The sequence below is a fragment of the Tamandua tetradactyla genome, chromosome 19, assembly GCF_023851605.1.
Source record: "Tamandua tetradactyla isolate mTamTet1 chromosome 19, mTamTet1.pri, whole genome shotgun sequence".
Classification (NCBI taxonomy): domain Eukaryota; kingdom Metazoa; phylum Chordata; class Mammalia; order Pilosa; family Myrmecophagidae; genus Tamandua; species Tamandua tetradactyla.
This window is the reverse complement of record NC_135345.1, coordinates 48,959,389-49,094,278: the sequence shown is the minus strand read 5'-3', so window position 1 is coordinate 49,094,278 and position 134,890 is coordinate 48,959,389. Positions and strand designations below refer to the sequence as shown.

The 134,890-nt window shown below is 35.8% G+C and overlaps 1 long non-coding RNA gene and 1 pseudogene across 1 annotated transcript; one reads left to right on the top strand and one right to left on the bottom strand.

Moving 5' to 3' along the window:
• Positions 1 to 82,036: 82,036 nt before the first annotated feature.
• Positions 82,037 to 100,926, top strand: LOC143663599 (uncharacterized). The gene is made up of 3 exons (XR_013166064.1): positions 82,037 to 82,223; positions 96,776 to 96,811; positions 100,679 to 100,926. It is a non-coding gene; the product is annotated as an uncharacterized LOC143663599 (long non-coding RNA).
• Positions 100,927 to 116,905: 15,979 nt separating this feature from the next.
• On the bottom strand, positions 116,906 to 117,127 carry LOC143663598 (UPF0729 protein C18orf32 pseudogene; annotated as a pseudogene).
• Positions 117,128 to 134,890: the final 17,763 nt, after the last annotated feature.

Here is a 134,890-nt window from a genome sequence, read left to right as displayed (position 1 = left end):
CAATGACTTAAAAGAATACTAGCAATTTAGCAGGAGAGAGGTGGGGTGTAGGCTCAAGCCTGAGTCTTCTCATTTATTACCATTTAGAGAAGAAAGGGCCAGAGTGAGTGATTAAGATATAATATGTTGGCTCCCATATCAATTAAAAAAATAATCGTCTTACCTGCCACATCTAGAGGCAACTTGTGGTTTGCAATTTCATATTCTTTGGCAATATCCAGGGAACCATTGGCGCTAGGCCCTTGAAGTCCTGGTCAGGGGTGGCCAACAGGGCTTTTGGAGAGACTTTGTTCCCCCTTGGGGCTGGATGCACTCTTGGGCCTAGTGTCCTGCATTTCCACCTTGTGGACAGGACCCTGGAAGCATTTTTCATCGTCAGGGCTCCTTTGGTCTTTTGGAGCATTCCCACTTCTAGTACTTCAACTTTTCACATCAATGATAGGTTCTTGGTGGGTTTTTCCCTCTTGGTTTCAGGAGAGACTTGGGTTTCTTACAGTGCAGAAGTAAAAGATTGTTAAGCTTGAGTGTGTGACTTAGCTTTGGCTCCCTCCTTAAGTTTTCCCTGCTGGGCTTTTTTCTAGGTCTCTATTATTAAAGAATTTAAAGGCTAGATTACCTATGTTGCTTTGAGCAGTTTGGGATCCTGACTTTTGGAGTTTGTGACAAATGTCAGGGACTGATTGGGAAATAAAATGCATATGGAGGAATAAATTGCCTTCAGGTGAGTCTGGGCTGAGATTGGTATATCACTCAAGGGCTTCCCTGAGTCTAGCTAGAAAGGCTGCCAAATTTTCATCAACTTTTTGAGAAATTTCTTTTAATTTTTCATAATTAACTGCTTTGAGTGCAGTAACCTGCAATCCTGCAATGAGGCAAGTTATCCAATGGTTGTAAGATGCTGGGCCAGGTTGCCCATCCTGATAACACCAATTGGGTTCTTCTCAGTGCACTGGAGTGACTCCCACAGGACTGAGCTTCCAGCTATGTTTGTTCCTTCTCATCAGGAGTAGGCAGGTAGACAAAATGACATGGAAATCTCTCCAGGAGAGGTCAGAGGGCACAGTAGGTTATGGGAATTTTTTTAATAAATTGGGTGGGATCAATACAGTATGTACTTAGGTGCTGTTTGACTTAAGAAAGGTCAGAAAGGGAAAAGGGAACATGGATGCAGATAGGCCCATCTGGTTCAGACACCTCTTGCAAGGGAGCAACAGTTTCAGGCCAATCCTCTGCAGGGAAGCAAAGGAAGGGTGAAATTCTGAGGTGGAATTTGAAGATGGGGAGTGTTGTTTATTGTTCAGCAACAGTTTTAGCTTGGGCAAGAGGGGCTCTGTAGGGAGGAGGAGGAAGAGAAGGGTTAGAGGAAGGTTGAGATTTGGTGGTGGAGTCTGGAGATGGGGGGGACAAGGAGGTGGGGAAGGTTACATTCTAGCTGTGCTGCAGCAGTAGCACCTCGGCTGTGAGGGGCTGCATAGGGAGGAGGGGGAGGGGAGTTAGGGAGAACGTTCTCAGTGGGATCAAAGGAAGAGTTGGGAGGAAGAGGAGGAGCTCTGAATTTGGAAATAGGTTATTTCAGGAAAGGGGAACTGAGAAGAAGGATTTGATAAGTGGAACAAGTTTGACAAAGAGGGGGGTGCCTGCACAAGCCAAAGAAGGCCTGGTTATATGGGACTTCACTCCACTTACTGACTTGCTGACAATAATTGTCAATATCTAGAAGAATGTGTGGGTCAAGGGTTCTGTTTTCTGGCAGAACTGAGCCATTATCTAATTTGCACTGTGGCCAGGCAGTATTGCAATAGAAAATCTCTTAGGTCTTCAATCAGCAGCATGACAAAAGATTTTGAAGTAAGCAACCCAAAGGGGTATCGTGGAGTGGTTGAGACTGCTCATTTCTCATGATATTGGATAGGGGAAGGAGAAACTCTTGCTCTTACATGACTTAGAAATAATCAAGAGGGCATTCTCCCTTAAGAATCTCTAAGCCCAAGTGAGTATGACTTGTTTATTAGAATTTCTCCTTTCCCATGGAGATAGGGGGTCTTAATTTGCCCTGAAAAGGATTGTTGGCATGTCAGTTAACCTCAGTTGTTTTTCATTTCTTATTTGTAGTTTCCTGAATAAAAATGGACACTTAAGCAAATTAAGATGATTAGTAAAGATATTTACCATTCCAATATTCATATTCACTCCTTTTGGTCAAGGAATTCTCAGGACTCCTGGAGAACAAGGGGAATCATCTTGTTGATTAAGGCATTGGTAACTTAAAGCCACAGGTGAAACACAAAACTGTTTAGTTGCTTTTAGTTATTGAGACAGAAAGTCAGTGAACAATCAATGGATTACTGAGCAAAAGAGGACACAGATATATATATATATATACATAACACAGACATTTGTTTTTTTACACTAATTATTCAGAAAAACTTTTTATAACTTCTTACTAAAAATAGATTAAAATCTATGAAAACTTTGTCATTTTAATAGAGAGAGAACTAAATTTTAGTTTGTATGAATATAATATTTGATACTAAGACTTTAAAAATTATAGATAAATTCATGAAATCTTATCCAACTTTGACCACAAGAAAAAAATTTCCTTTCCATGAACTTTCTGCAACTTTCTACATTTATTCAAGTTTTGTCCTGTATCTTCTTTCTTATTTTGTAATGACCAGTCACTTAGGACACAATTACTTTTTTTTTTTCTTTAATAAAAACACCCTGTTTACCTCATGTAAGTTACAAAAATGATTCTGGAAACAGTTTTTCAGTAAGCATCTTAAAACATATAATTTCTGTGCTGGCTTAAAAGGATTTATGTACCCTAAAAAAGCCATGTTTTAATCCTGATCCATCTCATGGAAGTAGCCATTTCTTTTAATCCCTATTCAGTACTATAGGTTGGAAACATGATTAGATTATTTCCACAGAGATGTGTCTTGCTCAGTCGTGGATATTAACCTTGATTAGATGGAGATGTGACTCCACCCATTCCAGGTGGGTCTTGATTATGGGTTTGTTTGTTTGTTTGGCCCCAGTATGCCAGTTTGAAACTGCTGGGTGCCCCAGAAAAGCCTTGTTCTTTAATCCTCCTTCAATATTGTTGGGTGTGATCTCTTTGATTAAGTTGTTTCCATGGAGTGTAACCTACCCAGTGTGACCTTCTGATGAGGTGCTTTCCAAGGAGATGTGTCTCTACCCATTCAAGGTGGGGTTACTTACTGGGGTCATGCAGAGGGAACCATTTTGGAAAGAGCTTCAGAGCCCACACAGCCAGAGACCTTTCAAGATGTGGAAAGAAAATACCCCCAGTGAAGCTGTTTGAAAGAAGCCTGGAGGGAAAGCTAGCAGTTGTTGCCATGTGCCTTCCCAGCTAACAGAGAAACCCAGAAGATACTCAGCCCTTTCTTGAGTCAAGGTTCTGGATGCTTTAGTTCAGATATTTTTATGGTCTTAAAACAATAAACTTACAACTTCATGTATTACCTTTATAAAAGTAGCTCCATTTCTGGTATACTGCATTCTAGCAGTTTAACAAACTAAAACACCCTGTTACTGACTTTTTTTTTAATCTCAACATTTTGGTAGAATGTTAGAAAATAATGATTCTCTCTTTTTTTTTTTTTTGCATGGGCAGGCACCAGGACTCGAACCTGGGTCTCTGGCATGGCAGGTGAGAATTCTACCGTTGAGAAAAATAATGCCCTTTTAACAGTTCTCTATTATTGCTCTTTAAGAGCAATATTTATTACAATTTCTCTGGATTAGCATGATAATGGGTCATTAATAAATCCTAACTACTAGTCTTAAAAATATACTGCCAAAATATAAAAAAACAAGAACAACAACAAAACAAAACAAAAACTGTATTGACATACGAAACATTAATGAGCCTTTGGAGCCATTGCTCTTTGTGCTGCCATTGCCAGACTGAGGAAGAATTTGGGAGAGTATAGTACCGCTGGGTCTGAAGGACACTGAATTCCCCTTCTTGATCTATTCCCCCAGATGCTGATAATTTCTCAAACAGAAAATACAAAAGTGTGAAAACTCAACAAGTATTTTCTACAAATTTGAAATACATTTTCTGAATTATCTAATACATATACAGAATTTGGAAAGATCATTTATTACAGATCTTGGCTTAGAAAGATTGAAAGATGAAATTTTTTGGTGACCTAGGAGGTAAAGAGGAGAATATCAGAGGCTTATAGTGGGTAATACTTCCTACTGGGCTCTTCACTAGCAAAAATGGAAGCAAGAGGTTGAACCAAGGAGGCGATTTACCAAGAGTGCTCAGCAGGCTGTGATAAAGCTGTGTATATATTGAACAAAAAGCAGGGGAGTGAGCCAGATAAAAAAAATCATGGGGGGATATTTTAATGGAGAGTTAAAGAAGAGGGATCATCGAAGAGACAAGGTAAAGGGTTACATAAAATAAAAGAGAATTTTTTTTATAACTGAGAGATCTTAGAAGACAATCTTATGACTACACATTCTACTGAACAGAGAAATCTATTTTTTAAGGAAAGATTGTTGTTACACTCGTGTGAGTGTGTGTGGGTGTATGCACATTCTGTACCAACAGTTCATAATGAAAAACAAAGCAAATGTGTTTAGAGTGGCCCTTTCTGTGCTCAGAGAATCAGAGGGACATTTTAACCTTAATGAAGCTATGGATGAAATATGCCCAAGTGATTTACTTCACAGGATCCTTATGTTGACATTTAGGGCCCTTGACCAGATCTTGCATCTTCTCTACACTTGGGATGAAATAGCCAATTTGGTGTGGCTGAGGTGAAACTTCTTTTCCGTCGTCAAGGGTTTTTACTCTAGGGGAGATGTGACTCCCTCTGATTGCTTGCTATGTCTAAGACCCAGTGAGGCTTTTCAAATTAGCAAGACTGATTATGGTTTTGTAGAGGCAAAGACCCTATGGTCAAACGCTTAAAGGACACTGATTCCGCAGCCCATTTTACGTGATATTAATGCAGGTGCATATAAGTCAATCTGTAGACACTCTCAAGATGGGGAACCCACTCATTACTTTTCATTTAGTAGCTTTGGTAATTGAACTGCAAAGACAGACTTATTATTAGTCCAATACCACTAACATTTTTGTGTGTATGTGTTGTAATTATGATACCATTGTTAGAGAAGTTACAGACACCTGTTAAGCAGCCATCCCAGACCTCTTATAACCCCACCTCCTTCTCTGGGGAAGTCACACACACCAAGTGGCCATCCTCTGTCTTCTACTACCTGACCTCCTTTTTTTATTATGTGTCATTCTATAACCTGGAGAAGATGTGAAGTCTAATGAAAAGTTCCAGTCAGATCTTAAATCTGGAACAAGCAGTTCCAGATGGTTATCATAACAGGAATTATCAGTGGCAGGGCCTGCTTCCCTTGTAGTGGATAAACACACTCAAACAGTATAGATTTGTCTCTCTTTGGTGTGAAATGGGACCTTTCCTCCACCTGAAGCGTTCTTTTGCTACTCTAGGAGACTAGCTATGATGAGAATTCTTCCCCTGCTCTTTTAGATTCTTTGCACTGTGTAAGTGATAAAGATATTATTTGCCCTTTCTGGACTTTTAATACTGTGCAAGTAATGAAGGGATTGTTTTGAAAGTTTCTGTTGAGTGCTAAGTCTGTGTTCCCAAGACCCACCATTGTATTAACTCACTCCATAATGATGATCCTTATAGTTTGCTTTTACTATGATTAACAATTGCCATAACAATTATCATTGTCCTAATTGACTCATGATGCCTCCCTTCAGTGGGTATAAGCAGAGTTTGAATACAAATGGAGAAGATAAAATCCACTTCAGAATTCAACTTAGTTTACTAAATTGTACATGGTTTAGGATTACCACTAGAAAGGGTTGGGTGCCAAAAGCAGCAGAACTGGAGCACAGATCTTGTAGACAGAAATCTACACACAGGAGGGATGTCAAGAAAAGTGTTTTATGTCAATTGATATCTTCCCAAATGTCACTGTGTAAAAAACATTCTTTCTAGCTAGATGAATCTATCTTCCCTGACTCTTTTACTGTATGTGAACTCACATTTTTAGTAACTTCTAAAATTGTTTATGGTGCATATCCCAATATTAGTTATGGTGTATAAACAATGTACATAAATTAAATAAAATGTTTAAAATACAATGTTTATGGCCCCAGAATCCAAAAGCTATTCAAAGCAATTTGATCATCCTATAATAAATAACACAAGTTTATTAATTCAACAACTACTCAGTGAGCACTGATTATGTGCCATGTATTCTTCTAGGCACTGGGGATACATAAATAAATAAAACACAAAATTGTCTTCCATTACAGAGCTTCCATTCTATCTGAACAATATAGGCAAAACACAATACATGCAATAAAGAAGTAGATTTTATTTTTTATTTAAAGAAGATTGGTGATATGGAAGAGAATAGAGCCAGCTGAGAGAGAGATCAGAGTGACAGGCAGGCTTGCAGGCCAGATTGAAATTTTAAATTCTCAGTGGGCCTATATGTGAGGGAGATGTGGGAGTGAGGCATGTAGACATCTGCAGAAAGCATTTCTAAGCTAAGTCCCCGAGTATAGGAGCATTACAGTATGTTTGAGGAATAGCCAGGAACCCAGGGTGTGTGAAACAGAATGAACAAGGGGGAAAGTAAATAGAGAATAAGGTTGGAGAAGTAACATGGGGCCAGATTATATTCAGTTCTGTAAGACCGTAGAAATCTTTAGTGCTCTCTTTGACTGAAATGGGGTACAATTTCAGAATTTTAAGCAGAAGAATGACATGATCTGACTTATTTGAGAGGGATTATTTTGTCCTCTGCACTGAGAAAAGGCTACAGAGTAGCAATAATCCAGATGCGTCAGGATGACAGCAGTGTGTATTGGTAAGAAACAGTCAAATGAAACAAATTTGGAAAGTACCTCCTATGTTTCAGGAAGATATTTTGTTTAGACATGCTTTTAGCCAGAGTTCTTTAATTTAAAAGTAGAGACCCAGTTTGATTAAACCAATTTGATTTAAAAATAATAAACTTTTTCACTTCATTTAGATGAAGTGTGGTGTCAAACACAATTGAACCCAATGTGTCAAATTATTTCATTTGGATTGTTTCTCCTTTCTGTCTTAACTCTTGGTGGAAAAGATAGCATCCAGGATTGTATGCAGTTTATACATCATGACCCATTGCATAGAGCAGGGCTGACATTAAACCAAGGCACATCTGTTTGTCTATATCAGATGTTAAAATATTGAGCTACATCCTTCCCCTTTTGTAAATATCCCTTTTCTGTTCCTATTCTCCCCAGAGGGATCTTCCTGCTGCTAATCCAGTAACTAAGGTCTGTGGGAGGCATTCATTCTGGTTGGTTGGATCCTATGCTGCATCAGTTGTTAAATATTTTGAATATCACTCCTGCATATGAGTGATAATTTTTTCCCTCAATGCATTGAAAATAATTCTTGTAAAAGAGCAGTTGCTTTGCTTGAGTCATACATACACCTCTGACCAATTACTGCACATCCTAATAATTATTCTCAACCTTGGTTACATATTAGAAATGGCTGGGAGATTTTTTTACCATATCAGCTTATATTTAACTTTGTTGAGTGTGGAGTTTGATGAGTTTTCACACTCATATAAATACTACTGCATTCAAAATACAGAGCATCTTATCACTCTAAAATTTCCCTCACATACTTTTATAGTCAATACCCTTTCCCTACCATCTGCCCCTGACAGTCAATGAACTGTTCCTATAGTACTGCCTTTCCAGAATGTCATAAAAATAGACTCATACAGATTTCTACCACATTTTGCATCTGACTCCTTTCATTTAGCATAATGCATTTAAGAGTCATCCATGTTGTTAAATGCATCAGTAGTTTGTTTTACTGCTGAATAGTATTGCATTGCATTGATGTACTATAAATTGTCCATTTTCCAATGAAAGGATAATATGTATATTGTACTATCTTTAATATGTGTATTATTTCCAGTTTTTAGCAAGTTTTAATAAATCTGTTGTAAATATTTGCACAGAGTTCTTTAAGGAGACATAGTTTTTATTTCACTTGAGTTAATGCCTCATAGTAGGATTGTTGGGTTGTGTGGCAAGTATAATATTATAATAATGCATTTCCAAAGTGGGTGTGCCGTTTTCCATTTCCATCATCAATGCATGATATTTCTAGTTGCTCCATATCTTTGTCAATACTTGTCCTGTTAATTTCTTTAAACATTTTAGCATTCTGATAGGTAAATTTCATTTTATTGACTATTTTATTTCTTGGTAAAGGATCAATTTTCCTGTTTTTGAGTGTGTTTCATAGTCTTTGATTGGATTACTGGCATTGTGTATAAAAGAACAGTAGAAACGGAAGTAAATATCATTTATGCTAGAAAATGGGGATATTTTTACTTGTATTAGGTCATTCGTATTTGAATCTAGATAGTGATTAAGATAAGTTGTTTTGTTGCTAAAATTGCCTTCTGTGATCCTCAGATTTCAGAGTTTCCCTGTGGTTGGTTAAAGTTACCTCATGTATAACGTGGGGCTGGTAGTGCAGAGGATTTTTTCTTGGTCTTCCTGTTCCTCATTCATTGCCACTCATCTTTCAGCTGCAGGCCATATGTGTAACTAAGAAATTAGGATGCAAGGGGTGATTTTTTTTTTTTTTTTTTTTTTTGGCATGGACAAGCTCCAGGAATTGAACCTGGGTCTCTGCAAGGCAGGTGAGGATTCTACCACTGAGCCAGTGTTGTACCACCCTTAAGGGCTGATTTGATTACTGAATCATTATAGATATCTTTGCTATCTAGTATACTGGAGTAGATGAGGGGAATAACTGAAATCCATAAAAATTCAGCTGCGTTGATATCTGAAATGATTATAAAAGCCCTTATCTTGTGCTTTTGTGACTGTAAAAACTGTTATACCTTTTATCTGGTCATTTTCTTGTAGGACAAAGGCTTTAAAACTAATGAAGAATTTGAAGACAGTCATTATCTATTTCAGCCCCAGACATTTGTAAATTGTATCAGCTAGACTTTTGCTATTGAAAGATAACTTGTCTCCCTACCTTTCAGCTTGCACCTTTAGTATTTAAGTGCTAGCCCTAACACCCCTCCTTTCAGCTTATGTTCTATTGAAATGATAATGCTAACACTGCCTCCTTTCTTGCTTAGAATTTGCTATCTGAAATTTTAATGACCTCATTTCCCCTTGCTAAAATCCTTGAAAATCTTGAACCCCCTAAATTTGGAGAGGCAGATTTTGGGCTGCTCATCATCTATTCTCCTACTATGCACCAAGTAATAAACTCTTTCTCTCTTGGAAACCCCAGTGTCTCAGGAATTGATTATTGGGCGTCAGGCAAAAGAATCCATGGCCTTTTCCAGAACATACATACCTGTGTTATGTATGGGACTTTCTCTCCTTCCTCTTACCTCTCTTATCACTACCCCCCTTTCAGCACAATATTTAATTTCTTTGTTGTGTAAGTCTGGAAACAGCACAATAACCTAACAATGTAATTAACACGTAAAATGTCAAATGCTAAAATACTTGCAATTGTTACTCAAGACAAAGGACTGTGGTGGGGCTGGGGCTTCTTTTTAGTTTTATTGCTCCATTCTCAATCTCGTGAAATCCGTGCACCTGAGTCTCAGGATTGGGGCTTGCTCAGATTTCCTGCTTCTCCTTCTGTGGTAGCCAAACTGACATACTTTGGGTGAGGCACTTTGGAATCACTTTTATCTGGGTATAAATTTAGTTATCTGGAATTAATTGGTGTTCTAGTTTACTAGCTGCCAGGATGCAATATACCAAAATGGAATGGCTTTTAAAAGGAGGAATTTAATAAATTCCAGGTTTACAGTTCTAAGGCCCTGAGAACGTCCAAACTAAAGCAAGTCTATAAAAATGTCTAATCAACGGCATCCAGGGAAAGATACCTCTGTTCAAGAAGGTCAATGAAGTTCATTTAGAGATATATGTACTTCAGAAAAACATGTCCTGAAATTTAATCCATCCCTATGAGTGTAAACCCATTGTAAACAGAACATTTGATGAGTTTATTTCAGTTAAGGTGTGGCCTACTTCAATCAAGATGGGTCTTAAGCCTAACACTAGAGTCCTTTATAAGTAAAAAAGGGAAAAAGCAATAGGAAACTAGAAGCTGAAGATTAACAGAGCCCCAAAAAGAAAGGAGAGGCCAAGAGAAGCCCATGTGTATTTCCGTGGAACAGAGGAGGTGAAGAACAAGGATCACTGTCAGCCATCCCCAGAAGGCATCTAACTTTCAATAAATTTTCTGAAGGTGTTTAATACGCATTATGAGCTAAATAAAGTTGAATCTGAGTAAGATGTCATTGAAAATATTTTAAAGCATTAAAGACTACAGCTTAGGATACATGTGCTTTATACCTTGGCATGTATGCATTTAAGTATGACTTCCAGTCTTTTCATTCATAAACTGACAAGCTTAGAGGTTTCTTATCTTTCCTAACATATTTTTCACTAAAGGAGAAAATTAGTGGTAAGGACTCAGAAGTAACAAATCAAGTCAGGAAATAAAAATCAAGAGTACTTATGTAAAGAAAAACAATCTGACACAGTTACACTATAAGGGGACAAGAGTTAGATACAGAAATAGACCAATGGATAGTCATAGTCAGCCAATTAGAAGTGGCTTTTAAATATGCTCTTTCTTTCGAAACCAAAAGCTTCCTACACCTGGACAATACATTGGTAGCCCTGCTCAACCGAAGTGTCTTTTAAAGAAACAGAGTATGCTGGAAGTTGCTTCTTTGGATATAGAAAAAAAAAAAGCATAGCACCATAAAAGCAATAAAGAATAGGAATCATTGTGTTGATTTAGGACAGAATATGAAGTTTCTCAATGAACATATTATTAAGTGTTCTCTGATGGTTTTTAGGTGATACCCATAGTTAGCACAGGGTGAAGTGTGCTGCTTTTGGATATCCCTTAGCTGTTCACTTGATTAGCCCAATGACCCTTGAAAGGTATGTCTGGAGGCACTTATCAAACTTAATCAGAGGCACTCCACCTAACACCTTCAGAAATGGCTAAAAAATAGAATGTGTTTGGCTGCTATGAACTAGAGAAGGAAAAAGGAAAAGATTTTTCATCATGAATAAGTCTTAGTTTGAAAGAGTTCCAGAAACTTTGCCTGAACTACTGCAGGTTTTATAGTTATGCTATAGGCACTTTGTTAGTAGAGGTTTCTGGTATAAAAGTCCCTGGATTGAATAGTGTTACCCATAAAAATATTATTTTCTCACATACAAGTGAGACAATTTAATGTTATTAACACAGATAGACTTTTTCTGATGCATATTGTAATAAACAGAGGCATTTTAAACAGGGCCAACTAAATTGAAGAAGATTTAAATTTTCTTTTAGGTTGATTTTCAGGTTGAATGAGAAGATTTAAGGTATTCAGTTCAGCCTTCTGACACTACACTTATTTAACCATTTTTTAGAGCAGATCATAATGTCCAATTCAACAAACTCTGATCTCCATGGCAACACTTGCACATGCTGAAAGCTCACAGGGTTGTGAAACTTCTCGATTTCACATTCTTGAGTTAGGGATTAATCAGTTCTCTACCCTTTCGGAAATAGGAGAAATAGGAGAAGCATAAAGGAGTCAGTATCTACTGACAGTTGCAATCTTTTACTTTCATTTTCTTGAAGGCTAAATAATAAAGACTTTTCCTGGACCAGATATTGGGGTTTCAAGCAAAAAGTTATCTCTTTTGCTGGCTCAGGTAAAAGGCTGGCATACTTTCTTACTAGAAAAGGAGATAACTGTCAGAAAATTTCAAAGAAATTTCCCTTCTCCAGTTCATTAAATTATGCCATTTCCACAATGAACAGAAGATCTCAAAATTATTGATAGACTTTCTTAGTAGGACTGAAATTATATTGGACAGAATATGTATATGTATATTCATGGATGGATAGATATACTCTATTCAATTCTAATCTTTATTCTATTTTATTTATTCGTTATACATATAGTTGCAACTTGCCCCAACTCTGCAGCTTTCCAGTTAAGGCAGGATCATAAAATATACATAAGAGCAGAGAGGGGGTCACCACAACATTTTGCCATCTTAGTATTTTATTCAGTCTTAATTCTTCAAGAACAATAATGATGTAGGTATCAACTCATCCTAGATTTATGTCTGTGAGATACTATAAGCAGGTAAGTTTTTTTTTTGTTTTATTTGGGTTTTTTTGGTGGCTAGCAGACAAAATGTGGTATTTCTTCCATATCACAAGCCATAGCAATAGCAGAGTTCTGAAGTGAAGTAAATACCCAGTCTTTTTTGGTATGTTTTTAGGAGTTATGATTTTAGGAGTTGTGATTTTGGTGAAACCATAAAATGTTGCTTAAGCATTCGTTTTCTACAAATGCTTGCACTATGTTCAAACTTGATAAGTTTTAATATGTAACCACTAAATTTTAATAAAGAATGTTTTTTTTTTTTTTTTTTTTTTTTTTACATGGGCAGTCACTGGGAAATGAACTTGGGTCTCTGGCATGGCAGGCAAGAACTCTGCCTGCTGAGCCACCATGGCCTGCCCAAGAACGAATTTTAACTGCAGATATAATGAGGTCATGGAAGAACCATGGTTTTCTATTAATCTGTAGGTATTAAGCATGGGATCTTTGGAGAATAAGCATAAGAGTATAGTAATATTCTATTTTAATTTAAAGCTTTGATGTTTGAATCCCCATTTCCTTCATTAGGTATCACATTTTGTTTTTATCAGTAGTTTCACTGAATATCATTTGATAATTTAATAAGATAGGACTTTGAATTGTGGTGCTGATGAGGCCAGATGATTCCTTTCTTCAGAAAGCAAGAATAAAAATAGGCAAAATGGTCAAAAATAACCATGTTGAGTATTGGAAATCAAACAAAAGCCTATAACAAACTGAGAAATTTTTCTTGAAATCATTGCAAAGGCTTCAAAGAAGAATGCTTGGAGTCTTCTTGCCTGAGGCTGCTTCTCTTTCCCCTCTCCCAGAAATACATTTCCAGCTCAGTCTGGAAGAATTATAACTTTACCTCTAGAACAAGAAGCTTTCCTGACACAGGTCGACAAACTGGATTCTGGGGGGGCAGAGGTTGGGGTGGGAGTTGTTTGTAAAAGCTTCCAGAATGTAATATACCAGAAACAGGATGGATTTAAAAAGAATATTTATCAGGTTGCAAGTTTACAGGTCTAAGGCTATGAAATGTCCAAATGAAGGCAAGGCTATAAAAATGTCCAAATTAAGACATCTAGTAAAAGACACCTTGGTTCAAGAAGGATGATGATGTTCAGGGTTTGTCTAGCGCTCTCATATGGCAACATTTGCAAACTTTCTCTGCAGTACTCTTCACTGGCTTTTCCAGGGCTCTTTCCATCCCATTGACTCTGTGGGTTCTGGTGGTTTTGAAGCTTTTTCCAAAATGGTTCCCTCTTAAAGGGCTCCAGTAAGCAACCCCACCTTGAATGACTAGAGACATATCTCTATGGAAATAATCAAAGGTTACCACCTACAATTGGGTGAGTTACATCTCCATGGGAACAATAAAAAAGATTCCATCCAGCAATATTGAATGAGGATTAAGGGACAAGCTTTTTCTGGGGTACATAATAGCTTCTAACTGGCACATTCCACCCTTTGGAACCCCCAGACCATATTCTTTCCAAATACAAAATACATTTATTCCACAACAATATCAAAAACCTTAAACCATTTCAGTAAAAATACAAAGTCTGAAACAGTACAAAATCTCAATGAAGCCAGCTACAGGCAGGGTCTGTCCCAAGGCAAAATTCTCCTCTGGCTCTGGACCTGTAAGACTTAGAACAAGTTATCTGCTGCCATACAAAGGAAAGAAAGTCATAGGATACATATTCCTATTTCCACTGGGAGAAATTGGAAGGACTCAGGGGTCATGGGACCCATACCATTTCCAAAAGCCTGCAGGACAAACTCCATTAGATTTTTCAAAGTCTGAGGTCATTTATTTTCAGGGCTTTGGAAAGCAGAAGTCCCACCCTTTCCAAGGGCCTATTCAGTGGCCCACCTCTCTCTCTCTGAATGTAACCTTGGGGAACATTGAGGAGACCACCGTTTTCTTGGCTCCACCCTCTCAGACCCAGGCTCTTTGCCACCTCTGAAGCACACACTCAAACCCTCTAGAACAATGAGATGGTGGCCAGGCTCTCCCCAATTTCCAAAGAATGTGCTCCATCCTCTCCAAGGCCTGGGATACACTCTTCCCAAACAGAGAGGTGGAAGGCCTGTCCTCTGCCTTTGGGGCAAACTCACCCTCTCCAAATACTTGGGTGATTCAGCTCTCCTGGCTGGAGGTTTCCTAACTTCAGACCTTAACTTCCATAGTTCTGCCTCTGAAGTTATTTTTCCTCTAATGTGTCCCTTTTCTGTCCCTCTTAGTCCGCACTGGCAGTGATTCCATTTATATTGATCTCACAATAGTCTTGTTGGCTTTCTATGTAATAGGCAAGGATCATAACCATCTTACAATAGCACTTTCCACATATCCTTCCTGAATAACTCCATCCTAAATTCTGTCTTTTTTCTGAAATGGCTGACTGATTCCACATTTGGTAAGATCCTCATATAAGACACAATTCTCTGAGGTCTTCCTTTCCGTGAGCCCACAATTTTCCAGACCATCATTTTCTCATTTCTTTATATCCAAAGGTTCAGTTCTCAGCTTACCTCTTTTGTGTTGCATTTCACCATAAGCTGCAAGGAGAAACCAGGCTGCACTTTCCACATTTAATTTGGAAATCTCTTCTGCTAAATATCCAAGTTCATGACTTTTAAAATCTGCCTCTATAGCCAGTCAATTTTGCCAGATTCTTTGCCACTTTAAAACAAGGATTACCTTCCTTCCATTCCACAATAACACATGTATCATCTCTATCTAAAGCCTTATCAGAGATATTTTTAACGTCCAAAATTCTACCAACAGTCTCTTCAAAGCCCTATAGGTTAAGCTCCTCACAAGTCTTCCCAAATCATCCCCTTATTCATTCAAAAAGCTGTTCCAATATGTTTGGTATTTCCAAACCACAGCACCCCACTTCTCTGTTACCAAAGTCTGTTTTAGTTTGTAAAGGCTGATGGAATGCTATATGCCAGAAACAGAATGACTTTTAAAAAGGGGAATTTATTAAGTGCAAGTTTACAGATCTACAGATGTAGAAATGTCCAAATTAAGATAAGCCTATAAAAATGTCCAAATTAAGCATCCAGAAAAAGATACCTTGCTTCATAAAGGTTGATGATGTTACGGTTTCTCTCTCAGCTGGAAGGGCACATGGCGAGGTCTGCTAGCATTCTCTGCAGGCGTTTTCAATGGATTCCCTGGTGCTCTGTCTGTTCTGTGGGTTCTGGTGGCTCTGAAGCTTTTTCCAAAATGGTTCCCTCTAACATTGCTCCAATACACAATACCACCTTGTGTGTTTTGAGACACATCTCCATGGACACGATCTAATCAAAGGTTACCACCCAAACTGGGTGGGTCACATCTCCATGAGAACAATAAAGAAGATTCCAACCAGTCATATTGAATGAGGATTGAAGACAGAGCTTTTCTGGGGTACTTAATAGCTTCAAACTGGCACAGGGGGTGAAAACCCTTAACTTTCTGGCTTAAATTGACAGATTTGGCTTGGAATTGACAGGGAAATCCTGCAGTATTGCTAGCCAAAGGTTGTATTCTGGTTCATTGTAAGCCACAGGCCAGTAATTTATTGGGAATGACTCAGAAGGGGTGTTATAACCTCTTCATACATCACTGGCTAACTGCAAAATTTTGTATTTGTGAGGGAAATTCTTGAAAGCCTGGAAAAATGTGAACTCTGAGGAAGATGGACTATAACTTTGAATATATCTTTACTCACATACAGCTCTTTTGCCAGAGAGCGGAAATCTTACAGGTTTGACTTGCTCTGAGCACTAAACTAGGAGCAAGTCTAAAAAGTAAAACTAAGAATATAAAACTGCCTTTTCCTGTTGCACACCACAGGCAAAGGCAAATTTATCTGAAAACTAAATCAAATTCAGTATATTTTCTCAAGAATGTTCTGTTTTCTATAAAAATCTTTGAAACATTTAAGAAACAAACAAACAACAAAAAAAACCAAAAGAAATGTGACCTTTTCTTGTAAAAATAAATGAAAAAGTTTTCTTTGAGTGGGCACAGAGCTTAGATTTAGCAGACAAACACTTCTAAGCACCTTTTATAAATATGTTTGAAGAATTAAAGAAAAATATGTTCAAATGATTAGACAATATACTATCAATGAATCAACAAATAGGTAAATACTGTAAGAAGAAACCAAACATTGAAAATAACAAGAGCTGAAAATACAAAAAGTATTAAAAACACAAAAAAACTGAAAAGTACAATTAAAGTACAAAAATTCACTTGATAGTCTTAACAGCTGATTTGAGATGGTAGAGGAAATAGTCGGTGAATTTGAATTTATATTAACAGAAATTATCCAGTAATAAGAGTAGAGAGCTGAAGACTGAAGAAAAATTAATGCGGCCTCAAAGACTTATGGGCATGTACTGGGAGTTCCCATTAAGAAGAATGAGAGAAAGGAACAGAAAAAATAGTTGTAGAAATAATGATCAAAAACTTCTCAAATCTGATGAAAAAATTGAAAACATTAGCTAACAAATTCTAGAAGATCAATGAAACCAAGGAGACCCACACTTAAGGGCATAAAAAACAATCTTCTACTAGGCAAAGGCAAAGAGAAAAAACATCATTTAAGCTGCAAATGAAAGACAACTCATCATATATACGGTGACAATGTGATTATGGACTGATTTCTCATTAGAAACAATGGAATCAAGCAGGCAGTAAATGAGATATTCAAAGTGTTGAAAAAATATGTTCAAAATTCTATATCCATCAAACAAACCCTCAAAAATGAAGTGAAAATATAAACAAAACAGAAACTAATAATAAGTTTTGCTAACAAGCATTCACTACAAGAAAATATGGAAAGCTCTTAGGGTTAAAAGAAATAACAGCAGATGGTATCACAGGAAATGATTGGCATTGCAGGAAACAGTTAAGGAGCACTAGGATATTGTATATACGTAGATGAGTATTTGCATGTATAGTCCATACATGTATGCAAAATATCTCTATATATGTAGGTAAAGTGTGCGTGCATATATATATATATATATATATATATATATATAATACTTGCACAAAGGAAGGATGACAAAGCTAATCTGATTCAAAATTGATAGATTTTACCAGAATTAAGTCAGTATTAACAAAAAGTAGATTGTATAAATTAAAGAAGTATATCACTAGATTAACTACTATAAAAGAAAAAAATCATATCTAATAAAACAGCAAAATTACATTACCATTGAGCAACATTAAAACATTTACAACAAAAAGAGGAAGTATAGGAGAATTGGAGGGACATTAACAAATAAGGGACATAAAAATCAAATAGTTTAAGATGACAAACATAAATTAAACTATATCAATAATTACATTAAATTTGAACGTACTAAACATGCCATTCAAAAGTCAAAGATTTTCAGACTGGATAAAAGCTATATTTAAATCTATGTTTTGTAAAAAAAGCACGGCCTTTATTTCAACAACACAAGCAGGGTGAAAGTAAAATGATGGAAAAAGATATACAATGGAGACAGTATTCATAAGACAATTGGTATGAATATATTAATATTAGACAAACAATGTTAATAACAAGAGTATTAATATTATCAAAGACAAAGATAGCCTTTCATAACGATACAATGTTAAAGAAAAAATAATAATTATAAATGTATATGCCACTGAATACATAACTTAAAATACTTTGGATATCATTTGTAAGAAGTACTAAAAAAAGTGGGGGCCATAGAGATATAGGAAAAGTGTATATGTATATATACATATACTTATGTGTATTTGTATGTTTCAAAGAAAATATGATTGCTATAGATTTAGGATGTTAAACAGATGAGAAATACATTCAGAAAGCAATGAAAAGTGTCTCAAAATGGTACAATGCAAAAAGCCAAATAAACAGGGAGGTAGGTGTTAGAAACCAAGTAAGCAGTGGGTTAGGAGAGTGCATGTTGAGGCTGGGAGAGAAGCAGAAGACATCTGAACACCTCACTCATTCTGCCAGATAATTAACTATTCTCACATAATATGGTTTAAATGCTTTTAGATCTCTTCATTCATTCACTCATCCACATACCAATACTCTGCATGAGCAGTAGAAGAATGCAAATACAATGAAAGAAAAACACGAAGAAAATAACTTTTTAATTATAATTTGACTCTATCTTGATGTGTCCACCCTTACTACTTTTAAAATACTACAGACTTTTAAAATTTCCTTGCAGAATTGGGCCTAGAGAGAGGCCACATCTGAGCAACAGAGATTTCCTGGAAGCTACTCCTAGGCTTCACCATGGTCAGTCTTAGCTTCTTCCCCACAGAAACAAGTTTTGTCAGAGCAATCCTCAAAATCTAGGCCTGTTCATTTTCTTGGCAGTCCCCAATGATTGAGAGGGTACCCAGGGCTTCCCAGATGGGAAAATCCAATACTTCCATATATATATATATATGAATATGTATATATTTCCCTTTGGAGTCCACCAACACTTCTGAATTATCACCCCACCACAGTCTGAGATGTATCCTGGTATTACCCCAAGCTACACAGAACTACAAAGCTTTGTTCCTGCTCTGGACCCCAGGAGTCTAGGTCATTCAAATGAGCTATCCAAACAGGATGGTTTAGATTGTATGTTACAGAAAATCTAGGTTCTAGACATAATGAACCTCTCTGCCTTATAGTAAGTGAAGGTCTAGAATACATGCACCATCATCTTTTGTCCTGTATTCTGATTTGCCTTAGACCCAGCCAGATTGGATTCATTTTTAACTCTAATTGAGATCTGATCTCTTCTTTGGTTACTTTAACTGTTACATATAGCTATGCTAACCTTCAGGGCTGCAACATTCCATAACTGGGTCCCAGGTGTCACAGAGTTACTCAAAGTCTGAGGGAAATACCAACTGAATGCCAGTTGATACACATAGAGCTCAGCATCTCAGCATCCAGAAAGGCATTTTCAACTTCAGACTAAGTGTGGCTGCTCTAAGGACTTACAATCTAGGTCCAATTTTCTTCTAAGTATTTTCTGAAAGAAACCTTAGCAAATTTGTTCTTTTGTTTCTGATTTATTTTACCAGTACATTGTCCCCAATGTTTATTCAGTTTGTTGGGAGCCTCTCAACATCCTTCCTTTTTGTAGCCACACTATATTCCATTACATAAATGTATCACAGTTCACCATTCTGCTTCTCAGTCATTGTATTCTTCAGCTCCCTCCATGCATTGGGTATAATAGAAAAAGTCCAAAATAAACCAGGTCCTACAGTATCCTCACCTGGTTTTATAATCAGCAGCACTCTTAATTTTAGACCATTTTCATTGGTTCATAATGACAAAGAACTGATGAACACAGTGTCAAAAAAACTGGCAAATCAAAACTACCCCTGATCACTTGTCCCTCCCCCACACCCAATTAGTTTCCTTTGGTACTGCCATAGTACTGCTGATTCCTTTCTGTTAACTATTGGCCATAGTATGCACTTTTTAGCATCCCCCATACCCCACTTGTATTAACTCTTTGTCCACCATCGAACCATTGAAATAGTTCATGCAAGAACTTATTTATAATTGTAGATTTAATCAGTGGTGTACTTGGCACTATACATCCTCTTGCAGTAATATTCACCTTCAATATGGCAATGTTACTTATAACCCCACTAATTAGTTACCGTCACATCTATCCATTCCCTTGCATTTAGGTTCAACCTCTTCGGACAGCTTTCCCCTGTCTCTAGCTTTTATGTATCTCTAGGTCTGCTATGTTATACAAGGTAGCCTCTGAGATGATCTTTATCATCTCACAATAACAGAATCATGCGGTATCTATCCTTTTGTGTCTGACTTACTTCACTTAGCATTATGTCCTCAAGGTTCATCCACTTTGTCATAGGTTTCAGGAACTCATTTCATCTTACTACTGCATAATATTCCATCATATGTATATACTGCATTTTGTTTATCCACTCATCTGTTGATGGGCACTTGGATTGTTTCCATCATTTGGCAGTTATGAATAGGGCTGTTATGAACATCAGTGTACAAATATCTGTTCATGTCACTGCTTTCAGCTTTTCTGACTATATACTGAGTATTGGTATTGCTGGGTCATAGAGCAGCTCAACGTTTAGTTCCTGAGGAATTGCCAAACTGTCTTCCACAGTGGCTTCAACATTATATATCCCCACTAGCAGTGCATAGTGTTCCAATTTCTCCACATCTCCCACATTTGTAGTTTTGTTTGTTTAATAGCAGCCATTCCTGTAAGTGTGAGGTGATATTGTCATCTTGACCTGCATTTTCCTTATAGATAATGAAAATGACCATCTCTTCATGTGCTTTTTAGCCAACTGTATTTGCTCTTCAGAAAAGTTCCTATACACATCCTCTGAACATTTTATAATTAGGTTGTTTGCTCTTTTGTTTTGGAAATGTATAATTTCTTAAGTACACAGGATATCAAGCCTTTATCCGAAATGTGATTTCCAAATATATCCTCCCATTGAGTTGGCTGCCTCTTGAGGCACAGAATGTCTTAATCTTAAGCAGTTCCCATTTGTTTAGAATTTTTATGGTACTGTTTTTTAGGTTTTTAATCCATTTCTAATTACTTTTTGTATTGGGTGTAAGATAGGGGTCCTCTTTCATTCTTTTGGTTGTTGATATGCAATTCTCCCATGCCCATTTATTGAAAAGACTATTCTGTCCCAACTCAATGGATTTAGAGGCCTTATCAAAGATCAACTGTCCATTGATTTTGTGGTCTATCTCTGCACACTCAACTTGATTTCATTAGCTGATACGTCTATCTTTGTGTCAGTGTTATGCTATTTTAACCACTGTGACTTCATATTAAGCTTTAGAGCCCCCCCATTTCACTCTTCTTTTTTAGGATATCTTTAGTTATTCATGATATATTTCCCTTCCAAATAAAATTGATAACTAGTTTTTCCAAGACTTCAAAATATGTTGTTGGAATTTTTAATGGTATTGCATTGAATCTGTAGATCAATTCAGGTACAATTGACATCAAAGTGATATTCAACTTTCTATCCCTGAGCATGGAATATCTTTGCATCTATTTAGGTCATTTTAATTTCTTTTGGCAATGTTTTGTAATTTTCTGTGTACAAGTCCTTGGCATCCCTGGTTAGGGTATTTTTGATTCTTTGGTCACTATTTTGAGTGGAATTTTTCCTTAATTGTCTCCTCAGATAGATCATTGCTTGTGTATGAAGCTTTACTGTATTTTTTTTTGTTTTTTTGTCTGTTTGTTTGTTTGCTTGTTTGTTTTGTTTTGTTTTTGGTGCATGGTATGGGAATCTGCACCTGGGTCTCCTGCATGGAAGGCAGGCATTCTAACCACTGAACTACCCATGCAATCCACATTACTGATTTTTGTTCATTAATCTTGCATCCTGAAACTTCGCTGAATTTGTTTATTAGCTCAAGTAGCTTTGTCACAGATTTCTCAGGGTATAGTATCATGCCATTTGCAAGCAATTGAAGTTTTACTTTTTCCTTTCTGATTTGGATGGCTTTTATTTCTTTCTCTATCTAATCAATCCAGCTAAGACTTTTAGCACAATGTTGAGAATGGACAACTTTGTCTCATTCCTGGTCCATTAAGTATGATGCTGCTTATGGGCTTTTCAAATATTCCCTTTATGATACTGAAAATGTTCCCTACCTTTTGAAGTGTTTCTATCAAGAAAGGATGCTGAATTTTGTCAAATATACTTTCAGCACTGATCAATATGATCATGTGATTTTTTTCCTTTCAATTTACTAATGTGTGGTATTACATTTATTGATTTTCTTGTGTTGAGCCATCCTTGCATTCCTGGTATAAACCTCACTTTGCTGTGACATATAGTTATTTAAATGTGTTGCTAGATTTGATTTGCTAGTATTTTGTTGAGAATTTTGTATCTATGTTTATTAGGGAGATTGGTTTGTAGATTTCCTTTCTTGTAGCATCTTTATCTGGTTTTGGTATGAGAGTGATGTTAGCCTCATAAAATGAGTTAGATAGCCCATTCTTTTCCTTAAATATTTGGAAGACCTTGAGCAGGATTAATATTAGTTCTTTTGGGAATGTTTGCTAAAATTCCCCTGTGAAGCCCTTTTGTCCTGGGCTCTTCTTGGTGGGAAAATTTTTGATGATTAATTGAATTTGTTTACTTGTCATTGATTTGTTAAAATTATCTATATTTTCCCAAGTCAATATCAGTAGTTTGTGTGTTTCTAGGAATTTGTCCATTTCATTTATGTTTTCTAGTGTGTTGGCATATAGTTCTTCATAGTATTCTCTCATAACTTTTTAAAATTTCCTCAGGATCCATGGTAATGACCATCTGCCTTTCATTTTTAATTTTCTTTATGTGTATCCTCTCCCATTTTTTTTTTGTTAGTTTAGCTAGGTTTCCCTAATTTGCTTGATCTTCTCAATGAACCAACTTTTGGTTTTGTTGATTCTTTCTATTGTTTTATTGTTCTCCCATTCATTTAACTTCATTTTAATCTTTGTTATTTCCCTTCCATTTGCTTTAGTTTGCTATTATTTCTCAAGTTCCTCCATGTAAGAAGTTAAGTTCTTAATTTTTGCTCGTTCTTATTTTTTAATATTGGCATTTAGGGCAATAAATTTCCCTCTCAGCACAGCCTTTACCTACATCCCATAAGTTCTGATATGTTGTATTCTAATTCTCATTTGTCTTCAGATGTTTACTAATTTGTCTAAGAATTTCTTCTTTGACCCACTGATTATTTAAGAATATATTGTTTAATCTCCATATGTTTGTGAAAGTTCTGGGTTTTTTCGTGATTATGAATTCCAGCTGCATTCTGCTGTGGTCAAAGACAGTGCTTTGGATAATTTCAATGAATTTTATAAAGACTTTGTGTCCCAGCGTATGATCTGTCGTGGAGAATGCTCCATGTTCTCCCTTCAATTTTGCCATTGTTTGCTCATGTGCTTTGGGGCTCCTTGATTAAGGGCATAAGCATTCATTATTACTACTTCCTCTTGGTGAATTGTCTCTTTTAGTACCTTCTAGTGTCCCTCTTTGTCTCTTGTAACATCTTTACATTTAAAGTTTACTTTACATGATATTAATATAGCTACTAATGTAGCTACCCCTATTCTTTCACTTTCAATCTAATTGTGTCTTTGGGTCTAAGATGCATCTCTTGTAAACATATAGATGGATTATGTTTTTAAATCCATTCTGCCAGTCTGTAACTTTTAACTGATGACTTTTGTCCATTAACATTCAAAGTAATTACTGCAAAAGCATTTCTTGACTCTATCTTTTTAACCTTCAATTTTTAGTTGTAAGATCTATATATTCTTTTCCTTCTCTTTCATTTTATCCTTTAAATTACTTTCATTGGTTTTGTTCAATTCTGTGCTCTCCACCAGACCACTTCTCTAGCTTTTCTTTCAACAAATACACTCCCTTTCATATTACTTGTAGGGCAGGTCTCTTCTTGACTAGTTCTCTCAATCTTTGTTTGTTTTTGAATATTTAAATCTCTCTCAATTTCAAAGGATAACTTGGCTAGATAACGAATTCTTGGCAGGAAGACTTTCTCATTCAGGATTTTAAATATATCATACTCTGCCTTCTCACTTCCCTGGTACAAGTTGAGTAGTCCAAACTCAGTCTTATGTGTTTTCCATTGTATGTAATAGATTGCTTTTCTCATGCTGCTTTCAGGATTCTTTGTTTCTCTTTAATATTTGACAGTTTGATTACTTTGTATCTTGGATTAGGCCTATTTGGATTTATTCTATTTGGAGTTCATTGGGCCTCTTTGATTTGCATATTTATGTCTTTATAAGAGTTGGGAAGTTTTCCCTGATTATATCTTCAATTAACTTTCCAAGCCCTTTACTGTTCTCTTTTCCTTCTGGGACATGAATGATTCTTATATTTATGAGCCTCTTTTGTCCATCATATCCCTAGTTCCATTTTTCAGTCTTTCTTGCTCTTTGTTCTTTTGTGGACTCTTGTTCAATTGTCCTGTCTTCTAGTTCACTTATTCTTCTACTTTCCAAATTTTCTATTGTGTGTCTCCAGTATATTTCTAATTTGGTGTACTGTATCTTTCATTTCTGTGATATTTGCCATTTTTCTGTCTAATCTTTCAAATTCTTCTTTATGGTCTTCTAGTGTCTTCCTGGTGTCCTTTATTTGTTTATTAATATCCTTGTGCAGTTGTTCCAAGTTCTGTGTCCCCTCTAGAGTTTTGATTTGGTCATTCAGTTAGGTCATTACTGCTTGGATTGTCACATACTTTGTGATTTTCTGTTGTGTTCAAGGCATTTGATTATCTTAGTAAGGTTATTTTGCAAGTTGGTTTCCTTCACTCATCAAAAGTTTTGTATTTACTTGGTTTTCCATTCAAACTTTCCTTTTGCACTTAGTTTGTTAAGAATTCCCTGCCAAACCAAGGTCAGGATCACATGTAGGGGGTACAATTCTACTTGAAGTTCTATTAAAAATTAGGCTGGGGTGCACATGTACTTCAGTGGCAGTCAATGGCAGCATTCTAACTGCTATGTGGGAGACCTAGACTCCATTCTTGGCCTATACAGCAATAAAATAAAATAAAATAATAAAAATAACAAAATATGTAAAAAAAAAAACAACAGCAACACTCACCTCACTAGTAGTAGGCCCCAGAGTCAAAGGTCAACCAAGATATATTGGGAATGAACTAAGATTGGTGCCTTCAGAAGGGAGAGAAAATAATTTTTTTAAAGTAAATAAATAAAATAAAATAAATAATAAAAATAAGAAATAAATAATATAAAATAATAAAAAATAAAAAATATATAGTAATAATTCTACTAATAAAAATATATGGAAAATATATATTAAATAAAGAAGGAGAAAAATAAAAAAAAAAATTTTTACAACCTAGGCAGATAGGGAGTCCACTTGTCTGCACTTATCACTTCTCATCAGCAGGTAATGCTCCTGAGGTACATCCTCCCTCAGGCCAATGTCTCTCTGACTGCAGCTGTCAGCTGGAGAAATGGCATGCATGGTTGGGAGGCAGCTGCTCCCAATGGTGGGATGGTTGGTCCTGGGGTGTGTGGGGGGAGCTGATAAGCACCTGGGAGAATCAAACTGAACTGCAACACCCAATGCCCAATTGTGCCACATGCTGCACCCAACAGGTATTCACAGCATCTGGCAGGGCACCAATCCAGAACCTAGGGGTGGCTCTTTGCGGTGGTCAATTGGGCCAGACTCCAGGCTCCTCATATGCGCCTCCAGTTTCAGAGCCACTCAGGAAAGTCCCCCTAGCTAGTTGCTGAGACAGGCTGGAGAAGAGGGATGGTCTGTTCCCTCCTATCTGACCATCTGCTGTCCCCATCCTGATCCCCCCACCTCTCTCCTTCTTCCAACACTCTGTCAACTCTTTCTGATCGCTCACTTGCCGGAACTACAGTCCCAGTCAGTATCTCTCCATCATCTATCTTGTCCCATGGAGTATGGGTGAATTCAGTCCATCCCATTCTGCTATCTTCCCGGAAGTTCTAAATTACCATTATTTTCATATTTATGTACTGAAAACTACTAAAAGAGAGGAGAAAGATAGTAGTTTGCTAATCTTATGCTTTAAACTTGTCTTTGCTTGGCAGCTTTAATTCAATGACTTGAATCTTCAGTATCCAAATAATTAAATAACAGAAATCTCTAACATACACTGAATTTACTGAAAAGTTACAAAATACAATGTGTTTCTGCCATGAAGAAAATATATAGATTGATGGGATAGAATTGATAGTTCAAAAAGAATCCTTCACATCCATGGCCAATTGATTTTTCACAAAGATGCCAAGTCCTCTCAAAAGGGAAAGAATGCTTTTTCAGCAAATATGGTGCTGGGAAAACTGGAGATCCATATGCAAAAGAATGAAGGTGGTTCTCTACCTCATGCCATATACAAAGAAGTGCCTCAAAATGGATTAAAGATTTAAATATCAGAAAAAATCTATAGACCTCCTAGAAGCAAATATAAACATAGGGAAATATCTTCAAGGCCTTGCATTAGGCAATAGTTTCTTAGATTTTATACAAAAAGACCAAGCCATGAAAGAAAAAAAATAGATAAATGAAACTTCAAAATTAAAATATTTTATACAGCAAAAGGTTTTATATAAAGTAAAAGTCAACCCACAGAATGGGAGAGAGTATTTGGAAACTATATCTGATAGGGGATTAATATCTGAAGCAACTAAAAGACAAAAAACAAAAACGTTAAAAATTTACAAACACCTTGAATAGAAATTTCTACAGAGAAAATATACAAATGGTCAATAAGCACATGAAAACATGCTCAGCAGCATTAACCATTAGAGAATGAAAATCAAAATCACAATTAATACTTAAGGGATTTGGGATTTGAAGACAGCAGGAATATACCAAAAGAATATGCTCCCCAACTGGAGAGAAAGTCCCACACACCTCTTTTACCAGTTTATACTTCATCTGGGGTGATTTGATTACTGCCCACCTCCCTGGCAAGGCTAGAGTCTCCACCAAGGCAGGGAGGAACCTTATATCCCCAGAGAGAGCAACATCCCTAGAGACTGTCAGTGACTTAGCAATCAAGAGATATCTGTTGAATGAATGAATGAACCATGGCTCCCTAGCCTATGAATGTCTCTCCTACCTTAAAAGGCAAGCCCATATGTTTCCATGAGACAGGGGAGGGCAACACTGGGTTTCCCCCGCACACCTAGGGGCCAGGTTATTCTGTGACCTGCCAAACCTGACAGTAAGCTCTGACTCCCCCTTTTAAAGACAGGTAACATGTCCTTACCACCACCACTGAGTGAAAAGAAACATAAAAACAAAAATTTATACCCTAGAATGACTACTAAAAGAACAAAACAAAATAAAAAAAACAAACAGTAAGTGTTGGAAAGAACGAGGAGAAACAGGGATATTTGTTATACATCAAATGATCAGCCTTTGTGGAAAAAAGTTTGGCAATTCCTCAGAAAGTTAAGAATAGAATTACCATATGATCTTCCAGTAGCTCTTCTAAGTTTATACCAAAAAGAACTGAAAGCAGGTACTTGAAGAGATACACTTTTTTGTATGCTGTATGGCAGGGGTCACATTTCATTCTTTTTCCTTGTGAGTATCCCTTTATTGTAGCACCATCTGTTGAATTTGTGTCTGTTTTGCTTGTTAAGGGAAGTGCAAGGGCCAGCAATCAAACCTGGGTCTCCCATATGGGAGGTAAGAATTCTGCCACTAAACTACCTTTGCACCCCCTTGAAAAGATATTTGTACACTAGTATTCATGGCATTATTCATAGCTATCAAGAAATGGACGCAACCCAAGTGTCCATCAATAGTAGAGTGGATAAACAAAATTGGAATATGCATACACTGGAATATTATTCAACTGTAAAAAGGAATGAGGGACTGATACAGAAGACAACATGAGGGAACCTTGAAAACATCATGTTAAGTGAATTAAGCCAGACATAAAGGGATAAATGTTGTATGTCCTCACTTATATGAAATAATTTAAATATACATATTCATAGAGCCAGAAACTAGTATACAATTTACCAGGGGCCGGAGTGTTTATGCTTAATTGATACAGAGTTTCTGTTTATGGTGATGGGAGAGTTTTGATAATGAATGGTAGTGGTGGTAGCACAACACTATGAAAGTAAACGCCATCAGATTGCATATTTGAAAGTGTTTCAAATAGGAAATTTTAAGTTGTGGCATATATTACCAGAATGAAAATAAATATAAAAAACTCGGAACTATGCAACACTAAAAGTAAGCATAATTCTACTATGGATTATATTTAATAGTATAATTATAATAACATCATTTAATCAATTCTAACAAATTTATCACAGTAATAAAATTGTTAGTAATAAGGAAATCTGGGTGCATGGTTGGAGGTATGTTAAGGGAATGCCGTGCTTTCTGCAGGCTTTCTCTGTAAACAAAAAAAAAAAGAAAAGAAAGGAGAAATTACTTGCATATCAGCAACAATTAGTATACATTAACTGTGGACCTTAACATATCCATTTTGAAGAATATAGGAAATAAAATCATTATAGATGAAATGAAAGAATAATTCACCACACTCCATTTTCGTAAATCTTCCCAAAGGCCAATCAGCAATACAGGAAAATGTCTGTGAGCAAATTAAGAGAGAGTAAATGCTAAATGTGGTGCTATATGTGGATTAAAATATAGTCTGTTGGAAAAAAAAAACACAGATCTAATTCTAATCTCACTACTTGGACAGTTCTGTTAGAAAACAAGAATGGATTTAAATCCAACAATGAAGGATTAAAAGTTGATGTAAAAAGTATTTGCTGATAGAGCTCTTTTTTAGTTTGGAACCTAAATATTTCTATTTGGTTTTCTATTTAATTTGTCATCTTTTCCTGCTTACACTTATTATTTTTCTTGGCAATATACCAACATACAGAAAACTATTTTGAGTGATCATTTTATTTTAAAGCTTAAAACACTTCAACAGTATCTTGCTCCAGATATAATACAAATGTAATTATTTTGCCAATGGGCCATGTAACTAAATTGGCTTAAATTGGAAATATTGATTTAGATAGTGTACTTCCAAATTACATCTTGATCTTGGGTCAGTGTATACAGAAGACTCAAGTCACATACAAATATATTTAGAAATTGTCCTCTTTCAATCTATTGCCTCATAAATATTTTCTTTTTTTGCATTGACATAAATGCGACTTAAAATAATGCCTTCCTTTATAGGAAAGTCCTCAGTGTGATGCCAACTACCATAACTATTCTTAACTGGTGAATAACAAATAATTATTTTCTTGCAAAATTAAATGTGATTCACTGATCTTCAAAATGATGATGAAAAGCATTATTATCATTTTTTTTTTGGCAGATGAGCCTCTATTTTCAGCATATAGTAAAAAGAGAAAGCTTGGATTGGTATTACAAGCATAAAAGTAGAAAAATAAGTGGCAAATAGAAATCGGAGAGAAAATAGCATGTTCGGTTTTGGTAATTTAGAAGGAATCCTGTGATAGCATTTAAATTCAGACGGGTGAGGTCTAAGTGGGCCATAAGCTAGGCAGCTCTCCAAGAATATTCTATAGGGAAAGGTACCTAAATGTGCTCAGAGATTGAATCTAAGAATATTGAAGAATTATATCAAGCACTTTCCTCTCTTTTGCCAGGTAAGACAAATGTAAATTGTTTATTTCAGAGATGAGTAAAGGATTTAAGTCATACCAACAATTCTTATTACTTTATCATAAAAGCTTTCACCTTCTCTTTCTAGATTGTATTTTGGATAAATCTTCTTATACTGACTAATATATTAGATGCATTTTATATTTTCAATAATTTTGACAAAGAAAATCATAACCTGTGTTTAAATATACTCTGATTATGCTCAAGGGAACTGAATGAATTTTAGTACATCAGATATTTATTCGATTTAGGAATATATGTACTTATTTGAAAGATAAGCAACTTCACATTGTTTCCTGATAGATTTATCTGTAAGTTTTTAATTTTCTCCTTAGTCTAGGTATTCCAAAGAATATGGAGCTATGGCATAATTGCCTAAATATTTGAACGGCTGTTGTTCTTCACCTAGGGCCTTGTACATTCTCTCAGAGAGCTATGGTGCTTTGTTTGATGTACAATGATCTATAGATGCTAAAATTATATTCAGTTATTGCCAAGGTAAGAATTTATGTAAGCTTGTTTTGGGATGGTCCTTGAAATCATAAAATGAATTGAAAAAATTTAGTGACTTAATAGAAACTCTAGATTATTTTCAGAGAATAGGAGTAAGGACTTATAACAAAATTCTGTATTGTCAAACATTGAGCAAAAACTATTGTGTTTCAATTTCAATGTTACAGATGAACGCTAACAGTGTCAGAATTAAAAAGGATAGAAAATTGGAATTTTTTATAGTATGCTGTGGGTGGCTTCCAATTATTTTTCAATAAAGGCTTTGTGTACATTTTATACTCACCCTTAGGCATTTCAGCAGATACATCTCTTTCTAAAGATTGCTAGGATATTTTCTTTTTGCTTTGTCTGACAGAATTTAACTTTTTGGCACTGGCAATTTTAGTGGATGACAATTCAGGATGGATTAATTATATGGAAATAACTTTAGTGCAAGGAACTTTCTTCCCTTCTTTATCCAAAGATGGATTAACTGAAAGCTTTTTGTTGGTGTTACTAAAAAACATATTTTTACAGTTATAACAAAGGTATTTTGATTGATACCTAATAATCCCCATATAGAAACACTTCACAGAGTAAACCAAATGACTTAAATGGTCCAAAATACTTTTATTAGAATGCTGGGAAGAAAATAGTAGAGGTGATGAGACAGGATGCTAATCTACATATTTTCTCAGGACCACAAGATTTACCTACAAAATCTCTGTTTGGTAATGAGAGATTCTACAGTTTTTTCTCTAACCCAAAGCTCCCAGGACCCTCTTGTAGAAATAAGTTTGGCATTAACCGTAATATGACTATAGGCAATTTTGGCATGGTCTATTAACTACAAATTAAAGAAATAGAGTTTGACTATAGTGATTCACTATAATACCCAATCTTAAAAAATAAAAGACGAAATTCCATTCCCTAATGAATTTTATTGGCAGCTCTCTGAAAGCATTGTGTGAATAATTCAATTATGCTCTTACATGACTGACAGCCACTGTAATATCTAATCACATTTTAGGTAATATGGAGAAAAAGTATAAGCTTGAGTCACACAATTGGAAAAGCAATGTAAGAATTCAGTGGCCCCTACCTTACCAACTGTGGAATGGAAATGGGCATCCCCAATGATCTTTTATAGGATTCCTGATATAATTCAAGAATGGAGAGGCAGTAAGGACTTTAAGTAAAAATTTTATTTAAAAGAGCTCATTTTCATGATTATGCAGAGTTTTCCTAGTCACTTAAAATCCTAAGGACAGGTTATTTGAACTTGCCCAGAGGATGATTTCTTCAAGACTGATTAAATAAGAAAGTTTAAAGGAAAATTTTCTCTAACTCCCACCTATGCAAAGCTATACGTATGAAAAAGAAGATCAGGGACCATAAACTGCTTTGGTGTGTTTGTGTAATTTCTGTCATGGACTCAAAAAGTGATATATTGACTTTGTAGTCCTGGAGGAGAGTGATGATTAAATGCAGAAGTCTTGGTATATTGTTGTTTTCTGCACTTTCAAGTGACTTCTTTTGTTCCTGTTCAGTTAAACAAAAACTCAAGTCTGGCTAGTTTCATAACATTGTATCTTCACACTCAAAAGGCAACAGGGTTTTCTCTTTGCCTATTCTCTTGAGAAATTTTGTGATCATATCATATTCTGCTACTATCCAGACATCCTACAGGATTATTCCACATGCATAGTTGTATATGCAGTTTGTAGAAAAAAGAAGGAATGCATCCTTTGTTCAGAGAGATACTGTTTTAGCTTGCTAATGCTGCCAGAAATGCAATATACCAGAAATGGAATGGCTTTTAAAAAGGGAATTTATGGTAAAAAAAAAAAAAAAAAAAAGGAATTTGTGGCTACAAGTTTACAGTTCTAAATCCATAAAACATGTACAAACCAAGGCATCCAGACAAGGATATCTCGATTCAAGAATGACTGATGTCTGTCACATGGGGAGGTATTTGCTGGCATCTACTGGTCCTTGTTCCCAGTTCCATTGCTTCCAGTTTCTGATACCAGTGGTTTCCTCTCTAGGTGTCTGTGGGTCCTCACTTACCGCCTCTGGGACACAACTTCGTGTTCTGACTTGCTTAGCATCTCATGGGAGGGCACATGGTGATGTCTGCTGGGCTTTCTTTCTCCAAATGTCCATGTTGAAGTGACCGCTTTCTCAGTTGACACTCCAAGCATTTCCATATGTCTGAGTGTCTGTCAGCTCTGTAGCAGCTGTTCTCCAAGTATTTGCGTTGGAGGTTTCTCCCAAATGTTCCCTCTTTTAGAGGACTCTGGTAAGCTGATCAAGGCCCACCTTGAGTGCGTGAAGTCACAGCTCCATCTACTCAAAAGGCAACACCCACAATTGGGTGCATCACATCTCCACGGAGATAATCTAATCAAAAGATCATGCCCAAGATTTGGTGGATCAATCACCATGAAAACAATCTAATCAAAGGTGTCCACCCTGAAATGTTAGAGCAGTATAAAGAAATATGGCTGTCCCAAAAGGATTGTATCAAGCAAAAATACATGTTTTTTTCCGGGGAACATAACAGCTTCAAGCCAGCCCATCTCACCTGCTGAACCCCATGAAGCCATGTTATTTCCATATACAAAATACATTCATTCCATTACAATATCACGAAGCCTTAAACAATTTCAATAACAATATACAATATAATGTAGAAAACAGAACAGAATCTCATCAAAGTTAGTTACAGTCATGATCCGTCCTAAGGCAAAATTCTCTTCTGGCTGTGGTCCTGTGACACTCAAACAAGTTATCTTCTGCCAGTATAGAAAGAAGGAGCCATCATTTCTCCCATTGCCATAGCGAGAAATTGAAAGATTAAAGAGGGGTCACTGGTCTGACAACTTCTGGGGCAGAATAACCCTTTCCATATGGATGAGTGGGTCCATTCTCTTGGCCTGAGATTTCTTAGCTTCTATGAGTCTGCCTTTGAAGTAATTTTTCTTTCAATTTGTCCCTTTTCTATCCTTTTCAGCCCCAGCAGGTAGTGGTTCTATTTATACAGGTCCCACAACACTCTTGCTGGCTTTCCATCAGTATGCTGCAGTATACTGGGATAATACACATCAGACAATAAGTCTTTCCACAGATTCTTTCTGGATAACCCCATCTGCACTCCTCACTTGCCCTGTAATGGCTGACTGCTTCTGTATTTAGTTAAATCCTCACATCAAGTCTTATTCACTATGGTCTCACCTTCTGGAAGCCCAGAATTTTCCAGACCATATATTTCTGGCTTCTTTGTATCCAAGAGTTCAATTCTCAGCTTATCCCTTTCTTGTCACATTTTACTATAAGCTGCAAGGAGCAGCCAGCTGCATTTTCCACATTTCATTTAGAAATTTCCTCCACTAAGTATCTCGGGTTGCTGCATTTAAATTCTGACTTCAACCCAACGGCAAAACATAGCTTTATCAAATTCTCTGCTACTTTAAGACGAGGGCCATCTTTCTTTCAGTTTTCAATAACACATGTATTCTTTCTGTTTAAAGCCTCATCAGAAGTATCTTTAGAATCCGCATTTCTACGAATGGTCTCTTCAAAGCAATCCCGGCCTTTCATATTCACCTCCTCAAAATCCTTCCAAAGTGTTTCCCTTATCCATGTGAAAAACCATTCCAACATCTTTAGTATTTGGATATTGAAGAATTCCACTTCTCTGGAACCAAAATCTGTTTTATTTTGCTAAATGCTGCTGGAACAACATACTAGAAATAGAGCAGCTTTTCTTTTCTTTTTTTTCACATGGGTAGGCACTAGGAAACGAACCTGGGTCTCTGGTATGGCAGGCAAGAACTCAGCCACTGAGCCACTGTTGTCCCCCAGAACAGCTTTTAAAAAGGGAATTTATTAAGTTACAATTTTACAGTTCTAAGCCTATAAAAATGTACAAGCTAAGGTATCCAGAGAAAGATAGCTTGAGTCAAGAAAGGCTGATGTTTATTATGTGGGAAGGCATGTAGCCGGCATTTGCTGGTCCTTGTGTCCAGTTTCATTGCTTCCAGTTTCTGAGACCAGTGGTTTCTTCTCTCAGCATCTGTGGGCTTTCACTTAGCTCCTCTGAGACACAACTCTGGGTTCTGGCTCACTTAGCATCTCATAGGAAGGCACACGATGATGTCTGCTGGGCTCTGTATCTCCAAAAATCCATGTCTAGGCATCTGCTCTTTCTGTTAGCTTTTCTAACATCTCCAAATGCCTGCATTCCCATTGGCTCTGAAGCAACTTCAAGTGTCTGCATCAAAGGTTTCTCCAAAATGTTTTCCCTTTAAAAGGACTCAGGCAAGCCATCTTGAAAGGGAAGAATCACATCTCCAGTTAATCAAAAGGTCACCCCCACAACTGAGCGTGCCACATATCCACGGACATAATCTAATCAAAACACCACACTCACAATTGAGTGTGTCAATCACCATGGAAACAATCTAAAGTTTTCTACCCTACAATATTAAACCAGTAATAGAGAAACATGGCTGACCCCACAGGGTTGTATCAAACTAAAGCCATGACTATTCTGGAGCACAAAACAGCTTCAAACTGGCACAGATACTAAACTCCATGCAGTTTCCCTTAACATCCTGTATATTCACATCTCTGAATTTATAAAGAATTATACATGCTGTCATTGTGGATTCCATTGCCTTTTTTTTTTTTTTTGAGCTCTCAGCTTTGACAGCCTAGAAGCCTAGGGGAAAACCTTTATTTTTGGCTAACTGATTTTGGAATTTATTCACACATGATAGCTGTTTCTACACCTGTCTTGGAACTATAATACTGCAACAAGAAGAAGAGAGGCCTATGAGGGCAAACATGTTGTAGGGCATGGGAAAAATTGGAATAATTATGTTAGTATTATATTTGAACAAGACAAGAGCTATGCAACTCTTGAATATGCCAGGGATAAATCCTTCTCAGCTACTGCTCTAGTTTGCTAGCTGCCAGAATGCAATATACCAGAAATGGAATGGCTTTTAAAAAAGGAGAATTTAATGAGTTTCGAATCTACAGTTCTAAGGCCAAGAAAATGTCTCAATTAAAGAGAAATGTCCAATCAAAGGCATCCATCCAGGAAAAGATACCTTAGTTCAAGAAGGCTGATGAAGTTCAGGGTTTCTCTCTAAAATGAGAAGGCATATGGTGAACAGTCAGTGCTTCTCTCTCTCAGCTGGAAGGGCACATGGCAAACATGGTGTCATCTGCTAGCTTTCTTTCCTGGCTTCTGGTTTCATGAAGCTCCCCAGGGAGCCTTTCCTTCTTCATCTCCAAAGGTCACTGGCTCATGGATTCTCTGCTTCGTGGTGCTGCAGCATTCTCAACTCTCTCTGAATCTCTTATTCTCCAAAATGTTTCCTCTTTTATAGGATTTCAGAAACTCATGAAGACAGACCTGAATGGCTGGAGACATGTCGTCACCTAATCCAGTTTAACAACCACTCTTGATTACATCACATCTCCAAGGACGTAATTTAATTACAGTTTCAAACATGCAATGCTGAATAGGGATTAGGAGAAATGGCTGCCTTTACAAAATGGGATTAGGATTAAAACATGGCCTTTCTAGGGGACATACATCCTTTCAAACCAGCACAACTACCAAGTTTGATTGTTAATAATAGGAACAAAAGATTTTCTCCTAGTTTTAACAAGGCTGTCTTAAATTCATGAGTCTAGGAACTTGAAATTTGTATAACAGCATTACTGTATGAAAGAGGACTCCAAATTTTTGTAAGAAAAAATATCACAAAGAGTAGAGAAGTCAATACTTCAAGAAAATAAGTGAAAAATCATTATGAGAGAAAATGAGTTTGATCTTTACCTTATATCATAAACTAAAATGAACTATAGAATGTGTAACACATTTATAAAAACAAAGCTGCTTAAAATCTAAAGGAAAAATAAGTATATTGCAACTGAGCTTGGTTTGGGATAAACCCATTCTATGGAGATATCAGAATTTTAAAAGTAATAACCACCTTTATTTCAATCATTCATTTTTTACAACCCATACTCTTCTTTAGAAGTGGGAAAATTAAACCAATATCATACTTAATGGTAACTCATTTGGTCCAAACTTTTGTAAAGTTTAAAAATAAATACACAGTTAACATTGGAACAAGTAACTATACCTCTTTATTTTTTACATTTAACTCAATGCATAACTAATGAAATATTTTAAATATTCTATAATTTAATTTAAAAATATTATTTTCTGTTTTCCTTTTAATTTCTTATCAATAAAATGCATACAATGATCCTAATGTACCATATTTCTATGAGAACAAATTCGATTAATTATATAAGTTTTTGCTATCATGTATGGCATATGAAAATACTTTAGAAAGGTCTACTTCTTTTCCAAATATTGGAAAATATACTCCATTTCCATTTTATATACTTTGTAGAATGAAAGGAAACATTCACACAAAACTGTGAAAAATTTATCTATAGGCATAATACATTGTTATAAAGCAAATACCAGGTAACAATCACTCAAGTGAAGGACAAGAATACTAGTGATTCCTATCCTTAGTTGAACCTTCTTCCTTCCTTTCTCACCCTAGAGATAATCATCTGCTTACATAATAATCACATACATAATCACCCTGTATGTGACAGTCATTTCTTCCTTTTTTGTGTTTATGCTGATTATAGACGAATCTCTAAAAATATAGTTACTTTGCCTGTTTTGACTCTATTTGAACTCTCTCAGGCACTTATACCTTATTTGTTACACTTCTTTACCCCCTTTCATCATGGTGGCATTGTTGATCCCATGGTGCCAGGGCCAGGCTCACCCTTGGGAGTCATCTCATTTCACCCCTGGATGTCAAGTCCCACACAGGGAAGAGAGCAATGATTTCACTTGCAGAGTTGGGCTTAGAGAGAGTGAGGCCACATCTGAACAATGAAAGAGGTATTACAGAAGTAACTCTTAGGCATGACTATAGGTAGGCTAAGCTTCTCTAATACATAAAAAAGCTTCACAAGAGCAAGCTACAAAATCAAGTGCTTAGCCTATTGATTTGCATGTCCTTAATGTTTGACACAGTATCAGAGCTTTCCCCAGTGGTAAAGTTTGACAGTTCCATATTTTTTCTCCCATCTCTCCAAGAAAGCAAGATTAATTTTTAATTTTTGTCCAGGATGGAGCACACGATGCTCTATTTTCAAAAGTCATTTTAAGTGTTTCCTCAATTCCAATTTATCCTGCAAGTTATTGTTAAATTTACTTCAATATGCCAAGATAAATAGCTTTTGGATTCCATTAATATCTGATAAGTGGATATTCTTTTGATGGAAAAGACATTTATAATATTCTGTCCAATTTGTAAAGTGCTTGTTGATTACTTTTCACAGATATCAAATATGAAGATCAGTATCTACCTCATCAAGTCTTACAAAATTCTGGACCAAGTCATAGCAATCTGTAGCAGTATCATTCATTCAAGCGTCTCATTTTCATTTTTTCCTTTCTCTTTTCCGAAATCGAAAAGCATGTTGCATTCCTATATTGCATGGACTCTTAAGATCACTGTAAGTACCAAAGATACCAGACAAATAAGTTAAGTTTTGGCTGCTCAATTTACAACTTTGAATGTTTGAGACCAAACTGATTTCTTGCATTGTACCAATACTGAGAGTTTCTCTGCAGTACAAACAGTTTCAAAAGAAAATGTTCTTCTTGGAAGACATTGTTCCTCAGCATGCAACATCAGTTATGATGAACTTTCATATTATTTCATAATATAGAGAATAATCTCAAACTTAACATGTTAGCTCTGAGCAAATTATTTTTTTTGTATGCTGTATGGCTGGGGACACATTTCATTCTTTTTCCATGTAAGCATCCTATTATGGCAGCACCATTTGTTGAATCGTTTGGTTTTTTTTTTTTGGAAAGTACATGGGCCGGGAATCGAACTCTGGTCTCCTGCATGACAGGTGAGAATTTTACAACGAAATTACCCTTGCACCATATGAGTAAACAAATTTTCTTACTACCTTACTAAACATGTTATTTAGTTCACCTAACATTTTTAATATCAAACATCCCAGTGAATTAAGGGACGTGGGGATTAATATTCGGGTACAGACTCTTTTATCTTCATAGTTACTTCAGAATATTTTCTTGTCATTGCAGCTGTAGCATATGAGCATACTTCTACTGAGAATGTGAACTCCAAAATGAATAGTTGTATACAATTCAGATTTAGGTTTTTGTCATTAATGAAGCAAAACATGTTCATGTTCAAATTGTACATATACTAAAACAACTGTTGCAGTTGGTCATTTCCCTGCATTTGTTCTAGTAAATGAAAAATACATGTTAAGTTTTTGTAGTCTATGAAGTGTTCTTTCCTATCATTAACTTGCTTCTGAACACATTGCTCTATGTTGTCATTTAAAAGAGGTATTTGAACAATATTCTTTGCTTCAGTGTCACTCAACATTTTGAGCTAATGCTTTTGAAGTAGTCTTTCACTTATAACTCAGCAAATAGACTTACTTATATTTTTATATTTTTAGCCACTCACAGTCTTACTTATAAGAAGCTCACAAAATATTGGTACAAATATGTAAAATATAAAACATTTGCTTCTCTCAGCTTTTTAATCTACACCTTTCTTTTATATAATACTTTTGATTTTGAACATACTTTTAAGTTTTAAATTTAAATACATTTTAAATTTTTCTCAGTTTTATTGTTCTACTAGCCAATATATTAGTTAGTGCACATTGCAGTTTTAACACATCTCTGTCAATCATGGCTACTAAATTAAACAATATAAAAGAGTGTAATTTTGAGTGAAACGAATATGAATTCTTTTTAGTCTTCATTTCCTTGGAAACATTTTTTTAACAATAATACAGGTCATGACTATAGCTGCAATCGCAAAAGATGGATTGTTTCTTGATAAAAGAAGACCAATGAAGCTTCACCTAGGTAAGTTAGGCTTAAAAATAAAGAAAGCAAATCTTGCTTCCCTAATTTAGCTAATAATGTTACACTATAAGTTAAAATCTAGGACTGATTAAAAATGAAAACTACTCTAAAAATAAGTTACAGATTTACATGAATGCTTAGATGTTCTCATATTTTTATACACTTTTAGTTTACAGTTGACGAACTAAATTTAAAATACACACTGTAATATGGTCTTGCTGAGCTTTAGTTTATAGCTCCTTGTATCACATTACTCAATGTGCCATTTTGGAAATACTAAAACTGTTCAAAGAAAAAACCCCACTGTTCATGTGTTTGGGTGTCATGAAAATGTCTAATTGGCATACAAGTTTCTAAATGCTTCCTCTTTTCTTCCTGTACTTACATTGTAACAGCCAGGTAAGAAGTAGCTCATGGACTATTACCAATGCATGCACTATATTTCTACTACAGTACACAACTATGGTCTCCAAAGAGAAAAACCCAAATCCTGGAATATCTCTCTCAAATGGAATGTGTGAACATAGCAGAGGAGTGAGTCAACATGACAGTAAACAGCTCTATGTGTCGGAGAGCCTTCAAGGGAAAATAGAGGAATTTGATCTTGTAGTAACAGGGATCTGGGAACCAGTGTTGGTTCTGTAGGAGAAAAATGGCTTTCAGTCACCAGTCATGTTTCAGCAAACAGTGCTCTGGCAGAATTTTCCAAAGCCTGGGGAGATCATTTCAGAAATGACTTTCTAGGCAGTTGACTCACTTTACAGATAAGAGCAACATCATGTAAATAATTACTAACAGCCAAGGCTAGCATGCCCAAATAGAGCCTCATATATTTGTAAAGAAGATTTTGAAATATAATTTAAAATGTGTATAAAGAATATATATACTTTGACATAAATAAGATTCAGTGACTTTGGGATGCCATAGCAGCTAAATTTATAAGACACTGTGGAAGACCCATTTTTGACCCTTCCTGAGAAAATTTATGATATTGAATTGTCTTTTCAGAGCTTTTTTCCATTCAATGACTTGGGCAGTTTTCAAATCATTCCATTCCCAACAGATATGTGACATGCATTAGCTATGAAATGCCAGTGTGAAGACATTAGGGAATTATAACAATTGAAAGATTGAAAGTGGTAACATAAAGTTGTAATTAAGCCCATTTTTATTCCTTTTGGAATGACATTTCACTAAAGTATATAAACTTGCAAATAGAAGAACAGACTGTAAAGACTCATTCTCTTATTTTCTTTAAACTTTGTGAGTACATTAGGGTAATAATAGCTTGAATGAATTTTAAAAACTAACTCAGGGATATTAAATACCCATTTACTTTGTTTTTTTTTTTTTTTGCTTGTTTGTTTTTTTTGGTAGCCATTGTTTTACCACATACACATGTATTTTGAGAAAATTTGATCTGATCTCCAATTTCAGAGGTAGAAGAAAAAAATGGACCACAATTTCATAGCCAGACATTCTCAGACATGCCACAAGTACATCCCTGCTTTCATTTCCTCGTTGCTCAAACAAGTACAATGCAATGGGTTGGCTTAAACAGGAGAATTCATTAGATCATGTCTTTGCAGCTCGGAAAAGTCCAAGTCAAGGTTTCATCAAGGCAATACTTTCTTCCCAAGACTAACATCTTGGGGCTAATTGCCAGGGATTCTTGTCCCAGGTTCCTCTGTCACATAGTAATGCATATGGTGGTTGCTTGCTTGCTTGGTTTTATCTCTCTGAGTGAATTCCATTTTGGTTATGAAAGACATCCATAATAAGATTAAGACCCATTCTAATTCAGTTGGGAAGTAACCTCATCAAAAGGAGTTTTATTTAAATGCATTCACACCCACAGGAATAGGTTAAGTTAAGAACATGTTTTTTCTGGGGTACATAGTTCCAAACTACATTCTTTTAAGCACTCTTTAACTGATGAAGAGGAAAGTCACATTCTTTGAGGAAATTGGTGAAGAGACTTATATAAAGGTAGAAACACCTCAAAATGACAGTTGGAGTACAATAATTGTACATAGCTATTTTTCCTTGTAGGGTCACTTGTAGAGAGAGTGGTCATAAAACAAATGCCTTGGATTCTATGAAGCTAAACTCCGTTAAACAAATAGGGTTCTGTTATTTCACTTTTATTATGGCTTTTGCATGATACTGAATCTGAAAGAGACCTCTGTATTCTCATCTATCCACTAGAGTGTAAGCAACCAATAGAATTTAATGTCACAATGGCAGGAATTATTATTTATTCATTCATTCATTCATTTCAAGGAATATTTATTGTTCACATTACTGATAGCATAGCAAGATTTCTACTATGTGCTGATTTGAATCTGTTTTGTATCACAGAAAATATTATGTTCTTTTAACCATTCCTGTGAGCACTGACCTGTTGTGAGTGGAACTTTTTTTTTATTAATTAAAAAAAAAAAGAAATTAACACATTTACAAATCATTCCATTCTACATATGCAATCAGTAATTCTTAATATCATCACATAGATGTATGATCATCATTTCTTAATACATTTGCATCGATTTAGGAAAAGAACTAGCAAAACAACAGAAAAAGATATAGAATGTTAATATAGAGAAAAAATAAAAATAATAATAATAAAAAATAATATATATATATATATATATATATATATAGGAAAAAGGAAAAAAAAGACACAAACTAAAAAAAAAAAACTATAGCTCAGATGCAGCTTCATTCAGTGTTTTAACATAATTACATTAAAATTAGGTAGTATTGTGCTGTCCATTTTTGAGTTTTTGCATCTAGTCCTGTTGCACAGTCTGTATCCCTTCAGCTCCAATTACCCATAATCTTACCCTGTTTCTAACTCCTGCTGGTCTCTGTTACCAATGACATATTCCAAGTTTATTCTCGAATGTCGGTTCACATCAGTGGGACCATACAGTATTTGTCCTTTAGTTTTGGGCTAGACTCACTCAGCATAATGTTCTCTAGGTCCATCCATGTTATTACATACTTCATAAGTTTATTCTGTCTTAAAGCTGCATAATATTCCATCGTATGTATATACCACAGTTTGTTTAGCCACTCGTCTGTTGATGGACATTTTGGCTGTTTCCATCTCTTTGCAATTGTAAATAACGCTGCTATAAACATTGGTGTGCAAATATCCGTTTGTGTCTTTGCCCTTAGTCCTTTGAGTAGATACCTAGCAATGGTATTGCTGGGTCGTATGGCAATTCTATATTCAGTTTTTTGAGGAACCGCCAAACTGCCTTCCACAGTGGTTGCACCATTTGACATTCCCACCAACAGTGGATAAGTGTGCCTCTTTCTCCGCATCCTCTCCAGCACTTGTCATTTTCTGTTTTGTTGATAATGGCCATTCTGGTGGGTGTGAGATGATATCTCATTGTGGTTTTGATTTGCATTTCTCTAATGGCCAGGGACATTGAGCATCTCTTCATGTGCCTTTTGGCCATTTGTATTTCCTCTTCTGAGAGGTGTCTGTTCAAGTCTTTCCCATTTTGTAATTGGGTTGGCTGTCTTTTTGTTGTTGAGTTGAACAATCTCTTTATAAATTCTGGATACTAGACCTTTATCTGATATGTCGTTTCCAAATATTGTCTCCCATTGTGTGGGCTGTCTTTCTACTTTCTTGATGAAGTTCTTTGATGCACAAAAGTGTTTAATTTTGAGGAGCTCCCATTCCTTTCTTTCTTTCTTCAGTGCTCTTGCTTTAGGTTTAAGGTCCATAAAACCACCTCCAATTGTAAGTTTCATAAGATATCTCCCTATATTTTCCTCTGTTTTGTGGTCTTAGACCTAATGTTTAGATCTTTGATCCATTTTGAGTTAACTTTTGTATAGGGTGTGAGACATGGGTCTTCTTTCATTCTTTTGCATATGGATATCCAGTTCTCTAGGCACCATTTATTGAAGAGACTGTTCTGTCCCAGGTGAGTTGGCTTGACTGCCTTATCAAAGACCAAATGTCCGTAGATGAGAGGGTCTATATCTGAGCACTCTATTCGATTCCATTGGTCGATATATCTATCTTTATGCCAATACCATGCTGTTTTGACCACTGTGGCTTCATAATATGCCTTAAAGTCCAGCAGTGTGAGACCTCCAGCTTCGTTTTTTTCCCTCAAGATACTGTTAGCAATTCGGGGCACCCTGCCCTTCCAGATAAATTTGCTTATTGGTTTTTCTATTTCTGAAAAATAAGTTGTTGGAATTTTGATTGGTATTGCATTGAATCTGTAAATCAATTTAGGTAGGATTGACATCTTAACTATATTTAGTCTTCCAATCCATGAACACGGTATGCCCTTCCATCTATTTAGGTCTTCTGTGATTTCTTTTAACAGTTTTTTGTAGTTTTCTTTGTATAGGTCTTTTGTCTCTTTAGTTAAATTTATTCCTAGATATTTTATTCTTTTAGTTGCAATTGTAAATGGAATTCGTTTCTTGATTTCCCCCTCAGCTTGTTCATTGCTCGTGTATAGAAACACTACAGATTTTTGAATGTTGATCTTGTAACCTGCTACTTTGCTGTACTCATTTATTAGCTCTAGTAGTTTTTTTGTGGATTTTTCCGAGTTTTCAACGCATAGTATCATATCGTCTGCAAACAGTGATAGTTTTACTTCTTCCTTTCCAATTTTGATGCCTTGTATTTCTTTTTCTTTTCTAATTGTCTGGCTAGAACCTCCAACACGATGTTGAATAATAGTGGTGATAATGGACATCCTTGTCTTGTTCCTGATCTTAGGGGGAAAGTTTTCAATTTTTACCCATTGAGGATGATATTACCTGTGGGTTTTTCATATATTCCCTCTATCATTTTAAGGAAGTTCCCTTGTATTCCTATCCTTTGAAGTGTTTTCAACAGGAAAGGATGTTGAATCTTGTCAAATGCCTTCTCTGCATCAATTGAGATGATCATGTGATTTTTCTGCTTTGATTTGTTGATATGGTGTATTACATTAATTGATTTTCTTATGTTGAACCATCCTTGCATACCTGGGATGAATCCTACTTGGTCATGATGTATAATTCTTTTAATGTGTTGTTGGATTCGATTTGCTAGAATTTTGTTGAGAATTTTTGCATCTATATTCATTAGAGAGATTGGTCTGTAGTTTTCTTTTTTTGTAATATCTTTGCCTGGTTTTGGTATGAGGGTGATGTTGGCTTCATAGAATGAATTAGGTAGCTTTCCCTCCACTTCGATTTTTTTGAAGAGTTTGGGGAGAGTTGGTACTAATTCTTTCTGGAATGTTTGGTAGAATTCACATGTGAAGCCATCTGGTCCTGGACTTTTCTTTTTAGGAAGCTTTTGAACGACTGATTCAATTTCCTTATTTGTGAATGGTTTGTTGAGGTCATCTATTTCTTCTTGAGTCAAAGTTGGTTGTTCATGCTTTTCCAGGAACCCGTCCATTTCATCTAAATTGTTGTATTTATTAGTGTAAAGTTGCTCATAGTATCCTGTTATTACCTCCTTTATTTCTGTGAGGTCAGTGGTTATGTCTCCTCTTCCATTTCTGATCTTATTTATTTGCATACTCTCTCTTCTTCTTTTTGTCAATCTTGCTAAGGGCCCATGAATCTTATTGATTTTCTCATAGAACCAACTTCTGGTCCTATTGATTTTCTCTATTGTTTTCATGTTTTCAATTTCATTTATTTCTGCTGTAATCTTTGTTATTTTTTTCCTTTTGCTTGCTTTGGGGTTAGTTTGCTGTTCTTTCTCCAGTTCTTCTAAGTGGACAGTTAATTCCTGAATTTTTGCCTTTTCTTCTTTTCTGATATAGGCATTTAGGGCAGTAAATTTCCCTCTTAGCACTGCCTTTGCTGCATCCCATAGGTTTTGATATGTTGTGTTTTCATTTTCATTCACCTGGAGATATTACTAATTTCTCTTGCAATTTCTTCCTTGACCCACTCGTTGTTTAAGAGTGTGTTTTTGAGCCTCCACATATTTGTGAATTTTCTGGCACTCCGCCTATTATTGATTTCCAACTTCATTCCTTTATGATCTGAGAAAGTGTTGTGTATGATTTCAATCTTTTTAAATTTGTTGAGACTTGCTTTGTGATGCAGCATATGGTCTATCTTTGAGAATGATCCATGAGCACTTGAGAAAAAGGTATATCCTGCTGTTGTGGTATGTAATGTTCTATAAATGTCTGTCAAGTCTAGCTCATTTATTGTGATATTCAAATTCTCTATTTCTTTATTGATCCTCTGTCTAGATGTTCTGTCCATTGATGAGAGTGGTGAATTGAAGTCTCCAACTATTATGGTATATGTGTCTATTTCCCTTTTCAGTGTTCGCAGTGTATTCCTCACGCATTTTGGGGCATTCTGGTTCGGTGCATAAATATTTATGATTGTTATGTCTTCTCGTTTAATTGTTCCTTTTATTAGTAGATAGTGTCCTTCTTTGTCTCTTTTAACTGTTTTACATTTGAGGTCTAATATGTTGGATATTAGTATAGCTACTCCTGCTCTTTCTGGTTGTTATTTGCATGAAATATCTTTTCCCAACCTTTCACTTTCAACCTATGTTTATCTTTGGGTCTAAGATGTGTTTCCTGTAGACAGCATATAGAAGGAGCCTGTTTTTTAATCCATTCTGCCAGTCTATGTCTTTTGATTGGGGAATTCAGTCCATTAACATTTAGTGTTATTACTGTTTGGATAATATTTTCCTCTACCATTTTGCCTTTTGTATTATATATATCATATCTGATTTTCCTTCTTTCTACACTCTTCTCCATACCTCTCTCTTCTGTCTTTTCGTATCTGACTCTACTGCTCCCTTTAGTATTTCTTGCAGAGCTGGTCTCTTGGTCACAAATTCTCTCAGTGACTTTTTGTCTGAAAATGTTTTAATTTCTCCCTCACTTTTGAAGGACAATTTTGCTGGATATAGGAGTCTTGGTTGGCAGTTTTTCTCTTTTAGTAACTTAAATATATCATCCCACTGTCTTCTAGCTTCCATGGTTTCTGCTGAGAAATCTACACATAGTCTTATTGGGTTTCCCTTGTATGTGATGGATTGTTTTTCTCTTGCTGCTTTCAAGATCCTCTCTTTCTCTTTGACCTCTAACATTCTAACTAGTAAGTGTCTTGGAGAACACCTATTTATGTCTATTCTCTTTGGGGTGTGCTGCACTTCTTGGATATGTAATTTTAGGTCTTTCATAAGAGTTGGGAAATTTTCAGTGATAATTTCTTCCGTTAGTTTTTCTCCTCCTTTTCCCTTCTCTTCTCCTTCTGGGACACCCACAACACGTATATTTGTATACTTCATATTATCATTCAGTTCCCTGATACCCTGCTCAAATTTTTCCATTCTTTTCCCTATAGTTTCTGTTTCTTTTTGGAATTCATATGTTCCATCCTCCAGTTCACTAATTCTAGCTTCCGTCTCTTTAAATCTACCATTGTAGGTACCCATTGTTTTTTCCATCTTTTCTACTTTGTCCTTCACTCCCATAAGTTCTGTGATTTGTTTTTTCAGTTTTTCTGTTTCTTCTTTTTGTTCAGCCCATGTCTTCTTCATGTCCTCCCTCAATCTATTGATTTGGTTTTTGAAGAGGTTTTCCATTTCTGTTCGTATATTCAGCATTAGTTGTCTCAGCTCCTGTATCCCATTTGAACTATTGCTTTGTTCCTTTGACTGGGCCATATCTTCAATTTTCCTAGCATGATCCGTTATTTTCTGCTGGCGTCTGGGCAGTTAATCAGATTTCCCTGGGTGTGGGACCCAGCAGGTTGAAAGATTTTTCTGTGAAATCTCTGGGCTCTGTTTTTCTTATCCTTCCCAGTAGGTGGCACTCGTGGCACTCATCTGTCTGTGGGTCCCACCAGTAAAAGATGCTGTGGCTCCTTTAACTTTGGAAAACTCTCGCTGTGGGGGAGGGTCGCCAGCCGAAGCGGCTTGGGGGAGTGCCGATCCGAATCTCCCAGCCGGCCAGGGAATCCGCATGTGGGGGGGCACCAGCTGCTGCGGCTTGGGGAAGTGCCGATCCGAATCTCCCAGCCAGCCCGGGAATCCGCATGTGGGGGGGGTCGCCAGCCTCCGCGGCTTGGGGGCGTGCCGGTCCAAATCTCCCAGCCAGCCCGGGACGCCAAGCATGGCAGGGGTCTCTGGCCGCCGTGGCTTGGGGGAGTGCCTATCCAACGTTCCCAGCTGGACCGGGAAGCCACACGTGTGGAAGGGACCCTGGTCGCCGGCCTCCGCGACTTGGGGGACCTCCGATCCAATTCTCCCAGCCGGTCAGGGGAGCTGTGCATGGGGGGGGGTGCCAGCCACCACAGCTTGAGGAGACCGCCTGTCCAATTCTCCCAGCCAGCCCGGGAAGGAGGGAGGGAGGGACTCCGGCCGCCAGCCGCCCCGGCCCAGGGAAGCGCGCACCCCTCGGTGATCTCACCACTGCAGATTCTCCCTGCCGTTTCAGCCATTCCAGAGTGGGGTACGCTGTCTTTTTGGTCTCTGTCGTGGCTCTGGGAGCTGTTCTGTACCATTTCTATTTCTTTAGTAGCTGTTCTGGAGGAGGAACTAAGACCCACGCGTCTTACTAAGCTGCCATCTTTTCCGGAAGTCGTGAGTGGAACTTTTTGATTAGGCTGTTTCAACTGAGATGTGACCCACCCCAATCAAGGTGGGACTTAATCTTCTGACTGAAGTCTTAATAAGAGGATAAGTACAGAAAAAAAAAAGAGAGCTTAGAGAAAAGACTTGGAGAAGCTAAGAAAAGACCCACAGATGCTCAGAGAGAAAGCCATTAGAACCAGAAGCTGAAAGCAATGAAATCCAGGAGAGAAGGACCAGCAGATGTGAGCCATGTACCTTCCCATGTGACAGAAATATTCCAAATGCCAGTAGCCCCTCCTCAGAGTTCAGGTATCATCCTGTTGATGCCTTGAGTTGGACATTTTCATGGATTAAAAACTGTAAATTTTAAGTTAATAAATCCCATTGTAAAAGCCAGTCTCTTTGGTGTATATTGCATTCCAGCAGCTTTAACAAACTTAAACATACTCTATATGCAGCTTCCATTGAACTTGGGTAGAAAAACAATAAACAAAGAAATACATAAATAAAATATGTTCAAAAAGTGATTAAGCAAATCAATTTTATGATAGAAAATGATGGTCGTAGGTAAGGTATCATTAAATAGGATGATCAGGGAAAGCCACAGAGATGATATTTTAACTAACAACTGAATGATGAGAAGATAGACAAATGAAGACTAGGAAAATTAGCTTCCTGTGAGATGTGGACAATACATAAAAAAGCTCTATAATGGGAAGGAGATTAGACTTTATTTGTCATAATCCGTTTTGAATCGCTAGTGCCTGGAAAATATTGAGCACATTTTAAGAACTCAGGAACTAATAGTTTAGAAAGTTAATAAATAATTGCTTTAATTTCCCAACTGCTGAAACAAATATTATATGAAAGATTGACTTAAACAATGTAAATATGTTGGCTCACAGTTTTGAGAATAAAGAGAAATCTAAAACTGAGGTATTATTAGGGCAATCCTTTCTTCTCCAAAACTGTGGCAAACCGATGCTAGCTGTTGGTGATCCTTAAGCCTTAGTTTTGGCTGTCATGTAGCAAAACACATGATGGCATTTTACCCATTCTATTGGCTTCCAGGTCTAGCTGGTACCCATGGCTTCTTTTATCCATGTCCAATTTCCTTCGCTTGTAAAGATTTCAGCCATATCACACCGAGGTCTTCCCCCATTCAGTTTGGACACACCTTAACTGGTAACATCAGCAAAGGCCATATTTACAAATGGGTTCACACCCTCAGGACCAAGTAGTGAGACTTGAAAATGTCTTTTTAGGGGACATGATTCAATCCCCAACAGCCATTAAGTCTTTTGTACAGTTGTAAAGATTAAACAAAAAAAGAGGTCTATTATGTATATGCGGTCACAGACAAATTTGGGAAAATTGAAAGTGATAGATGAATACGTGCTTGCTGATCAGTGTTTTTGCCATAGTTTTCATTCCATAATGTGCTCTTAAATAATTTGATTTAATGGTCTGTTCACAAACCCCAAAATTAGTTTTATTTCAATATCTATCAAAGGTGACATTTAATTACTAATTCACAATAAATAATATGGAACTTTTACTCAAATTTTAGTTGGATGAAAAGTTCTGAATGCTGACATGAGAGAATATGCACATATAAAAATTGAGCATTGGGAAATATATTTAACATAGTCTAAGAAAAACATTTATTTAATGCACATGATGAATCCTTTTGCTCCCTAGGATTTGTGAGTGTGTGTGTGTGTGTGTGTGTGTGTGTGTGTGTGTGTGTGTGTGTGTGTGTGTTGGGAGGAGTGGTTCTTGGTCTGGGAATTGAACCCGGGTCTCCTGCATAGAAAGCAAGCATTCTACCACTGAAGCACCTATGCACCTGCTCCATAGATTTTTGTTTAGACAAATTTACAGTATTTCTAGTGTTAATGGAAAGTTTTTAACACAAAGAATAAGGAGAAAAGACTTGGAGAATTAAGGATGAAAAGATTTCTGGTGAAAATGTTCATATGTATCAAAATATTTTTAGCATGGTGTAACTTCTGAAAAGGCTACAGTTGCTTCCCTGTTGAAACTGCCTTCCTGGTTAGGTAGAATTATTCAAAGCATTTTGAATTAGTTTGTGTGCAGAATAATGTTAATAAAATACCCCTTGGCAAGCATAGGGAGTGTTTATTTCATAGGATTGAGTCTGTCATCCTACTACTACTGTAATTCTACATTTGTTACCATAGTAAAATTGAAAATTACTTTCGTGGTCTACCTACTTCTCAGTACATAAAAAATGAATATCATAGACTTGTCTGAAGTATACATTAAACTTGAAGTAGTGACTTTCTATTTAGAAGAAAATATGCTATAATAGTACAGATACTTAGTTTTCTTAAATCATTTCTCCCTATGTTATCTTCCTATGCTCATGTATTTTCCACTTCTTAACTGTTGGCAAACTTGTTTAAATTCATCATTTAAATTACTGCCAAGGAGGACTAAAACAATCTTAACTAAGTGCTTGCTTCATGTAGTTCTAGAAATAATTTTCATTAAAAACTGAAACTTTCTATCAAACACCTCACAATTCTCATAGGAGTTCTTCCCCTTAACCATTTATAAAGCTATTCCAGCATTTTTTGTATTTTCAATCTCAGCAACCCACTATTCTGTTACCAAAATCTGTTTTAATTTGCTAAAGTTGCTGTAATACAGTATATCAGAAACAGGTTGAATTTTACAATGGGGATTTATTAACTTACAAGCTTATAGTTCTTCAGCCATGAATATGTCCAAATCAAGGCATAAACAGGTGATGATATCTCCTCAAAGACTGAATACCAGTGATACTCATCTCCTCTGCCACATGGCCAGGCACATGGTGTTATCTGCTGGTCTTTGCCTTCTCTCCCATGTTTTCTTGCTTCCACCTTGTGGTTTTAATGGTTTCCTCTCTGTTGCTGTAGTTTCTTCCTGTTTTCTCTGTGTTTTGGTTTACTAAATCTGCTGGAATACAATATATCAGGAAAGGTTTAACTTTTACAATGAGGACTTATTAGCTTACCTGTTTACAGTTCTGACACTATGAAAAATATCCAAATCAAAGCATCAACAGGGTGACACCTGGGCTCTTCAGGCTGTAAACCAGCAAGCTTGGACAACTCTGTCACATAGGAAGGCAAATGGTGGCATTGAAAGGTTCTTCTTTCCTGGATTTCATTGCTTTCAGCTACTGGCCCCTCCAACTCTCAGCTTTTCCAGCTGCTTCTCAGAATTTCATCTCTTTGCTTCTGCATGTGTTTTATCCTCTTATAAATGAATCCAATAAGAGGATTAAGACCCAGCTTGAATGATGTGGGTCACAGCTCAGTTAAAATAAACCAATCAAAAGTTCCCACCAACAGTAGGTTTACACTCACAGGAATTGATTAACAGAAGAAAACACTTTTCTGGTGTGCATAAAGCCTCCAAACTATCACATTGTGTGTCCTTGCACAGCTTCTCTGACTTTTCTCTCTTAGCATCTCTGAATTTCATCTCTTATAAACAACTCCAGTAAGAGGATCAAGATGTATATGGGGCACACGTCAACTGAAATAAGCTAATAAAAATATCCTAGCAACAATAATTTTACACCTATAGGAATGGATTAGCTTTAAGAACATGACCTTTTCTGGAGGTACATAACAGCTTCAAATCATCACACTTACCAACATTTTTTTCTAGGAGTTTTAGAGTCCTGGTTCTTACATTTAGGTCTTCGATCCATTTTGAGCAAATTTTGTATATGGTATGCATATGGATATTGATTTCTTCCAGCACCATTTGTTGAAGAGACTATTCTTTTCCAATTGAGTGGACTTGGAAGCCTAGTTAAAAATATTGGCCACAGATGTGAGGGTCTATTCATGAACACTTAATTTGTCAATATATCTATCCTTGTGCCAGAACCATGCTATTTTGACCATTGTAGATTTGTAATAAGCGTTAAAGTCAGGACATGAGAGTCCTACAAATTATTCTTCTTTTTTAAAGTTTTTGATGAGTCAGGACTGTTTATTCTTCCAAATAAATTTAATAATTGGAGTTTCCATTTCTGCAGGTAGGCTATTGGAATTTTTACTGGGATTAAATACACTGTATCTGTAAATCATCTTGAGTATAATTGACATCTTAATGATATTTATTCTCTCAACCCATGTACATTTATTTAGATCATCTCTGATTGCTTTTAGCAATGTTTTGCAGATTGCTGAGTAAAAGTCCTTTACATTGATGTCTTCATAGAGAATGTGATGATGAATACATACCTATGTGATTACATTGGGAACCTTTGTTTGTTTAATTAGGATAGATTGCATATGATGTGAATAAAACTGTTTAAAAAATACACAGAAAGATACAAGTGATGGAGAAAAGTGTGGTGAGAGATGTGTACCTATTCGCTGTAGGGAAATAAAATGGTGCTAACTCTCTGAAGGACAGTGTGGGGTTACCATCCTCCACCCCATTATTGTGTATATAGTTGGAAGAACTGAAAGCATGGACATGAAAGGACATTTGCACACTAGTGTTTATGCTGGCCTAAGGGTACATAAACTGATGAGCAAAAGGGCGAACTGTGGTTCACCACTGAGTGGCTGTAAGAAGAAATAAAGTTGTGAGGCATGAAATTAGGTGAATGAAAATTGAAGACAGTATTTTATGTGAAATAAGCTAGAAATAAAAATACAATTATTATACCTTATTATTATGAATTAAATATAATATGCAAACTCTGAGAATTGAATTTGAGAGCATAGATTATCAATGGAATGCTTAATTTAAAGGTTCCTAAATTGTAAGCTCTTACAGTTTACACCTATTTGTGACATGTTATGCCATGTTTTAGTTGGCAAAAGCTGGAATGCAATATACCTGAAATGGAGTGGCATTTAAAAAGAGGAATTTATTAAGTTGCAAGTTTACAGTTTAAAGGCCATAAAAATATCAAAATTAAGGAAGGGCTATAAAAATATCCAAACTAAGACATCTAGGTAAAGAAACCTTGGCTTATTAAGGCCAATGGCATTTGGGATTTCGCTCTCAGCTGGAAGGGTACATGGTAACACCTGCAGGCTTTCACTCCAGCCCACTTCAACAGCTTCCATGGGTCTCTGTGTGTTCTATTGGATCTATCGGTTCTGGTGTATCTAAAGCTTTTTCCTAAAATGGTTCCCTCTTAAACATCTCCACTAGGAACAACTTCTTGAACAGATGAAGACACATTTCCATGAAAATCATCTAATCAAAAATTAGGACACACAATAGGGTGGGTCACATCTCCATGGAAACAAACCAAAAAAAGATCCCACCAAGCAATATTGAATGAGACTAAAAGGTCATGGCAGTTTTCTGGGGTAGACAACAGAGTCTAAGTGGCATAGAACACTTATTTATAAATTCAGAGAAATGGAACTCTTTGTATATAACCTGGTCATTCCCTGAAACTTCAGGATCAGTGTGACACCTGAGACTCAGACATAAAGGTCCTGCAGATATGAAAGTCAGCATTACCCAATACGGCAGCTTGTTAAAACCCAGAAAATGTGATCAGACTTCAATTACAGAGATGGATAAAGATGATCTGTTCAGAATTAAGGTAAATCAAACTAAAAGATAAAGGATTATATTGACTGTGTTTTAAACTTCAACTTCTAGGTGAGATCAAAGGAAGAGATGTTTATTTGCTGCAAGATTCATATTTTCTGTAGAATACTGTATTAGCTACAGTTGAGGGTGTAACTTTTGATTAGATGGAGATGTGACTTCATCCATTCCAGGTGGGTCTTGATTAGTTTACTGTAATCCTTTAAAAGAGGAAACATTTTGGAGAACTCAGAAACAACAGAGTCTATATAGATAACAGGAACCTCAGAACTGACAGAGGAGAATGCCAGAAACAAAAGAGTCTAGAGAAATGACAGAAGCCTCAGTGTGACAGAAACTTCACAGCAGAGCTGACAAAGATGTGGACATGGTGGAGAACAGAGACTTGGATGTTTGGAGATGCTTGGAGCCCAGCAGACATCACAATGAGATGTTAAAGAAGCCAGAACATGGAGAGAGCCAAAGGAAGCCAAGAAATGAAAAGCCAGCCCCAGAGAAGCAAAATGAGGAATGCTCACATGGATAGAGACTGAAAGCAATGGAGCCCAGGAGCAAGGGACTAGCAGATGCCAGCCATATGACTTCCCAGCTGGTAAGGGTGTTCCAGACAAATTGACCTTTCTTAAGTTAAGTTAACCTCTTGTTGGTGCCTCAATTTTGACAATTTCACTTCCTTAGAACTGTAAACTAGTAACTTATTCAATTCCCCTTTATAAAAGCCATCCCAGTTCTTGCATATCGCATTCCAGCAGCTTGCAAACTAACACATCTACCAATCTAATTATTCCTTTCTATCTCTCAATCAATCTACCATCTCTCTCTCCCCTCTCTTCTCTCTCTCTCTCTCTCTCTCTCTCTGTTTCACTTTCTCTCTCTCACTCTTTCTCCTGTTGGCTCTGCTTCTATGGAGAACCCTAACTGATACTCAGTTCATATCAAGCTGATAAATGCCTTGCCTTTAGCTTTGCAACTAATTGGTAGAAAAGTTTCATCCACATATTTGTTGCTTTTCTCTGTCCTAGTAAGGACAGTTGTATGAAGAGGAAAGAACAGGAATACCACTTGAAAAAAACTAAAACCAAAAACAAGACAAAACAATCCTCAGTATTACCTACCTGTCATCAAATTTATGAAAGAGGGGACTCAATATCCATGTTACCTCTAATTCTTGAAGATGCCTGTAGATGATTTCTATTACCAATTATCATCACAATATGTAGCAAGTCTCTGTTATTTTCAACATCATGATTTTTTTGATGTTTCTAAGATGAAAGTGAACAGATGTTGGGAGCTCACCACTAGAAGAGAATCTAGTTCACTATTTATTTGTAGTGGATGTATTCATTATCAATTAAATGAGATTTCTTTTCTAGTAGGGGAAAACGTGATAAAAAATATCATGGAGTAACTTGTGCTCCAAGGTAGCCAACACACAGACCGACTTTTTGTTATGGACACCTCTCCAGTCATCTTTCAGAGATGCTTCTAAAATCCCAAGCTCTGTTCAAGCCAAAGCAATATAAATAAATAGCTTATTAAGCAGATCAGCAAATATGCTGATGACTTTTTCTAAATAGCCCTGACTACAGGGCCCTATTAAATCTGGCTGCACACATTTAGTGTAATTTAGATGAGTATACCCTATTTGATCGTGGAATTGAATATCATAAAGTTTGCTAAGATAATCTGTCTTATATATGTTCTGTTTTATATGCTTATTGAAACTTTCATAACTTAGATGAGAGGTTATCTTTAATTTTATGAAGATTGCTTAACATATTTGTACAATATTGATTAGAATTGAAAATGTGCTTACACAAAATGCCACTAAGATCTTTCAATTAAAATGAAGCATATAAATATATAAGCCTAACCAGTTATATGATTGCAATGTCCAATAAATAGCATTCTTAAGGCTTGATGAATATTTACCTTAAAGTACAATCATGAAACATCAAAACAACCAGATACAGAATAACTGGTCAATAGTTATTAAAATCTTTAGTTATTTTGGCTCTGTCATTAGTATGATTTCAGTATAGTGACTTTATGTCAGACAAAGCATGGAATCCTTCTCAAATCCAATCAGAAGTCATTTAAAATATGCATAGAATTGGTGGGTCTGTCAGACTGGAAAAAGTAGCAATAAATACAGAATTCCATCTACTCAATTCAGATGATAAAAATTTAATGAGTTGCAAAATCATATCATTAGAATATGAACTTTTCAGAGAAATAACATTATAGTGTCTTCAGAAGCACTATAGAAGCACTACAAGACAATAAAATATCTCAAAGAGAGCCAAAGAAAGGCAAAATCAGTGAAGAAAATTAGCTAAAACTGAATGAGTTTTACTTTTATGATAATGTCTTTTGAGGCACAAAAGTTTGTAATTTAGATGAGGCCCCATTCATGTATTTTTTCTTTTGTTATTTGTGTTTTGGGTATAAAGTCTAAGAGACCATTGCCTACCAGAAAGTCCTAAAGATGTTTCCTTACATTTTCTTTGAGAACTTTGATAGCTCTGACTCTTTTATGAGGGTCTTTGATCTGTCTTGAGTTGATTTTTACATAAGTTGTGAGGTAGAAGTTCTTCTTCTTTGCAAATGGAAATCCAGTTTCCCCAGCATCATTTGAAGACACTATTCTTTCTCAATTGAGTGGTCATAGCACCATTGTCAAAATTCAGTTGGCCAAAAATGTGAAGGTTTATTTCTAGCTCTCATCAATTCCATTGGTCTATATATCTGTCATTGTGCCAATATCATGCTGTTCTGATTACTGTGCCTTTGCAATAAGCTTTAAGATCAGGAAAAATGACAACTTACACAAAGGGAGAAATATTTAGAAACTACATATCCAATAAAGGTTTAATATCTAGAATATATAAAGAAATTGTTTAAATTAACAACAAAAAGACAAACAATAGCAACCCATTTTAAAAATGGGCAAATGACTTGAACAGATACCTTTACAAACAAGATGCACAAATGGCCAGAAAGTACGTGAAAAGATAGTTAATGTCATTAACCATCATGGAAATGTAAATCAAAACCACAATGAGATACTATTTTACACCCATTAGAATGGATGCTATAAAGAAATGAAAAATGGAAAGAGCTGGAAAGGATGCATAGAAATAGGAACACTCATTCATTGCTGGTGGTGTTGCAAAATGATGCATGCTCTGTGGAAGACAGCTTAGTGGTTCCTCAGAAAGCTAAAAGGAGAACTACCATATGACCCAGGGATCCCATTACTAGGTATGTACTCAGAAGAACTGAAAGTAGGCACTTGATCCTAAGATCAGGAAAGAGACAAGGCAGCCCTCTGTCACCACTATTATTCAACATTGTAATAGAAGTTCTAGCTAGAGCAATAATTCAGGAAAAAGAAATAAAAGGCATCCAGATTGGAAAGAAAAAAGTAAGAGTTTCATTATTTGCAGATGACATGATACTATACTTAGAAAATCCTGAGAAATATACCACAAATTTCCTTGAGCTAATAAATACAGCAAGGTGGCAGATTATAAAATTAATGTGTAAAAATCAGTAATGTTTCTATAGATAAGCAATGACTTAGCTGAGAAGACCATTAAGGAAAACAATTCCATTAAAAATAGCAACCAACAGAATCAAGTATCTAAGGATGAACTTCAAGAGGGATGTAAAGGTCGTGTAAACAGAAAATGAGTTAACATGATGAAAGAAATCAAAGAAGATTTAAATAGGTAGAAAGACATTCCCTACTCATGGATAAGAAAGCTAAATTTAGTTAAGATGTCAATTCTACCCAAATTGATCTACAGATTCAACACAGTACTGATCAAAATTCCAACAATCTACAGTGAAGACTTGAAAAAGCTAGTTACCAAATTAATTTGGAAAGGAAAGAGACCCCCAAATAGTTTAAAATAACCTTCAAAAAGAAGAACGAAGTCAGAGGATTAACACTTCCTGCTTTAAAAACTTATTATAAAGCCATAATGGTCAAAACAGCATGGTACTGGCACAAAGATATAATATTGACCAATGTAATCATATTAAGAGCTCAGAAAGAGACCACCAAATCTAAAGTCAACTGATTTTTGACAAGTCCCCCAAATCCACTGATCTGGGCCAAAATAGTCTTTTCAATAAATGGACATGGGAGAATTGAATATCAACAGAAAAAGAATGAAAGAGGACCCTTACCATGCACCCTATTCAAAATTTAACTCAATGTGGATCAAACAGCTAAATATAAGAACCAATAGCATAAAACTCCTACAGAAAATGTAGGGAATCATCATCAAGACCTAATAATAGGAGATAGCTTCCTAAACTTTATACCCAAAGCACAAATAACAAGATAGACAAATGGTAACTCTTCAAAATCAAATGCTTTTATACTGCAAAAGACTTTGTCAAAAAGGTGAAGAGGCAGCCAACTTAATGGAAGCAACTATTTGGAAATTGCATATTGGATAAAGGCTTGAGATCCTGTATACATAAAGAAATCATACAACTCATCAACAAAAAAACAAAGAACCCAATTATAAACTGGGCTAAAGATATGAATAGACATTTTTCCAAAGAGCAAATACAGATGGCTAAAAATCACATGAAGAATTTTCATTAGCTATAAGGGAAATGCAGATCAAGACTACAATGAGATTCCATCGTACACCTATAAGAATGGTTGTTATTAAACAAACAGAAAACTACAAATGGTGTTGAGCATGTTGAAAAATTGTGACACTTAGACACTACTGGTGGGAATATATAATGGTAGAGCCACAATGGAACACAGTCTGATGGTTCCTCAGGAAGCTAAGATTGATATTGGCCTGTGACTCAGCAATACTACTACTTGGTATATACATCAATACCCAGAAGAGCTGGAAGTAGTGACGCAAATAGAAATTTGCACACCGATATTCATGGCAGCATTATTCACAATTACCAAAAGATGGAAACAAGCCAATTACCCATCAACAGAAGAGCAGATTAACAAAATGTGGCATATACATAAAATGGAATATTATGTAGCAGTAAAACAGAATGACATCCTGAAGCACGTGACAAAGTGGATGAACCTTGAGGACACAATGCTGAGTGAAATACATGAGACCATGGTAAAGGTAAAGCCAGAGGCTTTTAATACAGAATATAGGGAACCTAGAGATACATGAAGCAAGAGATGGATGAACAGTTAGGTAATGAGGTTGAACTTAAGTGGAAAGGAATAGATAGATAGAATATGGTTCACTAGTGGGTCTAAATGTAATATTGCCACATTGAAGGTGAATATGATCAAAAAGGGTTGTGTAGACCCATGTGTCCCGATTAACACTACAAATATAACTAAGTTCTTGCATGATCTACTTCAAAGGTATGAATCTTGTACAAAGAGCATGTACTTCGGGGTATAGGAGGAAAACTGTTATTGCATGCTGTGGGCTATGTATAATATTAAATCATGAACAGCACCACAGCAATACCAGGAGTAAATAATTGGGGAAGGTACAAGAAAAGGTTTGGATTTTCTGTTTGGTAAGAGTGTGTTTGTTGGTTATTTTTCTCTTGGGAAAAATGAAATTATCTAAAATTGAGAGTTTTTATGGATTGTTGACTTTCGGCCTTATACATGATGCCCAATGGATGGAGGTAGCCAAAGGATAAACTGACTGAGAAGTAGAACTGCGAAAGGTGGTGTATACATATAATTGAATATTGTGCTGCTATGGGAAGAAATGAAATTGTGAAGCATGCAACATTGTGAATGAACCTGTGGGACATTTTGTGAGGCAAAATAAGCCACAAACAAAGGAGCAAATATTGTATGGTCTCATTTCAAAAATACTTATATGAAAATTTGGGCCTAGATTATAAGCTCTCATAACACTCACATTTAGTCCGGAGAGAAAATTGTTATTTCCATATTTTGAGCGCTGTGCTATATATGTATAACCTAGTATTTAGAGATAAAAACAAAGCTGATAAATAAGGGGTAAGGAAGACATTGCCTTCATTTCCTGGTGCCTGCCTATGCCAAAAAAAAAAAAAAAGAAGTATATTTGAGAACTTCACTTAGTCTATTAGACCAAAGGAAGAAAAGTTTATTTTGTCCAGAACTTAATTTTTCTATAGTACATAATCTAACTCAACCTTTATGTTTAGAAGATTTGAACAATACAAACAATGGAGCCCAGAATGCAAATGAGGGCATTTAATCCTGTATAGCTCAATATATTGCCTGGATATATCCCAGAGTATTTTAAAAGGATAATTAAAAAGTATTGATAAAGTCCCTTGAGGGCTGGGAGAAAAAATATGGAACTATTAAACTTTACCACCAGGGGATCCCCTGATACTGTGTCAAACATTATGGACACCCAAGTCAATAGGCCAAGCCCTTGATCTTGAGGCTTGCTCTTTTGAAGCTTATTTAGGTAGCAGAGAAGCTTAGCCTACCAATAGTTATACCTAAGAGTTACTTCCAGGGGACCTCTTTTATTGCTTAGCTGTTGCCTCTCTCTATCTCTAAGCCCCACTCCACAAGTAAAATCTTTAACCTTCCCCCTACATGGGATATGACATCCAGTGGTGAAAGTCTCTCTGGCAATGTGGGATATGACTCCCATTTTTCAGTGGTGACTTGTGAGAAAAGAAAGCTCTGGTTTGACAAAAACATTTCCCTAGTCAACATAAAACCTCATTTTACAAAGATGGAAACTCAATTTCCTTGTGACAGTATAAAAGTTTCTTTCTTGGGTGAATGTCTTTCATCAAAGATTAATATGATGAAGTAAATCAAACACATGACATTAGTACTTCTATGTTAAAGGGAAAAATTTGTATTTTGTGGTAATGTGCCTGTAATGTGGAATTTTTTTGGTATATTATAGTATCTCTTATCTAATATCAATTTATAATGTTTAAATGAGAAATTAATTTCAAATTTAAGATTTAAATATAAAAATAAGAGTATAATTTCATTAAATTTGGAAGCAATATGGGAATAATTAAGATTCCCTACATTTGAAGTATGAGATATTAGAATTAAAAGAATTACTTAAGAGTTTATGCAGCTTTTGTTCGTTAGAGAGTTTTTGCCAATATTTTTCATTTCATGTGTATGTGCACACAGGTACTTAGGTACCTATCCACCCAAAGAGTTAAGGAGATTTAAATAAACTCTGAAATATATCAAGGCACACATTAGGAAAGCTCTCAATGAGACAGTTTCAATAGTTTATTAAAAAAATTGGGTATTTAAAATTATATATTCAGATTAATGTATTTGTAAATTGGGATAAATAATACTTGAAAAGCACCTTTAAACTGATTGTTAAATATTTTCTGGATTTATAATTAGAGCAACAAGATTATAAATTGATATTAAAAATGTAAAGGAGAATTTAGGTGGAGTAACAGGTAGCAAGATTGTCCTCTTACCTGAAACAACAACAACAACAAAAAAACAGGTAAGCAGTATGAAACAACAGTTCTCAGGAAATTGGACCTTAACAATAATGGACATTGATCCCTGAGAAATGGGAAACAACGTTGGTTAGTTCTTTGATTTCTACTTCTCAATGCCTGGAGACAGTTTCAGGCTGCAGCACAGGATGAGAGCCCTGCAGTCTCCCTGACTTGAAGTAGACTGAACTGGAAGTGCAGAGAACTAAGGCAACTAAGTTTCACAGGGAAAAATGTCAGCAGGGAGAGAGCTGCCCAGAGAAACAGCTCTGGAGCTCTGCAGATGTTGCCCTGAGGAGTTTTTACTTGAGTTGTGATTAGCAACAGTGTATGAGGAAACTGCTTATGGCCAAGAATAAACCAACTGAAAGCACTTATACAGAACACTAACTGGAGCTCATATAGAGTCCAGAATGGTGCTGTTCCCAACAGCCCAAATTGAAAACCTTGCAATTCCCAGAGCATTTGGTAGATTACTGAGAAGGTTGCTCTGTCACTGGTGGAGAAAAATTAACGCTAGACTAAATGCAGCTCTCCTCCTGAGAAACAAAGCTTAAAGCAAGAACTAAAGTGATCAGATTGTAAGTAACTTAGCAGCTTTCCAGAAGAAAATTTAAGAATTGTTTAGGAATAAAAACATATCCAGCATCCAGAAAGGTAAAGTTCAGTTTCTGGCATTGAATAAAAGTTACCACACCTAAAAAGAAGCAAGAAAATACAACCCATACTGAGAAGAAAACTCAATTAATCAAAACAAAATCAGGCATCATATAATTATTAGATAAGGTGTAAGATAACAATTGACAAAAATCAACAATCATTACCCCCCCCTGAAAAAAAAAACCCTTGGGAAGTTAGAAATAGAAGGAAATTTAATCATTTTGAGAAAAGGTTGCATGAAAAACCTACAGCTAACATGATCATTTAAAAATATACCAAAGATTTGAACTGAAACTTCACAAAGGATGACATACAGGTAGCTAATGATTGCATTAAAGGATCCACAACATCATTAGTCATTAAGGAAGTGCAAATTCAAACCACAGTGAAAAACTCCTACATGCATATTAAAATTAAATTTAGTCTACAATTAAAAAGACTGACCACACCAAATGTGGGTGAAAGAACTGGAACTGTCATACACTGCTTGTGGAAATGTGAAATGGTAACACCTTTGGCACACAATTTGGTGGTTTCTAAAAAAATTTAAACATACACTTATCACATGACATGACTAGTGCACTTTTTTTCCTTATTTTTCCCCCCCTGCACAGGCACTGGGAAGTGAACCTGTGTTTCCAGCTTGACAGGCAAGAATTCTGCCACTGAGCCACCATCACACTGCCCATCGCTAGTGTACTTTTAGGTATTTACCCAAGAGAAACGAAAGTGTATATCCATGTATAGACTTGTACACAAATGTCATACCAGCTTTGTTATAATCGCCAAAATCTGGAAACACCCCAAAAGTCCAACAACAGGTGAATACATCAACCAGTTGTGGTATATCCACATAATGGAAGACACCTCAGCAATAAAAAGGAATGGATTATTGATACATACATAACATAAATTAACCTGAAGAGAATTATGCCAGATGAAAGAAGACAGGTCCTTCTCCCCCCACAAGATAAAATGAAAAAAACACATACTATATGATCTCATGTATGTAAAATAGAAGAAATCAAAACTAATATGTAGGATTACAGTAAAGCAAACCAGTGGTTGACTGGGCATGGAGGGAGAGGTGCAGAGGGGGAGGCAAGAAGAAAACATACGGAATTGTCTAGCAATTCTGAATATGCTTATTATGTTGACTTTAATGATACAGTTCCAAGGGTATATTCATATACTGAAATTTATCAAATTGTACAATTTAAATATAGCTGTTTATTTTATATCAATTACACTTCAGTAAAAGTGCTTAACATTTTAAATGGAAATTTGCATTTCTAATTTTATTGCTTTTAACACATTGATTTTTAATTAAAACAAAATTTATAAAAAATCTTCTTTCTAAATAAAATCTCTTCAAGTGTGCCCCCCAAATTCACAATATCAGGCATATACCAGACTTACTGAAAATATTGGAGATGGGATTTAGAAAGTTCTGTAATTTTAATAAAAGTCCCAGTTGATTCTTAGGCTTGCAAATCATGCCTTAAAATGATTAGGAAGCTTACAAATTTTATATTTTGCACAAATCAACTGAGCACCTTTTTATTCTCCTAATAATTGCATAATTTTAGCTTCAATGGTTGCATAAAATGTGAATGTTTGAGCAAGAAAGTTGATAGAATATGTTTAAGAGTAAGGAAGAAAATGAACCTATAAATTTGTTTCGTATCATACATTTTTATGCTGGAAAAACCAGCAGAAATAATTAGATAAGAAACCCACAATATTGCAGTCTATATAACAAATATCACTCCATTCCTCCTGGAATATCTTTATAATACAGCAGAGCATTGTGGAAAGTGAAATGGTTAGAGACAGGAGATACAAAGGGTGGTGGGTCTACATTTCTGCTTATTAGTTTAATGCTCTTGAGAATAACAGAGGGCTGAGGAGTTTAAAGACAGGAATTTGGAGAGATATTATTGAAGGATATAGAAAAATTCTAAGCAGAAAGCAAGGAGAACAGGATGTCAAAGTGCCAAAAGACAGTCTTGAATGTACATGGAGTATTGATACCCAATTATGATGGGATTTATTGTTCTAAGTGCCATTTTTTTTTTTTTTTGCCAAGAAGAACTACTGAAGTAATGACTTAGGAAATTCCAAATTTTGAAGTTAATAAAATAATCCTCATCTTTATATATACTTTTATAAATCTGGTTTAGCAAAGACATAGTTAGTGGGATTTTGATGGGTAGTAATGCTCACTCCATTCACCCTTCCTTTTCTCTGAGGTCTGAATAGTAAGGACAGACATATTTTTTTCAAAACCAAGGGGATGTCATGCAAAGTTCTGATTTTAGTTCAGAGTGGTAGCTAGGAGGAGGTGGATTTTTCAGTTGCTTAGATATTTTCTCTTTTGAACATGCGTTGGTGAATATGTAGTAGGCTTCCTCCAACTGGATTAATTCAGTGAATGGTGTTTCCTTCTTATGAAATGGGAATAAACCTTGCTGGGAGAATTAATTAATATAATGCATACAAAGTGCTCCATCATTGCTTGGAACATAGCATAGTGAATGTTCAGTAAATGTTAGCCATTAGAAATATTATTAGTGGGGCAAGATGTCATAGTTAGAAGTCACTAAATTGTAAAGCAGAAGACTGAGGTACTAATGTCCAAGCTATAAGAGTTTGGGAAAATCTCTTATCCCAGTCAGGCTTACTTTATATCAGCTGTAAAATGGGTCTAATACTTGTTTGATCAGCTGAGATATATTGAGATCCTTTCCAGGCATGTTATAGGCATAGGTTCTACTAAAAGAGGACTCAAAATAATAAAACGAAGAGCCCTGAGGAATCAGATAGAGACATATTGAAAAACTACATAAAAACTACACTGAAGAGGTGTACCTTAGGGGTGTTGCTTCTCTTGTGATTTACTACTTTCTCCCCCCTCTCCCCGAATAATTATTTTTGAAACATTCGTGTATCAAAATATACTCACAATGGAAGCAGATAAGGAGGATGATTTGTATTTTGATTGCACAGGGAACTAAAATGAACAGAAAAAGCAAAAAGTAATGAGTTGAAGAGAACCGTTGAACAGATTGAGTACAGAGGTTGCTGATCCAACCCTGATTCCAATTAACCTTAATTTGTTTAGAAACTCAACAACACCGAATGAATCTAACTGGCTAATTAGCAGACCAATGGCATGAGATCAGCTCACCAAAGGCTATTTATCAGCTGGACATGATGAGTGTCAGGACATGGCTCTGTCTTACAGAGCTCCTTAACTTGGGAGATACAAAAGTACATATTTTGCGATACTGAATGTAAGCACTGTAGGAGGAATGACCTACCCTTAATTTAGAGATTTTATTAGCAGGTAAAACTGCAGCTACTTACAAGTAAATATTAATAAGAATATTGCCTGAGCCCATGAGATTTAGACTATGATTAATTCTATGCCACATGCAGTTCTTAGCAAGGACTCAGTGTTCAACAAATGCTGATGAAGATGTTATTTCATTCTTAAACATTAGCAAGTATTTTCTTAGTGCATATCCATTTCTCTTGCCAAATGCAATTCTACTTTTCATGGTAAATATGATATAGCCAATTTCAAAAATAGGACTTTTGAAATGCACAACTGCTAATTAACTTGAAGATAGCCTTATTTCCTTCTTGGGCAGCCATCATGTGATCTCCTGTTTTAAGGTGTTATCTTTGTTCACTAGCAGAGCAGACCACGATGAATTCTATTTAATAGCATCATCGGTTACTAAAATTGAACTTTCTATGTATAAAATTATTAATATCAATATGAAGATTATGTTTACACACACCCTCACACCAGTGAAAATTGTGCAGAAAAAGTACTGGTTTTTATTAGGGGAGGTGACCTGGTGAGGTCTTAAAATGCGACTAGGAAGAAACAAGTAATTCCAGCTCTCATGATAATTTGATGGGTAACATTGTGTAACATTTAATTTCAGGGAGCCTCCAGTTTTGTCATGTTGATTGTCATTTCCCAAGTGTGTGGTGGGACTTAATTATTTAGTGTTTACCAAGTGCTTTGAAGAATGAAAAGTAAAGACTAGAGACTAAGTTTTTTACTGGAATAAGGAACACTATATAACTGCAGTCTTTCAGTGGTGAGTGGTAATGTATAGAGAGGAGAGTTTGAAGAAAGAGCAGCTAAAAGTGTGAAAGAAATGAAGGTGAGAACCATTCTTAATGAATCAGAACTTTTTTTTGTGCTGTCTACTGTTTGAGGAAATGTGTTTGACAACAAAGCATGACAGGAATGTATTTCAAGCTATGCCCAGAAAATATCTCCAGGGTCAATGCAATGTTAGCCTAATTTTCTACCACACTTCCCTTAGCTGGACAATGAGAGTTCTTTTCCAAATAATGGCTCTCAGACAAGTGCTCATACCTCAAAGAAAGGTTGAATCTATTTTTAATGGAATAAACTTGGCACATTTCAATTTTTGGTTTGAATGTGGTTTTACATTAAGAAATAGGACTTATTGAAAATGTCTATTTCCAATAGGGATAGAAACCAAAAGGATTTTATAGCTAATTATAAGCTAAACTGAAAATAAAAAAGATTAGTTCATTTCTTCATGCCTGGTACCTAAATATTTAAATGTACAAGAATTTAGTATAGATTTGCTTATTATAGATTAATCTGTTTCCTGTTGAGAGAATTCTCCAGTAGACTTTACAGCAAACCAAACTTAAAGTTAGTAATTGTTTAGTTGGTTAATTCAAAACATAAATAACTCTGTGTTTTAGGTACATTGAGGTGCCAATCACGACTGAGTGAATGAAGCTTTTTAAAAGTATTAATTTCCTTTACATATGAGTTCTCCACTGCTACTAGGACAATCATAGAAATACGTAAAATGAATGCTACAATTATTACATTGTGTAAATGAGGAAACCGAGACCCTGAAGTTGAAATAATCAGACTAAGTTTTTATTACTAGTTACTACCTCAATGCTTTGATACATGTACTTTTTCCTCCACACTGAATCCAATTAGTAATATTCTAAAGGCTAAAAATAACAAAAAATTTGAAAGAACAAATGTATTTGTATATGCTTGCCTAGATGATTTTCTTACTCCAAGGGAAATATATGAACTTTTGCTAAACAATTATTCATAGAAAATTGAACACTTTCAGTCCTTCAGCAGAAGCTCCCTATACCTGAATCCCAAAAACCACGTGGAAGATACATTTTGATGTTTATAGGACCAGGCAGTGCTTTTTTTTTTTTCCAACCTAAAGCTGAAGTCAACCTTAGATATTATTGCAAATATGACTTGTAATTTAACTCTCCTTTCTTTCTTCTTACCTCCCTATTGATCCAGCTTTTCTTCTTCACCTTCTACCAATCTAACTACAAGCACTTTTCAGAGATATTGCAGGTTCAGTTCTAGACCAACACAATGAAGTGAATATGCAATAAAGCAAGTCACACAGTTTTTTGCACTTAGCACATATAAAAGTTTTATTTACACTATACTGTAGTCTAGTAAGTGTGCAATAGCATGTCTAAAGTAACAATGTAAATGGCTTAAATGAAAACTACTTTATTACTAAAAAATACTATCACTAGAGTCTTTGGCAAGTGGTAATCTTTTCTGACAGTGGAGAGTCTTGTCTCAATGTTGATAGCTACTGACTAATCAGTATGGTGGTTGCTGAAGACATGGCTGACTGTGGCAATTTCTTAAAATAAGACGTGAAGTTTGCTGCATTGATTTACTCTTCCTTTCACAAAATATTTCCCTGTAGCAGGTGATAGTGTTTGCTAGCATTTTACCCAAAGTAGAACATCTTTCCAAATGTGAGTTAGTCCTCTCAAACTGTGCTGCTGCTTATCAACTGCGTTTATGAAATATTCCATATTTTCTTTGTTGTCATTTCAACAATTTCCACAGCATCTTCACCAGGAGTGGATTCCATCCCAAGAATGGAATCTTGCTCCTCATCCATGAATGTCTTATTATTAAATTGCAGCAATTCAGTCACATCTTCAGGCCCCACTTCTAATTCTAGTTCTCATGCTATTTTCATCACATCTACAGTACTTCTTATCACTGAAGACTTGAACCCCTCAAAGTTATCCATGGGAGTTGGAATCAACTTCTCCCAAATTTCTCCCAAAATCCTGTTAATGTTGATTTTTGACCTTCTTCCATGAATCATGAATGTTCTCAATGGCATCCAGAATGGTGAATCCTTTTGACAGCGTTTTCAATGTACTTTGCCCAGATCCATCAGAGGAATCACTGTACGGCAGCCATAGCCTTACAAAATGTATTTCTTAAATAATAAGACTTGAAAGTCAAAATTACTTCTTGATCATGGGTTGCAGAATGGATATTGTGTTAGTAGACATCAAAACAACGTTAATCTTATTCTACATCTCCATCAGAGCATGTAAGTAGCCAGGTGCATCATTAATGAGAAGTAATCTTATGAAAGGAGTATTTTTTTTCTGAACAGTAGTTCTCAACAGTGGGCTTAAAATGTTCAGTAAACCATGTTGTCAACAGATGTGCTGTTTTCCAGGCTTTATTGTTCCATTTATAGAGCACAGGCAGAGTAGATATATTATAATTCTAAGGGCACTAGGGATTTTGGAATGATGAATGAACATTAATTTCAACTGAAAGACATCAGCTGCATTAGTCCCTAATAGGAGAGTCAGCCTGTCTTTTAAAACTTTGAAGCCAAGCATTGACTTCTCCTCTCTAGCTATGCAAGTCCTAACTGTCACCTTCTTCCAATAGAAAGCTGTTTCCTCTACCTTTGTTCAGTGTAACCACCTTCATCAGTGATTTCTCTAGATCTTCTGCATAACTTGCTGCAGCCTCTAACTCAGCAATTGCTGCTTCACCTTGGGTTTTTGTGTTGTGGATATGACTCCTTTGCTTAAAGATCATAAATCAAACTCTACTAAATTTTAATTCTGAAGCTTTCTCACCTCTCTCAGCCTCCATAGAATTTGAAGAAAATTAGGACCTTGTACGGGATTAGGCTTTGTTTTCAGGGAATGTTGTATGTTGGATTGACTATCCAAACCACTAACTTTTTTCCATATCAACAATAATTCTGTTTCACCTTCTTATTCTTTTTGTATTCACTGGAGTAGCACTTTTAATTTCCTTTAAGAACTTTTCCTTTACATTCATGACTTGGCTAACTGTTTGGACCAAAAAACATAGCTTTTGGCTTATTTCAGTTTTTCACATACCTTATCTATTCTAGCTATTGATTCAAAGTGAGAGAAGTTTGACTCTTCCTTTTACTTGAACTCTGAGAGGCCACTACAGGATATCAATTGGCCTAATTTCAATATCATTGTGTCTCAGGGAATAGGGAGGCCCAAGGAGATGGAGGGAGATGGGAGAATGGCCAGTCAGTGAAGCAGTAAGAACACACACATTTAGTGATTAAGTTTGCTGTCTTATATGATCATGATATGTGGGCTCTGCAAACTATTACAATAACAATATCAAAGATCACTGATCATATATCAACATAACAGGTACAATAATAATGAATTGTGTGAAAGATAATGAATAGCATTGTGAAAATTATCAAAATGTTACATAGAAACATGAAGTGAGGACATGCTGTTGGAAATATGGCACCAAAAGCTTGCTTGATGCAGGGTTGCTATAAGCCTTCAATTTGTAAAAAAACACAAAATCTGTGAAGCACAATAAAGCAAAGTCCAAGACAACAAGATATGCCTCTATTTGTTATATCTCTCTGAGACTGCTTCTTCTTTCTATCTACTTTCATTGTAGAAAGTAAAATTTGAACCACTTTAAGAGGAGTTGTTATCTTACATATCCCTTTGTTTCTTCTGATAGTGGTAAAAAGTAAAGCATAGAAGAAAGAAGAAGGCAACCAGATGGAAAGGTTAAAAAAAGGAAAACATAAAGACAGATACTCTAGAAGGATGGAAGTCTTTCACAATCTTTCTATTTGAAAGAATTAGGGACTTATTGATGAAATAAAAATGCCTCATGACTAATACTTATGAAATAATAGGCCATACTCACTCTGGTGAGTTCCTTACATCTCATTTAATGCTTATTATATCCTAGGAGGTAGGTCTCATTTTATCCTCAAATTAGTTGCTGAAAGTTAAAAATAAGTATTTTATAAATATTTTACAATTTTATAGCTAAAATTTTAACTTATGTATCTTACTTTAAGTTGTTTAATATAGAATTCATTGAAAGTACTTAATTGAGTTTAACTTAATTAATTGAAAAGGAAAGTTGGTAACTCTGAAGAAGGAGGTGTGTGGAGGGAAATATGAACAATGGTTGCCAACCACTAGATCCTATCAATCATACACAAACCTTTCCTAGGTGTACCCCACAAATTACAAAATAAAAGTATTCAATTCAAAATTGACAAAATTGTTTCCATTTTTACTCAATTCTCATGACTTCCAAAGCATCTGTGCCATGGTCCTTAAGTATAAATATAAACACACCAAATTTTATTTCGTATACAATTCAAATTATATTTTAGACATAATTAAATTAGATAGCTCAATACTAAGATACTCAGATGCTTTTTTGGGAGCTGTTTCCCATCATCTAGTTCTATGTTTCTCATCTTTCTCTATGTCTTTGTAAATTTTCATGCTGATGTGCCTTTGAATGATTCCACACTTGTATTAGGACAGATATTCTAATTTCATATGGCCAACCTCTTCATCTGAATCTACTCAAAGCTCAGAATTAGATGACATAAATTTCAACTGTATGTCTATGTTTATAGTATTTATACTTCTTTTTAGTCAAAGTATAACTTTTACAAACTGAATTCTCTATATGCGCATCTTCACTTTTACTTTCCACTATGAAGAGTTTATTAGTTAGCATGCTCTACAGAAATTGAACCAAAAGGAGATATCTGTAAATATGAGACTTATAAGAGTGTCTTCTGCAACTAAGGAGATGAAGAGTCCACAATCCTCAGAATGTGAGGTTGACAACTCCCATGAAATTTCTTGATGAACTCTACAGGAGAGACTGGCTGGATGAAGAAGTGAAAATTCTCTCTTTCCCCTTAAAAGTCTTCAATGAATTGGATTAAATATAACTGATTAGATTTTGCAAAAGATGTGCCCTTATTTAAACATAGATATAATCAGTCATAGATGCAATCAATTGACTGATGATTTAATAAACCAGCCTTTATTAATCAACCAGCCCCAAAATATCCTTTCAGTAGTGCTTGCTTGACCAGACAACTGGTACCATGACCTGGCCAAGTTGACACAAGAACCTAATCATCACATTCCACTCCTTGTCAACTTGGCAATTATACACGTCACTTTAAACCATACTTAATCTCTAAACAGAACACAATAACAGGCATATGTTTTACCTAACAATATTTAATTGCCCTGTGTACAACCAGAAATGCACAGAATCTCTCCAGAATAGGGTGTGAGTCCTTAGGTAACTTTCACTCTTAAACATGGTATCTTATATCTTAAATGTTATAACATGAACAACACAATTTGTGTAACATGATAAGAAGAAAATGATATTTGCTTTATGTACAAAGACAAATATACTCATAACAAAACATGGAGGAAATATTCATACCATCAGAGTCTTTGTTTCTGTAACTGGTCACATGGTCATAGTTCTTATTTATCACTACCATCTTCCTCTACCCATTCAATTTACCCTCAGCAAGCACTTCAGCTGTCAGTGGTTCTTTTTCTGGTGGGGTGACTCAGATATTCATTCCTGAAGTTTCTGGGCCATTGGTAGTCCTGTCTGGATTGGGTTGTTGTAGTTTCCCATTGACTTTAATCATAGGACTTGATAGACCTTAGAAATGCCCTAGGCAATCTCCTGTATTCCAGGAAAACTCCTCTTTACTTCCATTGTGTAGTTGCAGTCCTATTTCCCCTTGACAGTCAGGATCAATCACCACAACTAGTACAATAATCCTCTTCCTTGCCTGTTGATTCTGAGGCATGAGAAGCCCAAAGTGGCCAGGTAGCAGTCTTAACTTCCAATTCAATGGAAACATTGTTATGTCTCCTGGTTCCTCCTTTTGGAACTAAGACCTATAAACCAGCAGAGCTTAAGGTTGCAGGGACAGGAAGCAAAAAGTTTTCTAATGGATCACTAGGGGTGATAATGAATGGTGCCACTCCCATTTCAACCTCTTGATTTCCTGGACCCATGAGTCCTAGCTATGGGAGAAATAGCACCATAGAGTGGACACTGATTCAGAGCATACACAGCCTCCTGGGGAACACTATCTTAGCCCTGCAAGGTATTGCCACCTAGTTGGCACTGTAATTGTATCTTCAAAAGGCCATTCCACAATTCTATCAACTCAGCTGGATGATGGGGAACATTGCAAGATCAGAGAATTCCATGAGCTTGTTCCCAATCCCATACTTCATTTGCTATGAATTTTGTTCCTTGATCTGAAGCAATACTCTGTGGCATACCATGATGGTGTACAAGGCATTCCATAAGTCCATGGATGGTAGTTTTGGCAGAAGCATTATGTCTGGGTAAGGCAAACACATATCTGGAGTATATGTCTATTCCAATTACAACAAATCACTGCCCCTTCCATGATGTAAGTGGTCCAATATAATTAACCTGCCACCAGCTAGCAGCCTAATCACCTCAGGGAATGGTGCCATATTTAGGACAAAGTGTGGGTCTCTGTAGCTGGCAGATTGGGCGATCATCAGTAGCTGTAGTCAGATCCACATTGATAAGTGGAAGTGCATGTTGCTGAGCCCATCCATCACCTCCATCCCCACCACCATGCCCACTTTTTTTTTCATGAGTGTATTAGGCAATGGCAGGAATCAGTGGATCAACTTATCCACTGGATTATTAAAACCTTCCTCTACTGAAGTTACCCTCTAGAGAGCATTTACATGGGTCCCAAATATCTTCATGCTTTTTCTGCCTAGTCAGAAAAGTCTGTCCACATAATTCTTCCCCAGACCTCTTTCTCACCAATTTTCCAATCATGCCCTATCCAGCCAAACCATTAGTAACAGCCCATGAGTCAGAATACAAATGAACCTCTGGCAAGTCCTCTTTTCAAGCAAAATGAATAATCAGGTTCTGCCCACTGGGATGATTTCCCCTCACCACTATTCTTCAAGGACATCCAAGAAAGGGGCTGTATGAGATCTATAAAAGTGTCTCACTCTGTAGGGATGCAAGAGTTCAAAATCCATAGCTCAGACCACTAGGCTGGCAACTCTGATGAAGTTCCTCAATGAACTCTACAGGAGAGGCTGACTAGATGAAGAAATGAAAATTCTCTCTTCCTCCTTAAAAGTCTTTAACAGACTGGATGAAATATAGTTGATTGGATTTTCTCATTGCAGAAGATGCACCCTTATTTAATCATAGATGTAATCAGTCACAGATGCAATCAACTGAGTGATGATTTAATAAACCACACTTCTGGTTTATTACCCAGCTATGAAATATCCTTACAGTGCTTGCCTGACCAGATAACTAGGTAGCATAACCTGACCAATTTGACATCTGAATCTAACCATCACAAGAGGGAATGACTTCTTTTCTGGCAGTATTTTGGTGAGGGTAAGGGTCATATAGACGTTTGGCTTTTTGATCAAAAAAGAAAATTTTCCAATTTAAGGACTATCTGAAAACATCTCCCTCACTTTAAGTTCATTTCTTATGTTTTTCTACCAAACATTCCCCTGGTTGCAACTTCAGCTTTGAAACTTTTCTGTTTCTACTGAATTATATATTTCTATAAAAGAAAATGGGTAGGAAATACAGCAGGATGATTAATATTTTTTAGAGAATAGCTCTTTGAATCATTTGTTTTCTCAATATCTTTTCAATTATAAATCCCTTTAGAGCAATAGAGCTGTGCCATTGATGGTATAGTTCCAGTCTATGTCACAGTAATGACAACAACACTTCCTATGAATAATTGCATAATGCTTTAAATTAACTAAATACTTCAATATATGCTATTTCATTTACTCACCCCAGTAATCCTTTGGGCTTAGTATCATCCAGATTTAATGGTCACTTACTACAGAAGAGAAGATCTACAATCCCAGTATTGATATGATAATGATAATTTAATAATGGCAATAATGATTACAGTAGTAAATTATTGCATGCTTACTCTATGCCAAGCCCACAACTCATTTAATACTAATAAGAACTACATAACAAAAGTTTATAAGTTTATATTTATAGCTAAGTAATTAAAGTTTGGAAGCCTAAAATCACACAGCTGTTAATTGATAGACTTGAATTCAAATGTAGTTCTCTCCAAAATGGCATAGAAGTTACTCAAGCATATGTTTCTAGCCTTCAAATATTCATGCTTTCCACCACCTTGTTCTGTATTTTCTATTTGTACCACAGAGATTACAGGATTTATTGACTCAATTGTGAGTGGTCTTTTTTCTGTATTCATCTACTCTTCCAAACAAAAACTTCAGGTCCCTGAAGGCAAAGATTGTGCTAAATTCACCAGTGTGAGTTCACAATTCTTAAATCCTTCTTATTAATATTACCAAGTATGATTATAGGCACTTTTGGGAAATCCAGTGGAAATAGAAAGTATAGTGTCCAACCTTGAAGACTCTATCATCTTATTGAAGAAATAAACCATATATACTTAGCCCAAACAATTCATACAGTAACAAATTATGATGATATTAACCAAAATATTACCATTACCTATTATTATACCATGGCTTCTTTTGGCAAGCATTGACGGAACACTCACTCTTTTCAAGCACTGACTTCAAATGTCCCTAATAAGTGTATGCTGTGTGCAGTATTAATGTTAGAACATGGAGAAACAAACAAATAAATGACATCCTCTCTGTTCTCAAAGAATATTATAAACCAAGTCAAGGCACAGAACATAACATAAAATATAAATAACACTCAGTAGCATATGTTGAATGTTAAGTAAGTGCAACATGCAGTAAATAGTATGCAAAAGTTGATTGGATGTTGCTTGCATCAGAGATAGGCTACCCATCCACCCACGTTTAGCTGGGACTGTCCATTTTATACTTGTTGTCACAGCTCTGCTATTTATAGCCCATTTCACTCTCAACAGTGTTCTAGTTTACACAATAAACCATAAGACCACCTTAGTCACAGATGGGAATAGAAGGAAAGGTTTCTTTAGAAGGTGAATTGTGGGCCATGTCTTAAAGGAAGTAAATGACACGAATCACAAATCTGGCATTTTGAAATGCATCTTTTATCATTTCCTTAAATTTGCAGCCATGAATTGCTTTGATTCCACTGTCTGCTTTCATTTCCAGAGAGACCTCTGAGAAAATAAGGCATATATTACAAAAAGGAAGCAGAATGTTTCAGTGATATCTCAGCTTTCCTTCTTCCAGAGATGACAGTTCAATTTTGTTATCGCTGTCGCAGCATGTGTGGTAGTGAGGCACATGGTGCTACAACTTCCTTCATCTTTACAGTTACAAAAGCAATTTTTTGCTAGGAATTAAGATTGGTGGAGCAAATTAAGTAAAAATGCATGTTTTAGACTTCCATTCACTCAAAATAATTGTCTGCTAAATTAAAATTGCTCACATTTGAAGAAATGATGCAAAAATGTATGGAGTGGACATGTTTGAATGCATATCAACACAGATGGAAAGAGGGAGCATTTGCGGATTGCTAATACAACTTTTAAGTATGGGTTGTATGAAAATCACTTTCAACTTTTCTGAGAAATATAAAGATGCAACTCCTGGCCACTAATGCCACACTCTTTGATAGAACTGGCTTTTGCTGTACTGATTAATGACAGGAGATTTTTTAAAATAAAAGAGAATGGCCATAGATATATGTTTCATGCAAGGAAATAGTGTAATATAGTCTCTATGAGTAAATATATATGCCAAACATTTAGATTACATGATTTCACAGTGAAAGGACTATATCTAATCTCTTAGAAGAATGGTGTCTATGTTAGAAAGAGAGCGCTTTGAGAACAGGTGACTCACTTATTCATTTGGTATCTGTCTCAGTTTGCCAGGCTGCTATAATGCATTATTTGGCTAAGGTAACAGAAATTTATTGGCTCATGGTTTCAGATGTTAGAAGTCCCAAACCAAGGTTTCAATTAGCTATGCTTTCTTTCAGAGTTGATAGCATTCAGGTGATGGCCCGTCTCAATCCTTAGGGTTGCCTGCCTTACCTCTCTGCCTCCCATCATATGGAGATTTATCTCTCTTTGTGTTTGCTCCTCAGGTTTCCGCTGACTTCCTGTTTCTGACTTCTTTCCCTGTTGCTTTCCCTCTATAAAGCCTCAAGTAATATGGGCTAAGACCCATACTAGTTCAGTTGGCCACAACTTAAAAACATTTTCAAGATGTCCTTTTTACAAATAAATTTGCATCCATAGGAATATTGACTAAAATTAAGAACATGTCTTTCATTGGGGTACACAATTCAACCTACCACAGTACCTCCCATACTCAATATAGTGCCTGGCATATAGTAGGTATTTAATAGCTGTTTGCTGAATTAACGTGACCAAAATATTTATTTATTTAATATTAAGTGCAAAGGTAGATATGAGTGGTGATTACTTCCTAAAATAGATTCCAGGAATTATCCTGTGCATATATCTGACTTCCAGACATGTAGACTATCTTTGGGTTCTATTATATGAGCACACGCAGAAGTCAGTTAGGACAAATTTAGCAGAATTATTAAAGAATGCCTAATGGAGAGTCCTAGATAATAGTCCCAGGTCTGCTATTGAGTAACTATGTGATTTTAGGCAAATTCATTTCAATTCTGTGAACCTCAGTTTATTCATCTGAAATATGTTGGTGATGTCAACAATTGTTCTGAGGACCTTCATATTGCACAGAAATGATATGAATCCAAGAATTAGAGGATTATGAACATTGATTGAACAAAAGAGCATGTGTAACATTTTTCATAATATATAAAATTTTTCAGTAATTTATTTCCTTTGTTTATAGTTAAAACAAAGGAAATACAGGTGTGCATTTCAATTATTTAAATGACAATTCAATTTTGAATGCACTTGGTAAAGATTGGAATGAAATTTTCCTATTAACAATTTTCTAGCTCTTAAACTTTGTTAATTGCTTATACAAATAAAAGCTATTTCACTGAGGAACAAATAAGACTTAGATTAAGAAGTTAGATGTTAAAGCAATTACATAATTTACTTTTCTATATTATAATGTATTAATAAATTTCCAAAGCGTGTCTTAATGATTTGAAAATGTCAGCTGTATCTTCATTTGGAGATAACAAGAAATTCAATGTTTTAGCAATATATTTTTCACTTTGAACCATGATGTTGTGCAATGGCCTTGATGGGAATAAGAATCTCTAAACACAGCATAAGATATACTTCATTATTCTTCTGTTGTGAGATTTATATAGAATCATTTTGTAAGCACCCAATCCATGTAAAAAAGTTAGGAAGAGACTCTTTAATGATTTTTGAGCTGTGTATACTATTTTAAACAATATTCACTGCTATACAAATCTCTCAAGGTATAGGTTTTTCTGGTTGAATGAATATTCTACTTAACTGTAAGTTGCTTTATATAAATCACATAGGTTGTTATTTTCAGACTTAGAAGTCAATAAAATATACATAATTCTAAAGGATATGGAATGTTCTTGATAAGACAAAACAAACTTAAAAATCATAAAATTAAAACTAAAAAGTTCTGTAAAATGGAAGCCCACAGCCCTCACGAGTGCACAGACAGGGAGATGGGGACAGGGAAATAAGCCAAGCCCCATTCCTTGAACGTGCTACCCATATGAATGCCACCCCCATCCCACGGCCCAGGACAAACCTCACACCACACCACCTGAACTCTCTCACCTACCTCTCCACTATGCCCCAAGTGCCCCCTCCCCAAACTCATTCCTGCATATCCCTATCCCACACCCCTGCCCCACACACATGCTTATGCTTGCCCCAGCGTGACCCACCTTCCCCCGAAAGCACAGAGTTTTGCCCCGTTTCTCCTGAGAAGTGCATACCCACACCCAGCCCCCTGATCCCTGCCCCCTGCAGGAGGTCACCTAAACATCAGGGCTGCAGACACTTATCTACATGCCCCAGCCACACCCACCCTCACCCCATACAGTAGCTCAACACCAACCCCACACCTCCTGAACTCTGCACACGCATTTATCAGTGCCTAGCACCCCCAGATGTGAGCGCTTGTCACATCCCTGCCACATTCCCCGAAGCTCTGGGCAAGTGCTGACCTTTGCTTCTGGGCTACACTCATCCACAGCCTGGCATGCACAACCCTACCCCACTGCCCCTGAGCTCTGTGCACATGCACACCAGGATCCAGCCACCGAGTCCCATGCAAACACACAGCCACATTAGCCCCATACGCATGCATCCATGCACCAACCTCTTGACCTCTGCACTCCACCCCGCTGCCCCTCACACATGGACACATTGCCCCACCACCCAGCAAAAGAACCTTGCTCCCACACCTGGCAGGTGCTCATGTGTGCATCTGTGCTACATAGCCCTGCCTGCACACAGGTATATAAATATATATAAACACATACAGGTATATAAATATGTATTTATAGATGCAATGAGGGAAAACTTCCCAACCCCTATAAAAGATAAATATGCAAATCAAAGAAGTTTAATGATCTCCAAATAGAATAAATCTAAATAAACCTACCATAGACACATACTAATCAGTACATCAAATGTTGGAAGAGAAGCAGAAAATCCTGGAAGAGGCAAGAGAAAAAACAATCTACTACATACAAGAGAAACCATACAAGACTGAGTTTGGACTCCTGAATAGGCACTATGGATGCAAGAAGTCAGTGGTACAAAATATTTAAGATTCTGAAAGAGAAAGTCTTCGAGCCAAGAATTCTGTACCCAGCAAAATTGCCCTTCAAAGCTAAGGGAGAGATTAAAATTTTCATAGACAAACATTGAGTGAATTTATCAACAAGAGATTGGTGGTACCACAAGAAATACTAAGGGAGATCTGCCAGCTGAGAAAAAATAAAGACAGGAGAAGGAGGTCTGGAGGAGGACATAGAATTGAAAAGTATCAATAAGGATAACTTAAAATATAAAAAGAGAAAGCAGGAGAAAAATACATAGATCTGACAAACAAATCCAAAAGATAAGGTGGTAGATTCAAGAAATGTCTTTACAATAATAGTTTTGAATGGTAAAGCACTAAATTTACCAATTAAAAGATACAGATTTACAGAATAGATTGAAAAATATAATCCAGCTATATGCTGCATACAAGAGTATCATCTTAGACAAAAGGATACAAATAGATTGAAAGTGAAAGGATGGAAAAAGATGCCCCATTCAAGCTTCAACCAAAAGAAAGCAGGAGTAGCTATACTAATATAAGACAAACTAGTCTTTAAATGTAAAGACATCATAAGAGACAAAGAAGGATGCTATATATTAATAGAAGGGACAATTTACCAAGAAGACATAATAATCATAAATGTTTATGCTCCAAATTAAGGAGCTCCGAAGTACATAATACAAACACTGGCAAAACTGAAGGGAGTCATAGACATTTCAACAATAATAGTAGAAGACTTCAATACACCACTTTTCTCTAAAGATATATCAACCAGATAGAGGGTCAATGAGGAAATAGAGATCTTAAACAAGTTGATAAATAAATTATACATAACGGACATATATAGATCATTACACCCCCAAACACCAGGATAAACATTCTGCTCTTGTGCTCATGGAACATTCTCCAGGATTGATCATATACTGGGGCACAGAACAGGTTTTTATGAATTTTAAATGATTGACATTATTCAAAGCACTTTCTCTTAATTACAATGGAATGGAACTGGAAATCAATAGCCCCCAGAGAATCGGAACTTTCCCAAATATATGGAGATTAAATAACACACTATTAAACAAGCAGTGGGTCAAAGAAGAAATTGCTAGAGAAATCAGTAGCTGGCTGGAGATGAATGAAAATGAGAATACAACATATCAAAATTTATGGGATGCCTCAAAAGCTGTGCTGAGAGGGAAATTTATTGCCCTAAATGCATATATTAAAAAAAGAAGAAAGAGCAAATATTGAGAACTTTAACTGCTCACTTGGTGGAACTTGAGAATGAACAGCAAACAAAACCCAAAGCAAGTAGAGGAAAGGAAATGAAGATTAAGGCAGAGTTAATTGAATGGGAGAACAAAAGAATAATAGAATCAATAGAACCAAAAGTTAACTCTTTGAGAAAATCAATAAAATTGATGGACCACTAGCAAAGTTGACAAAGAAAAAAAGAGAGAGGATGCAAATAAAGGAAATCAGAAATGAGAGGGAGATCATTACCATAGACCCAGAAGAAATTTTTAAAAAGTCATAAGAGGATACTGTGAGCAGCTATACACCTACAAACTAAACAACTTAGATGAAAGGACAAATTTCTGGAAAGACAAAAATACGTTACATTGACTCAAGAAGAAATAGAAGATCTCAACAAACCAATCACAGTCATCAAAAACAAAGAAAAGCTCAGGGCCAGATGGCTTCATAGGGGAATTGTATTAAATATTCCAAAAGGAACTAACATCAAATCTGCTCAAACTTTTCCAAGAAATTGTGGGAAAGGGAACACTACCTGTGCCAGTTTGAATCTGTTATGTACCCCCAGAAAAGCCAAGTTCTTTAATTCTCATTTAATATTGTTGGGTGAGAGATTTTTGATTGTTTCCATGGAGATGTGACCCATCGAATTGTGGGTGGTAACTTTTGATTAGATGGTTTCCATGGAGATGTGTCTCCATTTATTCAAGGTGGATTTGCTTACTAGAGCCCTTTAAGAAGGAACCATGTTGGGAAAATGCTTAGCACCACCAGAACTGACAGAGCCCACAGATCAGACAGAGTCTCATGGAAGCACATTGAAAATTCCTGGGTAGAAAGCTAGCAGACATTGCCATGTGCCTTTCCAGCTGAGAGAGAAATGCTGAACATCACTGGCTTTTTTGAACCAAGGTATCTTTCCTTACATGTCTTAATTTGGATATTTTTATAGGCTTGTGCTAATTCAAACATTTCCACAGCCTTAGAAAGGTAAACTTGCAACTTAATAAATTCCCCTTTTTAAAAACATCCTATTAATGGTATATCATATTCCTGCTGCCTACGAATAAGAACAGATTTTTGCACTGGAGAATTTGGGTACTGCTGAAGTTTGAGAATACTGAACAAGTTGGAATGTTTTTTTAAATGGACAAGGGGAAGTTTGTGGAAGAGTTGTGAGGACTGTGATAAACAAGATCTAGATTGCTTTGAAGAGACTGTTGGTAGAACTGTGGACTCTAAAGATATCTATGATGAGGCTTTAGACAGAAATGAGGTATGTTTTATTGCAACCTGGAAGAAAGGCAATCCTTGTTTTGAAGTGGCAAAATTGACTTATATGGAAGACAGATTTTAAAAGCCACAAACTTGGATATTTAGCAGAAGAGATTTCCAAATTAAATGTGGAAAATGTGGCCTGGTTTATCCTTACAGCTCATACCAAAATGCAACAGTAAAGAGATAAGCTGAGAACTGAATTTTGGTTATAAAGAAACAAGAAATTGATTGCCTGGAAAATTATGGGCTTCCAGAAAGGGAAACCCCAGAGAATACTGCCTCATGTGAGGATAAAACTAAACATCGAATCAGTCAGACATTTCAGAAAAAGCCAGTATGGGAGACAGAGTTATCCAGGATTTGTTGAAAGTCCTTTTGTCTGATGGGCACAATCCAAGCTTATTGTGTAGGAAACCAACAAGAGTGTTGTGGGATCTCTATAAATGGAAGCACTGCCAGTCTGGACTAAGAGGGATACAAAAAGGACACATTGGGGATTGGGGAGAGCCTGGCTACCATTGCATTGTTATGAAGAGGATGAGCATGTGCCATGGAGAAGGGAGAAAGCCTGGGAGTGACCCCAATGCTTGGAGAGGGTGGAGCCAAGTAAAAGTTGTTTTCCTCAATGTTCCCCAAGGTGGCATTCAGTGAGAGGCAGGCCACTGAAAAGGCCCTTAGAAAGGGTGGTACTGCCACTTTTTCAAGCTCAGAAAATAAATGACTCTCAGACCTTGAAATCTAATGGAGTTTGCCCTGTAGATTTTTTAAATTCTTTGGGTCCAGTGTCTCCCATGTTCTTTCCAATTTCTCACTATGGAAAAGGGAGCATGTATTCTATGACTGTCTGTCCTTTGTATGTTGGCAGCAAATAACTTGTTCTGAGTTTTACATGTCCAGAGCCAGAGAATTTTGCCTTAGGACAAACTATACCTGTAGCTGACTTTGATGAGATTTTGTACTATTTCAAACTTTGTACTGTATTGGTATTGTTATTGAAATGGTTTAAGCCTTTCTGATATTATTATGGAAAGAATGTATTTTACGTTTGGAAAGGATGTTTTTGGGGTCCAAAGGATGGAATTTGCCAGTTTGAATCTATTGTGTACCCCAGAAAGGCCAAGTTCTTTAATGCTCATTCATTATTGCTGGGTGGGAACTTTTTAACTGTCTCCATGGAGATGTAACCCACCCAACTGTGAGTGAGAACTTTTGATTATATGGTTTCCATGGAAATGTGTTTCCACCCATTCAAGGTGGGGTTGCTTACTGCCTTTAATAGGGAACTATTCTGGAAAAAAGCTTTAGAGCTACCAAAACTTACAGAACCAAAAGGATGGAAAGATCCCCAGGGATGTTGCTGAAGATGCCTGGAGGGAAAGCTAGCAGATGTTTCCGTGTGCCTTTCCAGCTGAGAGAGAATCCCTGAACATCATCAACCTTCTTAAACCAAGGTATCTTTCCCTGGGTGCCATAATTTGGACATTTTTATAAACTTGCTTTAATTTGGACATTTCCATGGCCTTTGAACTGTAAACTGACAACCTAATAAATTCCCTTTTTAAAAAGCTTTTCCATTTCTGGTATACTGCATTCAAGTAGCTTATGAACTAGAAACTACCTAACTCATTTTATGAAGCTAACATCACTTTAATACCAAAACCAGGTAAAGATGCTATATGGACAGAAAACTACAAGCCGCTCTCCCTAATGAAGATAGATGCAGAAATTCTCAACAAAATACAGCAAATCAAATTGAACAACACATTAAAAGAATTATACATTATGACCAAGTGGGGTTTATACCAAGAATACAAAGACAGTTCAACATAGGAAAAGCAATAAATATAATATAGTGCATTAGCAAATCAAAAAGGAAAAATCACATGATCATCTCGATTGATGCTAAAAAAGCATTTGACAAAATTCAACATCCTTTTATGATAAAACACTTCAAAAGGTAAAAATCAAAGGTAACTTCCTCAACATGATAAAGGGTCTACTGGTTTGAAAGGATGTATGTTCCCAAGAAAAGTCATGTTTTAATCCCTATTCAATACTGTATGTTTGAAACTGTAATCAGATCATCTCCCTGGAGATGTGATTTAATCAAGGGTGATTATTAAGATGGATTAGTGACAACATGTCTCCACCCATTTGGGTGGGTCTTGATAAGTTTCTGGGGTCCTATAAAAGAGGAAACATTTTGGAGAATGAAGCGATTCAGAGAGAGCAGAGCAGAATGACATAGCCATGAGAAACAGAGTCGACAAGCCAGTGACATTTGGAGATGAAGAAGGAAAATGCCTCCTGGGGTGCTTCATGAAATAGGAAGCCAGGAGAAGCAGCTAGCAAATAACACCATGTTTGCCATGTGCCCTTCCAGATGAGAGAGGAACCCTGATGGTGTTCACCAAGTGCCCTTCCACTTGAGAGAGAAACCCTGAACTTCATCGGCCTTCTTAAACCAAGGTATCTTTCCCTGGATGTCTTTGACTGGACATTTGTATAAACTTGTTTTAATTGGGACATTTTCTCAGCCTTAGACCTGTTAACTAGCAACTCATTAAATTCCCCTTTTTAAAGGCCATTCTGTTTCTGGTATATCGCATTCTGGCAGCTAGCAAACTAGAACAAAGGGCATATATGAAAAATTCATAGCCAGCATCCTATTCAATGTGAGAGACTGAAAACTTTCCCCCTAAGATTGGGAATGAGACAAGGATGCCCTCTGTTACCACTATTATTCAACATGATAGTAGAAGTTCTAGCTAGAGCAATCAGGTAGGGCAAAGAAAAGGGATCCAAATTGGGAAGGAAGAAGTAAAAGTTTCATTGTTTGCAGATGACATGATACTATACCTGAAAATCCTGAGAAATCTACAATAAAGTTACTTGAGTTAATAAACAAATTCAGCAAAGTGGCAGGATATAAAATTAATGTACAAAAAAATCTGTAATGTTTCTATGTATAAGTAATGATCTAATTAGGAGTCAACTAAGGAAAAAATTCCATTCAAAATATCAACTAAGAGAATCAAGTATCTAGGAATGAATTTAACTAGGAATGTAAAGGACCTGTACACAGAGAGCTACATAACATTGCTAAAAGAAATGAAAGGTCTAAATAGGTAGAAAGACATTCTCTACTCATGGATAGGAAGGTTAAATGTAGTTAAGATGTAAATTATACCCAAACAGATCTATAGATTCAATGCAGTGCCTATCAAAATTCCAACAACCTACTTTGAAGACTTAGAAAATCTAGTTACCAGATTTATCTGGAAGGGAAGGAGACCCTGAATATCTAAAAGAATCCTAAAATAGAAGAATGAAGTAGAATGATTAACACTTCTTGATTTTAAAACTTATTATAAAACCACAGTGGCCAAAACAGTGTGGAACTAGCACAAAGATAGAAGTATTGACCAATGGATTGAATCAAGAGCACAGAAATAAACCACCAAATCTATGTTCAACTGATCTTCAACTAGGCCATCAAATCCACAGAACTGAGGCAAAATTTTCTTTTTAATAAATGGGCATAGGAGAACTGGATATCGATATCTAAAAGAATAAAAGAGGACATTTACCTTACACCCTATAAGAGAATTAATGTGGATCAAACACCTAAATATAAGAACCAGCATCATAAAACTCCTAGAGAAAATGTAGGGAAGCATTTTCAAGTTCTAGCATTAGGAGTTAGCTTCCTAAACTTTATACCCAAAGCACAAGAAACAAAAGAAAAAATAGATAAATGGGAATTCCTCAAAATCAACTGCTTTTGCACCTCAAAAGGCTTTGTCAGAAGGGTGAAGAGGCAGCCAACCGACTGGGACAAAATAGCAAATAAAGTTTTGATATTCTATATACATAAAGAAATCATTCAACTTAACAACAAAAGAATAAACAACCCAATTATAAAATTAGCTAAAGGTATGATTAGGCACTTTTTGAAAGCACATATACAGATGGCTAAAAAGCACATGAAGAAATGCTCATTTTAGTTGACTATAAGGGAATCACAGATCAAGACAAAAATGAGATATCATCAGGATGTGGAAAACTTGGGACACTTATGCATTGCTGCTGGAAATGTATAATGGTACAGCTGCTATGAAAGACAGTATGGTGGTTCTTCAGAAAGCTAAGTATAGAAATGCCTCATGATCCAGCAATACCACTACTCAGTATGTACTCAAAAGAGCTGAAAGCAGTGACACAAACAGATATTTGCACACCAATATTTATGGTAGCATTATTCACAATTGTCAAAAGATGGAAACAATACAAGTGCCCATCAACACCCGTATATATGCACAATGGAATATTATGCAGTAATAAGATGAAATGACATCCTGAAGCACATGACAAGATGGGTGAGCTTTGAGGATGTAATGCTGAGTGAAATAAATGAGAGACAAAAGGATACCTACTGTATGATTCCACTTTTAGACCATGGTAAAGGTAAAATGAGAGGCTTATAATACGCAATATAGGGGGTTAGAAATACACTGAAGCTAGAGATGGGTGAACAGTTAGCAAATGAGTTTGAACTTAAATGTAAGGGAATACATAGAAGTGAAGGCAGTTCACTAGTGGGTCTATAAGTAATATTATATAAGGTGATCATGATTGAAAGGGGTTGTGTAGACCCATGTGTCTCACTGATTAACCCTACAGATATAAATAAGTTCTTTCATGAACTACTGCAAAGGTATGAATCTTGTACAAAGAGTGTGTAAGTTCAGGTATAGGGGAAAACTGCTATTGCATGCTATGGGCTATATTTTACAGGAAAACATCAACAGTGACACAGCAATACCAGGGCTATATAGTGGGAGGGGGGACAAAAGTAAGGGGAGATTTGGATTTTCTATTGGAGAGGGTAGGCTTACTAGTTATCTTTCTCTTGGGATCAATGAAATTATCTAAAATTGAGAATGTTGATGGACTCTTGACTTTGGATATTATACATGATGCCCAGGGGAAAAGAAGTGTAACAAATAAGGTATCTGTGGTTGAGAAAGTTCACATAAAATCAAGATGCTATTCTGGAGGTCACTCTTAGGCAGGCTTCAATTAGCCATTGCTACCTATCACAGCTTGCCAAACCCCAACCAAAACAATTCCTGCCAATCCTAAAGAACACCTTGGGCATTAGATAAGATTCTACAAAGTTTCCATGCACTAGGGTAACTTTTCAGAAACTTACAATCTCCACATGGGTCCCTGGACCAGATAAGTCCTGAAATGCAGAGGGGTCAACCTCTCCAGTACATCAACTAGTTTCATCCCCCTGTTCTATATTATTGATAGTTCTTTCAAACATGAAAAAGCTTGAATAGGCATAGCTCAAATACCGCTAAAGAGTGGGAGAAAGAACAAAGTTGATGGTGGATTTGTACAGCGAAGGTAGGGTTTAACATATGAGCATGATTGTTGAATCAATATATTGATATTTCTTTTACTCACCAGTTTCTTAAAGAAGATAGAAGTAAAAACCTAAAATTGTGGAATTGTAACCCATACTAAATGCTGAAATCTGTTCTACAGCTAATTGTCGCAATGTGCTTTGAAATTTATTGCTTTTTAGTATATATGCTATTTTTCACAAAAAAGAAGAAAAAGTCAATTGAGATGATGAAAAAAGCTATATGATGAAAAAAATCATTGTAATCATGCACTGCATTAAAGAATAAAAAGTTTAAAACCTTAAAATAAAAGTTCTGTAAAAACAAATTCTACTTCTTTCTAGTTTATATTCTTGAAAAATGAGCTTCTATATGTGATTAGGAATTGTGCACATTTTTCTCTTCAGTGTTCATTTATACTTTGATGTGCCTTATGACATTCTCAGATCCTCTAGGAGCTAAAAATCATCTTAAGTTATGAATATTTTCCATCTTTCCCTCTTGATATAAAGTGTGGCAAATATGAATGCCTATATGACTAAGGCAGTGAGTAGAATGTGTTTGGAAGTAAAACAATAGCAAGTGGCAGAGACTGTGGTAGAAAAGGAGCAGGGCAGTAACCCTCCAGTTCCATCTTACTGTTGCCCTGTAAGCATGTAAGACCTTGTTCGCAGATATTCTGTTTTTCAAAAGAAGCCAGAAATATAGAATTTTATGTAAAATCTTCAAATAAGAAATATTACTCACTAACGTTTCTCTTATTTTTCTTAGTTGTGTGAACTAATGAGGATATATCTTAAGGCAACATACAGCTGCAAGTTTGAGACACTTGTTTATATCCATATTCCTATTTACCTGCCCAAAGTTTATTATCTAAGGATTTTTTTATTAAAAATCTTTTTATTAGAGAAGTTGTGAGTTTACACAGTTACCGTGCATAAAATACAGGATTTCCATACAGCACCCCACCACCAGCACTTGAATTGGTGTGGAAAATTTATTACGAATGATGATAGCACTTTTTTATAATTCTAGTATTTTTTAATGGTAGTTACGTTTGTTATAGTTGATGAAAGATGATTAAAGTAGGCCTTTTAACTGTTGTTCGTAGTTTACATGAGGGTATAGTAAACGGAATTTTTTCTTGATTTCCTCCTCAAATTGCTCATTACTAGTGTATGCAAATTTTTGCATGTTGATCTTGTATCCTGCCACTTTGCTGTATTCATTTATTAACTTTAACAGCTTTGCTATAGATTTTTCAGGATTTTCTACATATTAGATTATGTCATCTGCATACAGTGAGTTTTACATCTTCCTTTCCAATTTGGATGTCTTTTATTTCTTTTTCTTGCCTAATTGTTCTAGCTAGAATTTTCAGCTCAATAACAATGGTGACACTGGACATCTTTACCTTGTTCCAGATCTTAGAGGGAAAGGTTTCAGTTTTTCCCCATTGAGTATGATGTTAACTGTGAGCTTTTCGTATATTCCCTTTATGATATTGAAGAAGTTCCCATCTATTCCTATCCTTTGAAGTGTTGTCATACAGAAAGGATTTTGAATTTTGTCATTTGTTTTTTCTGCATCAATTGAGATGATCTTCTGTTTTTTCCCCTTTGATATATTGATGTGTAATATTATATTAATTGCTTTTTTTTTGATGAACCATCCTTGCATATCTGGAATAAAACCCACTTGATTATAGTATATAATTCTTTGAATGTGCAGTTGAACTACATTTGCAAGTATTTTGTTGAGGATTTTTGCATCTAAATTCATTAAAGAGATTTGTTTGTAATTTTCTTAAAGTATCTTCATCTGGCTTTGGTGTTAGGGTGATGTTAGGGTAACTCACAGAATGAGTTAGGGGGCTTTCATATCTCCTTGATTTTTTGAGGAGTTTGAGGTGGATTGGTATTAATTTCTTCTTGAATTCTTGGTAGAATTCACATATGAAGCCATCTTATCCTGGACTTTTCTTTTTTGGAAGGTTTTGATGGCTGATATGATCTTTTTATTTGTGACTTTTTGAGGTCTTCTATAGCTAAGGACTTTTAAAATGATTATAGTCAGATAATGAGATAAAGCAAGTAGACATGGCAAAACTAACCTTAATTGATTATTGCATATATAGCCAATTAAAATGAAAACATTTATATTCAATTAACTATTGAACATAGATGATTTTTAGTCTGAATAATAACCATTTAAGAATGGCAGATTCTGGGAACTAAATTATTCACTTTAGTGTCTTAGATATTGTCAGTCTCCAAGAATGAGTGCAAACGAGTTCCTCATTTTGATTGACTGTGCTTAATTATTTTCCCTGATTTAGAAGATAGAGGTGCATTGAGGCCACAGCAAATTTCAAGAACCTTGACAATAATTTTGAATTTTAAACTTATCCTCTGAACATCTAAATTATTTTGTCATTTAGGAAGATGTGTAAATAGCATAAGATTAAAACACATTACAAATAAGAAATTTGGTTTTTATTTTGAGCAATACTAATTGCTTGAAATAATCCTTTGCTAAGAATAATTTAACTTCTGGGTAAAATTTAAAATATTTTGAAGTTTTCCAATGTGCATATCAGTGTGCAAAATTTGAGAATACACAGAATGGGGTTCTAAGAAGAGCATGTGAGCAGGCTTTCTGTTGAAATCATACGTTGAACAGTGGAACTTGATTATGTACTTCTGGCTTATAGTGCTTAATGAACAAGGAGTGATTATGGGTCAGCATAAACCCTCTCTTATCTTATTTAGAAGGGCACATTAATAAATATTTCTGAATGTGCATTTGCAATGAAATGTACAGTTCATACAGGCCTGAACTTAATTATAAAGTGTCTAAATAAATGAGATAAATTGGTGTCTCACATCTATATTCCATGAATTGGTAAAGGTTCATATTTGACCAGAGATTTGACTAGCAGTATTTTATTTTTGTTGAGATGTGCCATCCCTTTAGATATGATTCTAAATATCCTTAACAAAGTATGAGCTGAAAAGATACAGAATTGAAAAACAGATAAGATTATTATTAAAAAAACTCCTTCTTTTTATAAATTAGATAACTATGCACATTTCTTTAATGATTAACTTTTTCCAGTGGAGTTAAACATTTATCTAAAGATGCCAGTTTACTGGACTATGAGGCAGAGAACAAAAAAATCTTAAAGCATTGGGCATCACAGGAAATTCAGTCAATAGATCCTTATCAAGCATCTATTTTCCATGCAACAAAATGTGATATACTGTTGGATATAGAAAAGGAGCTGAGAATTTGTTCTTAAGAGATTTACCATTTATTTGGGTTTAAAATAACTTAGGAAAACTTAAATAACAATACAAGGCAACAACACAGACTTATGGTTCAGAAATAAGTGATGTGAGTTAAGAGGAGAGACAAGTAGTGTTTTGAAAGACTTTGAACATGAGAAGACTAAATAAATAGAATTAAGCTAAACAGTAGACTGGATGCATATAGCTCAAATAGAGTGCCTAACATGAGTGGTGTGAAAACCATTGAGAGGCAGTTACCTGGAGAGAGGGCTAATTGAGGGGGTGAAGTAGAAGAACAGAAAGGATGGGTATATTGTGTTTTTATCAGCTTAAGAGACCATAATGTGAAAACAAGGAAGCTGAATTGCAGTAGAATTTTATACTCTAGAACAATTGAATTATTTTTACTTGATTCACTTCATAGTTACAGAATTGAATACATAGTTCATTTATTTCCAATTTTCTTTGTGCTATTGAATACATTTAAATTTTTGTGTTCAAAAAAAAAACATTAATCCATCTTTAGCCAAATTTCCTATTTGAAAATACATTAATAACTATGTTTTTAAATGCAAACCTCACATGCTTTTTAAAATTAGGTCAGACAGAAATAAGACTGAATGAAAGTTGCTGATTGACAAAATGGGCTTTGATTAGAATCATTTTGCAGACAAGGAAGAGGATTGTCTTCTTGAACTTGTCTTTTCAAATTATATATCTTAAGATCAGAGCTGAAAACCTTTAAAATGAACTTTATACATAGAGGGATAAAAGGGCAAATGGTTTAATATTTCTAGGCTACTTTACAATTATTTAAGTTATAATTTTGGCATGTATTTTAACATTGCTTTTCTACTATGAAGGAGTTACTGAAAAGAATTTAAGTTTATTTCTTGACTCATTAATATTTTAGATTTTTCAGAGCATTGTCCTTGAGTACAAAACTATTATACCTCTTAATGAATTATAATGTTCTATTTTCTTTGATATATTCAGTTTAGAAATGACCCAATTTATAATAAAATAAGATAATTACATATTAAAATAGTGTGGTATCAATGACATCTGACATCCCCCCAATACAGGGTTCTTTTCAACTTTGTAACTGATGAGCAATTATCCAACATTCAATAGAAAAGCTGCAAAGATTTTTTTTCATTATATCAAATTTAGCCTTTTAACATTTTTTAAATGCTGAAATTTGCCTCATGAACCCATGTTGAGCTGTTCAAGAGCTATACTGTGAATCATTAATCTTGGCATTTCCAAAGTCTACTATTAGGCCATAGTGAAAACTCAATAAAAATATGTGAAATTAAATTGAATTGAATAATATCGACCTCAGATTACCTGCCCACACTTCAGTCAAGTTTTTTGTCCTGGAACAAAGTTTGAGCATTTTCTTTTTGGAGGAAGAGCTCCTAGGATATGTGAAAGGTTTGAGGTCTCTATTTAGCTTTTAAATGGTCTGGGGAGTCCAGCCTATTCTTAACCCATGCCAGGTTAGAACATTTACGATCAAGTTTTAATGTCAATCTAAAAGTGTTCAAAGTAAGTCCTAAGAAATTACTCTGTCACTTCAGACCCAGTATTCAGGTGTTCTCTGTGTCTTCCAGACCATTGTGCTTTACATTCCCTTCCTGTCTTTGAACTGGGGTGGACATTTTTAAAATACCTATGTGGTGAGTGGCAGGAGAGTCCTACAAATAAATATCAGGACAGTCTTTGAGAGCCATCACTGGGAATATTTCTATTTAATTTTAACCATCAGCATGACTATTCTTGCCCCAATGAAATAATGCATTTTCCCTTAAAAAGGTAAATATCTTTACAAAGCTTGTTGGATTCTGAGAGACTGAGGCTCAAATCCTTGTATACTTTCTAGAGAAAGAAAATAGCATGTTAGTACATATATTTGACAGGAGGCCTTTGAAGAAAATCCCTAATAGATTAAAACTCTATATCTAGGCCAAGTAAATGAAGTACTAATAAATTGATACATGTTGAAGTGCTCATGAACCAATATTTGGGGGAAGAATTTAGGCCAAAGAGTGAAAAAGATGACCCCTATATAATTTTCAGTATGCGAAAGTGCAATTGTGCTTAAGCATGTATTTATTCCGATGCTAGAGATGTTATTCAAACATCCCTGGAAATTATGCTATGCAGAAAAATGTGTACTAGATGGCAGTCTAAGTACCATTTTCATTATTTCTCACTCTGATTTTGGATTCTAATACATGACTGGGGAAGAGAATTCTTTATTTCACTTAATAAATAGTTTCATTATTACATAGTAACAGAGTTTATTAGTAAATTAAACAAATAAATTGTGATTCAATTGTAAAATGTTATAATGCATCTTTTAAAGGTTTATCATCTTGAACTGTAATTGCATCTGGATGTGAAGTTCCCTCCCAGACACTAAAGCACAGCTTAAGTTGTGCTTGTTAAATCCCTAGTATCTTCTCCTATAAATAATTGATCATAACTTAGCATGTGTCTTATTTTAAATAAAAGAATAATAAACTGAAACTAGGAGCGAAGAACATAGATATTTTAGAATTTTTCAGGAAGCTCAGAAGTCTGACCATTCAAAGCAACAAAATTGCAGCAACTGTGGATTTAGCCTCTTCTTACAGACAGAAAACCTTATGCTTATTCTTTTAATTTTATGACTATTCTCATTCTTTTTTTTTTTCCAGATTGGTGTAGAATTTTTAATTCTTGTTTTCTTTATATACTTACCTTCCTTTCTAGGTTTTGTTTCTTTTCCTGAATGTTACATGGACCAAAACATATCAGAATGAAAAGTCAAAGCCATACCTGTGAAATTTTATTTTGCTTTCACTGTGTCTGATCATGGTCTTGTGTTTGTATTACTTTTTTGCAGAATGCGTTTGTGTGGGTTGGATATATAATCTAGGCTGCCTGTTAAAATCCAATGTGCACACTTCTTTTAGTGTTGTCTGGAAATCCACAAGACAGCCCTCTAGTTTTGTATGCATAAAAGCCCCAAAGTTTCAAGTTTCTGGGCTTGAGGAAGTGACAATAGTTATGCTGATGATTAAAATTAAGTAGAAATGTTTCATTGATGTTTCTCCAAGACTGTCCTTATTTATCTGTAAGCCTGTTCTGCCTGGATCTGAGGATATAATGAAAACAATAACTGACTCCTCTTTTTACGCTTACTATGTGCTAAATACTGCTCGTTACATCGATTTTTTCATTTGATTCTATGAGGTAAGTAGTAGCTATTAATCCCCTTTACAAATCAGTAACTGTGCTAATTATATAACTGCCTAACTTCATAGGGGCAGTAAATTCTGGTGCCAAAGTTTGGATCCCAGCAGTCCAGACTCAGACTCTAAAGTCCACCAACAATTTTAATCACAGTGCTATATTGTCACAGCCCAAATTACAGGGTGGAAGCATTACAGGGTTCTAGGTAGAGGTGATACTTGAAATCAGTTTAAGTAACATAATTGTGATTCCCAATAGACCATTCTTTTAATAGAACCCAAAGAGTTTTGTGGAGGGAGGGTAAAGTAGAACCTGAGGACTAGTACTGGTAGGTATTTTGCAAGATGACTGACTCAACAATTGACAATTTTCCATCAAGAAACCAAGTGCTCATGAGGAACTGTGGAAGTGATCTGCACATGTATACACACTTAACATACCTAGAGGTAAAATAAAGAACTAATTAAGACCCTACATGCTAACTCTAGCATAGATTTCTATATATTTTGCACATAATTTAGTGAGTGAAATCATTACATGCAGGCTTTACCAGAAACATCAGTAATGCAGTCACATCCCATATTGCCCATTCTGTAAAGGGAGCCGCTTGCAACTTTTATTCTCTTCATTTTTCCCTCTATTTATTTATTACTTTTTGAGTTTTCAGTTTTGGCCCTATCAACTTACTTCTCAGTATGGAAGAGGAAGATTAACCCTTTTTCATACATAACTCCATCAAGCCCTCACCCTTTTATCCATCCATCCTTGTATCTTATTTTTGGTAAGATCAGTATGTAGTCTTCACATTTTTATCACTGTCATGATTATATGAATGCCTTCCCTACTCAGCCATGTGCTAGGCCATAACTTTTCACTGATGTGCGCTTTATTTTTCTCCTTAGAGTTACTTACCTTTTTAAATGTTTACTTAGTTTTCTAAGCCCTTATCACTAATTAATCCCCAATTTACCCTCTCATTGTGTAATCTCCTCTCATATCATTCAGGCACATAAGTTATTTTCTCAGTGTCATATTTTGAAGAAATATTTCCCAGAAGCTTCTTCGTGTTATGATCTAGGTTTGATATTTCTTATACTGGTGTCCATACCACCACACTGAGAATTCTGTTCACCTCTCTCTCTTTATTTGGACCTCCAGTTTCCTGGATCCCCTGAATTCCACATTTCTCTTTTTATTTTTGATTTTACTGGATCACAGCTCCAGAAGCTTCCTAAATAGCAAGGTAGGTATATTTGTTGATAGAATTAAAAGGTCTTTTTCTTTTTTTTTAACCTCACACTTAATTCTTTGGCGTCATAGGATTCTAAGTGGGAAAGCATTTTTCACTAAGAATTTTAAAGGTCTTTCTGCATCGTTTTCTACCTTTCATATCGCTATTAAGAACATCTGGGATGTTCTATTTCATTTTTCAAAATTTCAAAATGGCATAGATTGGTGAGGAGGGCCACTGCATTGCAAAAATGTAGAGCACCACTACAGAAAACACTAGGAGATTCAGTCATGTCATTGTTCCCTAAACATGCCGTTTACAACCTGTGTGGCTATAATGATGAGCCCTAAACATGCAGTTTGTGTGGCTATATGTGATATTCCTATTGAATGAAACTATCTTACTCCTTTTCAGTGTATATCAGATGATTATTTCAACGTGTCTAGAGTTCTAGAACTTTTTTTTTTAACATTTCTGCCTTTTAAAAATTTTCTTTCTCCTATTCCATTTTTCTGTTGTCTCTTTCTGAAATTACTTTTATTTGAATGTTAAAGAACTCTGGATTGATCCTCCAATATGTGCATTTTTTTTCCTATTTTTTAACTCATACTTTCTGGGAGATTTCCTCAAATTTATCATCTAGTCAATCTATTGAGTTTTTCATTTCCAACATCACATTTTTAATTTCCAAGTATTCATTTATTTGTTCTCTGAATGTTCCTTTTGTTCTGTATATTCTTATTTCTCTAGTTCTCTGAAAATGTTTATCTAAGTATTTTGGCAGGGGATATTCTTCTTTTCTTTGTAAACTCTTTTCTCTGTCTCTTGATTCTGTTTGTCTTGGCTTTTGTCTTTCCTATAGAGGCAGGATACAAATATGTGTTCCTCTTTGGCTTTGGAGTCATATTTAAACAGGGCCATTAATAGCTGACTGGGAGCTCGCACAGGTGGGAGGGATGGTGGGTTTCTCTGTGGGGTGATTTAGCAGTGCTGCTTATTAGAAAAGTCGCTACCTTTAGGATTTTCCTCTTGGGCTGTCCAGACCTCCCAGAAAACGCTCTTTCAAGTCTGTCTGAGGGACATAAATGGTTTCCAGTTCTGGGATCCTAGTGGGATAATAAGGCTGGAAGTGATAGGGTATCATCATTTAGTACCTAAATAGCTACAAGTTCTTTGTTTTTGGTATAGTATTTTAGCTTTTAACTCAAATCAGTGAAATTCCAATTTGCACTCTACTATTACTAAACCCCTAATCAATCATCTGCTCAGTTGGTGTTTCTTTGAAGAGGAGTCAGCGGAACAGAAGAGAAGTAGCAGATTGATCCCTACGCCGAGTAAGAGAGGTGAGCTGAGGATCTAAACAGGCTTTCAACTAATCTTCCTGTTTTTATCCCTACTTTTTAATTCCAGTTTTCATCTTCACCTCGTATTGTCCATTCTGAGTCATTTGGCTTCTTGGTTTACACTGGATCATTTGGGAGGTGTCTCAGCTTTCTTCATTTTCTGCATTAGGATTCAGCTTTCTCAGATCTATTAAATTACTTACCTAATTTTCCATCTGCTTTTAGCTTCCAGCATGTTGTTCTTATTGTTCATAGGGTTTATTCCCCTTTAAAAAAATCCCTTTATTAATAGGATTGCAGGAAGGAGTTGAGGCTACTGCTTGCATCAAATTTAACATCCTTAAACAAGTATAACATAGTTCTATTTTAATTTATATTTAAGTAATTGTTAAAAATAAGTATACCAATGTTATTTTGTTTTTATAGCTTCCACACGTCTCTTGAAATTTCCTATTTCTCTGTTCATGTTTTCTACTTTTCCACTAGAACTTTTGGGCTTCTTTCATATTTAAAGTCCATCTAGGACTTCTCTGTGTCTGCTTCCACTGACCGTTTCCTCTCTTGATCATGGATCACATTTCCTTACCTTTTGCTTTGCTTTTTATTTTGTTTTTGCTCCTTGCTTAATTTTGACAAGGATGGAGCAGATATAACTCTCTTTTCTCCCATGAAGGACTTGGGCTTGGCATTATCTAGATCTATTTCAATTGGGTTGCTTCTATGTCATTAGCGCGTCAATGATTTCTTTTTTTTTTTTTTGGCATAGGAAGGCTCTGGGAATTGTACCCTGGCATGCACTGAGCCACCATTGTACCGTCCTTCAATGATTTATTTTTTTTTTTTGCATGGGCAGGCACCAGGAACCAAACCTGGGTCTCTGGCATGGCAAGAAAGAACTCTGCCAGTGAGTCACTGTGGCTCGCCCTCAATGAATTTTTATAATTATGATTTTGTAGCAATAGTCTCTTGAAATATTTTGTAAATGGATTTGAAATGGACTTTAAAAAGTGGGCTTTGCACTCAATGCTGATTATCTACAACTATGTAAATATACTTTTCATAATGAAATGCGGTGATCCTGCAGCCTCTGTAACTTTTAGGGTAGAAAGGGGTGAGATAGACAAACGGATCAATGTGAGATTAGCATTCTGTTCCACAGTAACAACATAATTGCCCGCAGCAATTTGAAAGAATGATGGCATATACTGAAAGCATGGATTGTCAAACAGCTTGACAGAGAGAATTTGCCTAGACACATGTAGTTTGTGCTTCTGTTCACAGAAGTTAATGTGCATAAAGGTTTTCTTCTGATTTTCAATGGCATATACAGTAGTTTGAGCTCTTGATTTCAAGCAGTCCATATGTTTCAAAGGAGGAATTTTGTTGATTTGAATCATATGCGGAAACAACTTTAAATGATGAAAAAAAAGTATAAATATTTATTATGTAATAATCATAATGTGTTTTTTTTTACATGGGCAGGCACCAGGAATTGAACCCAGGTCTCCCACATGACAGGTGAGAAGTCTGCCACTGAGCCACTGTCACATCACTGTATTTTGTAATAATAATATTTTAATATTAAAAAAACTGAGTTAGAAAAAAAAAGTGCAAAGTGCAGCTTATATGAATCATGTGTGTATCATTCTTTTATCACAACCCAAATAATGGCTTTCCAAGCTCTTTTTCAAATGCATCAGCAATATATGTAAAGTTAGAATTAAAGTAAAAGAATTTAATTATATACTTTAGCTAGCTCAGTGAACAGAATTTGTTGGCAACATCTTGCCAGATTTTCCAAACTGAAGCTGCCATGTTTTGTATTATGAGCAGTTCAGCAGCTTTGTGCATCTGTCCCTCCCCTACAATTTAATTAGACTGTCTGTTGCAGACAAATCAGACTGTGGCTTTTTTTTTTTTTCCTTTTCACTAAATTACTATAAATGCCAAGCCAAAATATGAATAAGAGGAAAACAGGATGTTCTGCAAACACATGCCACTTTACTGGGCAAAAACATGATAGGTGACTCTGCTTTTACTCTCAGTCAGAGACGAGAGAAGGGAGGCCTGGAGAATGAGGTTATAAAAGGGTCGGATTGATGCTATCGCCTTTGTTGGCTCCAACAGAGCAGGGACTTGATCCTTCCCCAGAGTAATCTCGCTTTGACACTGCAGCCAACGCAGATTTATGATTATGCATTCTCCTCCCATGAAGGGAGCGAGAATCAGAGCAGAGGGAACACAGGAGACAAGCAACTAGGAATTCTTGTAGAAATGTATAATTGTGCATGTTTTGCATTCCTATGGATGTTTAGAACCAATGTGCCCTGGTAGGTTATCACAATGTCACATTTTAATCATTTTAACAATCTGTAATAAGATTGAAAATTAGTCGCTCTCACTGAAGGAGAATGTTATCACAGGCAGCCATCACCTGTATTTCATGGAGGATAATAGCTGAGTTGTATTCAGTGCCTTTCTCTAGATTATGGCTCTGAAAAGAGGACCAAGTTGAACAGCGACTAAGAGAAAAATCAGGTTTCTAATGTGAAGATGTCACAGTAGGAATAATGCAAACCTAAAGCAAGACAGAAGAAGAACCTTCAACAGGTAACACAAAAAACTGTAGGGTGTGTCAATGAGGTGATTAGAACGAAAAAAGGTAGGCAGGTGCCTAGGCCAAACTGGAAGTGAACTTCTCGTCACCAGGCAATATGGCACTTCCTCTTATGATCCTTCCCAGTCCCCAGAGAGATACTTTATAGAAACTTTTGCACATGAGTCTACAGCAGATGAAACCATTCACAGGTGACCCTGCTCCTCCATTTCACACTTACAGTTGTGGTGCCATTGGAGTTCTCAGCTAAGGTGGGGAAGACTGACATCCAAATAACTGCTGGCAGCCTGGCCCCTGAAAACTGCACATCCTGAGCCCAATTCGAAGGAATAGATCTTTTTCCATTTATATAGGCTATGCTCCTTGCAAAGAAAGTATTTCCCACATCACCATCTCATCTCAGCCCTACTCCAATCATTATAATAGACTCTTAGGGTGAGTGTCAAGAAAGGAAGAATTTTCAATATATTCCCTTAGGTAAGAACTTATATTGCTCTCAGGTTTTTATTATGTGGGATCTTGGCTTCTTTTTAATGGCAATATATACACATATAGCACTGTCAATATCCCAGAGGACCAAATACTCTCAATATCTTACAACCAAATATCAGATTAAATCCACTTGTGTCCAGTATATGTACATCAAAACCTGAGTATATACTGACATAAACCCTTCATAGCAAATGGGGGAAATATAAACATTTTAACTAATTATACACATTTTATTTGCATTATAGAGGAAGTTTTCAAAATGCCATAGCATAAAAGAGAATGCAGAAAGCCACCAGATGGTCCTACCATTAGATAAGGACATGAAAATATTGAAGAAGCTGTTGTCTATCATAAGGGATTCTTCTAATCTAGAGGTCAGAAGGGAACAAATTGTATTAGTCTGAGTGTCCTCCCTTTTATTCTTGCCCTGCAGTTCTGTGGTATTTGAAATAATGTTTTGGCCTTTGTATTGGGCATATGTAGTCATTTAGCAAATCTTTGTGGAATGCAAGAATGAATAAATCTGGATCACTAGGACAAATTAGAAACTTAAGAAATATTATTCTTTCTTTATATCAGAGATTTAAATACTTACCATTATTTTCAATATCCAAGTAGAGGGCTTTGTAGATTACAAAGCTGTTAACTTGAGACCAGTTAAAAGTAAGGTTTACTGATTTTACTGATGATTCAATTCAATGATATCTTTTTTTTTTTTTTGCATGGGCAGGCACCGGGAATTGAACCCAGGTCTCTGGCATGGCAGGCAAGAACTCTGCCTGCTGAGCCACAGTAGCCCACTCTTGTAAAGATTCCTTTGATCATTAAAACTGTGACGGCAAATGTCAATCTCCTTCATTATGATGCAAAGTTATATTAGATAAGTTATTATTTCTAATAATTTGCTACCAATAAGGAATGATTGCTATAAAAAAAGAGTATTATTAACTCCATTACTTGAGATAAAGGATATAGTTTTGCCAGGTACATGGTCCTTCTCTTTAACATCATGTGCTGAAATATTTGAGATAATTATATTATCAGAACTCTGGCACCTTTTACTGAATAAGAAAAGCAAGGCACATGTGCTACCCGGGTGCACATGTGCTACCCAGGTGTTAAATTCCAGTTTTGTGGCTGATTTTTGCATTTTAAGTCTATACCATACATTTACCACATACCATGTATAGAATAGAATTAACCCACAGAAAAATAATAAGTGGAGACTTTGTCATCTTCAGAAAATTGAGATTTGTCCTAAAAGCCCAATTCTTAAGAAAGAACTTCTTTCAGTAGGGAGTTCCTTCTCAAGTTTTACACAAGGTGGAGGCATCTTTCCTTGAATGACTGGTGGTGGTGTGTTTGTGTGACCCATTTATTGATATGATACAAAATTTTGAAGAACAATGTTACATAGCATGCAATTATTCATCTTACTTGGGAAGCATAAAAACATTTTCAATGATGCTGAGAGATTAAGTCTATCTTTGTGAAAACCCTACAAAGAAAATAATAATGGAGAATAACCCTATTATACATGCATTTAAAAACTATTTCATATGTTTATTTCAATGACTGGAAACTTATTTTAACAATAACATTTGAGTATTCTACCTTGGTAATATCTCTGTTTATTCTCAGTATTTTTATAATTATTAAATAAGACTATGGTCTCTTTACAATGAGAGAATTCCAAATGGTGACTACCCATCTTTTCTGTTACCAGATCCATCTAAATATCTTTTTTTGACATGATATTCTCTCACTAAGCTCCTGTTTTTATATTGCATTTCTAAGGGTTTTATTCCTGGATAGTCTGGTATGATTCCCAGATTGGCATTTCTCATCCTCTGAAATGGAACAGTGTGGGCACTTCAATTCTGAATAAAACTTTCTATAACAGACCACCCAACTTAAATCAATTTTCACTTGCACCTACTAAATAAACCTTTGTCTTCTAACTCCTCCTCCCTCCTAACACATGGTTCACCAGACTTACTCATTATGCCCTGTATTGCTATATCTAAAATATATTTAGAGATGAAAACAAAATGTATTACAGGCATTAGGAAGAGAATGTTTAAATGTTTGAGGATTTAGTCTTATACCTGTTACTCCAAAAATGGCATTATAAAAATAGATATTGTACTTTATGTACTTTTTTCTCAAACATATTGCTTCTTTCTTAATTTTATGGAACATTGTTTTGACTTTCAAAGATTCATTCCTCTATTTTACTGTTAGGCTCAGCCATGATTTAACCTTTCTTACCACAGAAGTGAGCATGTCACCAAGGATACCTCACCGGAGCAGCCCATCTTCTGGTCAATCACGTGATTGGACATATTTGAAGCAGGTAGAGTCAGAATATAGTGTAAGGATGGATACAGATACAGAGTGAGAAATATTCTTCTGGGGTCAAGAGTGCTATGGACGATGCATGCCTTGATTGCCAAGAGAAAACTTTGCCACCACCTGAACAGAGGCAGAGGGAGAATGAAAAACGAAGAAACTAAAATTCATAGAGAGGAAAAGAAAGTTTCGGAACTTGCAGATAACCTTTAAATCCCTCCACCTTATTTTAAAACTATTCCTGGACTTATCAGTTATATAAGACAAATAAATCTTTTTGTTCTTGTGAAACATATTTCTGTGATGTTTCCGTCACTTGCAACTAGTAACCTAATAACCGAGGTTACTATAATTGATAATCATGATGATAATAACAATAATAATACAAAAACTATAAAAGCTACAAAATAAGAGATTTTCTTAAGGAATCATTTTCTTTCACTTACCATGAAAATAAGATTTACAGGTTGTATTAGTTAGGGTTCTCTAGAGAAACAGAATCAACAGGGAATACTCGCAAATATAAAACTTATAAAAGTGTCTCACATGACCGTGGGAACGCAGAGTCCAAAATCTGCACAGGGCAGGCTGTGAAGCTGACGATTCTGATGGAGGGTCTGGACTAACTCCACAAGAGGGACTTGCCAGCCGAAACAGGAAGAGAGCCTGTCTCTTCTGAATCCTCCTTAAAAGGTTTCCAGTGATTAGACTGAGCATCACTCATTGCAGAAGACACTCCCCTTTGGCTGATTACAAATGGAATCAGCTTTGGATACAACTGACGTGATCATGATTTAATTCTATGAAATGTCCTCATTGCAACAGACAGGCCAGCACTTGCTCAACCAGACAAACAGGTACCACTACTTGGCCAAGTTAACACATGAACCTGACCATGACACAGATATTTTCTCACTTTCATTAGATTCTAATGTTTTTCCTAAATTGAGTTTGAGGAGACACTGTCAATGAGTTCCCATGACAATTAAACAATGTACTATATACAATATTGCAGATTAATTTCAATTATCTCATGAGAAGTTATCCTCAGCATATGAATGTAAAGTTATTCGTTATTAAAGTTCAGGTGAAAAGCATAAAAAGAGCATTAAATTATTAGATGTCTCAATGGAGACTGCAATCCCAATTTTATGAAGGATAAAAAACCACAGAAATTTAATTGTAGATTAATTTTTAAGATTCTTTATCATTAGTAAAATAACAATATCTATATGTCAGGGAATTGTGCAGGTTAAATGAAAAAGCATATGTGGAAGCAGTTGTACACCTGGCACATACTACACACTCAATTATATTTCTAAATTTTGTGGATTTTTGAGTTCAGAGCCAATAATCTGAAAGTGAGGTGTAGGACAAAAGAAATATATTTTGAAATAGAATTAAGTCTTGAAATTAAAAGATGGATTTATTTTTCTGCCATGTGATGTGTATTCTCAACATAAGGACAGAGCCCTTCTATACTGAGAGGTGAAGAACACAGCATATTTAATGGAAGCCATGTAGGCATTAATCCATTAGGTCTCTGCACATAGTTGAAAAGAACCGAAGCAGAATAAGAAAGCTCTTGTTATACTCAAAAGTATATCAAGTGAAGTGCATATAAGGTTTCCACACTTTAAAGACACTTAGAGATCAGATAATAAACTTCTTCCTCACTTACTACTCCCTATAGCTTTAACGGATCCTATCCATGAAAACCTAAAATAATTTGTCCGCTGCTCTGATTTCTGTAGGAATGCAGTAATGTGCAAAGTAAATTAGAGTAGAAAATATTTTCACACCGTAAACTGTTAAGACAAGAAGAAATGTTCAACATAGGCTGTAAAAATAATCCTAATGTTTATAAAAGGTGAACAATGGGTGGTTTATGATCAGAAGTAAAACAGATTCCAATTCCTTTACTCCAGATTCTGAGCAATGTTTGTGGATGAAATAGGTCTTTTTTATTTTTTCCAGTTTTTCACAAGCTCTCACTAGAAGTCCAGCTTTATTGGGATTCTATTAGCATTGTACGAATATTTACTCATAAATTTTGGATCAATTAGCATATAAATAATATTATGACTTCCCAAACAAGAACATGATATGTTTTTAGTTGATTCGTTGCTTTTTGTCTTTCAATAGGATTCTATTATTAAATTCATTCCTGTGAATTTTAAATATTTTTATTTATTCAATCAGCTTATTTTTTAACAAGAGTTATTTATTTCCATCTATATAAAAATCATATTATCCTTGAAAGTGTTGTTTCTGATATTTTATTTTTTATGTATTATCTTACTGCCTAATTGCATTTGCTACAAACTCTGAGACAATACTGAATGATAATACTGATGGTGGACATCCCTGCATAGTTTCTGAATTTATATGGAATGGTTTTGATATCTCTATCTATAGTAATAGTGATTGTTTTAAGTAAAGTATTTTTTTATATTTAAATAATGTTCTTTTGTTTTTAATTTTTATTAGAAGTCCTGAGAAATCATTGTGTGTACAGTGTCTATTGGGATCGAGGTATGAACTTTACCCTTAAACTTGTTGATGTAATGCATTATATTGCTAGATTTTATAACATTCCAGAAATTAATCCTATTTGGTTATGGTATAATACCTTGGTATATTAATAGTTTCCCACTGCTAATAGTTAATGTAGGATTTTGGAAATTGGTCTCTGGTTTTTTTATTTCTGATATTTGTATTTAAATTATGTTGACCTCAGAAAATGAATTAGGACACTTTAAATATTTGTAAAGTTCTGGTGGAGATTACAGAAAGCATAAAGTCACTGTAATAGCAATTTCTACTGGAAGACCATAGGAGTGGGTGACTGATAAAGATCTTGGGAATCCAGGGAAATCAAGAAAATAAGAGACCCAGCTATTAGGATTAATCATCTACATTGTTATTGAAATTACTAACAATTTTCTTTAGAAGTGGTGACATTAAAATGAGGATGAGTGACCCAGAAAAACAACTGATCACATAATCTGAAACATGAGCTTCAAAGTTGACATTTTTGTAGAGAGGGAGTAGGAAGTCATTCTGTAATAGCAATGAAGAAGATCAATAGGGCACTCATCCTAATTCCAAATCCAGTGATCTTTTGAATGCTGGAGACCTGCAGGGGAAGCAGTGCCCTCAGGGCAAGGTAGAACAATAAGAAAAACAGGCCGTTTTAGTTGGCTGAAGTTGTGAAATTCAGTATACCAGAAATGGACTCACTTTTAACAGTGGGTATTTTTTTAATAGTAGACATTCTAGCAGGTGTGACGTTTCATCTCCCTTGTGGTTTTAATTTGGTTTTCCTGGTAACTAATGATGTTGCGCATCTTTTCATGTGCTTTTTGACCATTTATGTGTCTTCTTTGGAGAAATGTCTTTTCAAGTCTTTTGACCATGTTTTGATTGGTTTATTTGTTCTTTTATTGTTGAGTTGTAGGAATTCTTTATCTAATTCCTAATTGTAGGAAATTAAACCTCAATTAAATATGGGATTTCCAAATATTTTCTCCCATTCTATAGGTTGTCTTTTTACTTTCTTGATGAAGTCCTTTAATGCACAAAACTTTCATTTCCATGAGGTCACATTTATCCATTATTTTCCTTTGTCACTCGTGTTTTTGGTGTAAGATCTAAAAAACCATTGCCTAATTCAAATTCCTGAGGATACTTCATCAGGTTTTCTTCTAGGAGTTTTATAATCCTGGTTCTTGTAATTAGGTCTTTGCATTCTTTTGAGTTAATTTTTGTATACATTGTGAAATACAGGTCCCTTCTTTCGTGGCATATGTATATCCAGTTTTCCCAGCACCATTTCTTGCAAAAAGACTGATCTTTCCAAATTGAATGGATTTTGAACCTTTGTCAAAATCATTGACCATGGATGTGAAGGTCTATTTCTGAACTTTCATTTTATTCTTTTGGTCCACATAATCTGTCCTTGTGCCAGTTTTGACCACTGGAGCTCTGTAATAAGTATAAAAATCAGGATGAGAGAGGTCTCCAAATTCATTCTTCTTTTCCAAGATGGCTTTAGTTATATAGAAACACTACGGATATTTTGCATGTTGATCTTTTAATGTGCAAGTTTGCTAAATTCATTTATTGGTTCCAGTAATTTTGTGGATTTTTTTGAATTTTCTGTATATTGTAGCTCATTCCATCTTTAAATAGGGAAACTTTTACTTCTTCCTTTTCAATTTGGATGCCTTTTATTTATTCTTCTTGCCTGATTGTTCAGGCAAGAACTTCCAGTACAATATTGAATAACAGTGGTTACAGTGGGCATCCTTGCCTAAACATTTTTATCATGAAGAAATACTGGAAATTGACAAGTACTTTCTCTGCCTCAATTGAGATGATCATGTGTTTTTTCCATTGTTCTGTCAATGTGGTGTAATACATTAATTGATTTTCTTATGCTGAACTACCCTTGCATAACTGGCATAAATCTCACTTGATCATGGTATATATTCCTTTCTGTGATATTGGATTCAGTTTTCTAATACTATGTTGAGAAATTTTCCATTTGTGTTCATAAGGGATATTGGTCTGTATCTTTCTTTTCTTGTAGAATCTTCATCTAGCTTTGGTATTAGGGTGATTCATAGAATGAACTAGGGAGTGCTCTCTCCTCTTCAATTTTTTGGAAGAGTTTGAGCAGTACTGGTGCTACTTCTTCTTGGAATGTTTGGTAGAATTCCCCTATGATGCCATCTGGTCCTGGGTTTTAATTTGTTGGGAAGTTTTTGATGACTGATTCAATCTTCTCACTTGTAATTGGTCTGTTGAAATCTTCTGTTTTTTCTAGAATCAGTGTAGGTTGTTTGTGTGTTTCTAGAAACTTTTCCATTTCATTTAGTTTATCTAATTTGTGCTTGCAGTTGTTCATAGGATCTTCCTGTGAACTTTTTAACTCTGTGGTGTCTGAAACAATGGCCCCTTTTTAATTCTGATTTTAATTATTTGCATCCTTTTTCTTTCTTTTACATTCTAGATAAATTTTTGTCACTTTTGTTGGTCTATTCCAAGAATCAACATTTGGTTTGTTAATTGTCTCTATTTATTTATTTTGACCATAATCTTTATTTGCTTTCGTCCACTCATTTTGCAATTTTGCATTTAATTGGTTGTTTTTTTTTTTTTTCTCTAGCTCTTTTAGGTGTGTGGTTAGGTCTTTGATCTGAGGTCTTTATTCTCTTTTTTAACATGGGCAAGGCACCAGGAACTGAACCCAGGTCTCCAGCATGGCAGGAGAGAACTCTCCCACTGAGCTACCATTGCACTGCCCTATTCTTTTTTAATGTAAGCATATAGAATTATACACCAATTTCTGAGCACTGCTGTCACTGAGTCCCATAAGTTTTGGTATGTTGTTCTCAACATTTGTCTCAAGATATTTACTCTTCTCCCCTGTGATTTCTTCTTTGAGCTATTGGTTGGTGGAGAGACTGTTGTTTAACTTTGATATATTTGTGGATTTTCCAATTCTCTGCCTGTTATGATGTACACTTTCATCCCATTTGTGGCCAGAAAAGATGCTGTGTATAATTTCAATCTTTTCAAATAATTAAGACATTTTGTTACCCAATATGTGCACTTGAAAAGAGTCTCTATCTGCTGTTTGGGGTTTTGTTTTCTACATAAGTCTTTCAGGTCTAGTTCATTTACCAAATTATTCATGTTCTCTGTTTCCTTATTGATCTTATACCTTGATATTCTATCCATCGATGAAAGTGGTGTACTGAAGTCTCCAACTATTACTATACAGAAGTCTATTTTTCTCTTTAGTTTTTCAAGTGTTGATTTATGTATTTGGAGCATCATGGTAAGATGTGTAATTATTTAAGATTAGTATTTAATCTTGGGAGAAGATCTAAATATAGATATAGGTACCCTAGCCCTCTTTTAGTTACTACTTGCACAGATAATCTTTTCCATCCTTTACTTTCAACCTGTTTGTATTAGGGGTCTGAGTCTGCAATAAACAACATAAAGTTGGATGTTCCTTCTTTATTCATTCTGCCAATCCATGCCTTTTGATGGGAAGTCTAATCCATACACATTCTGCATTTTTACTGTAAAGGCAGAACTTACTTAAGCCATTTTGCCTTTTATATTATATATGTCATATACTTTTTCTCTCTTTTACTTTATTGCAGCCTCTTTTGTGAATAAACTGATCTTTTGTTACGTAACTGATCATTTCTCTTCTCATTTCCATTTCTGTATATTTTTGAACTACTTATTGGTTACCCTGCAGTTTGTATTATACCACCTAAGTATATAATCTACTATTTCAAAAAGATAGAATGGCTTGGATTTGTTTGGGACACATGACCCCTGAATTCCTTCAGTTTTTCCCTAAAGAGAAGGAAATTTTATCCTCTGTCAGTCCCTCCATTGTATTTCAGAAGCATATAATATGTTCTCCTAAGTTCCTCAGGTCAACCTAACGGTGGAGAATTATGCCCCAAAGACAGACCACACTCATAATTGACTTTGATAAGACTTTATATTAAGCATTGTTTCTGAAATAACTTAAGGCTTTTGGGATATTGTGATAGAATAGATGTATTCTGCATATAGAAATCCATGTCTTTTGGGGATTCAGAGAGTAGAAAGCAGTGTTTACCACAGAAAAACATGTTTTCATATCTAATCCATTCCTGTGGGTGTAAACTCATTGTAAGTAGGATCTTTTGATTAAGTTATTTAGTTAAGGTGTCCTGATTCAATAAGGATGGGTCTTAATCCTACTCCTGGAGTTCTTTATAAGAGAATGAAATTCATACATAGAGAGAGAGCCAAAGAGATAATAAACTGAAATCAATGAAACCTGGCAGGGAAGGGAGAAACCAGTAGATGCTGTCATGTGACTTGCCATGTGACAAATAAGCCAAGGTTAACTGACAGCTGGTTCTTGGGAAGAAAGCATGATGCCTTGATTTGAATATTTTCCCAGCCTCAAAACTATGACTGAATAAATTCCCATTATTAAACCCAATTGATTTCATTGTATTTTCTTTGAGTAGCCTAGGAAAGTAAAACAGATTTTGGTACCAAGAGAGTAGGGTGCTGCTATTGTAAACATAAAATGTGGAAATAGCTTTGGAATTGGGTAATAAGCAGAGGCTAGAAGAATTGTGACACACTTGATAGAAATGATCTAGCTTGCTTTGAAAGACTTAGTGGATATATGGATGCTAAAGGTATTTCTGATGAGGCCTTAGATGGAAATGATTAATATGTTATTGGAAACTGAAGGGAAAATAAGTATCAGAGAACTTGGCACAATTGATTGTAGGATGGAAAGCAGAACTTGAAAGTGATGAACTTGGATATTTATCTGAGGAAATTTCCAAACTAACTGTGCAAAGTGCAGCTTACTTTTACCTTGTGGCTTATATTAAAATATGAGAGGAGGCAGGCCATGGCAACTCAACAGGCAGAGTTCTCACCTGCCATGACGGAGACCTGGGCTCAATTCCCAGTGCCTGCTCATGTAAAAAAAAGAAAAAAAGAAAAAAAAGTAAGAGGAAAGGAATAATTGAGAACTAAACTTCTGGATACAAAGAAACCAGAAATTGATGATTTGGAAAATTCTAAACTTCCAGAAAGTGAGTCCCCAGAGAGTTAGTGTTCTATGTGAGGGTTTAACTGTACATAGAACCAGCTGGCCATGTGAATATAAGTCAGGATTAGAGGTGCAGTAATCCAGGAAGGACTATGGAAAGTCCTATTGTCTGATGGTTTTTATCCCTGTGTGTAGTACATGAGAAATGACACTTTTTTTTGAGATATTTAAATGAATGGGACCACTGCCAACCTGGACCAAAATGGACAGATAAAGGATAAATTGAAGGAAAATTCACTTCAAGGGCAGAATCCTAGAAGCTGTTGTCAGTATCAAAGACATCTTTTTGGCCAAGAGAATGGGCCCACTCATGAATGAAAAGGATGTGTTTGCCCCAGCACTTCGGGAGGGCAGGACTCCTACTCCATTGTTCAGGAAGCGTACTGCCACCCCAATGCTCTTGAGAGGGTGGATCCTGCTCCCAAGGGATTGTGTGGAGAGTCTGGGTATAATCCCAATGGTAGGAGTGAATGCCCCCTGCCATGTCGAAAGCGAGCATGAGTATTGGGAAAATGTTTGGAAGGGCTGGGACTGCTGCTCTGTCAGGCTCAGGGGCAAAAAAACATTCCATGGGTGATTCGAAGGTCTTGAAATCTATTGGAGTAGGTCCTACAGAGTTTTGGAACTGTTTGGGACCCTTAACCTCTGTTTTCCTTCTAATTTCTCCCTTTGTGAATGGAAATGTTTATCTTCTCTCTGTCCTTCCTTTGTATTTTAGAAGCATTAGTTCTTAAATTCATTTCTCTAGTTCACCTCTTTCCCCAAAATTCCATAATTATATCCAAATACGTAACTGACATATCCTTTTAGATGTTTATATCAGTCAGGATTTAGTCAGAAAAATGAAAAGCACTCTAGGTATTTCAGTTAAGATCATGGTTAATACAGGTGTCTAGAAGCATACACAGTTCTTAGAAGTATGGGTGAGTAAAAATTACAAAGGAAGCTTTTTGACATTCTAGTAGCATAGACACACAAAGAAGCTAGGCCCGTGTTTTCAGCTACCTGCAGCAACAAGTTAGGTGATTCTTATGAGTATGCAGAAAATCTGTAGGCAAAACATGTAGTCTGCTTCTTGTCAATGTCCCACAGCCTGCTTGGAGGTGTCACTGGGGTACAAGGTCTTTTCTTCTGCTTTCCACATTCTATGAGACTGCCAATCATAGGCAGCATCAACCTCATGCTCTGCAGACAAGTGATATTTATAGATATTACAACCCTATGGCACAGGTGAGATCATAGAATAGCATGAATATCAACAAAAGTTCTTGGCACAAATATCTTACCTATTAACTTATACCTGAACTTAACTCCTGATTTCACTCACTGAATTTGCTTCTTTTGTGTAGCCTTCCCTATCTCAAAAATGGGATGTTTGTATTTTTAGCTATTCAATACCAACAATTTGGAGTCAGGTCTTACTTTTATTATATATCCAAACCAACAGAAAGTACTATCAGATCTACTTTCAAAACACAGTGAAACTTACCGCTTCACCACTATCATCATTTTCTGCTTGGATTATGCACCCTACTAGCTTCCCTTCATTCACCCTTGCTCCCATCAAGTTTATCCTGAACACAACAATCAGAGCCCTGTTTTCATGCTTAAGTCAGATCATGTCACTCTTGTTCATAGCCCTCTAGTTGCTTCCCTCTCATTCAGAGAAAAGTCAAAGTTCTTATTTTGTTCAGTTTTCAGTGTCCCTGCTATCTCTTTGACATGATCATTTATTAACTCTCCCTCTTGCTCATTCAGTAGGCACCCTGGTTTTCTTTTATTCCTAGAATATGCCAGTCAACTTTGCATTCGCTGTTTCTTTCACCTGAAGAGCTCTTTTCCTATTATTCTTAGGGCCTTTACCTTCATTCGGTTCTCCGCTCAAATATCATCTTTCCTATATGCTGCTCCCCAGACATTTTTCTCCTGTTCTCTTTTATTTTTTGTAGAATTTATTCCCATCTACCATACTATGTGATGATACACTCACTCATTTTCAAGTCTGTTGCCACCCACTAAAATGTAAGCTGATAAGCAGTGTCTGTGTCTATCTGTAACTTCATGATTTTAATTATCAAGAACAAAATAGTTGATGAAAGTAGGTATTGAATTTCTGGTTTCTTCTGAGGGATGATGCTTTACCACATCCTGTGTCTTACTCACCCTGGGGCCTTTGAAGAAGATCTGTATGTGCTAACCCTAGAGAAGAAAACTCCATTCTAGTGGCTAAAATTCCTATATAGCCCTTAGCAAACCAGATGCCCATAAGTTTCAGAAGCTCCAGGGTAAAAGGCAGATGGTTTAGATTGCATAATGGAGGGAAGAAAAATTGCAATAAGGTCTCACTATTCCAGAATTATTTGCTTACAAATACTCCAAAAACATATAGGTTACTTATGCTTGTATTCAGAACAAAGGGACAAATGTACTAGATTAATTGCTTAAGGAAAATAGTTGGATATAGGCAATAAGAAAAGAAATTAGTGTCTTTCTACCTTCTGTCTTCAATAAAGACAGCAACCTTCAAAGATTTTAACAATTACCATGTAAAGACAATTGAAGACAACTTTTACAAAAAAGTAGCTATTATTTACATAGCACTTCTTATGGGCAGGCACTGTTCTAACCACTACATGAAATGAAATATATATTTCATTTAAATCTCATAGCATCGTTATAAAGTAGAAATTATTGACATCTCATTTGTGTTGGCTTAAACTATTGTGTATCCCAGAAAGCCATGTTCTTTAATCCTAAATCAATATTGTTGGGTGGGATCTTTTTAAGTTCTTTCCGCGGAGACATGACCCACCCAATTATGGGTGGGAACTTTTGATAAGGTGATTTCCATGGAGATGAGTCTCCATCCATTCAGGGTAGGTTGCTTACTAGAGTACTTTAACAGGGGAACATATTTTGGAAAATGCTTCAGAGCTAACACAGAAAGAGATATTTCGAGGGATGCAGAAAGAAAGCACCCCTGGGAAGCTGTTTGAAACTAGGAGCCAAAGGACCAGCAGATGTGAACCACATGCCTTGCCAGATCAATCTTTCTTGAATCAAACTATCTCCTACTGGATGCCTTAGTTTGGACATTTTTATGGCCTTAAAACTGGAAACTTGTAACTTAATAAACTCAATTTTTAAAAGCCATTTCATTTAGGTAGATTGTATTCTGGCAGCATCAGCAAACCAAAACACCACTTTATAAATGAGATAAAGGAGATTAAAAGAAATATGCCTACAGTGCATGGGTGGTTCAGCAGTAGAATGCTCGCCTTCCATGCGGGAGACCCAGGTTCAATTCTCAGACCATGCACCAAAAAAAAAAAAAAAGAAAGAAATATGCCTGTTCTAACTGCCAGAATACAACACACCAGAGATGGATTGGCTTTCAGTAAAAGGGGATTTATTTGGTTAGTATATAGTTCTTCAGAGGAAAAGCAGTTAACTTTCAACTGAGGTTCTTTCTTACATGGGAAGGCACAGGGCAATCTCTGCTGGCCTTCTCTCCAGGCCTCTGGGTTCCAAAAACTTTCCCCGGGGTGATTCCTTTCTGCATCTCCAAAGGCCTGGGCTGACCTGCGAGTGCTGAGAAGAAGTATGCTGAGCTGCTTGGGCTGTGTTACATTGAGCTCTCTCATGTAAGTACCAGGCAATTAAATCAAACATCGTTCATTGTAGCAGGCACGCCTCCTGGCCAACTGCAGATATAATCAGCAACAGATGAGGTTCACATACCATTGGCTCATGTCCACAGCAATAGAACTAGGCACCCTCACCTAGCCAAGCTGGCACCTGAACCTAACTACCACCTGTCCAACCCTTGTCAACTTGGCAATTACACACATCACCTTAAATAATATTAAAGTGCAAAAAATTCTCTTCTAGCTGTGGACCTATGAATCGCAAAACAAGTTATCTGGTGCCAATATGCAAAGGAGGGACAGTCACAGGATCCATAGGAAGAAATTGTAAGGAAAACTTACAGGGCGAACACCATTGGATTTCAAAGTCTGAAAGTCATTTATCCTTCAGCTTTGAAAGTGGCAGCCCATCCTTTCCAAGGGCCTATGCAAGTGACCTGCCTCTTTCTGACTGAACCTCAGGGGACATTGAGGAGACCACCTTTTTCTCGGCTTCCCCCGCTCCAGGCATCAGGGTAACACCTAGGCTCTCTGCTATTTCTGGGGCACACACTCAACCCTCCATGTGGTGGCAGCCAGGCTCTCCCCAGTCCCAAAGGAGCGTGCTGTACCTTTTCCAAAGCCTAAGGCGTCACAATTCTTCCACTGCAATGAAGTGGGAGTCTCACACTCTCCATGTGTGTGGGTGGGCCCACTCTCCTGGCTGAGGATTCTTGGCTTCAGACCCGAGTTTCCATGGTTCTCCCTCTGCATACTCCAATTTGTCCCTTTTATGTCCCCCTTTGTCCAGACTGGCAGTGGTTTCATTTACATCAACAGTCTCTTTAAGCACTCCAGGACTTCTCCACCATTCTCTTCACAGTTCCTCCAAAATCTTCCCCTTGTTCATCCAAACAACCATTCCAACATACATGGTATTTGCAAACTGCAGCAGCACCCCACTCATGGTACCAAATCTGTTCTAGTTTTTTAGCTGCCAGAATGCAACACACCAGTGACAGATTGACTTTCAATAAAAGGGGATTTATTTAGTTAACGTATAGTTTGTCAGAGGAAAAGCAGCTAACTTTCAACTGACGTTCTTTCTTACGTGGGAAGGCAACAGGATGGTCTCTGCTGGCCTTCTCTCCAGGGTTCCAGCTGGGGTGATTCCTTTTTGCATCTCCAAAGGCCTGGGCTGAGTTGCAAGTGCTGAGATGAGGTATGCAGAGCGGCTTGGGCTGTGCTATGTTGAGCTCTCTCATTTAAGCACCAGCCAATTAAATCAAACATAATTCATTCCAGCAGGCATGCCTCCTAGCCGACTGCAGATGTAATCAGCAACAGATAAGGTTCACATGCCATCAGCTCATGTCCACAGCAATAGAACTAGGCACCTTCACCTAGCCAAGTTGACACCTGAACTTAACTACTACATATGCCCAATGTTACAAATTTTGCCCAATGGTGGAGGCAGGCTTTGAACATAGTTAATATGGGTCTTATTCCTTCAGAAAAAGGAAATAACAGTGCGAGATCAAAGGAATGCTCCAGAGAAATCCTTCCTAGTAGAAATCAGAAGTGGAGAAAAGAGGTTCCTTTCCAAAATCATCCTGCTTTCTACTCCCTTTACACATGGAATTCAACAAAATTGAGATTTGGTTATCGTTTCTCAAAGGAAGTTACCACCAGTTTATATGGGTAAAGTCTTCCTTTGATCATTTTTCTGGAGCATGTGAAAGCAACATAGATTTTTTTTTCTCCATTCTGAATTAGATCAAAATCACATATGTATTAAACCCAATAGAGTATTAAAGGCCCAATTTCACTTATTTTATTCCCTATCCAAAATTGCATCCAGCCACATAATATTGTATATCAGAAATTTTGTAACGAGATTAAATGACATTAAGATGTTATAAAATATCAATACAGAGCTGCAAATATTTGAATGAAAACTCCATTCAATTATGAGCTTCTCAAGGAGAAAAAAATTTCTAATGCAGTTTTATTGAGATGTATTGATGCCTTACCAAACATCTGAATCAAGGAGAAATTTAAGGTGAAGTATAAACTACTTTTCATAGTCCAAAAAATCAAGTTCTTATGCACTTTTAGCTTCAGTTCAAAGAAATATAAATATAAATATATATTTCATCATTTCAAACCTCTTAGGACCAGTCCTAACTGGAGGGATTCTCCATGCTTGGGTAGACTGGGGTCTATCAGTTGTCACAGCTTAAGCTGATTGTCTCTAGAAGCAATAAAGTTCCTTAATGGTCTGAGAAGTTGTGTTAATTAAATTGCAAGAATTTGTAAGGCTTCACTTTTTAAAGAGTTCAAAAAGTTAATAAAACACAAGATTATCATAACACTAAAATGAAGGTTATAATATGTCAATACTTCCCAAAGCACTTATTCCAGAAAAAAATGTTCCCAGAACCCAGTATTTAGTGTTGCTAAAGACCCAGTAAGAAACTCCTTTTGAGTGGAAGAGAAATGATCTTCATTGCAGCATGCCAGGACATCATCAGTCTGTTCCAGGTGTTCTAAATTCATGACGTGAATTTAATGCTCTTGGGAGAACTCTCCTAGGAAGAAGTTAATTTTGGTGCTCTGCAATCATGTTTTGGAAGGAACAATCCATTCATGGGCCCAGCATCCTGTCTTTGAGAGTGACATTTAGCCTACTTATAAAGTTGAGAAGTTTGCAAAAGTGGCAGCTCAGTGGCCAGGTGCATACTCTTTTATAAATAGGCATTTTTTGTCCTGTGCCATAGATGTTTTCTCCAGGGTCTCTCACTAAGAAGTCTGACTCCTTGGAGAGTTTCCCAGTTCAACATGTATTCTTTTAGTTGCCATTGTAAAGGGAATTTTTTCTTTATTTCCTCTTCAGATTGTTCATTACCAGTGTATAGAACATTACTGATTTTGGGTGATGATCTTGTACCCTTCCACATTGCTGAATTCATTTATTAGTGCTAGTGTCTTTGTTGTGGATTTTTCAAAATTTGTTATCTATAGAATCATGTCATCTGCAAATAGGGAAATTTTACTTCTTCCATTCCAATTTGGGTGCATGTTCTTTTTCTTGCCTAATTGCTCTCACTAAAAGTTACATTAAAATGCTGATAACAGTGGAGACACTGGTCATCCTTGTCTTATTACTGATCTTAGAGTGAAAACTTTTAGTCTATCACCAAGGACTTCTAAGTACTGATTGAGTGTGATGTTAGTTGTGCATTTTACATATATGCCCTTTATCAAATAGAAGTTTCCTTCTACTCCTACTTTTCTAAGTGTTTTTATCAAGAACTGATATGGAATTTGTGAAGTGCTTTTTCTGTATCAACAAGATGATTACATGTTTTGTCCTTCATTCAATTAAGGTACTGAGCCTCATTAATTGATTTTCTTATGTTAGATTTTCCTTGTATGTTGGACTTTTCCTTGTATAAATCTCACTTGATCATGATACGTGATTATTTTAATGTGGTGTTGGATTCAGTTTAATGGTATTTTTGTTGAGGGCTTTGCATCTACATTCATGAGGATATTGATCTGTAATTTTCTTTTCTTGAGATATCTTTATCTGGTGTAGGTATAAATGTGATAGTGGCCTCATAGTATGAATTAAGGAGTGTTCCCCTTCAAAATTTTGAAAGCAGGAATTATGTTCATTTTTGTAATAACTGGTAAAATTCACTGGTAAAATTCACTGGTGAAGGCATTTGGTCCTTTTTCCCTTTGTTAAAGAAGTATGTTTACAGAACAATCCCATGCATAAAATACAAGATTCTTATATACCACCTTATTAACACCCTGGAAGGTGTGAAACCTTTGCTGCAATTGATGATAGCACATTTTTACAATTATACTATTAATTGTAGTCCATGTTTAACTTAGTGTTCACTATTTGTGTAGTGCACTTCCATGGATTTTTTTCATGTTTATTCTGATATTATACATACAATCTAACATTCCCACTTTTAATAAAATGTTTCAAAGTTATTAATTACATTCACAATGTTGGGCTACCATCACCACCATCCATTACCAAAATACCTCCCTCATTCCAAATAGGAACCCTGTACTTTCTTTAAAACTGGATATTTAATAAGTTTATGGGAATAGAAGGAATGCAACAAAAATTAGAATTTTCTAATATACATTGGACATTTATGTAAAAGATGTTCTGTTCATCAATGAAGTTTCTTCTATTTTCCTTGTCTCTTCTACCTTCCTCAGGACAAGAAACAGTAATTACTATACTCACAGGTAAACTGCTTCATTGTGTTGGAAAGTAATTTTTTCTTTGTGGTTCAAATTATTATCTCCCAAAACTCTACACATCATTTCATTGCAATGTTTCACAGTAAAACTGTACTCCATTTGAACTGGAAGAGTCCAAAGAAGTTAAAAGGAATGGTTGTCATATTCATGTGAATGAATGTTAGAAGTCCAAGGACTTCTAAGTACTGATTTAGTAATAAAGATATCTACTGGCACAAACCTTCTATTTATTCATATTGTTAAAACTGCAAAAATAGAAATGAAAGCCACTTCAATGAAAAAGGCAGGAATGGGGTCATTAAATATAACTAAATACATTTGAAATATAAATACCATGTATTTCCTGATTAGTGTCAGGTAAATATCTAAACTATATATCCTGAATTCTGCTCTGGGAGAAAAAAGTGAGAGACAATTACAAGGAAGAGAAAATTATCAAGTCAATTTTTTTTTTTTTGCACGGGCAGACACCAGAGATTGAACCCAGGTCTGCAACATGGCAGGTGCCTGCTGAGCCACCATAGACCACCCTCAAGTCCATTTTTAAACAATGAAATCCTTTGAGAAAAATCACTTTAGTCCTTCTTTTTATCAGAGATTTCTGTTGGTTCTTTTGTTGGTAATCCATTTATGTCTGCACCTTATAGTCTACTTTGCCTTCCTTTTTAATCTTGTATAGCTCTTTTACACCATATACAACTAACGAAAGGGGAAATCAGAAGGTATATGTATGGTTCCAATAATTTTTTGTAGGTCCAGAGCAGCACTGGAATGATGATACAAGGAATGCATACCATTGTCCCAGGCTTGAGCTTCTAAACCTGACCAGGATGCTCAAGTGGAAATGTCCACACTTCTGGAGGGGGGTGGAACTGGCTGCAGCAGAGCTACAGGGCACCTCCAGAACCCTGTACATTTTAAGCCTTGACTTTCCATTCTCTGTCCCCATTTCAGACGCTGGTAAACTTTATTCTAGATTCTATCTCTCTGAGTTGGCCTATTCAAATTGTTTCAAACCAGTGAGATTATACAATATTTGTCCTTTTGTGCTTGCCTTATTTCATTCAACATGATGTCTTCCAGGTTCATCTATATCATCACATGTATCAGGACTTCATTCCCTTTTATGAATGAATATCATCCCATTGTGTTATGAAGCACTATATACAAAATCAAAGCACATTTGTGCTTTAAATTCCCTGTATTTTGAGAGATATTTCTCACTGCTGAATAAAACTGTTATTACTTGAAAGATTCATCATGGTAGCTTAGGTCCTGGGTTCAAATATAGCTCAGCAATCAGGAAGTAATGTTTGAAATTAAATCCTGGTACTTCAAAACTTTGCGCTGCTGATTTATGACATAGAGTTAGATGTAATCATCTGATGCAGTTTTATGCTTTTTCTATGATTCTGTCCTTGGTTGTTATCTCTATCTCAAATTCTTCATGGAATCATAGAGGAGAATCATATTCACTTATGATCTCTGTTTTTTTGTGTGTGTGTGCAAACTTACGATGTAGAATTAAAACAATGCTTCAACCTGATTATTACAGAAAACTATTAGGGCCACTTGTAGTCTCAATGGTCATAGAAAACAAGGTGAAAACATACTTTCAATTCTGTGAAAGAGAAAGTTATGGATCTGGAAAATCTGTATTGCTCTAAACCATTCTACAAATAGAAATGAAGACAGGAAGATTGTGCCAGAGAGGAGAGAGAGAAAAAAAAAATTCACATACCATTCTTGAAAGAGCCTCATCTCTGATGATATTGAATCTGCTTTTGTTACTCAACATCTTTGATGCCTCACTTCTGAAGGTTTTTTGTCTTATGTAGATGAGCAATAATAAAATTTTTGCAAGCATGTTATCAGTAGGTTTTTTCTCCATAAAATAAGTTTGAGAGAAGTTTTGCAGAAACAATGAGATTTAAACGTTTTTTAGAGTCTACAAAGACGGATTTGTATGACTACTTATACATTGCCATCTATCTTTCCCATCTTCTTTCACCCAATTCTCTTCTCTTTTCTTTCTCTATGATATCTTCTCTTATCTTTCTCAATGAAGAAATAATGAAAGAACCATTAATAAATATTTCTGAAATTATAGAATGAAATGGAGAGAAGGCATGTGGGGAAAATATTATCTGAGAAGTAGTTAATGAGGGAAGATAGGACTGGAACTTTTGGATATTTGAAAGAAGGGAAATTTGCACATAGAAAAGCCATAAATCAGATAGATCAATGCAAGTTACTGAAAACTGTAGCAACAGTAGCTCTCACTGCTATTTAGATACCCATAAAAATCACTATAAATAACAATACAGGCAAGCCTATAATTTAATATTTATACTTACAATGCCAACAATATCAACTTACACCCCACTATTTGGCCTTCACATCCTTGCTGAGTTATGAGAGAGTTATGCTCAGTGTTGACTCTTTTCACTCAGCCTTATTTGGCATACCTTTCTCCATTTCCTAATGAGGTAGGTAATATACCTGATATGGATTAAGAAAGTTAAGAGAAATGTGATTTGTCCTGAACGGTAGCAGTATTTTGAAATATATTTGAACACTTACACTCTAATGAAGTAATATTCCTCTGTTTACACTTTCATTACTCTGAAACTGAAACCAGTTCCCACAGTCAACCTGGAGGAGCACAAAGAAGCAATAACTGCTTACGTCATGAAGAAGCTCATTGGTGTTCAGACACAGACACACCAACACATACAAACCTGTATATACACATCAGCACTCTTCCTAGGAGTTCAACTGGTGATCAGAAGAAAAGAGAAACAGATCTAAGACCAGAATTTTGATGGAATCAGACCATGATTGGACACCACTATTCTTAGTGGATTTCACCTTACAATTATTCAGCCACCATTATTCACAGGATTTTCTCTCACATGGGACAACCTTTCCACTCATATCACCTTCCAATTTCTATCCTACTTCTGAGACCAACTGAGGTTCTTTATAATCTTTGCGATAGTTCTAGACCAATCATAAAAAAGTTAGAAATATTTCCCTCTTCTAAATTTGTTACCAAAATCAGTCATGTGCAAATGCCCCATATTTTTGTGAATATGGGACAGTCTTTCAAATAATGTTCTAATTAATTGTAATTCATATAAATTTAGACTTAATTGTTTTCTCCTGTGTATATTAGCCTCTACCACTGTTACTAGTCAAGTGTCATGAGCACTAGCTTCAGGAAGTTGTTTTCTAAGACTTCATGTGGTGATGAGCTTTTATTGTTCACAACAGCAACAAAGGGAGAAGAAAATATTAATAATGCAGGCAAAAGGGCTGAGGCAAACAATAAAAGTACGCTCTAGACAAGATTCAAATTTCATGTACAGGCAAAGTTCAGAAGAGCAGAGCATAGAGCTGAGATTGTTTGAAGGCAGGAGAATCAGTAGTGGGTCCCAAAGAGTCAGGAATGCAAGCTTCAAGGAGAAGCTAGGAGGAAATAGGGATGCAGGTGTACTAATAGCCGTGGAGGTGGCACTGGGCCATCAGGGTCTCTATCCCCATGAGACTGTCAGTACTGAAAATAGGTTTGTAAAACATTGAGATTTAGTAGCACTTTCAGTTTACAAATGTAATCTCTTGAGCTGATGTTTGGGATTTATATTTTTCTGCTAACCTTTCTTCCCCCTTATGTTAAGACCATTTGCAAAAGGAGATTGCTTTCTACTCAATATGGCACATTCTCAGAAATTCCAAATCCAGGCTAAGTCTTTTGCAGTGGGATTTTCCTCAAGCAACTACACTGAGTTTTTAGCACAGAAGTTTATATATTTGAGACTTATGCTACCATAGAATGATGTCTTATTTCTCTACAAATTCATGGTGAAATCCTTGAGGTCAGCAATTCATTTTTGTCAGCTTTATATTTAGCCACCTTTATAATCTATCATGATTCATTTCACACAGCACATATTCAATTAATAAATGCTGATTACTTTGTCCTTATTAATTCTGCATGCTTACCATTCAAATTTTCTGAATATTCAAATATCCTCTCCTAAATGATACAACACTGTTCAGTTAATAACAAAATCATTAAAAGCTCAGTAACATCATTAATGTATTTTGAGTGCAATGAAAAGTCAGGTGGGTGGAACTGGTAATACACCAAAGGATTATTTCACAGTTTTGAGCTGTGTGTGGTATTGACTTTGAAAACATTTGTACTTCTCATTTAGATGAGTTCTGTAACATGCAGAGAAAGATGAAAAACAATCTCTGTGTGAAGTCGCATATGAAGGGTTAGTTCTAAATTTATCAGCCACTAATTCCTTTGAGTGATCATATTTGTTCTTTGATTACACATAACCTTACTGATTTCAAAGCAAAAGAGCAGGAGGAGATGAAAATGCTTTAATCACATAACAGCCTCAGGTGGTGCCTTTGGCACTGAAGAGCTGATATTCCATTTCCCAAATTTCAAAATATGAGACAACCAGCCTTTTGGCAAAGTTGATTGGCAGGAGCAACAATTCTCTGGTAAAGTCAGGCTAAATTTTGAGCAGAAGACAGTAGGTTTAGTGTGGATAGGAGCCCATGCAACCTAGAGGGCGGGCATAAAGGGGTGAAATAGGAACTCCATCACATTGTTTTTGGGAAAGTGTAGTACCGCTGCACAGAAAGTACCCTATTAATCAATCAGAACTATGGGAAACCTCTTTGTCAAGCAAGAAGGAACTTTTCCCTCAAAATGGGAACTAAAATTCCTGTCCCACTATTGATTGAATGAAAAGTATGTTCCCACAGAGAGAGTGTGACTCATGATAGACATACAAAAATCTTGTAAAAGACAGAAAGCATACTTGGGCAAAACAATGTCTCCTTTAAGGAATGAGTTTATAATGATCAAATACTTAAAGATTTACATTGAGAAAATACAAAAATATATATTAAATTTTCTTCCATTAATGTATCACATAATTATTTCATTAGTTATTAATACTAACTTACCTTTCTTTATCAAGTGTTATTATACGCTAGGAACCAAGTTGAATATTTTACAAGTAGTACTGCTTTTAAAGCCTCAGGGTGACTGCTCTGGTTCACTAGCTGCCAGAATGTAATATACCAGAAACAGAATGGCTTTTAAAAAGGGGAATTTAATGAGTTGTTAGTTTACAGTTCTAAGGCCAAGAAAATGTCCCAATTAAGGCAAGTGCATAAAAATGACCAAATTAGGGCATCCAGGGAAAGATATCTTAGTTCATATTTGTATGTGTTCAGGGTTTCTCTCTCAGCTGGAAGGGCACATGGCGAACATGGCAGCACCTGCTAGCTTTCTCTTCAGGCTTCTTGGTTCGTGAAACTCCCTGGGAGGCATTTTCCTTCTTCATCTCCAAATGTCACTGGCTGGGGGACTCTTTGGTTCTCTCATCCTGCTGTCATGGTTCTGCAGCACTCTCCTCATTCTCAAAAGGAACTGTCTCCAAAATGTCTGTTCTTTTATAATATTCCAGTAAACTAATCGAGACCCACATAGAATGGGTGGGGACATGTCTCCATCTAATCAAGTTTAATACCCACAATTGATGGAGTCACATTTCCATGGAGATAACCTAATAGCACTAAATAAGGATGAGAAGAAACTGTTGCTCCACGACACTGATTGGGATTAGAACATAGCCTTCCTAGAGTATACAAATCCTTCCAAACCTGCCACAGCGACCATAGGAAATACATAAAATCATAAACTCCATTTTTTAAAGATAGTGAATTGGGGCTTAGAGGGATTCACTAAGTTGCTCAAGACCACACAACTACAATTTCTAGACAAAGACTTGAAGCCAGTTCTCACTCCAAACCCCATGCCATAATTACTATGCTGGAAGAACCCTGAAGCAAGAAACAGATGTTCAGCATAGAGAGCAATAATCCGCAACAAAACCAGTCACTGGGGAGAGAAAATTCAGTTTAAAGAGAATTTATGTCTTGATAATGTGGGACCAGAACTTCTCTCTGAAATCTGGAATTATTGTTTATCCCAATTTTATTACTTCCACTGCATTCCACACTATATGTATATATAGTGTTCCTCATTTAGATTTAGGTTCAATTATTCGCAAACAAAATTGTTGTCTTTGTATATATTCCTGATTTAAGAGATCTACCAGATGTTATCATATAAGAATCTGTAGTCCAGGGATAAATATTTTGGTACCCAGAGAAAGTGAAACTATGTAAACAACAACCTGTGCAGAATTCTCCCTTAACCAGTATGTTTTTTTTTTTACCCCTCCTAGGAGTGCTGTGCGCTATACCTACAAATGTGAGCAGTCAGTCAATAGCATTGCAAACAAAGGTTGCAGTGTTTTTTAATTCAGAGAAATTCAGTTGCAAAAAAACGTTCACACCTTTGTTTTTTCCCTTGTGAAAACAAATTGCCTTCACTTTGCTAAACTTAAGGTTTGTGGTCCCAGGTATAAATGTCTCGACATTAGTGAGTGGTATTAAAGTTTTCCATTTTTCTTGCTAGCCTTTTGCTGAATCTATATTGTTTTCATGTAGTCATTCATCCAGTCATTCATTTATTCATTTCTCAAGAATGTGTGGAATCCCTACTCTAGCATGTAGTTTATACTAAGGAAGAAGTGTTATACAAACAGGCAGATTCCTTGTCCTAAGAAAACACATAAACAAATACGTAACATAGTGTCACTAAATGCTATAAGAATGAGTGAAGCAAGGTAGAGAAAGGGAGGGTAACTGGAGATAGGGGTGCTATTTAAAATAGAGTGTTTATAAAAGGCCTGGCTAAGGAGGTGACATATAAGCAGTACCATGAAAATAAAAAACAAGGGAACAATGGAACACATCCCTGGAGTAAGAACATTCTAGAGAAAGCCAAAAAAAGCACAAATGCCCTGAAACAGTGGCTTGTTAAGTATGAGTTCAATGGGAGTTTAAAGTTCTAAAAAACAAAAAATGAGAAAAAAGGAACAGTCAGAATAATGACCAAGGGTCAGATCATGTAGTTACCTTGCACACTGTGGATTTTGTTCTAAGAGTGTGAGAAGTCATTGGAATTTTGACTAAATTATCAAATTTAGTCAAATTTGATAGGGTACAGCCAAATCTGATCTGTGTTTTAAAAAGAACGTTCTTTTGTCTATAATAAGACAGTGACCCCTATATATAAGGCCTCTACAGCTATGAAGTTAAATAAAAATGAACAAACTTATCAGCTGTCCTCATAAAGGTTGTTCATATCATTTTTAATTAGAATTATATCATTGTCAGTTGCTCTATGGCTAACAATATTTTCCTTTCAATTTTATTGAGTGTAAAGTCTTACTGAAAGGTACATAAATCATAAATGTACAGCTCGATTAATTTATAGCAAGGTGAAAAAATCTTGGCTTTTACAGGTCAAGAAATAGAGCATTACAATACTCCAGAAATCCAACCTGTGACCTCTCCCAGACATCTTCTTTCCTCTCCATGATACCAGTATCTTGATTTCTAAAATAACAGATTAGGTTTGTGCATTTTTTAAATATATAAAGATGGGATCATCTATTATGTGCTATTGTGTGTCTGGTTTCTTTTATTTCAACCTTGAGTTTGTAGGATTCATGTATCTTTTTTGTATATAACTATAATTACCCATTGTCACTGCTTTATAGAGTTCCATTGAATAATAATATCGTATATATTTTACTGTTGATTGACACAAGTTGTTTCCAGTTGGCAGCTAAACTGTACAATGATATTGACATGTTTTCTTCAGAACAAATGTGTGAATATTTCTGTTGGACAGATATCAAGGACTGAAATTGCTGGTTCATAGGTTATGCAAATGTTGAACTTAGGAAAATACTGCCAAAGAGGTTAATCTATTTTAAAGCCCATCCACTGATATCTGTGTTCCTCTTACTTAATATTCTGACCTACAAGAGAAACCGTCAGATTGTTGTTTTTTTTTTTTTGATTTTTAAAAATTTTGGTCAAATATGCATGCAATAAAATACAGTGTACATTTGATAAATGCATATAATTGGTAGTTAAAAATATAAAACTTTTCCATTATCCCACAAAGCTCATTCATATCCTTTCCCAGTTAGTCCCACTCCCTTGAAAGGAAATATTTTGAGTTCTATCACCTTAGAATAGTTTTGCCTGTTTTTGAAATTCATGTAAACAGAATCATATAAAATTTATTATTTGGTCTCTGGCTTTCCTTTTAATCAAAATAATATAGTTTAGATTCGTCCATGCTATTGCATTTATCAATAAGGCTTTGGTACATTTTGAATTAAACTAGTACACACCAATTTTATTCTTCTTTTGCATGGCTATTTTGATTATTCTAAGTCCTTTTTATTTCCAATGCCATTTTAGGATCAGCATACTAATTTTTATGGGATTTTACAGAATCTATAGTTCAATAATCATAAGATAGTTTGAATCTTAAAAATATTAGTCTTCCAATTCATGAATATATGATATATCATATATCATATTTAGGTCTTAATTTATTTCAACAGTGTTTTGCAGTCTGAACTGTAAGCATCTGACACAACTTTTGTTTAATTTATTCCTAAATATTTGATGTTTTAATATGATTATAAATTACATAAAATATTTCTATTTGTTTCCAACATATAGAAAACGCAATGGATTTTTTTATATTACCCCTGTGTACTGGTTTGAAAGTATTATGCACCCCAGAAAAGCCAGGTTTCAATCCTGAGCCAATCTTGTGGAGGCAGCTGTTTCTTTTAATCCTACTCCAATACTGAAGCTCAGAAACTTTCGATTAGATTATCTCCACAGCGATGTGGCGTGCCCAAGTGTGGGTGGGCCTTTGATTAGATGGAGATGTGACTCCACAGATTCCACATAGGTCTTGATTAGTTGCCTGGAATCTTTAAAAGAGGAGACATTTTGGAGAGAGCTAAAAATGACAGAAGCCTCACAGCCCAGATGTAGATACTTGGAGACGAGTTGCTTCAGAGAACAGAGACATGGATATTTGGAGATGCTTGGAGCTCAGCAGACATCACCATGAGATGTTAAACAAGCCAGAACCTGGAGAGAACCAAGGGAAGCCAAGAAATGAAAGCCAGGCCTGGAGAGGCAAAGTGAGGGACCCCCACAGAAAAAGAAGTTGAAGGCAACCGAGTCCAGGAGCAAGGTACCAGCACATGCCAGCCACGTGACTAACCAGCTGCCCCATCAGCCTCTCTTGAGTAAAGGTAACCTCTTGTTGTTGCCTTAGTTTGGGCATTTTTATAGGCTTAGAACTGCAAATCCATAACTTATTAAATTCCCCTTTTTAAAAGTTGTTCCAGTTCTGGTATATCACATTCAGCTTGCAAACTAACACACCTTGTATCCTGAGACCTTGCTAAATGCCTTTATTAGTTCTAGAAATAAGTTTGCAGACTCCTTAGGAATTTTTAAATATGCTGTAATGTCCCTTAAGAACAAATGTTTTTTTCTCCCTTTTTAATCTTTATGCTTTTTACTTCCATTTCTTGCCTTCCTACAAGAAATTATAATTTTGAATGCTAAATCACCCTTCTATTCCTGGGAAAATCCTACCTGGTAATGATGTTTTATCTTATTCATATAATGCTGGATTTAATTTGCTGATAATATAATAAAGACACTTCCATCTGTGTGTATATGGCATTGGTCTGTAATTTTCTTTTAATATAAAATCCTTGTTAGCTGGTATCACGGCTATGCTGCTAGGAAGTGCTCTTTTGTTATTTACTAAAAAACTAAAGAATGGCATTGTTTCTTCACTAAAAATTTGCTAGAAAATGAAACTATCTGGGCCTTGTCTTCTTTGCAGGAAATTTTAATTAGAATTTTAATTTCTGAAACATATATTCAGATTTTCTATTTCTTTTCGTATTTTTTTGCCAAACTGTGTTTTTTTAAGGATTTTGTGCATTTCATCTAAATGGCTAACTTTGTTAACATGAAGTTGTTTATAATGCTCTTATTTTTTGTATGCTGTATGGCAGGATCACATTTCATTATTTTTCCATGTGAGTACCCAATTATTGCAGCACCATTTGTTGGATTTTTGTTTGTTTGTTTTTATGGAGAGGTGGGGAAAGTATATGGACCTGGAATCAAACCCAGGTCTCCCGCATTGCAAGTGAGAATTCTACCACTGAACTATGCTTGCACATCTAATATTCTCAAAGTCTTTTGTTTCTGTAGTTGTCCTTGTTTTTCCTTTTTTTTTCTTCTGAACTTGGTAATTTATAGCTTCCTTTTTATTTCAATCAGACTTGATAAAAGCCTGTCAATTTTTTGACTTATTAAAATTTTCTATTGTTTCTCTGTTTCTATTATATGGACTTCTCTTAACTCTATTGTTCTCTTTCTTCTATTAAATTTGGCTTTAATTTCTTCTTTTTCTAGTTTCTTCAGGTGGAAACTTAGTGCCTTTATCTTAAATTTTTTTTCTTTTTATATAAATTTTTAGGCCATACATTGGCCGCTACTTTAGTGGTTGCCCAGAAATTTTTATATTTTATTTAAATATCGTGCTATTTGAAAAAATCTAGTTTTCTTTGTGATTTATTTTTATTAGTTAACATATTAAATAAGTATATCCTGGTTAATTTCCAAATATTTGGGGGATTGTCTAAATATTTATTTCAAATTCAATATTATCGCAAGAGAATAAACTGAATCACTGCAAATTTTTGAAATTTTTAAGGTTTATTTTATGGTCCAGTGTATGATCTTTCTTTGAAAACATTCCACGTACAAGCGAAAAAAGTGTATATTCTGTGATTGTTTGATGTAACTGTTACATAAACATCAATTAGGTTAAATATTAATTAGGTCAAATTGTTTGATCAAATTGCTCAAATCTTGTTTGTCTTTACTGACTTTTTGTCCCCTTTTTCTACCAATTAATGAAAAGCAGTAAAATATCCATTTATAACTGTGAATTTATCTTTTTCACTTTAATTCTTGATTTTTGTGATGAAACATTATTAGAGGCTTAAAATTTAAGAATTGTTATGTCATTCTGGAAAATGTGAAACAGTCAATTTTATTGAAACTTTTGTCTTGAAGTCTATTTAAATGATATTAATATAGCCACACCACAGGCTTTCTTTGGGGTACTACTTGGATGGAATATTTTTCTATCTCCAACATTTAGCTTATGTATGTTATTATGTTTAAAGGGTAGTTCTTGTATTTGGATTTTGCTTCTTTATTTCAGTATGGGAATTCTTGCTTTTTGTTTTCTAGTTGTACCATCTGTTCTTTATCCTTTAATCCTATGTTCTTATACTCTCTTGATTTAGTTGAATGTTTTTAATTATTCATTTTATTTATTCTTTTTTTTGGCTATACTTCCTTGAAAAAATTAGAAGTGCTAAAGTGCTGTAGGGATAACCATATGCATTATTTTACTTATTACAGTTTACTTAAGATTAGTATTATATCTCTCTTTATAAATTATTTTTTAAAAACATACAACATGCAATTCCCTCCCCCCCAGGATGTTTTCTATCATTGTTACATATTATATTTACTCATATCTTACAAGCCTACTAATAGAGTGCCTACTTATTATATAAGCCTACTTATTATATTTTGCTTTAAATAATCAGTTGTTTTCAAAGCCATTTCGAAGCAAACCAAATGTCCATCAACCAGTGAATGGATAAATAAAGTGTATATATACACACTATAAAGTGTATATATACACAACTGTAAAAAAGGAGTGAAGTCCTGGTGCATGTGACAACATAGATGAACGTTGAGAACATTATGTTGAGTGACGTAAGTCAGACACAAAAGGACAAATACTACATAATCCCACTTTTGTGAATTAATTATAATAAGCAAACTCATAAAGTTAGAATATAGAATATAAATTACCAGGAGATAGATTGGAGTTAGAGAATGGGCAGTTGATGCTTAATTTGCACAGGATTTCTAGGTAAAGTTTGGAAATGGTTGGTGGTGATGGTATTTAAGCACATTATTGTAAGTATAATCAACAGCACTGATTGATTAGGTGAATGCTATTAAAAAAGAAAACTTTAAGATGTTTACATAAATAGAATAAAACTTAAAAGATCAAACATAGGACTGTACAATACAATGAATCCTGTTGTAGATGATGCACTATGTTAGTATAAGTATTAAGGGTTCTTTTATGAATTATAACAAATGTGTGATACTAATACAAGGTTGTAATAATAGGGTGGTATATGGGAAAATGTACTTAATGTAAATAATTGACAATAAATAGAACAAAATTAAATAATCTTTCTTCAATTGTAACAAAGGTAACTACTGTTAAAAAATAGTACAATTTAAAAAAAGGGCTATAATCAATTGTAAGAAATTCTCCACATCAATGCAAGGTATTGGTGGTAAGGTGATAAATGCAAATCCTGGAATCCTATATTTTGGGCCAAATTGTTTGGCAAACTCACAACTTCTCTAATATAAAAAAATAAAAACAAATAAATAACTGTGATGACTTTTATATTTACCAACATACATACTTGCCATTTCTTATCCTCTTTAATCGATCTTGCACATCTTGAATCATTTTAATGAAGGACTTCTTTTATCAATTCTTATAGTCATGGTCTGTTTATAACAAATGATCTCACCTTTAATTTATGTGAAAATGTCTTTATTATTAAATAAGTATTGCATCAGGTTGTTTTTTTTTTTCTTTTGGAAATTTAAAATATCAGTCTGAAGTTGCCTGATATTATTCTCAGGTTTCCATTGTTTCTGATCTGAAGGCAGTCACTTTTCAAATAATGGACCTGATTATAATATACCTTTTTTCCTTCCCTTTTAGCTGCTTCTAAAATTTTGTATTGTAATTTTTCACAGTTTGCCCATGATTTACTTTGGTGTGGATTCCCTTATAATCATTCATCTTGCTTAGGTTTTTTTTTTATTTATTTTTTTAACTTTTTTATTAATTAAAAAAATTAACAAACAAAACGTTAAGATATCATTCCATTCTACATATACAATCAGTAATTCTTAATATCATCATATAGTTGCATATTCATCATTTCTTAGAACATTTGCATCGATTTAAAAATAGAAATGAAAAGACAACAGAAAAAGAAATAAAACGATAACAGAGAAAAAAAAAGAGTATACATACCATACCCCTTACCCCTCACTTTCATTTACCACTAGCATTTCAAACTAAATTTATTTTAACATTTGTTCCCCCTATTATTTATTTTTATTCCATATGTTCTACTCTTCTGTTGATATAGTAGCTAAAAGGAGCATCAGACACAAGGTTTTCACATTCACAGAGTCTCATTGTGAAAGCTATATCATTGTTCAATCATCACCAAGAAACATGGCTACTGGAACACAGCTCTACATTTTCAGGCAGTTCCCTCCAGCCTCTCTGCTACATCTTGAACAACAAGGTGATATCTACTTAATGCATAAGAATAACCTCCAGGATAGCCTCTCAACTCTGTTTGGAATCTCTCAGCCATTGACACTTAGTCTCATTTCACTCTTCCCCCTTTATCGAGAAGGTTCTCTCAATCCCTTGATGTTAATTCTCAGCTCATTCTAGGGTTTTTCTCAGTCTCTTGATGCTGAGTCTCAGCTAATTTCCAGGATCTCTGCCCCACGTTGCCAGGAAGGTCCACATCCCTGGGAGTCATGTCCCACACAGAAAGGGGGAGGGTGGTGAGACTGCTCATCATGTTGGCTGGAGAGAGAGGCCACATCTGAGCAACAAAAGAGGCTCTCTTGGGGGTGACTCTTAGGCCTAGATTTTAAGTAGACTTGACCTATCCTTTGTGGGGTTAAGTTTCATATGAACAAACCTCAAGACTGGGGGCTCCGCCTATAGCTTTGGTTGTCCACACTGCTTGTGAGAATATCAAGAATTCAACTTGGGGAAGTTGAATTTCTCCCCACTCTCACCATTCCCCAAAGGGGGCTTGCAAATACTTTTCCAGTCACTGATCAAATCACTCTGGGATTCATCGGGGCATCACTCTGGACAAACCAACAAAATCTCATGTCCTACCTGAGATTCCAAGTACTTATGACATTCAATCAAACTATCTACATGAATTATATTAGGAAATGCTCTAGTCAAAATATAAATTTTGTAACAAATAAACATTTTTTGCTTTAGTCTCACACATAAGGTAACATTTTAAAGTATTAATTATCATCTATTTTCAGCACCCTGCAATGACATTCCTTTGTTCTTCCTCATGCACACTTTTAAAATTTGTACATTTATTCACTATTATTATACACTCTAGGCATTCCTAGCTTATACCATCCCAATCTTTATCATCTATCTTTCTTTCTGATTTCATTTATGTCCCCAGTCCTCCTCCCTCTATCATTCACACATGCAGCTTCATTCAGTGTTTTAACATAATTACATTACAGTTAGGTAGTATTGTGCTGTCCATTTATGAGTTTTTATATTCAGTCCTGTTGCACAATCTGTATCCCTTCAGCTCCAATTACCCAAATCTCACCCTATTTCTATCTCCTGATGGTCTCTGTTACCAAGGAAATATTCCAAGTTTATTCACTAATGTCAGTTCATATCAGTGAGACCACACAGTATTTGTCCTTTTGTTTCTGGCTAATCACACTCAGCATAATGTCCTTAAGGTCCATTCATGTTGTTACATACTTCATAACTTTATTCTGTCTTACAGCTGCATAATATTCCATCTTATGTAAATGTCACAGTTTGTTTAGTCAACTCTCTGTTGATGGACATTTTGGCTGTTTCCATCTCTTGGTAATTGTTAATAATGCTGCTATAAACATTGGTGTGTAAATGTCCATTTGTGTCCTTGGCCTCGTGTCCTTTGAGTAGAGACGGCATATAGATGGGTCCTGTTTATTAATCCATTCTGCCAGACTATGTCTTTTGATTGGAGAGTTTAATCCATTAACATTCAGTATTATTATTGCATGGGTAGTACTTTCTTCTACTATTTTGCCTCCTGGATTTTATATGTCTTATCTAATTTTCCTTCTTTTTACCTTTACTCATAGTCTTCCTTTCTACACTCTTCTCCACACCTCTCTCTTCTGTCTTCATATCTGTCTGTAGTGCTCCCTTTAGTATTTCTTGCAGAGCTGGTCTCTTTGTCACAAATTCTCTCAGTGATTTTTTGTCTGAAAATGTTTTATTTTCTCCCTCATTTTTGAAGGACAGTTTTGCTGGATATAGAATTCTTGGTTGGCAGTTTTTCTCTTTTAATAATTTAAATATATTATCCCACTGTCTTCTCGCCTCCGTGGTTTCTGCTGAGAGATCTGCGCATAGTCTTATTGGGCTTCCCTTGTATGTGATGGATTGCTTTTCTCTTGCTGCTTTCAAGATCCTCTCTTTCTCTTTGATCTCTGATGTTCTGATTATTAAATGTCTTGGAGTATGTCTATTTGGATCTATTCTCTTTGGAGAACGCTGCACTTCTTGGATCTGTAATTTTAAGTCTTTCATAAGAGTTGGGAAATTTTCAGTGATACTTTCCTCCATTAGTTTTTCTCCTCCTTTTCGCTTCTCTTTTCCTTCTGGGATACCCACAACATGTATATTCGTGCGCTTCATATTGTCTTTCAATTCCCTGAGTCCCTGCTTATATTTTTCCATTTTTTTCCTATAGTTTCTGTTTCTTGTCAGATTTCAGATGTTCCATCCTCCAGTTTTGAAATTCTATGTTCTGTCTCTTGAAATCTACCATTGTAGGTTTCCATTGTTTTTTTCATCTCTTCTACTGTGTCTTTCATTCCCGTAAGTTCTGTGATTTGTTTTTTCAGACTTTCAGTTTCTTCTTTTTGTTCTTTCCTTGCCTTCTTTATATCCTCCCTCAATTCATTGATTTGGTTTTTGATGAGGTTTTCCATGTCTGTTTGTACATTCTGAATAAATTGTTTCAGCTCCTGCATGTCATTTGAATTGTTGGTTTGTTCCTTTGACTGGGCCATATCTTCAATTTTCCTAGTGTGATTTGTTTTTTTTGCTGGTGTCTAGGCATTTAATTACCTTAATTAGTTTATTCTGGAGATTGCTTTCACTTCTTTTATCTAGGGTTTTCTTGCTGGATGAATTTGTTGTCTATATGTTCTTTGACATTCCGTTCAGCTTTATCTGAACCTTTAGCTTAAGTTTTGTTTAACAGAGGAGAATTTTTCAGTTCTTATTTACTTGTTTTTTGCCCTGCTTGTGTGGTGCCTACCCCTCATACACACTTATATACCCCAGCCAGATTTTCCCAGACCAAACTGGCCTCCTATCAGGAGGAAAGAGTCACCTGCGTCAGTTTTCCCTGAGGGTGAGACCCAGCAGGTTGAAAGACTTTCCTGTGAAGTCTCTGGACTCTGTTTTTCTTATCCTGCCCTGTGTGTGGCACTTGTCTGACTGCAGGTCCCACCAGCATAAGATGATGCAGTACCTTTAACTTTGGCAGACCCTCCCTGCTGGGGGCATGGTGGAGACAGAGGAGAGGTTGTAGGCTGGTTTTAATGGCTTCAAATTACCAAGCCCTGGTGTCTGAATTCCTTGATGGAGGGATTCCACCTGAGTTGGGCTTCACCCCTCCCCTGGGGAAGGCACAGGCTCCAGACAAGCCCCCAAAAGAGCTCACTTCTGACTATGCCTGGGACAGTTGCAGCCTGAAAAGTCCTGCCACTGTATCCAGAGGCAGCCAAGCATTTGTAGATACACAGCCACAAAAACCTCTGTTTCCTTCTCTTTCCCCCCCCCCCCTTTTCTGTCAATCCTGCCCCCTTGGTGCTGGGGCAAAAATGAGCAGCTTCCACTTTGATCAGGTTCACCTAAGCTGGGGGCCTATTTTTAGAAGTCAGAATTTGTTAATTAGTTCCACAATTGGCATTTGATTGTGTCCAGTCCCTGCTGCTGGTAAAGTCCTTTCCTTTCCCCTCTGGGAAGTGGCCTGTGGGGGAGAGGCGCTGGCTGCTGCAGCTTTGGGAACTCACGGTTTGGGGAGGTGCTCACAGCCAGTCCAGCTGGTCCAGACTGGGGTACGCTGTGTGTCTGGTCACTGACATGACCCCAGGAGCTCCATCTTGCTTAGGTTTTGTGGAAATACTTGGCTCAGTATATTGATGTTTTTCACAATATTTTAGAAATGTCAAGCCATTATTTTGCCAATTAATTATTCTCTTCCATTATCTTTCTCCTTTGTTCCTGGGCACAGAAATATTTCCAGACACCTTATATTTTGTTATTTCCTTTTAGCTTTCTGAAGCTCTAGCTATTGCTTTCTGCTATGCCTCATAGATTCTCCCCACTGCATAACTAAACTCTCAGCTTGGGACCAAGGACAACCCTCGTATATATATTTTTTGAATCTTCGTGGGGTCCTTCCATCTCTTGCAGCCTTTCTTGAAAATTCCACTGCTCTTCAGCATACCCAAACTTCCCCCTATACCTTTTCTTCCCAGAAGGACTGCCACTATTCATTGCATTCCACCTTCCTATCCCATGGTCTGAAAACTACCCCAGGGAAAAAGTTGTGGAAACATGAAATTCATTGCATGTGATTTTCTTCTCTTCACCATCATCTATTTGTGCTGCCTGTCATCCAGTGTCTGACAGTGGATGTTTTATATATTATTTCCAGTTATAGTTTGTTATATAAGAAGGTAATTTCAATATGAGTTAGCTCAGGCTCAAAGCAGAAGTTAATACTGGCAGAATACTATTTTAGCAATTCTTTGTATGTGCAGTGGCATCTCATAATTGTTTCAATTAGTATCTCCATGCTTTATAATGAAATTATAGTATTTATTTCCCATTTGGATAATCAAGTTTCTTTTCCATTTTCCTATTGTACCATCTCAATTTTTCTTCTTTCTTTGTAGGGTTTTCTATTATTTACTTGTGAGGAAAATACCTTTCCAACTGCCTTTTCGTTCATTCAATGACTCTTTTTTTTTGGTATGGCAGGCACTGGGAATTGAACCCGGGTCTCCAGCACAGCAGGAGAGAACTCTGCCTACTGATCCACCACAGCCTGCCCTCAATGACTCTCTTTTGATCAGAAGTTCTCAATTTATGTGAGCTCAAAGTATCACATTTTTCTTTATGATTAATGCTTCATTTGTACTAATTCATATCTTTACTTCTCCAGGGGAATAAAGATTTCTCCAATGTAATCTTCTAGAATTTTTATTGTTTTACTTCAATATCTAGATTTAAAACACATCTAAAATCATTCTTATGAGGCAACTGTCAAGATTCATTTATTTTCTTTAAGGATAATCATTGGACTCATCACAATTTTGAAAAGATCGTCCTTCTCCTATGCTCTGACGAGCTATGCAAAAATATTCTATGTCCATTTATGTGTAAGTTTTTTTATGAACTTTAAAATTTCATCAATTGGTCTATTGAGCTAAAGTCACAGTTTAATTACTGCAACTTTATAACAATTCTTTATATGTGGGAGATTAATTATCTTTGCTTGTCTTCAAAATCTTTTGTATTTCTGAATAAAATTTAGAATAACTCATCAGCTTCCATC